Source organism: Topomyia yanbarensis, chromosome 1 (assembly GCF_030247195.1).
Source record: "Topomyia yanbarensis strain Yona2022 chromosome 1, ASM3024719v1, whole genome shotgun sequence".
Lineage (NCBI taxonomy): Eukaryota > Metazoa > Arthropoda > Insecta > Diptera > Culicidae > Topomyia > Topomyia yanbarensis.
Window position 1 is genome coordinate 55062356 of NC_080670.1, and position 144179 is coordinate 55206534.

The 144179-nt window shown below is 40.5% G+C and overlaps 1 pseudogene; it reads left to right on the plus strand.

Annotated features, from left to right (window-relative positions):
• The first annotated feature begins 23986 nt into the window (after positions 1 to 23986).
• Positions 23987 to 103842, plus strand: LOC131695480 (uncharacterized; annotated as a pseudogene).
• Positions 103843 to 144179: the final 40337 nt, after the last annotated feature.

Sequence of the window (144179 nt, forward strand, 5' to 3'; positions counted from 1 at the left end):
AAATTTTCACTGAAATCGTTCTAGTTGTCATGTCAGTTTGTCGGTGGTATCAATGCATCTGTTCACATCACTGGCTGTTGTCAGATCGTGAAAGTAAATTTGAATCCAGACAGTTTTTTATATTTTATTTGTTTTATTATTTTAATTTGTTTAGTTCATTTCATGCATTTAATACATTTTATTCATCCTATTAATTTTATTGATATACTAATTTCATTCATTTGGATGATTTTTATCATCTTTTGAATTTGATATATTTTATTCGATTTATTCATTTTATTCATTATGATAATTTTTTATTCATTTATATATACAGTGAAGACCCGTTTTTATCAGCCCCAGAATGATTGATAAAATCGCGACATATATTATTCTGTTTATTAAACTGAAGCTCTCAAAATATTCTTCTTTGGTCCTTTGATATAGCCTCGCAACCTTTTCTGATTATTTACTTTAAGTTCCCCTTAAAGTCTGTAAATGCAAAATTTAAAAAAAATTCCTTTTTTTTATTTTTGCATTTTTCGGACCTCTAAGATAAGAAATATATGCCCAAGAAAGGATTTACTCGAATTCAGCCTGGTTCGTCTGCTAGAGCCCATCAAACTGCCAACTATCAATTTTCATAGGAAGCTCATAAAATCCGATCAAAAGCTGATAAAATCGGGGACTGATAAAATCGGGTGCTAATAAAATCGGGTCTCCACTGTAATTCATTTCATTTGTTTATCTGTATTTTTATTTTACTCGTTTTTTAATTTTACTTATTTTAGTCTTCTTATACGTTTTATTCTTTTTGTTAATTTAAAACATCGTATTTATTTTATTCAATTGCTTAATTTCATTTTACTCACTTCATTAATTTAATAACTGTATTAGTGATAGCAATATATTCAAAAGGGGGGGGGGTATGTAGAGAACAGTGTACTAAGCGAGAGTGCAAACTTTACTGCGCCACACTTTCACCGAGCAGTCGGAGTTATGCAGCAAAATACAAATGTATTATATTGCTGTACGGAAATGTGTACTTGGTTTGGCTATGGTTCTAGCATGAACAGTAATGATGCGTCGCTGCAGCCGGTTGTACGGCTTGGGCAAATGTAAATGTACCAGAAAATATGTAGTTTGCCGGTACCGTTTCCATCCCTGATGATGACGGAGAAAGAAACTTCGGGCTGTAAAGACATCATGAACCGGATCGACTGTTTTTATAAAGAAATGCTAATAATCTTCTTACATGGTGAAAAAAAATCTAGAGAACAATAAAACTACATTTCAAAAACAATAACCATATTGATTAATATTTTAGAATTACCCTGGTGGTATGCTTATAATTACAATAAATGTCTCACGTGCTTGATAATTAAGATATTCACCGCGCTAACCGGACGGATGGATATGAGTCGGTACATACTTTTTCGACTGTTCTAAAGAACACCGACTGTTATTGATGTTTTTAACACCTCGACAAAAGAACAAAAAAACATCTCTGGGTACAAAACGACCGCCCCTTTGCTTCAAACAAAAACCACCCCCTTCTCGTCTCTATTAAAAGTCATGCTCATACTTATACACTGTCTTCAGGCGAGACGTGACTTCAAACCTCCCACGTGCTATTTTTCACCGGCAGATGCTTTACACCTCGGCAATCAGTTTGGCACCTTTCCCGGGTGCTGCCATGCGTCCCAAGATAAATAAGGTTCATAACTTTCATCTTCATTATATTAGAACCAGAAAAACACAAAGCCGAATTCGCGCGCAATTTGTCTGTGCTGTTCGTTATCTTATGTTCATTCGCATTGTAATTTTTTCGTTGTGTTTTATGCTGTCGATGTTGTTGTTGTTGTTGTTGTCGACGTCCCTTATCTTTCATTCAATCCATGTTCAAAGCGAAAGATTGTGTACGCTTTTAATTAACTAAATTTAATTAAGTTTTATTCAACTCATCTGCACGGGATTAAGCCTCCTCCGCCTGGTGTCTGACCGTCCAAAATCAAACGCGTCGGTGCTTTTTTGTTAAAACCGTTTGTTGAGGTATGGGAGGATGGATGTTCCAAAAGGAAAAACTGCAACCCAACCCGAGTGTTCGTTCCGAAAGACATCATAAAACTCGAAGAATGATTATCTGCATTTCGTGTAGGAATGATTTTTTTTTTTTTTTTAGTAGAAAATTTGCCTGTGAAAAAGATTACCGAGTTGTAATAAACTTGCTTCTTGAGGGGGAGGCTGCTTGCTACACTGCACTGTGAGGAATTTAATAAAGGCGAACCAAGCGTCAACGTTGGGTCGGTTTCTTCGGTAAACGAGATCCTCAAACTCGACTGTTACAAGTAGCAGAATGTTTTCCGCTTCGGCATCGCTATTTTCACTTGTTTGTGTGCTTGTGATAAACTTTTGTCAATCAAACTCAGTTTCAAACGGGGAAGCATACGGTGCTGTCGGAAAACTATGTGCCCAAGACCCCACCGCAAGATTGCCAAGATCGAAGAAAACTTTCGTACTAAATGTTTTATGAAACCAACTACATGACACTATTGCTGGCGGAAGTTCAACTTGATGGCGACGATTTGTGCGAAAGGGCACATCGTGGTTTGCGGAGGAGGTACTGTGACGTGCTGCGTTTTGTATATTTCTTAAAACATATTTAAAACTATTATTAAATTTTCTTGCTGCTTGTTTTTTTTCCTCTCATGATAGAGTTAAGGAACTATGTGCACGATAAAGATTTCATTTTTGATAATGTTTTTCTCGGGTTCCTGCAATTTAGTTTATTGATGATTCGTATGAGTCGGTGCTTTGTAGCTATCGACACAACTTGATCAGCCCATCCCTGATTCGCTTCGTAGTCCAGTCAGAAGTATCTGTTCCAAATTTAAACCAAATCGGACGAATCTAGCTACTGGACCAGGGTTGTTAATAGGATCCATTTTTTCACGACAATTTATCGGCGTTAGTCGTTAACGATAATAAATCGTCATCGGAAACTCCGTTAACGATAATGTACCGTCGCATTCATCGTCATCGTCGATAATTGTATCATCGTATTAATCGGCATCCTCGATAATTCATCGATTATCGCGATACATTCTCGCATAAACGAGAACAATAAATGGATTATTTGAACTATAGTTTTTTCACAATTTGACATATGGTGATTCTACAATAAACACGCCACACCGTAAATTGTTTCCGTCATTTGGGGTATTGTTTTCAGCCGGATAACAATTTGCAGGGCCGGCGTTACACTTTTAGCACGAGTAGGTAGTAAGCATAGGGTGAGGGTAATAGAATAGGGATTTGTCTCATTTTCGCAATACACACACTTGCAATTCATTTACATTAAATCACTTGCAGTGTGTTTGCGTAAATGAAGTTGTTGTGCATCGATATTTTCAAATGTGTGCCCGAGACACATACGTGGCAGCAGGGATGTTATGCACCTCAGAGCAAATAAAGAGAAGAATAACAGACGCTCTTTGCACTTTTCATGCGAACCACCGCTCTTCTCTTTACAGGTTACCTCTTCACTCCGATGCGTGTTGCTCCCACACGTGTATTCTACTCCATGGCTGCACGCCACAAAGAGTAGAAATAAAGAGGCTTTTTAGTGTGTATCTTGGTCCCACGCGCACGTGAGTAGAGAAGGTAACCAAAAACACTCGGCGCGTCCTTAAATCCACCAGAAACTCATCGGTATTTTGATGACTTTTTGTTGCGGGAGAGTAAAGCGACGCGCTGTGACACCAGTGCGCAACTTGTTTATGTTGCGCGAGAGTAATAAAATAGCTCAACAATCCATCGTACGGAGACGGCTGATGCTTTGCTCAACAAAACGAGAGCAGTGCGGTGGGAGATTATTAACGCACACACACGTCAGCTGTTTGGGTATGCGAAAGTGTTGGATTGGTAAAAAAATTCGCTTCCATGATCTGTACCACTGCAATGCAAATCGAAAGGGCTTCAGTTCAGCCCGTTCAGCCAGATTATTAAAATTTAATATTTTCGTTTCGACGCAGTAATAGCAGTACAGATTCTACCATCAAAAAATTTTAGCCCCAACACCGAGTTCCAACCATTCATCAAGTAAGTTTTATTTTGCCGAAAGTTTATCAAGTGGTGATATTTTATTGTTTTTATAGAAGGAAGTGAAAGATTTATTCTACGAATCTTCGCAGAGTGCCATCGAAGGACTGGAAGAGTTTGCTGAAGGATTTGGTACTCGAAGTATGAGATTGCTTTTTGGTTACCAAGTACGTTAAATGCAATACAGAAAATAATTTTATTATGGTTATGCTTTTGTTTATTTTATTCTATTGAACTATCGGTGGCATGTTCGAATGACTGGCCGCGCTAATGTTCGACGATTACTAGAAAAAGCATCGTGATATACTAAACGACAAACCAGCTACGCTGCACGGAATAATTGCACGGAACGGGCCTGATGATGGTTCCACGGAATCACCGGAGTGCTCGCCAAACGGATTAGTGGTGCTATAGAGAAAAGGGTGAAAGTATCTTTCAAGGCATTGATAGGCTAAGGATAGGAAAGCTGGATTGATAGGCCATAGCCAGTGTCTTAGATTTTATACAGTGATGACCAGATTTTATCAGCCCCTTGGTGCTTTTTAAACTGACCAAATGGGGAAGTCAAAAAACGTAAATATTTAATATAAAATAATTGTAAATATATAATATAATCGCAAATATATAACATAATATGTTGACAGCGCAAATTTATAATTTTGGTGTTCGTTGATTATGTCATCTTCCAACTGAAAACAACTGTTTGTTCAAATCTCATATCAAATTGACCATAAAAAATGAACAGATAATGGAGAAATGAACAGTTGACTTCTACATTACTACGATTCGCTGTTTATAGAGAATATGTCCGATTCCCCCGTACCATATTCTGATCGCGGTTTGGTTGATTTCATTTTGTTACTTTTTGCGTGGATTTATACATTTGTAAGGCGATTAGCGATTCTAATTCGTTAGTGTAGCTTACAAATCTGCTCTGAACTTGATCTTTGGATCAACCGGGATAAGTATAAACTGGAAAACTACTGAACATTCTATTCGCAAAGAATGTTAGGAATATTCGCTAAACCTTTTCATTTGTATTTGCATGTTTATTTGTGACGATAGCCTGTTAGCGTATTTGCCTTATATCAGCCCAAGGAAAGGATTTATCGAAAAAAATTAATATTTTGCCACCCGAATTTATTTTATCAAATTCATTCAAGATTTTTAGCAGGACTTGAATCAGCATTTTACTCATCTCTAATTTACTGGAATGGAGACCGGGTAGATTGAATGATACGGCTCGTAAATTCAGTCAACATATCTTTAGTTTCAAAACCTGGGAACATGGATCCATGTTTATCAGAACAACCTGATAGCAGCGCAAGTGCGCTCCAAAATGTGCATTTTTATTGACTATTGTGTATGTAAGCAGCTCGTATAGTGTTCAACCCAGGCTTTATTTCAATTGGTTTTACATTAAAACAAACCTGTTGTATTCCACCTCGTGGGGCAAATGTGCTATTCTCATTTTTCAAATAGCTAGCTATGATCAATATATGAGGAAATGTATATTATATTCTTATTGCGCTTGGCAAATATATTTACAAAGGCACGACTGCCACGAACCTGATGAGCAAAATGTTGACGATGTCGCACTTGGAACAAAAAATATAATATTTAAGTATAAATATGAACTGTCTCCCATGGCTCTTAGGGGTTTATGTGGCATTGCTACTGTGATCAGCATTGCACCACGGCAGTTATCTAGAAATTTCATTTTTCGCCTTAAGTGTCCATCCGCAACAATTCCTAATTTGGGAATAATTGAATAACTGCCATTACTCTATCGATTTTTGAGCTTGAGTTTGTGAGCTTGTGCGACCACCCCTGGCTGCTACTCAGTTATCGATCTGGACTAGCTGAAGTTGCACAGGGAATCAGTAGATGATTTGCGAGGGAGTAGCGAAACATCTTTCAATGTGCAACTTCTTGTGATCCTAAAGTGTTTATTGATCAATACCAGCGGGTGCCAGGCCCGACCGTAAATCGCAGAAAGGAAGGGAAGGAATGTTAGTCCGACACTTTCTTTTGCTAGAGGCCGTATATATGTGCACTCTACAAGTATCACGGGAGAAGGATATTTGTTGGTAAGTATAGAAGTTCGATTCTACTTCTTCATAAGCCACAGACCAGAGAGGTGACTCACCCCCTCTATCTGTACAAGACAAGAGGATCCATCAACTCATGGACCGGGGACCAACGGCTTTACTTCCCTTCCGAAGGAAGACGTGACCACAGATTTTTTTCTCCTCAGCAAAATCTCAACGACCTCGGCTGGGATTGAACCCATACCAACTGGAATGAGTGAACGATTTTTATGATCAATATGTTATTGGATGCGGAATTAAATGTCCTGTCGAAGTATCATTAGAACTAGGACATGATACTGACCGCATACCCCTTAAGGCAAAACGGCCTTGGTGACAGTGATTCAAAAATTGATAGCAAAAAGAACCTCGTTTGCTTAAATGATTTCACAAACTTGGACCTAACTTTTGAACAAATGGTCAGAAAATCCGAAACTCGACGCTAATTTGTAGCAAATCCAGTAGAAAATCCAGTAACTCAACGCCATTTTGTAGCATTTTAGATGCCCTTTCTATGCATATAAACATGATGGTGCCACCCACCCTTTAAGACAAAATGGTCTTGGTGACAGTGATTCAAAAATTGATAGCAAAAAGAACCTCATTTGATTAAATGATTTCATAAACTTGGACCTAACTTTTGAACAAATGGTCAGAAAATCCGAATCTCAACGCTACTTTGTAGCATTTTAGATGCCCTTTCTATACATATTCAACATGATGGTGCCACCGACTCTTTAAAGCCTTGGTGACAGTTATTCAAAAATTGATAGCAAAAAGAACCTCATTTCCTTAAATGATTTCACAAACTTAGATCCAACTTTTGAGCAAAAAACCAAAAATCCAGTAACTTAACGCCATTTTGTAGCATTTTAGATGCCATTTCTATGCATATACAACATGATGGTGCCACGCACCCTTTAAGGCCTTGGTGACAGTTATTCAAAAATTGATAGCAAAAAGAACCTCATTTGCTTAAATGATTTCACAAACTTAGATCTAACTTTTGAGCAAAAAAAACGAAAATCCAGTAACTCAACGCCATTTTGTAGCATTTTAGATGCCCTTTCTATGCATATACAACATGATGGTGCAACGCACCCTTTAAGGCCTTGGTGACAGTTATTCAAAAATTGATAGAAAAAAACCCCATTTGCTTAAATGATTTCACAAACTTAGATCTAACTTTTGAGCAAAAAAACGAAAAACCAGTAACTCAACGCCATTTTGTAGCATTTTAGATGCCCTTTCTATGCATATACAACATGATGGTGCACCACTCTTTAAGGCAAAATGGTCTTGGTGACAGTTATTCTAAAATTGATAGCAAAAAGAACCTCATTTGCTTAAATGATTTTACAAACTTAGATCTAACTTTTGAGCAAAAAAACGAAAATCCAGTAACTCAACGCCATTTTGTAGCATTTTGGATGCCATTTCTATGCATATACAACATGATGGTGCCACGCACCCTTTAAGGCCTTGGTGACAGTTATTCAAAAATTGATAGCAAAAAGAACCTCGTTTGATTAAATGATATCACAAACTTGGAGCTAACTTTTGAACAAATGGTCAGAAAATCCGAATCTCAACGCTAATTCGTAGCATTTTGGATGCCCTTTCTATGCATATACAACATGATGGTGCCACCCACTCTTTAAGGCAAAATGGTCTTGGTGACAGTTATTCAAAAATTGATAGCAAAAAGAACCTCATTTGCTTGAATGATTGCACAAACTTGGACCTAACTTTTGAACAAATGGTCAGAAAATCCGAATCTCAACGCTAATTCGTAGCATTTTAGATGCCCTTCCTATATATATACAACATGATACTGTCCCCAGACCCCTTAAGGCATCTGGCACGTAATAAAAAGGCGACGAGTTCGAGTAGACCGGTGGTTTGTAAGCATTTTTAAAATGAAATAGCTTTGCCAGAAATATGCTATATTTCACATTCGATTTGTATAGAAAACAGCGCAGTTCAAAAGTCAAAACACGACAATAATGCACCAACAGAATCTATCAAAATCTTCAAGCGCAACAACAACCAATTTTCATCCCTATCACAACTATTGAGTCAGCTGTCCCACTAAACATTCGTTGCGAGTACCCGATCACTTAATGCTTCCTGAAAAGAAGTGATCCAACGAAGTAAGACGAATATAAACCTTGCGATAACGATACAAAAACATACTAATGGAAATACATTTTCTTTATTCAAATAAAAGTATTAATTACAATTCACTTTCTCCTTCAATATTCTTTTCGAAGTACAACACCAGCACATACGACACACATTTTACATTAAATTTATAGCAAATTAAGCAAAACTGGCCGTCGACTGGTAACATATATCTGGGTGGGCGGGTGTTCCGCTACTAAACTGCATGAGAATGGCCAATGATCGTCGTTGGACGCTCCGAACGTAGCTCTCCCACCTTCCGATTGTTTTTGTTATCGGCTTTGAATTCTATCCTGCCTGTACACTAGCAGCATAGCCACTTGACATCGATTTTTTTCCTTTCGGGAATCTAGAAATCTGTTAGCCAACCGTCTAGTGGCAGTCGTTCTGATTAAACGGATGAATCTTCCTTCACTGGTTTTTGTATGTAACGGATGTCTAGCTCGGGATGAATGATCGATGATCAGTATTCACCAAAACAATTTTGCAATGAGCTGTAATTAAAAATAATGTAGGAATAGTTTGTCTGTCGTTTTTGCCTTAAGCGAAACTAAGTCATGTTCTAACCCCAATTGTTTTAAAAATTTATGAGCTGACAGCGGCTGGGGTATAAACCTGATTCAGTTTCGAGGTAAAGCAAAAACGACATAGTTATAGCATTACTTACCTTTAGATGCACAACGTTTATCTGCGTGAGATAAAAAGCGACATTTATTTGTTACCACCCACTGACTTTGCGGTTCCACAATGATCCTGACATACCCCGAATACGGTGACGTTTTCTAAAATTGCCGAACAAAGAAACTGGCCCAAACTTAGCATGTACGGTCTCAGCCGGTGGAAGTGACGGAAAAGGTTCAAGTGAAGTGCGATTTACACAGAAGCTAATGCTTTAGACACGGATGACGGTTGTTTCCACGGATCCCTTGACGAGATTTTGCCTGCGAAAAATAAAGATTATTTAGTTCAAGGACTTTTATATTATTATTTTTAAATAGAACATTTTTCTAAATTTACTTACTCGAAGCTAAAAAAAATTGATGCCATAATGACAAAGGTGAAAACGTATATGCATGCCAACCAAGGATGCCAGTAATGTTTGTGTAATAGTTTGAAATTTACTTGTGTAGGTCGTTGAAGTAGAATATCATTCCGCGACATTCAACATTCAATAAGTAATATAATTTGTCGTCGGCATTTAATTACTATTCTATTGTTCATCGGTGCGGAATGCGACACCGGTTATTACGATTCTCTTTGAAGCATCAAAAACTGATTGAAGAAATCTGGGCTATCAGAGAAAAATCTGTGCATGTGGCAACCCTGAGGGGGGAATTTAAATTCTCTGTTTTCGCTCAAAAGGGAGAGGATACGTGCGTTGCTGCTCTCCTAGATGAAATGTTGCACCCGATGTTTTGTATCACAACAGAGCGAAAGTCTTCTCTTTCGCTCACTGAAAAAAGTCACGGCGGCCAGGTTTAACTCAACAATTTGGTCATCGATGACCAATTGTTGAGCAATGTTGAATTTCGAAACACGCCTACTTTTAAAACGTTCTTCCGATCAAACTTTATCTGAATTGTAGTTTGATTCGCCTTCCTACCTGCTTTCCAGTGAGGGGAGGCACAAAGGTGACGCTCTTCAAGGTGACTCTGTGAACGAAATTGTGCAGCTCTTGGTGCACAGATCTTACTCTTTTTCGTTTTCAAGTTTCTCTTTGTGCGGTCGTTCTGCACATCGCAGTGTTTTTGTGCTGCTCAATTTTTAATCGGTGTATTTCACTCTTTGTGGATCATTGTGTGAGCAAATAATAAGCATGACCCCGGTAATAGGATAAACGTTTGAGTACTTACGAGTTTTCAAACGCGGTCTCAAGCGCAAACCTACAAACGTCCGTGTTCGCGCGACTATGCATCGGTTACGTCCGGAAACTATTTCCCTCCGTCCTAGCAACTTAGGTTCATACATTCAGTTGGACCAATCATAAAATAAAGCTCATATCCACTAGACAACACGTTTCATGGCGACATGAATGGGAACTCTAGTGATATGGAAGATCTTAATTTCTTCTAGCATCTAAACCGTACACCGAAAATTAGGTAAGTATTAGATTCATGGTTCGCGCGCGATCATCCAAGAACACACGCAAGTTGCGAAGGCACACGGTTATAAAATCGAATGTATACACGCAAAGTTACATACACGTTACCACACGCAACATACAAACGTACACGCGATTAAACACGTCAACGTACAAATGCTCGAGCTCTTCGCGATGATACACGCGATCGCAAAACCTCTACGCCCGCACATATCTGAACCATACAATGAATATCACATTCAGAATCACGGCCCGCTGCAATTAGCCTTAAGCAGTGTTTTACTGGGCGAGATTGGCTGTCTCGTCTGCAATTGAAGTGTGTGATTCTGACGGGGAGCCCTTCCAAAAACCTAGCTTTACAGCTCCAGTAGGACAACTCTCAAAAAAAAAAAATTTTAAACACTTCAGCTCCACAAAATATTTATCATCATAGAAATACACCATTTTATTGAACCGAAAAATTTGACATATCGAACAGTTCTATTCCCCCCTAGGTTGAGGGGTTTGACGGTATCCTAAATATCATCAAGCATATCGCGTGCCTCAGTGCTAAAGAACCTCTGACAGACAATTGCTTTAAGATGTTTATTACGCCTCGATAGTAATGCATTGAGGAGACCGAGAGAACTTATGGGCCTCGACTCGCGGGTCGATGTGAATTGATTTTTGCTATGGGCCGTGTTTGCAAACATTATTCCACAACTTAATGGCAAGGTTGTTGGACACGGCTCGCAATGGAGGTCATTGTGTGTTGATTTATCGGTCGATTTCGTCATCGTGCTAATTATTTTAAAAAAATGTAAAAGTAGAAGCCTTTAACACAAATAAATAACTATTGTGCTCATTTGAAAGTTTACATTCAAGTTTGTTATGAACATATACCATGTTCGTTGCTGATACTTTTTGCATGTATCAGACAACTAGCAGTTGGATTGGATTCTGAGATGATTATGACTTTCATTGGTTTAGTTTTCGGTAAAAATGCACTAAAAAATCAGTTTGAACAAAAAAAGGTTTTTTTCAAATAACATTTTTTCTTTGAAAGTGCCCAACTTGAATTTTTGATGATGGGTAGGGAACATATTTACCTATCTTGGAACAAAATTTCAACCAAATCAAAGAGGGGGTTTAAATTTTTAAAATTATTTTTTTTTCAGTGTATGAGTCGATGAAGATTTTTTTCAATATTTTTATTCAAAAATTTGACTAATTTTTTGAAAATCACTTTTATAACATTTTTTTTGTAGGATTTGTCATTTTTAGACTAAAGCCATTTGAAAAAAATGGTAATAAAAGTTTGACTCTTTTCAAAAGACAGTCTAGATCATTTTTGGAAAAACAAAGTATGCAAAGTGACTTTTTGCGACAAAGTCTTCATGTACAGAAAGTTTCATTAAAATCTGTGAGGGTGCTGCCAACATTTGTTCAAGTTTTGACAATCCAATCAACCCACCCCAGGGTCGATTCCAAGACTCAACCGGAGACTTTGGTCCAAATTTAAATCGAAACGGACAAATCTAGATACCAGACCAACGTGTACGAAGTTTGTATGGGATTTTTCGACAATTTATATGGAGAAAGCAAACTAAGTTGCATTCTCACCGCAGTTTTTCACTGTAAATGAAAACAACAAAGATAGTTTTATTTCCTACAACTTTGTCGAAGACTACAAATCAATCCAATTTCTTTGGGAGAAATCATTGGAATTTTAAGGAAGTTAGTTTTTGGAAGTTAGTTTTTTGGTTTAACTGGATTTTAGAACATGATATGAGTCATTTTTTTGACAAACAAAACTTTAGTTTCATATTTCACGACCGCAGAACACGAGGCATTTTCTAATATGCACCAAGGTAAGGATGAGTCGGTCATGAGTTTTCATGCCAGGCTGGTCGAGAAAGTGAGACTTTGTGGATATGGATTTTTGGACCAAGAGTTGTTTGTCAGAGCTCAACTCATAAAGGGCTATCGAATCACACCCTAGCTAAATCCGCCAGAAACTACGGATATGAGACAAATTTTATTGCGCAAGTCCGCGACTCGCAAAGAGGCTTTTACCATAGAAGAAGATCCAACGCATCATGCCGGCGTATTTGCATTGGAGGGACGCCGCTCACGATCCGATACATCTTGCGAACCGAAAACAAATCTTAAGCGAACAATCTCGATAGCACGCGACGTACCACGACCTGGAGTTTCCCGTAATAGTTCAACATATCTACCTTTTCGTCGAGCGCGGTGTTCTAGATGCCGCTATATGTCTCATCGTAACGAAACATGCCCAGCACTCTCTCGAAATTGCAATAAGTGTGGATTGATAGGTCATTTCACCACGGCGCACAGTGGCGGGTCTTCAAACAAAAGTCGGACAAAACCTCAAATGTTACCTAATTTGGCTTAAAATCACAATTTAAGCTAATTTTGAGGTGCTGAGCTCATTTTTGATGTCAAAAGTCGTAAAATATTAAATGCATTTTTCCATACAGTGTCATTGAACCTTTCTTATAACTATGATCCCGTTTTCATGATAGATTTTCCGTTACTGTTCACCAATGTCAGCAATATCATAAAAAAATGAAGAATACTACTTTAAATCCATTGTGTAATATATTGGTTTACTGTAGATTGTCTAACTATTTTAAACAAAACACCATGCGCCTCCATACCAGCAACAAAGCTTCAAAATCTCCTTAAAACTTTTTGCGCACCTAGGCGCAGAACGAGACCATGATATTCGAAAAGTAGATGTTATTCCCCATCGAATGTATACTATGGGACCGTTCCGAAATGATTCCGAAATTTGTACAGAATACATTAGTGAAAAAAGTATTTTTGATCTGACCACCTCAAACATATTTAAACTAAAAAGTCATAGTTCCAAGCAAATTTACTAAATGTATTTTATTCACTAATCAAGTTCTTTCGTTCCTCTACACAATGAAACTAGTTGTGCTAAAATCGGACGAAAATCAAAAGAGCAACATGCATTTGAAGTGAACAGAGTAATGGTGGTTTCGGAAATGAAAATCAATAAAAAGTCCGGACTTTGCTACGTTTAAACTCATGTTAAAAATCGTGTTCTTATCCAATGATCATAAAATTTTGAATATACATCATTCAATATATGAGAAATCTAGAAAAAATATAAAATATCAATATTTCAAAAATAAATTTTTGAGGTTTTGGCCAGCCTCCAGCCACTGTGCGGCGTGTCGCTCGAGACACGTAAGCAACATTCGCCGGGACCAGTCGAACGAAAACCATGGTGAATCTAACCACACTGACCAGCAAGTTAATGCCCTCTCACTCCAGGATGTTTTGATTACGTGTAGTGTTGGCCACTCAAAACTTATCGAGCTCTTGATAGATATAGGAGCCAACGTAAATGTACTGTGTGGTAAGGATTGGGGTACACTGAAGCAAGAAGCAGAGTTAGGCATCACTACATTCGAAACAATGGGATGTCTGAGCATGCCAAGCGTCTGCTTGTACGCAGCAAGAAAACCAATGGCTGTAGAACGAACGATAAGGGCTCTCGTGAAAGTCGTAGGGAGTCAAACTTCACCTATTCACGCAGATTTTATCATCGTTAAGGTTGGGCGTCGATCCTTACTAGGTCGATCCACCGCCAGCGACCTAGGACTGTTAGCAGTAGAACTTTCCATCAGGAATTATGAGCAATTTCCTAAGAGCAAAACTTTCCCGAAGATGCCGGGCGTCGTTGTTAAATTTAACGCCAACGAAACTATTTCACCGGTCAGAAATACTCACGTTCCGACATATCGGGAAGCAGCTAGACAGAGGCTTGCGGAAATGGAGGAGCGAGACACAATTGAAAAAATAACCACCGCACCGAATTGGATTAGTGGCGTGTCAGCTGTTCCTAAAGGCAAAAATGACGCTTGGTAGTAAACATGCGCGCAGCCAACAAGGCATGCCACTTATTGATGACATTAAAATGAAACTTCATGGTGCAAAATATTTCTCAAAGCTAGATTTGAGTCACGCATTCTTCCACCTTGTACTCAGTCCGGAGTCTCGAGACCTGATCCCGTTTCTTTCGGAATGCGGCATGTTCCGGTTTAAGCGCCTCATGTTTGGCGTCAACTGTGCGTCCGAAGTGTTCCAGCGGGAAATGACGCAAATCATGAAAGATGTGAAAAATGTCATTATGTACATCGATGACATTCTCATATTTGCACGCACTTTAGAAGAACTGAGGAAAACGGGAGCCACAGTACTGCAAATCCTGAGGAAGCACAACCTGACATTGAACCTCTGTAAATTCGAGTTCGACAAAACTCACATTAGGTTCATTGGGCACGAGCTTGACGAACATGGGTTCCACGTCGACAGAGAAAAAATTAAGAGCTTTGAGTTGTTCAGAAGTCCAAATACTGCATCAGAGCTGCCTAGTTTCTTGGGGCTAGCGTCGTTCATCAACCCCTATATACAGAACTTTGCGGACGTCACGGCCTCGCTTTGGATAGTGACCACGACGAAGACCTGGAAATGGGGTCAAGAACAGCAAAGAGATTTTGAAGCTGTGAAGAACAAAATCACGCATTGCGTAACTCCCTTGGGGTGCTTCATACAAAAAGACAAGACGATTCTGTATACCGACACTTCGCCAAATGCGTTGAGGGCCGTACTGGTTCAGGGGGACAGTAACGGGAATTCTCGAATCATTAGTTTCGCATCAAAAGCCTTGACTTCGACGGAAAAACGATATGCCCAAAATCAGCGGGAAACGCTAGGTGCCGTATGGGGAGTCGAGCATTTCTCGTACTACTTGCTCGGTCGTCACTTCCTGTTACGCACGGATGCCCAGGGATTTTCGAGCGCGAAGGATAGCCCCAAAACATCAAATCGGACAAGGGCCCCCGGTTCAACAGCGAAGACTACAAAACTTATTGCAGAGAACGTGGAATAAATGTCATCTTTACTACTCCGCATGGAGGGATTGTAAAACTGATGTTGTAAGCGGTAATGATGGAGGAGAAACAACGCGACGTTCTTCGAATCGGGATCGGAAGCCTCTTGCTTATTTGGATAGTTACATACGAATATGTCAGCGAGAAAATTCAGATCGTTTCAGTTCTAAATAAATCGTTATTGATGTTCCCCATTAATCATGGAAAAACATAATGTTTGCCAAAGAACTTTGTTCATTTTATTTATATTTTTCTGTAGTAGAGTGAAGATGTGGGATATGTGCCAGACAACATAAAGCGAGCCAACCATACTCTTTTTAATTACTGAAGGGCGTAACACTTGGAAGATCCGTTGATACACACACTAGCATCCACTGACGTTCGGCTCGATCACGAACGACACCATCCAGCCATCGGCCTCTTTCGATCGCCGACCACCAGATAGGTAAGACGTGTTCCCCCATAGCTGATGTGCGGAGCGATTTCCCAAGCACGTGTTTGGCCAAACTCTACAGTGGGTGATTAGAAACTTACGGACTAAACTTTTATCTTCTGCTGGCAAAAGTCGAGCTTAGGCAGCAATACTACAAATCGCTCAAGTCTACCAACATGTCTCACGGCAAAGACAGACTTGCCCCTCTTTACCATGAGAACCAACTGCATTGGTATGGGGAAAACAATTTTTTCTCCAAATATGATCACAATCACCCCTCGTGAGACCCTTAACCATGAACCAAAGTCGCTTTATTCTTTGACTTTAAAGAAGAACGTTTACTATGCAAAATTTCAAATCTGTTCTATACTGATTGTTTAGGTTTGTATGGAGTGCTAGACTTCAATGATTTCCGTCAGACTGTTCGGACTTCTGAACTAACTGATAACAACCTACTTTAACCTCAACAAGCATTTGATTGAAACATAATGCACTTTTAGTTCCTTTCCAGAGCGCTTACTGCACAACTTTTTGCGCACCAACATTATTTTAATTCTTTTCGACACAGTTAATGAAGCCTTTGAACCCTTCTGAATCAACGAGAGTGAAAAAAAAGTCACAGAAATTTAACCAACCCTGATTAGTTTTCATCTTGTTCCATTTTGTTGTTCGCTATTCCACGTACAATTAGAATAAAATTTCATCTTTATGTGTTGTCTCTTGTTAATGAGACATTCAGCTCCCCTGCAGTGGGATGGTAGCAAGAAATTGCGGCGCAAATAGAACGAAAAAGAAGGACTCCCGCAATCCTCGCTGCGAAGACGTCACTTGGTATGTGGCAGACTGTGAACAGTTTGGCTGGCGAGAAATTTCCTATTGAAGTCGGCGCTTAATGAAAAGAAAACTCGAGATGCAGGAAAAAAACGAAGCACTTCGTATATGCGCTATTAAGTATGTTTATGAGCAAATTTGATCGCACCCCCATCGCGCTGCTGTATGCCCTCGCCGTAGTTGTTCTTGCCGTCATCGCAGTCATTCCGACGCATTTGGCTGCCTCTGAAGTTTGTCTCGAGTGAAGCCGCTGTTTGACGGGCTAACGACGGGGTTGCACGGGAAAGACACTTTTTCCGACACTGAGCAGACCGGCTGCTGGTTCAGTTCGCAGACGGGCTTCAGCTGAACTTTCGGGTACTTAGTTGTAAAAGTTTAATTAACAAAAATGCGAAAGGGGAACGCTCGTCGGGTGAGTGTGTTCCCGAGTATGTGTACACTGGAAAAAGGACAAACATTTTGGTGGCCCAGCTGCTTTGTGTGGGGGACAGTGATTGACAAAAATTTAAAATTTGAAAGTCAGTTTTGGAAACTAGTTGAAAACTCATATTATCAAGTGACATTAGCACAGTTTCAATCCTGCGGGGTTAGCAGTTCTCGATAATTTTGTCCCACACTGTAAGCGGAAACCTTCGCGATTCCACCGCGTAGGGACTATTTGATAATTAAAAATGTTCACAATTTAAGTTTTCCGCACGTACCGAGTTACCGAGTTCCGTTAAGCGCACATGCAAGTAACATTATTGCGTTCAACATCAAGAGAAAATGCTTAAGGACACATTTGCGCTTGTTTCAAATCAGACGCTGTTTCGTTTCTTCGCTAATTGTGCAAATTTCGACGGCTAATTAGAGAATGATACAATTTGCTGAGGAAACGCGTTGACTTTGTAGCACACTGCCGGGCTGCTTCGGGGGAAATTGAATTGAGCTTGCTATTTGATTAAAGAGTTCTGGATTTCAGCGTTTTTCTATGAGATGGCTCTGAAGCTCCCAGATACTGATGAGACGTAATCGAAACAAAAATCCTAACCAAACAAACAAACAAATATGTTATTCATACTGATAGAAGAACCAACGGTCAGTAAAATTATTCATCTAACCCTACAAATGTTCTTTTTGCTTTAAAACGGCAACGAAATTGATCGGAAAAAGCACAAGATTAAACCAACTGAGAAAGACAAATGCCAACACATTAAGACTGAAGTAAACACATAACCCTACTGTATCGAGCTAAATGTGCCCAAAACAGAACCAGCTCCGGTGACCTGCCCATTTCCAAACCATCACAATAAGATATAATCTAATCCTCACAAACACAACCCCCTCCCAAGCCGTAACCATCAAATTCATCGGTTTATGTTGCACAATTCATAAGCGATAATTGAACTGATCGAAATCTTTCACCATACTACTGACTGATGTCATAGTTTTAGGTCAAATTCGAATTGGTTCGACAGTATTTTGCCAGCAGAGCAGATGCTACACTGGAAATGTCATGTGATGGGGTAGGGTGGGATGGAATCGAGGATGCCATCAATTTCCAATTTGAAATGAATTTTATGTTTCGTTTCGTTACATAGTTTTCATTTCTGATTATATCATGGTTCCTATAGCAGGACGAATTGGTTTACATCTGCCAATTTTAGTACGGAATTCGAAGCTGATATGTTGTGCGGCAGCTTGTGTAATGGAATTAATTTCCGACTTGTTACTAGGTAATTGTGCGAGCGAAATGTTTTTGTAATAAACTGTTGAAATGTTTGACGAGATTTTTTATGCGTTGTATATGCTGCGGAAATGGTTGCCACTGGCACTGATGCTATTATCCGCAATAAATAGTTCATTCAGACAATTACTGACCGAAGGGAAAAAAATTTCATCCACATTGTTTCACTTCCTGGTAAGCTATAAAATGGCGAGAATAGTTCCGAAAGTCAAAGCTTTCAAATCATTTCAATATTGTGACTGTTCGTTTAGGTACGCTGCCTACAATTGCTGTGTACGATTCTATGCTGCTGAATCATTTCCGAAAAGGATATGAGCCCGTATAATTCCCTTTTTGTTTGTCATAAAGCAAACGGTAGATAGCATTGAATAGATCTGACCTCGTTCACCCGCTCATGAATAGCCACCTGCCGGCTGCTGTCAAAAGTCCATCGTGTGAACCGACTACAATTAATCTCGCCCCCCCCCCCCTTTAAGCCTAGTTGAATGTGACTTTAAATTGGCGCGGCTTGCCTATTCATTAGAGGTTGAAGAGCCTGACGCGTTAACACCATCTGCCTTTGAATTGTTAATTGAGAAGCATATTAATATAATTGCCCTGCATCGATGGCATCCGGAATTAGTGGGAAATGCACAATCGCAGCATGATACATTGTATGGTGTTCAAATCAATTGCTATAATATCCTTTTAAGTCAGAACAACTTACAGCATGCATTCGGATGCGTTATGTGTGGGTGGGTAGTGAATGAGCACTTGCGAAATCGGGCGTTCCTATCGGTTATCGATGAATATTGGCGGTACATGGTGTATCAGCAAAGCTAACAAAATTTATTATTCATATGTACAAGAAAATCAATTAATGATGTCCTACATAGAGCCGATAATTTGCGCTATCAGATCGAATTCTACTTGGGCGCTGAATTACTGCTACTCGGGTTTAAAGAAAATTTTGATGATTCCAGTTATTTGATTATTAGATGTGTTTAACACCAGTTTTCCCTGGAAATTCACCAAATTTCCGTAGGCGACTCCAGCCGACTGGTGAAGAGGGGGGGGGGGGGGGTTAGAACGCGAGGGATTCCATGCGAAACCAGCCGACCGCAAAATATGACCATCGCCGATTCGAACGAAATTTAGCAGTCGTGTTCGGTTTATGGATCTCTATGATTTTTTCTGGTAATTGCAATATTTTGATACAAGAGCAATTTTTCAAAAGGGCGTAAAAGTTTCTACCTGCATTAATTTTGATTTTTTTTTGTTCGACTACTCTATTTTATGTAGCTAAACTATCTGAGAACGAGTTACAGGGAATGAATACCTGTTCACGAAGAAACTTAAAAAATGTGCCGTTTTTCACAAAAACAAAAAAAATGTTAAGAATATTGCAAAAAAAAAACATTTTTTTTAAATTTTTTTATACTTTGTCCACGAAGACCCAAATAAAAAGAAAACATTTTAAATGTAATCAAGGAGAACTAGTTTTCGAGATATTTAGAATTTTGCTCCAACAAAAACAATTAATTCGTGTAGGTCGTCAAACGGTGGGATAACAAAATTCTCACAAGTTTCCTATCTCATGCCTCCACGTGAGTCTAAGTCTATTGATGACATTTGGTCCTTAAACCGGCGACGACTGGGTGCTATCAGCCTTCTGCCGATAGTAGCAGAATGAGAGGGTGCGAACAGATCTAGTCGAGAAAACATTGCCGTAAAAATGAATAGTTGATCGGAAATTAGCCCCAATACGACTAGTATCTATTATTACGAGTCAATACGTATTGAAAATTCGCCGCGTCTGTTTTTATGAACCTAATTTCAAGCTCCGTTATTGCTAACAAGCCCGTGCATCAGGTTAACAATCCTTTATATTTCCCTTCAGTGTTCGTTATTATCGCTCATATACTTGTATTCCACAAATCTGATATGGAAAATAAGAAATACTTTCCTTGATTTATAACATCTCGCGCTATTTTTGCCTGTATAATGTGTCACTCTAGCTTGTCACCCTAGCCTGTATAATGTGTCACTCGGTAGTTTTCAAGCCAATAAATATAAGATGAGGAGTGCTTTGAGCTACGTGGAAATAGGGGAGCCCGCGAGCGCACCAGGGCGACCTCGGTCGCCAGATGGCAGCGTGAGTGGGACAACTCCTCGAAAGGTAGGTGGACTCACCGGCTGATACCTAGCATATCGAGCTGGGTGGGAAGACCCCATGGGGAAGTTCACTTCCACCTGACACAATTCCTGTCAGGCCATGGCTGTTTCCGTCAGTACCTCCACAGGTTCGGGCACGCGGAGGTCCCAGTCTGCCCGGACTGCCCAGGTGTAGATGAAACTGCCGAACACATACTGTTCGTATGTCATCGGTTCGACGTCGAAAGAAGAGCAATGCTTGACGTCTGTGGCTGGGACACAACCCCTGATACCCTTATTCAGCGGATGTGTCAATCGATGGAGAAGTGGAACGCAGTCTCGGCTGCTACCATCCAGATTGCCAGTAGGCTACAGGTAATCTGGCGAACCGAGCAACAGACGACGGGCACGGCTAACTAGTGATTGGTTAGCTGGAGCGAAAAAGGCCAAGCGCAAAATAAGAGAGTGAATGGTCTGTTCATGCCGAGGCAGGTTGGCGCAGCGAATGGCAACCGCGTAAGGGGTAAACCCAGCCACCCCGAAGCAAGACAGAAGAGTGTGTGTATAGGCGTATAAGTGGACTGCCTCATGCCAAGACGGGAGGGTCGTAGCGTAGTATGTTGGAACTAAGCTATCGATGCCTCATGGCGTGGCAGAGGAGTGAAAGGGTGAGCATCCAAGTCAGTCTCACACTGCATGTTAAGGGTGAGCATAAAAGTCAGCCTCACAGGTTGGTAGAGGCTAGCACAAAAGTCAGCCTAGCAAGGAGTGAAAAAGGTGAGCACACAAGTCAGCCTCGCATGGTATGTCAGAAGTGGGGACTAAGAAAAATGTCCCACATGGGATGCCAGGGGGAGTGACAAAGGTACAATAGAGTGGCACGATTGAGAGTGAATCAGGTGATAGGGTGAGCACCCAAGTCAGCCTCACATGGTATGGGTAGGGCGAGCACAAAAGTAAGCCTAGCAAGGAATGAGTAAGGTGAGCACACAAGTCAGCCTCGCATGGAACGTAAAAGGTGAGCACAAAAGTCAGCCTCATGTGGGAGTGTTTGAGAGTGAATCAAAGTGCGATTGAGAGAGCACCCAAGTAAGCCTCATACAGGATGTATGAACGCGTGAGTGAGAGTGAATGAGTACATTTAGTACAGCCATCCCCCCAGAAGTAATACCGAGAGGTAGTTCCTGGGAGGAATGATGGCGGAGCCCAATGGAGTTTAGTCGGTATTAATGGCTGGTCACCATTCGAGTCCGACACGCCCCCAGTGCACCCCGTGCGGTAGATTGGACCCTACCAATAGCACGTGTACTGGGCTAGGACATAAAGGTCTTCTCCATTGTAAAAAAAAAGCCAATAAATATATCGTAGAGAAAAAGTAGCGAATTCTGTCCAAATACTGTTGCAATAAATAGTGATCCGGCCCATTACGCAGATAAGATTAGCTTTTCTAGGCAATATTCCCACGGTCGGCCGAGTGGAGTTCAAATTGCTTTTGTTTAGGGAACATAGTATACTCTCGGTAGCCGGCTGCCCAGAGTTTAAAAAGAACCAAAAACTAAACAAGATCTTCTCTCTTTCGAGTGATCGTGCACTCGAAGACTAACTAAATAACTACCTAATAAAATATGCTTTACTGGTCGCATCGCTTGCTTGGAGCAAATCCTAGACCTGATACCCTTCCAAACTACCAACTCCGCGACACCTATGGAAGAATCTGATGAATCGTCGTCCTTCCGTTCAGTAGGTGGAGCATCAACACTTCCTGTCTACCTTATCCTTTATCCTTCCCCGTGAACGATGGAGATGGGGGCGGCTGGCAATGATGGCTATCATGCTGTTGAGGTTTTAATATGGGTCGAATTGGTATGAATTCCTACCTACCATTTCCTAAGCAACTCTTATTAGATAATCAGCAGTCAAACATGATGAAGTCAGTGTGCAATCCGCCAAAATCATCGTCACAACGCAACGCAACGCAAAAACAATTAATTCGTGTAATTATGCCCTTTTCAAAAGTTATTCGCGTTTCCCCATCATAAATTGTCAACAAGCTAATGTTTATCGTTCTAAAGACGTAAAAGAAACTTCTTCAGTGTATTTGGATTATGGAGAAGCTTCCAATGAAAAAGTTTTCCTAACAACAACTTTTGACATATTTTTATAATTCATACTATTTGCAGTCAAAAATACAATTAAATTTTTGAATATGATTCTAAACGCCATTTTAAATCAAAATGCTCCTAGCAAAAATTTTCTGAAATGTAATAGTTCTCGAGATATTTTAAATTTTGTTTTAACAACCCATTTATTTCGTTTTATTATGACCTTTTCAAAAGTTATTCGCGTTTCTCCATCAACAATAGGTTTTTCAAAAGACCCAGAATATTTCCTATAACTTTCCCATTGACATCAAGGCGATATTGTAAACATGTATCGTGTCTCGTAGGGAGTCTTGCTAGGATATGGTGGGGCAAGGAAATTTTCGGCTCTGCTAAACCTCTAGAAAAAGCCATACAAATCCGAAAGCATCTCCGTCAGAGCGAGTCAGTGCCGCTTCCGCTAAGGTTTTATTCAACACTTTAGCATAAAGCACCCTCACCCAACTGGAGTGTCAACCGGCACATTAGGATTGATGCCAGGAAGATCTTAATTACGGCATAGCACCGATCCGGCTCTGAACGCCATGAAGGACCGCGTCAAGCCCTTGCATGTGACCTCACTACTCGCAAAGGTAACCATGGGATCATGTGAGGCGACTACTTATTACAGGCGTAGATAGCAGATTGGAGTTGAGACTCAAAAAGCATGCCAGAAGACAAAAACAACAAAAATCGGAAAAATTGTAACAGAGCAGTTGTGGTAAACCCGTTCGCCAAAGGTGGACTAGCGACGTCGCCGACCCAGCATAACGAACAAGTGCAACAGCAGCAGCATCGAGAGCAGCCTATAGAGGCCATACCGAGCACGAGCGGCGCAAACCAACTGGACGCCAAGGAAAGCTAGGATTTCCGGTGCGCATGGCGAAACCAAGCATTACCCAAGAAAACCAGCAGTCTGGGGTACTTAAAGTGACGAAATAGAGGCAAAAAATAAAAGAACTCCGAACTCGTGAAAAGCAAGGACAACGTGCACGATTAGATCATGGATCTAGTGATTAGCATCAAATCCGCTGTAGCAGTAGCCAAATGCGAACAGATGGCGTTACTAGAATGAGCTGAAAACGCCAAAAGGATGCTAAAGATCACAGAGAAGCCTATGAGACGCCGAAGGGTGACCGGTATTCGTGTTCTGCGAAAAGAATAAGGAAAACGCCAGGAGAGGATGAGGAACCGAAGAAACCGAAGGTCGGTGAAGGACTGGGGGAGAACGTTATAAAAGCCAGACATACTCAGAAAGGCGAAATGCTGTTCGAGCTGAAGAAAAATCCATTGATTAAGAGCTCGGCCTATCTAATGCAGGAAACCAGACGAGATCACAATGGAAGACGAAGCAGATATCAATCAGGTTGAAGAAGGTGTACAGTGGCACATAGGCAGCAGTGATATGCACATCTCCAACCGTAGCCAAACAGTTTATGTCGACCGGTAAGATCAAAATCGGATGGTCGGTGTGCTCGTTGCAATTGATCCCTAGAGCCACTAAACAAAGGGAGAGGTGTTTCAGGTGCCTGGGTTTCGGCCATCAACCAAGAAACTGTTGAGACCCGGACAGATCTGATCTGCGCAGAAAATGTGGGGAGAAGGGACACATTGTTAGAGACTAAACGAAGCAACCAAAGTGCTTGCTCTGCACAAATGAGGGCGGTAAAGACCACATGTCGGGAGGCGTCTCATGCCCAGAATACAAAAAGGCGAAGGCAGGCCAGTGATGATGGAGATAACCCAACTTAATCTCAATCATTGTGATATTGCACAGCAACTGTTGTGGCAGTTAACAACAGAAACGAAATGTGAAGTTGCAATTATTGCAGAGCCGTATCGTGTCCCTCTCGATAACGGTAACTGGGTGGTGGATAATGCAGCGATGGCTGCAATCCAAATGATGAGCGGTTTCCCTGTTCAAGACGTGGTGGATAGCACACACGAAGGTTTCGTGATTGCCATGATCAATGGCGTATCCGTGTGTAGCATTAACGACCGTTAGTCGGGCGAACGCCGGTTGTTGTAGGAGGAGATTTTAACGCTTGGGCCGTGAAGTGGGGTAGGAGGCTGACCAACGTAAGTGGACGTAAAGTTGTGCAACGAAGGTTCCGCTAGCACATTCCGTAAAGACAGCCGGGAATCTATCATAAACGTAACATTCTGCAGCAGGTCGCTGATGGATAACATGAATTGGTGAGTTAGTGAGCAGTACACACATAGTGACCACCAAGTGATCCACTACACTATTGGTCGGTGGAATTGTACGGAAACGCCGAGGGTGAGGACAGGCGAGCGAAAGTGGAAAATAAAGGACTTCAACAAGGACCTTTTTATGGAAGCACTTCGTGTTGACAGCGACATTCCAATTCCGAGTGCCGATGAGCTGTCGGAAGCAGTAGCGAGGGCATTTGATGTAACTATGCCGAGGAAAATTGAGCTGAGGAACTACCGGCGTCCTGCGTACTGGTGGAACGAAAGCCTCAGCTTCCTCAGGGCTGCCTACCTGAAGAGTGTAAGGTAACATTCCGGGCGGCCAGGGCCACTTTTAACCGCGAGATAGTGCTAAGCAAGTCCACCTGCTACAAGGAGCTGTGCAGATCAACGGTCCAATGACGCCAGTCAAAATGTGCGCTAACAAAATGAAGATTATCGTGGAGGGTCTTTTCCCGAAGCACGACCCAACCGCATGGCCGCCTACCATACGTTGATGCAGACGGTGGAAATGCTGGTGACAATCGAGTTTCCAGCGACGAGCTCCTTATAGTCGCAAAAGAGCTGAAAGCGAAAAAAGCTCCCGGACCGGATGGTATCACCAATGTCACAGTGAAGACTGCGATCCTAACGTTTCCGGACATGTTCAGGATAAATCTACAGAAATGCCTGGACGATGGCTATATCCTGGATAGATGGAAGATCCAGAAGCTGGTGTTGCTGTCAAAACCAGGAAAACCACCAAGAGATCTAGCATCGTATCGGCCTATATACCTGCTGAATACTCTTGGCAAGCTTCTGGAAATAATCATCCTCAACAGGTTGACAACCTACGCTCAATACTCTTGGCAAGCTCCTGGAAATAATCAGCCTCAACAGATTGACAACCTACGCTGAAAGTGAAAACTGACTATCGCAGAGGCAGTTCGGGTTCCGAAAAGGGATATCGACAGTGGACGCCGTCCGTACAGTCATCGCGAGCGCTGAGAAAGCATTGAAGCAAAAGAGAAGGGGTAATCGTTACTGCGCCATGGTAACGATAGACGTGAAGAACGCATTCGACAGTGCTATCTGGGAAGCGCTGTACAAAAGGGGGGCTCCCGACTATCTGTGCAAGTTTCTGAAAAATTACTTCTTGAACCGAGGTCTACGAAACGATCATGGGGCAGAGATCGATTAGGGTCACGGTGGGAGTTCCTCAGGGCTCCATACTCGGCCCAACGCTCTGGAATAAAAAGTACAAAAGAGCGTTAACACTGGAACTGCCCATGGGAGTTTAGATCGTCGGCTTTGCGTATGATGTTGTCCTGATGATAACATGCGAGACCCTTGAGGAGCTTGATATGTTGACGGTAGAAACAATTGGAATCGTGGAAACCTGGATGACTGACGTTGAGTTGCAGCTGACTCACCATAAGACCGGGGTAGTGCTGGTCCAGCATGTTGAGATCAGCGTCGGGGGACAATCCATCCCATCGATGCGTGCGCTGAGGCACCTGGGTGTGATGGTCGACGATCGGTTAAACTACAACAGTCATGTGTACTACATATGTGAGAAAGCTGCGAAGATAACTAACGCATTGGCAAGGATCATGTCATAAAGGATGAACAAGAGGCAGAATGAGACGTCTCCTACCGGGTGTCTCTTCCTCAATACTGAGGTATGACGTACCGGCCCGGTCTGCTTCACTGAACTCAAAGCGGAACTGGACGAAGTTGACTAGCACGTTTCGCCTAATGGTTGTTCGTGTCGCGAGTGCGTACAGAACGATATCGTCGGAGGCGGTATGCGTAATTGCCCGGATGATCCCCATCTGCATCACTCTGGTTCGGGACGTGGAATACTACCAGCGGAGAAATGCACATAATTCAAGGAGACTGGCCCGAGCGAACTCGTTGGCTAAGTGGCAGTAAGAGGAGGATAACGCGGAGAAAAGAGGGTACACCCACTGACTCATCCCAAATGTGTCTGCTTGGGTACATAGGAAGCATGGAGAAGTGAATTTCCATTTGACGCAGTTTTTGTCCGGGCAAGGATGCTTCCGGAAGTATCTGCATGAATTTGGACAAGCTTCGTCACCCCTTTGCCCGGAGTGTGTGAACGGGCAAGAGACACCGGAACACGTGGTCTTAGAATACCCTAGGTTCGAAGAAGTTCATAGGGGTATGTCTGGTGTGACAATGGACAATATCGTGGAAGAGATGTACCACGACGGGCATACCTGGGACGCTTTCAATAGAGTGGTTACGAGTATACTATCAGAGCTGCAGAGGAAGTACTGAAGGGACCAACAAACTAGTGCCATTGGCCAGAAAGTCGTCGTGAAACTATAAATCAGGTTACGAGAGAAATTACGCTGCCGGGGAACTCTCCGACGGTGCACACTGGGTCCACCGCTGGGGGCTAGTCGAGTAGTACGCTACGTAGCTCCGGATTCGGGTCGTCGAAGCACCAGTGAACCAGACGTCAGGTTCCACCAGAATTGCCGGACCGACCTCGGCACCATTTCAGGTTAGATCCACCGCCAGTAGACCGCATCGAATCGCTAGCAGTGGGTCGTTGGGGCGCCAGCGAACCGGAAGCTGTGCTCCATTCGGAATCGACGGAAAGGCCTCAGCACCTTCTAGCTGGCATATTGAGTAAGCTAAGTCCACCGCCGGGGACTAGATCGAGTACATAGGGACGATGCGAGGAGCTGAATAGCTCACGGAAGCGAACATCGGTATCGGGAGCAATCTACCGCTCGGTTTCGGGAGAACCTCTCTCACCGGTCAATTCTCCGTCGGAGTAGAATAGACCCATCGTCGGGATCTAGACCAAGTAGTTCGTGAACTAGATTTTAGTGAAATTGGAAGCTAAATGGCTCATCGGGAAACTGAGGCGAACTGGAATGAGAGGGGATCCAAAGGGCTCAAGAAGTTGTGGTGCTAAAACCAAAGAAGAATCGGTATCGGGAGAACTTCTTCGTCGGCGTAAGCTAAATTTACTGCCCAGGACTAGACTGAGTAGACCGCAACGACACATTACCAATCGCGGGTCGTCGGGGCACCAGCGAACCGGACGTCCTGCTGCTTGGTTGGTTCGGTTTCTGGAAAACTTCTCTCGCTGGGGAATTCTCCGTCAGAGTAGGCTAGGTCCATCGTCGGGCACTAGACCGAACACGTCGGGAGCTCAACGAGTAAGTGGTACGAGAAGGAAGTTGCGATGCTGAATGGCACAAGGCAGCCAAAGGGCTCGATAAATAAGACAATCTGAAGTTTGCCGCCCAGATTGTCTTCGTAGAAGTATTGATCCATAGCTAGCTTTCCGATTGCCATGGAGAAATTGCCAGTCTGTGTGGATGGTGGAGAACTGGTGATGTGTCAAGGAGGGGTACTGTACTCCTACTGAAGGAATTAACTACTAGGTAGTTGAATTAGAGTGGGTGCTATGTACATAAAAAAAACCCTTCCCGAATTAATGCCGTGAGGTAGTGCTTGGGAGGACTCAGGTTCTGGGCAGAAGCAGTGCTTAGGCTAGAAAAAAAAACATACACACACATTCAGACTTTTACCGATCTCGACGAACTGAGTCGACCCTCCTAGCCGAAACCTTTTTATATGAGACAGGCAAAAAGCTACATTTGTAATGTTTTAACACTAACAGTTAACTGAAATGAAATTTTGATAAAAACACATAAAATAAATGCCAAAAAAGTGTCCACTAAACTTCTGTTCAAACCCATAACAGAGAAATCTGTATCATGTATGACCTCCTTTCGCAGCAGGGATACGCTACATTCTATTCCTCATTAATAAAACAATCTTGTAGGTTGTTAAATACCCTAACTGAATATAATAAAACGGTTTTCCTTTTCTATTTCGACAAATATGCAGTCACATTTTCTTTTACTACTTTTCAACGACATTCAATAAGCTAGAGATTACTGAGTAGGAAAGATTATAAAAATTTAAAGCCATATTACTCAAGTGAGAGCAAGGATGTGAAGTATACAGATCGAAAAACTAGAAGTGGAATGGTCATTAGAAACAGGCTAAAAATGATACAGGGCAATCTTTTGTCTTCTGCTGACAGGAGTCGAGCTTAGGCAGCATGACTACAAATCACTCAAGTCTACCGACATGTCTCCTGGCAAAAACAGATTTGTCCCTCTTTACCGTGCGAACTGAAAAAAGAGAAGCCATTTAAGATCACCACTGAAAACCTGTCGAAATGCTGCTGTTCACCTCATGAAGAGATATATAAATTTCCATTTTTATCGACAAATATTGAGAAAATCTTCAAATGGTCATAAAACCGACCCTGATCTGGTAGAGGCAAAACAATAACGTAGTTTTTCGTCATTTCTCGTGTACTTCGCAATAAATTATATGTGAACTCAGTAGTTAAGCTGGAATTTAGGTCGTTGTGCGCTTGCGATTTTATATGAGAAATTAGGTTTTTTCGCTTCAAAATGGTATATCTCAGAATAAGCGCAAATTATTTTGAGATTATAAGTGTTATTAAGGTAAAAATGAGCTAAGAATTTACACAGTTGTTCTAGGACCCAAATGGTACTCAAAACATTGCTCGGAGCAGGAATTTACTTTTTTTTTTTTTTTCAATTCGTTTATTTGATAAGGCAGGTTTGCGTTAGCTTAAAGGTGCCAATTTTGTTTTGTTTCACATTTTAAATTACTTAAAACTAGGGGCTTACATATTGATTTTTGAAATTAAACTAAGGCTAATTTATAGCTATACATATACACAAGGGGGTAGTATAATTTTCGTAAGATTAGAGGGGTCATTTAGTTTTTATGGCAATATGGTTTGACATTTTTAGCAATGAGATTATTGGAGCAAATAATGTTTAACTAAGGGGGAAATTTTACGACTATCTTAAAAGTAGAAATAATTAGAGGGCGTGATTAAATTTTGTAAAGATTCGGAGACATTAATTAGAGTTATTTTACGTGGTAGTAGAGTTGGGCATTTTAAACGAGATCATATAATATAATAGTTAAAACTAGAAAAGGCAAGAAGAGCTAAATGCTTCATGAAGATATTTGGGGGGGGGGGGGGAAGGGGTGTTACTTCTGTGTATAAGAGTCAGGGGAAGTAGGGTGGACAAACATGGCAGGGGGAGAACATTGTTTCAGTTTCAGACTTCGGGAGATCAACGGATGGATTACAGAATCAGGGTGGTCTTCATCAGGAAGAATCATGTACTGGGACGCCGGGTGGTCGTTCTCGAGATGGCAGGGGTTTCTCCAGACGATTTCGTAGTGCGGCTCAGATGTTGATCGGCTACATTTCGAATTGTGCGTGTGATGTTCGTGCTTTAGGTCCCGTGTTTGTTGGCTCATTCGACAGGGATGTTTTGTGTCGCCTTGGAGTCGCATCAAACCATCGTGGGTGTATGGTACAGGTGGAAGAGAGCGTTTCTGAGAATGATGGAATTTACTTTTTGTCCCACCCTAATGTAAGTTATGATGACACAATTACAGCTCAGTTTCCTTTACTAGGCAACGAAACATACTTAACGACTTTCAGTAGGAGTATCAAGACCGAAGAATGCAATTGTATGCTTTGATTTTTACTGTTTGATTTACAGTTGTAGTAGAAGTACCAGTTGGTTGAGCTTCTTCCAATCCACCATATCGGTTACGTTCCCTTTGAACTCCAGCCCTACCTGTAGCCCAGATATGAACCCGCCCGGCACGAAGCGAAAATCCATTTCCTCTCAATCCCGGTTTCGCTTGATTGGTCATTTGCAGTTATCCGTGGTTCGGACATTCCCCGTAGGGCCTTGTTTGTTAAATTTCCCGCTGGCTAGGTTACGGTAATCCAAGTATAGCTGACCAACACAGAACCAGCGTGTGAATTCCGTAACAAGGTTAACAACATTACCAATTAGCGTTGAAACGGTATTTACCAGATGTATTTCATTTGATGTCCGCTGGCTCTTCTGCCCTTTGTTTCACTGAATGGTGCTTTTATTTTGGTTTCCGCATTATCCGACCGTTAATCGGAAATGTTTTGTATGTCCGAATCGGGCCTGGTACCGATCCACTACACACACACACACACACCGCCGCAGCTGTACTACCAAACTTCCCTCTCATTAGTGGATTCTTGTAATGGGGTTTATCAGTGGTGCAGTGACGGTTCCAGTGTAACGCTGATGCCAAACTGTTTGGTTGAAAATATGTTGGCAATCACAGTTGATGTGCTCTAATATTGGTGCCGGGGAAATATAGTGCTACTAATTGTATGAAACAACAGTGGATTGGGTTCATTACGGGAATTTTTTCGGTGACATGAATTATTGTTAATGGCGATTTTTTGCCGGATGCTATTCGTGATGGATAACGTACAGTGTGTATCGGATGTTGTCCCGATACCATAGCAATGGTTTGCGGAAAAACATTGAATACCATATTCGAATAAATGTATATATGTATACATGTACGTACCTGAAAATTTTGTTGCAACAAAAATAAAAAATATCGCTGATGGTTATCAACGTAGTTGTTTGAGACAAACCTGCCGAAGTCGGTTGCCGGAAATTAAAATTTCAATGAGAATGACAATCAGTTTCGACACCGAAAATTGGAAAATGATTCATTACTATCAACTGTTCCCGTAAGTAGTTTATGTGGTTTATCGAATAATGTTTCAGCTTGCTCGTACCATTATCGGAGTAGGGTGGTGGGAGTTTGTAAACAGCCAAATCTAGTCATCAATAATGTTTTCGTTTGCCAACAAGCTCTTCAAAGGGGAATATCAACTGTTTGTCCATTCAACTAGCGCCCTTCGGCGTACCACACTCGTGTTACTTTGCGCCCATCCCGAGCCACCAATAAGGGGGAAACATGGTCACGGTTTGGGTGAATGTGGCAAACGGAAAACAAATTCATCGCCATAGGTACTCACTAGGTTCGCCAGGGTTGATCGTTGTAGCACATTAATCGAATTTCAACCATTACATTGTACGTAATTTTAGTGTTAACCGCAGAGAATTGATTTTTTTTTTTCAACTTTCGCTCTTATTTACTAGGGGTTGGGTAATCACCTGTATGGTCCAATCAAACTAACGAATCGACCCAATCAATAATGGGAGCCACATCGGGGATGTCAAATGTTTATTCGGATATAATGGAATATCAAAAAAGGGAAAAAACTTGCTTTTCTAATATTAAAACAAAAATCGTTGTATTTGACAATTGATATATCAACTGCCTCTGCAAATGGATGAGTAGGCACTATGACAAATCAATTTCTAATGAGGAAATAATCGAGTTTTTTAGTTCAACCTGAAGCTATTTCTTGGTCTGACATCCGTTTCAGAGATATACAAATGTGCTTCAACCGCCTAATCCCATCAGTTGTTAAGCTCCGCAGTGTTTGTCTACCAACCAACTTCTCAGTACTGTCATTCGAATTTTCGTTTTTGTTTTCGAAGTTGAAATACCGGCATTGCAATGTCTACTTCATAATTAAGAAATCGAAATTTGGTTTCGTTTTCATTGTCCAACGTTGGAACACGACGGCGTGATTTTATCGTCTAAATTCCAATGTCGGAATTTTGACATCGGAATTCGACATCGGTATCCAACGTTGAAATTTGTTTTTGATTTCGTTTTCGACGTTGGAAATTCGGAATTCAACTTCCGAATTTCATGTAGCCCGCTAACATCAGATTAATTTAGACATGGACATGCCGCAGACTCAGGTGATTCGCATTTAATGCCAAAAGATCCTGACTCCTTCGTTGCAGAAGACAAAGAATTAAGTAGCCGGGAAACTCTAAGCTTGCACATTGACCCTACTCCACGCTTTTCTGAACTTAAGTACTATGGCTCTTAATATTTGAAAAATATTTCACCTTCCAGTCCCTTGCTAATTAAATGTCGTTAAAAAAGTTAAATTTAGATGCCAACTAGCAACTACCAACGTCAAGAAAACAAAAATAAATTTCGACGTCAAATTTCGATATTGATTTTCAATATCGAATTTTGACATAGAATTTCTATATCGAATTTCGATATCAAATTTGGACATCGAGTTTTGACAACGACTTTCGAAATTTCTAATTTCGTCGTCAAATTTTTACATCGAATTTCTGCATCGAAATTAGATATCCAAATTCGACATCGAATTTCGACATAGATTTTCTACGCCTAATTTCTACATCGACTTTGGGCATATAATTTCGACATATAATTTTGATATAAAATTTCGATATCGAATTTCGACATCTAAATTCGGCTTCCAATTTCGACATCTAATTTTGACGTTGAATAGCGACATTGATTTTGGACAGCGAACTTCAACATCGAACTTCGACATCGAATTTTGACATAGAATTTGGACAATGAATGTCGAAATCGAATATCAACATCGAATTGCGAAATCGGTATCGAATTTCCACATCTAAATTCGACTTCAAATTTTGAATCTAATTTTGACATTGAATTGCGACATTGAATTGCGACATTGAATTTCGACATTGAATTGCGACATTGAATTGCGACATTGAATTGCGACATTGAATTGTGACATTGAATTGCGACTTCGAAATTCAACAGCGAACTACGACATTAAATTTCGACATCGGCTTCCACATTGAATTTCTCAAATTTAATTTAAACATTGGATTTGGACATCGAATTTAGACATAGAATTTGGACAGCGAATGTTGACATCGAATTTCGACGTCGAATCGAATTTCAACACCAATTTGGGACAGCGAATTTGGACAGCAAATTTAGGATCATCCATAAATGACGTAGCATTATATGGGGGAGGGGAGAGTTTTGTATTTTGTGATGATGTGTGACGGCAGGGGGGTAGGGGGTCATGTCTTGCTACGTAGCTTTTTTGAAGGGGAATAGAATAGATTTTTTTTTAAAAAAAACGGAGACAAGGGGGGTAGAGTTATCGTCAAGCTACGTAATTACCAGGGGGGGTATTTAGGTTTGTGACGAAATGCTACGATGGGGGAGGGGGGTGTTAAAAATCACTTAAAAATGCTACGTCATTTATGGATGATCCCTTTCGACATCGACATCGAATTTCGACGACGGAATAGAATTTCGACATCGACATCCAAAATTGACCAAAATTTCGACAGCTAATTTCTATAGCGACTTTCGGCATCAAATTTCTACGGTCAATTTCGACATCAGAATCGAATTTGGATATTGCTATAGAATTTCGACATCGAATTTTGACATCAAATTTCGACATCGGATTTCGACTTAGAATTTCGCAATTGAATTTTAACATTGAATTTTGACATCGAATTTGGACATTTTTTCACATCGAATTTCCGCATCGAATTTCGACATCGGAATCGAATTTGAACTTCGACATCGAATTTCGACACCAAATTGGGGCAACGAATTTCGACCTCGAATTTTGACAGCAAAAATCGACATTGACTTCCGACATCTAATTTCGACGTCAAATTCCGACATCGATATCGAATTTGGCAATAGACATCGAATTTCGACATCTAGATTCTACATTGAATTCAAATTTCAATATCGACATCAAATTTTGACATCGAATTTTGACATCGAACTTTCGACATCCAATTTCGACACCGAATTCCGACATCGAATTTCGATATTAAATTTCGGCAATGGAAATCGAATTTCGACTGCGTCATCGAATTGACATCGAATTTCGGCATCAAATTTCTACATCAAATGTTGATAACCAATTTCGACGTAAGAATCGAAATTCGACATGAAATTTCGAGATCGAATTTGGTAGCGAATTTCTACAACTACGACATCTAATTTCGGCATCCAATTTCGACTTCGAAATTCGCCATCGTATTTCGACACCGAATTTCGACGTCAGAAATCATTACGAAAATGAACGTAAACGATAACGTAAACCGGAAAACGAAAACCGGAAAACGAAAACCGAAAAACGATAACTGAAAAACGAAAAATACAAAGTCGAAAATCGAAGAACGAAAAACAAAAATCAAACAAACAAAAATCGTAAAACGAAAATGGAAAATTGCAAAGCGAAAACCGAAAAACGGCACAGGAAAAGCGAAAAGAAAAACAAAAAACGAAACACGAAAAACGAATAATTTAAAAACGAAAAACTTCAAAACAAAAAACTTAAAAACGAAAAACTTAAAAACGAAAAACTTAAAAACGAAAAACTTAAAAACGAAAAACCTTAAATCGAAAAACTGGAAAACGAAAACCTTAAAAACGAAAAACTTAAAAACGATAAACTTAAAAACGAAAAACATAAAACGAAAACCGAAAAACGAGAACCGAAAACTGGAAAACGAAAACCGAAAACTGGACATCGCAAACTGAAAACCGAAAACGAACAACCCAAAACCATAATCCTAAAAGCAGAAAACCAATAACCGACAACGCAATACCGACATTGAAATTCTTGCGTCAGATTTTTGACGTCGGAAATCTGATGTCGGCAAACGAAAACAAATTCCAAATTGAAAATTCTGAAGTCGAAACTCCGGAATTTTGTCTCGGATATTGGACGTTGGGATGTCATCGTCGGAATTTTATGGGGATGTTCGACGTCGGAATTCGTTTTCGTTTTCGATTACCGACATCGAAGTTCAACAGAAATTTGGACGTCAAAATTTCAGACGTCATTGCTATGTCGGAATTCCGTCGCCGAAACTTTTCGAAGTCAAAATTTCGAAATTGAAATTTCGACGTAGGGATTTTGACATCAGAATTCGTTTTCGTTGTCGTGTTTGCTTTCGACATAGAAATTCAGCGTCGGAATTTCGTCGGACTTCAAAATTCCCACGTCCAAATTTCGACTTCGGAAATCGAACGACGGCAAGTGGACGCCGGAATTTCGAGGTCGCAAGCAGTTTTCGTAGTAGTGTTCTGAATATTCTACAACGAATCTCCTGTACGCTCAATGCTTGGTGGTTAGAAACTAACGAGTTCAAAAACTATTAAAATGGGCACTGCATTGCTTCGATTTGTCATTGATGACCATTAGTGAACATTGAAGCAGCGACGCCATATGTTAAGACATGTCTTCATTTTGAAGTCATCTGAAATGTTGTGAAGACATTTTCTACATTTCGAAGATATTTTTTTAATTCTACCCAATTCCTGGTAGAATTCTGGCACAAAATCAACTACTGTTTCTGAATCCTGGTCGTTGAGAACAAATAAAAACATGTTTTATTGAATGTGAAGACCTTTGACCTTTGCCTGCATGGAAGTCACATCGCTGCTTCGGAGATTACTAAATCTAGATTTCGATTTTACTTGGAGCTATGATTCTATTCCCACTTTCAAATTAAACCATCCGGGGCAACTCCCTTTATTTGTTTATTTGTTTATTTGTTGTACCGTCACCAACAGACCCCTTGGCCCCAATGGTGGTTACTTAAACTAATTACATTTCAGAATACGAATTATTTTAGTTTTTATCGAATTCCTTGTCAGGTTGAAGTCAAACGCCGTCGCCACACTGTTAAACACACGCTGGAGTCCGGTAACAGCGCCCTGGCGCCCATAGTTAGTTCTCCTGAATGGGACTCGCAGAAGAGAGTTATTGCGCAGAGCTCGAACGCGAGCTTGAAGATCGAGGCGTCCGAGGATTGTAGGGCAATCCACCCTGGCAGACAGTAAGTCCGAGACGAACAGGGCTCGAGAGCAGTCCCTCCGGATGCTTAGAGTATCGAGCTGTATTAACTGACAACGGTTTTCGTAGCTCGGCAGCTGAAATCTGTTTTGCCAAGGAAGATGTCGGAGTGCAAAGCGTATGAACCGGCGTTGGACGGCCTCGATTCTGTCGACACCGTTCTGGTAGTAAGGGTTCCAAACAGCAGAACAATATTCCAGTGTTGAGCGAACCAGCGCACAATAGAGAGATTTTAAACAGTATACGTCCTTAAAGTTTTTCGCTATTCGGAAGATGAACCCAAGCTGTCTTGAAGCCTTATCCACAATGGATGATGTATGTGGTTTGAACGTTAGTGCCGAATCCATGATGACTCCGAGATCCTTGACGTTAGAGTGTCTTGGAATACTCGAGTCGAAGAGATGGTAGTTAAACTGAATCGGATGGCGTTTCCGCGTGAACGTAATGATTGAGCATTTGCTCGGGTTTAAAACCATTCTGTTTAGATCACACCACGTACTAAAGCTGTCCAATTCCCTCTGAAGAAGCTCGGCATCGGTTTTATCCCGTATTTGTTGAAAAAAATTTATGTCGTCGGCAAAAGAAAGGCGGGGTCCTTGTAATTTGATGTTGACGTCATTAAAGTAGAGGAGGAATATCACTGGACCGAGATGGCTTCCTTGTGGGATGCCGGATGTAGCGAAGAATGGTGTAGATAGACAGTCCTTAATGCTGATTTGGAGTTGCCTTCCATCGAGGTAGGAACGAAACCAGCGCAGAAGTTGTCCATGAATACCGAGTTTGTCCAGCTTCGCTATTGCGATATCATGATTGATTTTGTCGAAGGCCGCAGATAGATCCATGTAAATAGCATCGGTTTGCAATCCGTCAGCGAATCCATCCATTGCATATGTTGTGAACGAGAGCAGGTTAGTCGTTGTCGATCGTTTAGGCATAAATCCGTGTTGATCGTCTGCAATGTAGTGTTTGCAGTGAAAGAAAAGAGGGTCTAAGACAACCAGCTCGAATAGTTTTGATACTGCACTTAAACACGAGATTCCTCGATAATTGTCAATGTTCGATTTGTTTCCTTTTTTGTGAACTGGAAACATGTGCGCTGCTTTCCAGCAGGAAGGGAATGTTCCAGTATTGAGTGATAGCACAAAGACTCGCCGAAGTGGTTCAAGAAGCCCGCTGATGCACTTTTTGACAAAAATCGAAGGAACGCCATCTGGACCCGGGGAACTAGATGCTTTCAGCTTGGAATTTGCTGCAAGAATGGCAGCATTATCGACACAAATTCGGTTGATGGTTCGTCCTAGAGAAGGAGTTAGATTTGAAGCGGCAGCGACTTGTTGTGGGGAAAGGTTCTCGTCGGAAAAAACGCTTGAAAATTTGTCGGAAAACAATTGGCAAATTTCCTTAGTGTCGGTGCCTAAAACTCCATTTAATGACATACAAGATGGTAACCCGGATTCTTTTCGCTGCTCGTTCTAATAATTCCAAAACGACTTGGGCTTGGATTTCAGTTGACGTTCGACGTTTCGCTGATATCTAAAAAAGGCACGTCTGCTTTGCTGTTTGTATTCGTGGTTGAGTTGAAAGTAGTGGTTTCGTAATGCAAGTGTCTTATGCTTCGAGAACTTTTTAAATGCGGCTCGTTTGGCAGTTTTTAATCGTCTAAGCACTGTTGATTGCCAGGGAGGGTGTTGATTTGTGCTGACTGTTCGTTTTGGCACATGACGGTCGATTAGGTAGTTAAGAATATTAGAAAACGTCATCGCTGCTTCGTTCGCGTCATCATTGTTAAAATTTTCGTCCCAGTTTATATCCAACAGCGTGCTAACGATGCTGTCGTAGTCAGCGTTTTTAAAATCGTAGACGATAGAGCTTGAGACGTCTTCAAAACTCACTCCTAGGTTACCAGCGAGTACAAGATGTAGTGGGGGATGATGGCGCACATGCTGGACTAAAGGTGTCGGAGCGGCGCAGCAGTACGGAGCGTAGTCCCGGGCACTTACAAAGCAGAGGTCCAATGTACGTCCGTTCTCGTTGATGATATTATTAATTTGCCGAAGAGTTGCGCTACTGTAGTTGTCCAAGATACAACTGGCATTGTTGATAAGCACAGATTTTTCGATATCCAATCGTAGAAATCCATTACTTGCTGGGCACCAGGTCAAGCCAGGTAAGTTAAAGTCGCCCAGTATAACAATATCATCAGATGGGGCAGCGATCGAGGTGATGAAAGAAACGGAGGAAAGATGTACATCGATCAGGCTGTAATCACGAATTCGGTCAGGTGGAAAATACACGACACACAGGAAGAGATTGCGATCGGCAAGTTTCACTGATATCCACACTTGCTCGGAGCTCTCCCACCGCTCATCGTTGATCACTCGGGCTTTTATACCATGGCGAACGGCGATGAGTACACCACCACCTGATGTCTTGCGGCTGTTGAGGGCATTGCGATCACAGCGGAAGACATCAAATGTTGAACCAAACACCTGGTGAGACAGAGTACGGTTGTTGAGCCACGTCTCGGTTAAGGCGATGACGTCATAACAGCAGCCCGTGGTCGCGAGCAAATAGCTGTCCGTTGATGAATTTAAGCCACCAACATTCTGGTAGTAAATCTCGATGTTATTGGATGACGGATCAGGTTCTGCAGAGGGCGAATCAACTGCATCGCGCTCCAGAATGCAGCGATCATCATCGGCGACAGAAATAGTTGACATCTCGTCACAAGATGTTAGAGCAAAAGGCAAATTACTGGAAGCGAAGAATACATCAGCGCTTGAAGTGTTCGGATCAGATGTATACTTGCCATTTGTGGCGGGTTGGAAGACCCTTTCACCCATCCCACACACAGGACCGGGACGACTGATGATCGCTGGCTGCAATTGCTCGACTGTGGCGGGGGGCTCGAGGGCTTCCATATTGCCAACTGCGGTGCGTCCCAGTATGTGTTGAACCCCGATAGTGCGATGCGGAGGGCATGAACGGGACGGTAGTAGCTTACGGCGAGAGTTGGACGTTGAACTAGAAGCGTGAATCGGTTCAACAATTGTATCGTTACAATTTGTATAATACTTACCGAGAAAGGCGGCTTGGAAGACCCCTTCTCCACCCACACATACAGGACCGGGACGACTGCTGAACGCTGGCTGCAAGAGCTCGACTGTAGCGGGGGGATCGAGGGCTTCCATTGTACCAACTGCATTGCGTCCCAGTATGCGATCAGCGTCGACACTCCTTCACAATGGCGGTGTAGCTTGGTATAGTGGCATTGCCAATCGTTGCGGAGTCCTCTGTAGGGTTGATGGGCCGGGTTGACTTAGCGGAATACATGCGGCTTCCGAAGGCGTAGGAAAATCAGTCGGTGGGCACCAAATGTTCTGGGTACGGCTATCCTCAAATTCCCTGAACAATATGCCTTGCGGCCATGTGTCAGGGTTAAGAGCTGCTTCACGGTACTTTGGGTGAACTCCAACTTTGAAAGATATGAAGTTCAGAGTACTGACGTCTATGCCTTTTTTAACAAGCGGAATGACCTTTATTTCCTCGTTGCAGTTTAGCCCTTCTTTGGACATTTTTTCGACAGTCTCCTTGCTAACGCTGGGATGAAAGCGGGAAAGATACATCCAGAGCAACGGAGTGGGAGGAGGAACCGTGAGAATGTTGCTATTATCGACTAGCTTTCGACCGCCGACAAGAATACTGCTCGGATCAGGACCATCCTCGCGACGACGTTTCTGAGGTGGTCGAGATGTACCGGAATTTGGCCGGACTGGAGTGGCTGTTGAAACCTTTCTGGCGAGGTGCGAAATTTGCTGGTTATTTTTTGATAACTCTGCCTTTAGTTCAGCACAGACGTCATCCGTTTTCCCAGCGATAGCAGCGATAACACATCCAAGCGACGGGTATCAATAATTGTTTGGAGTGTTCCAGTTATTAACATAAAAAGCGATATAGTGATTATCAAGGCATTCCAGCGTCGCATCCGTTTATTGCTATTTTAGGTAGCTGAAATAGGTTTCATGAATTTTAATCCAAGGCAATTAATTTTATACGAATGCCTAAACTGTTTATGTGTTGATGCGCGCTAATTTACGCCCGTTTATTTTGCTTCGCTGCGGCGGCGGCGGCGGTAGCACGTTTGCGGTAATTTGCGTACTTGACACGAGCACGGCGGACAGTAATTAGCGAAAGTGGGCTAAAATATCATTTACATAACGAGCGAAACGCTAATCTAGGTTACACCGCCCCGCAGCAATCATTTTAAATTAAAGCATTGATTTACGTTGTGCTCAGATTTGATAATTGTACGCTCTCCGCCGGAATCTTTGAAATGAGGACAATCATTCTGAAACATCTTTGTTGGCTAGCTTCATCGATTCAGTCACATAGATAGGTCAGTGCCGATTCTTAGTGCCAAAGCACTGTCAGTCAGTCCAGTTCAAGAAGTGAAATTTAAAATTAGGAATTACACCTTAATGCAATTACGCAAGACGAAGCAATGAATTTACAATTTATGCGAGTCAGTCGGTTTCATGCTCACGGGAATCCGTGCACATTTTAAATATCCGATCGAACAACACTCTAACTTGGACTAACGCCCCTTGTTAATCAGTGTTGTAAAAGTAGCGAACTCTACAATTTAGGACCCTTCAGTTCAACGAGCCACGGGATAAGGACTACCGGGAATATACTGCTCGATTTGCCCACGCAATCGCAAAGCAGTAACCGACGTGCTCCAGCCAGCGGTCCGAGTCGAACTGCCGCCGGACGGCCACAATTTCATTCACTTGACGAACATTTTCGATGGCAAAGTATACAAAATCAATTTCTGAAATTTAAATCACAATGATTTAATTACTTCCATTATGTGCACATTAGCGGAATCGGATGTTATGATTGTGCACCGATAATGGCCCGGGCTGTTCAACGAAGCGCCGTCGCTCAAATATTGGGGGATTTGCACTTCGGTTTGCTCGGAACGGACGCGGTTTTATGCAATTCCGAATTCCGACTGCCTAGGTCTCGAACAATTAATGTTTGCAGTGGAGGATTTTGGGATTGTGCTTTATTTACCTACTAGAAACATCGTATCGCTTTTAGAATGGCCGATTCGGGGAACAGTCAAAGTGTTGACTTTTAGCCAAAGCCGCTTTTCTATTAATAAGGGATCGGTGTTTTTGATCCGCTCTGTGGTGTGAAATTTTACGAATTTAACTCTATTTCAGTTGCAAGCGATTGCAAATTTAGGTCACTGCCTATTAGGATGATTTGTCGAAAGATGAGTGTTTGCTTTAGAAGGTTTGATTGCTGTTAAGTTCTTTACTGACACAGCTAACCTCACTTTTCTTGACAGTTCACTAGTACTGTTTAAATTGACTTAGAAAATTTTTGTGGACTACTAACGTGCTCGAAGCAAATCGCAAAGAATCGTAAAGTCCATATAAATAGTACAAGCGAACTGGGGACCCCGCCTTCCAGTTTATGCAAAGCAAATTTGACGATACTTCCTGCTCGAACATACCTGGCAGCATTTTTCCAGGTTTTCGGTAGTAAAACAAATTTCGAGTTCAATTTCTGCAGATAGTTGAAGCCAAACAGATTTTTATTTCGAAATGAAGCTCACCAAATGGTCGGTAAAGGCTGGGTAATGCGTAAGACAGAGCCTCTTCCCAGCAACTCCTATCCCTACCTCCACGTGGTACTGGCCGGGAAATACGAGCAACCTTAGGGAAGATCGGGTAACCAACCGGAACTTTGGCTGACAGGGAAGGGGGGGGGGGGGGGGTTGCTGCTGCAAGCCTGAGCGTCTGATCTCCAGGAGGAGCAGCTCAAAACAGCGTCTGGGGGGCGGATCATCGTCCGAGTGCCAGTGAAGGATTCTAAGCTCAACTGTGCACTATGGTCCCCCGGAAAGTAGGGGGGTTGATGTCGGGCCCTGCTAGCCCACCGTAAAAAAACAATTGCAGCGAAAAGTCAACAAGATAAGAGCTATGAAGGGATGATTTTTTCTACGATGGTATTCAGATTGGACTGAAGGTCTACAAACAAATGAAAATTATATTATTTTTAGTCACCAGATTTCGATAAATGGGAACCACCCTAGCTAACTCGTTACTAAGGACTACCCTAGGAAATCAAAATGTTTCTGTTCACTTACAAAGTATCTGTTTTAAGAAGTTAATAAAATTCACTTTCGCGAAATTAAAAAAATATTTAAGAACAACACTAGGCTGTCTAATTTTCATTTTAGCTTCCTAATTTAATCAAAATCGAGTTCAGTGCACCAAAATTACCCATAGATGATATTTTCAGACATTTTAAACTACTTTTGAGGTTTTATCCAGCTTTTGTATGGAGTGGATCCACTGTGCCTGCTTAGCATGGTGAAAATAGGCACTTTACCCTATATTATCATAACTAGTAAATAATATTCTTAGCAGTCATTTCTAAAACCACCCCGGCTGATTAGCGTTTTTGAGCATAATACCAACTGAGAATAAAAGTTCCTTGTGGAAAACAGCACCGAATGCATTTGAAATTATGTTAAAAAATAATGCGTACAGAACAGGAAACACTAATTTAATTTCATCGACATGACACACCACTACTATTTTCGATCTTGTCAAATTCCAGCTGAACCACATCAATTCATACTCATCTCATCCTAAACCTGGTCCTCGAACACTGCAACCGCACGGAAGCTCGCAGCTCTAAAATTGGATTACCGAAAGCATAACTGTCAGCCTCATCCCGCTGAAGCGAGACGAACGGTGTCATCCGTCTGTGCCGTAACTCCACACACATCAGCCTCCGAAGCGCCTTGTTCCGGATCAGACAGTCTCACCCCGCACGGTGTTCCCGGGATATTTATGTACAAACTCAATATTATATTGTTGATACGAGAATTAGATTCCAATATCAATTTAAATTCAATTGGGAGCTTCTTCATGTAGAGATTTTCTTGTCCTCTGCCTCCTCCGCCAGCAGCAGGGCCTCGGTTCAGTGGAAATGTGCTTCGACGGAGACCTCAACAGCTGCAACAGCAAAGAAAGTAGAAACATCTTTTTGTTGATGCGCTTCTTCTTTGCAGGATTGAAATCGGTTCTTCGAAGCAGCGCTATGATTTTTACGAAGCTCTTCGGGAAAAAATCGTTTCTAAATTTGTGATCATCTAAGAGTAAAGTTTATACATTCACCAATGCAGGACCGTATACCAAATTCATGACTTCGGATATTGTGTTCCATTCTTTCTTGCAGTGGGCTTTGGACTTCATGTCCATCGTTCTATTATTGTTATTCGCAATTTGATTAGTTTTGTTTGTGTAATGAGCCTGATGAAAAATAAATTGTTTTCTTATACTCCTCGATTTTTGTTTAACGTAATTGATTGAATACCACCATTTTCACTTGCTGAAGCATAGGGTTCTGCAAGGAGCCAACCCCATATTTCCTACTTAAGGCCCCTCTCGGAGAATACACCATCAATCTCTACTTCTTGGGCGGGTACGTAAACAAAGCACTTCTTCATACACAGTCGACTGTTGTTTAATTATATCATGCGATATATCGATGATGTTAAATGGCTTATCTTTGGTCCGGAAGTAAAAAATCCTACGTAAAAGTACTTTTGCGTTGGCCTAGTAAGCCAAACCAAGTTTCGGCTTGACTGTATCTCATCGTACATTAGAACAACTGGTCTAACGGGACATCAAGTTTGGCCAGTCGTTTGCACACAAATTGTATTTCCGTTTTTGGATTTACACGGAAATAAAAATCAACCGAAAATCAGCTTCTTTCGATTCAACCTTGCGGTATCCTCAAAAAGGTGGGGAAAAATTAAATGGAACGAAAATGCTACAAACATTCTACTAATACAAATGGATTTGAGTGACAATGATTTATTCAAATTTTGTTTTTGAAAAACATCGAAGAATAAGCTTTTCGACATATTATTCGGCTATTGAATCTATCAGAAATTCCCCTGTACCGCACTGTTAGTTCTGTAACTGTTATAGATTTACTATACTGTTTGGTTCCCCAGATATTAACCGAAATTGTCATCAAGTGTTCGACCAACACTGGAACTTGCAAACCAAAAACAAACGATTTAAACAAAATTTCGATGGCCGATTTGCTTGAATTGCCGTATTTTGATTGAAGACGATGTACATATTGCCTCGCTTGTATCGATCAGCTACACAAATGATGTGTGATTCAACAACTGTAGCGGATGATTGTTGCACTGCAAGTTTCTCATCGAAAGCAACCTCGGTTCGTATGTAATTCTTCCATTCTATCATGGGTACAGCATCCATTTCCTCCATGCTAGCATTTTCTAGCGTGAAAGTTCACTTGATGTCTATTGGAGAGCTTTTTAATCAACCTCAAAGCTCCTCTAAAATAATCTAAATAGAAATACGGAAAAATAGAAATATATGATTTAATTGGTTGATATAATTGTGAGTTCTCTTACCATCTTCCTCTATATTCCAGCTAGCGATAACGAAGAGTAATCTGGCACGAAGTAGCGTTTTTGAATCCCCAGCAGCACGAAGATTTGTCTACATTCGATCGAATGCCTGTATAATCTGTGGAACATGTAGTTAGGAAACGTATACTATGAAATGCTACTAACTATTTCACCTTCATATGAAAGTAAATGAGGAAATGTTTTGATTATATCATAAACTTTATTTTTTTCTGTAGAAGTTATTGAAGTCAAATATTCGTCCTGGCCATTCCTTCCGCTATTTATCGAGCGTTTCCGGCTGGTGGAATAAGAGCAGCAAGATGCATCGATAAATAGCTAATGAGAAGCTTATTTTACTCACCGGTCAGTTTTTCACGAGAGCCGTCATCCAACTTATTATGAAGCCTTTCCATTCGGATATAGTCAATGCGAAATTTCAATACAGGACTGGTAAGATTCTCACCACTCGTGAATTAGTCCCATGTAGACACAGCGGGTAGACATTCGGGAAGAAGACGCAACCCGATATGAAACAAATCGCTGGGTCTCTACACACAAAACTCGGCCGTAAAACCTTTACGGCACACAGAGGAGTAACTAGAACAAATTCTTGGCCAATAACCAAAATATGTTTTTTTCGATTTTTTTGTTTCATTATATTTTTTTACATACCTACATTTAGAACCTACTGTATAACGTGGCAAAATTAGGAGCATATCAAAAATTGTTGAAGAATTTTTGCATGGATGCCCAATGGTGATATTTTCAGGGATATTTTAATCATTTTCATTATATATATATATATATATATATATATATATATATATATATATATATATATATATATATATATATATATATATATATATATATATATATATATATATATTACTAATATTTGAAAGGATATAAAAAATTGGCCTCTGCACTGGTAGGTGGGTAGATGCCAAATTGTTCCAAAAACTAGTGTCAATTTTTAGTTCATATTAAGGCATAATAACAACAATTGCAGCAGCAAATAATTTTGGCCACGATTCGACCTCAATTACTCCTCTGTGCGGTAATAAGAAAAAAATCTCTAAAAGTAAGACGATTAATACTAGAACGGACACCACAAAAAAATCCCCAAACGGCAATTCCAACACATTCAAATCCTCTCTGCGTCGCATTAATGTTTCATCAATTCTTACACAATAAATACCGACGCGTCGGATTGTCTAGAAGTGTGCAGCACTTCGCTTGTCATTGTATTGTGCATCAAGCAAAGCAAACACAATGTGGATAAAGACGAGTTTCAGTTTTCTCTACACGACACATTCCGTATTTGAAGATCGGCTCACATTCGGCTAGCTTCAAAGCACAGTTAGAAAAAAAAAACCAACTCGGAATCGGTGATTCGGTCGGTGTTAAATTGAAATTTCTTTTCTATCGCGGACGTCAACAGCAAGGTAGCGACTGCACAAAACCTGAACAGTCCTTCCCGTCATGAACGGAAAGCAAGACAAACGGTTTGGATCCACGTATCCGAACCGAGGGTCCGAATCTAGACACTTGCTTCAAGTCCGGACCTGCTAAGGGGATGGGCTATATCCAGGGACTGGTCCGAAACCGGGAATTGATCCGGATTTGGGAACTGTGCTGAATCCGGGAACTAGGCCGGAATCTGCCTAAAATTTTTGTTTCGCTATTCAGCTTAACCAGTAAAAAATCCGTAATTCCGGCTAGTTTCTGCCAATATTATTCACCCAAGCGCGTCTTCCGTCGCTGGGGGGAAATCGAATTTAAACTTATTCTACGTATGTTTCTCCCACTGGCGGCGTCTCTCTTCTATTCTCACCAGTGCCATTTCGCGTCGATCGTAGCGAAGCTGGCGGCGTCACGTTGAAGATTTACCGCTCTTTCCTCCCTCAGCTTGATATGCAGAACCACCGCCGTTAGCCTGTTGGACTCATGGTTGATTCTCTCCAATATTCTCGTTTTATCGAAATTAATGTGGGGTCCGCATTCTCTAGCATGTTGTGTTAGGCCGGTTATCGAAGTGCTCGTGCGTATCGAGTTTTTATGCTGAGTCATGCGCTTCTCTAGAGTTTGAGAAGTTTGTCCAATGTACTCTCTATTGGCGCATCCGCCACATGGAATACTGTAGACTTCATTTGTTTGCTGCATTTTTGGGAATTTTGTCTTTCAGCATCGTGAAGATCGTGTTTTTTATTTTGTCATTCAGTTTGTACGCTGTAATTGGGTCATTCTTGCACAATACCTTACCGATCTTCTCACTCAAACAGGGGATGTATGGAATAGATGTAAGATATTCAAAGATGTGGTATTAGAATGACTCGAATAGGACATTTTTCAGCACAGCACTTTTTGAGTTCCTTTTGTGGTCCCAAATGCCTGTGCAAAGTTTGGGAGCGGGCGGTTGCTCCCGGGTTTGCGCATTGCGTTCAAAGTTTGTATGGAATTTTATATGGGGAAATTAATTATTTTGCGTTTACGTTAATAACGATCGCTATTTCAGTCAATATGAAAAACCAGCTTTAGAAAACTATAGTTCAAACCTTTGTTAATAACTTTGTCAAAGACCGTAGCTAGCTATGAGTTTTCGAAAAATAGTTATAACGATTTTAAAACTTATGGTTCAATCCAAATGCAGAAATTCATTATTTCTTCCAACACTGTCCGTACACCACCGACACCGATACTTTAAACTTAAATAAATGAGAATATAGTCATGGCAGAGACTTGGTACCTTTGAATGAAATGTTCAGAATGAATTGCTGAATAACATAGACGTAATCAGAAAATGAAAAGAAGAGGGGAGTGTGGCTTGAGTACTCCCCAGTTCCCTTTTTAGATAATTTAGTATAACGTAAGGAGCACATCTTCAACGCAGGTTTATACCGCAAAATTGAAAATTAATCTTACGTGTTTGAGTGCTCTACTGTTATCTCATATAAAATGGTACAACGGTTTACAAGTTTTACATATTTTAAAACCCTATTTCTTAGCCGTTCAGAGTCAGAATTTAAAAAAATGCATATCCTTAGATTCCCTGAAGTCTCGGAATTGTTTCTATTGACGGTATCTCTAGGAACGAAACCAGGATAGTTACTTCAAACAAGCGTTTTTTTATTAAATTGAGTTAGCTTCACGCAAAACAGAGGTGATGTTGGCGAACCAGGAATATACTTCAGGTTAGAACCCAACGCGATTTCCAGACCTGAGTTAGTTGTTGCCACAAACAAAAACAACACATAAATTAGTAGGTGTAACTCCTAAATATTGTAAATTCCCATAATAAAGATTGTAGTATGATTCATACTTGGGTCTATCAAAATATTAAGAAAGTTCAGTCGTTAACAGTTACAAGGACGTAATGATTCTTTGTCTTTTTATACAAAACAATCTAAAAAGGGACTGGGGTGTACACAAGCCGCCCCCCTCTTCTTTTCATTTTCTGACTACGTCTATGTTATTCAGAAATTTATTCTGAACATTTCATTCAAAGGTATCAAGTCTCTGCGATCAATATATTCTCATTTATTTATAAGTTTTTAATGTCGATGTCGGTGGTGCACCGGCTGTGTTGGAAAATGTCTTCAATTTCTGCGTTTGGATTTTACCATAAGTTTTAAAATCGTTATAACTATTTTTTGAAAACTCGTAGCTAGTTACGGTCTTCGACAAAGTTGTTAACAAAGTTTTGAACTATAGTTTTCCGAAGCTGGTTTTTCATATTCAGTGAAATAGCGATCTTTATTAACGTAAATGCAAAATAATTGATTTCCCCATATAAAATCCCATGTAAACTTTGAACGCAATGCGCAAACCCGGGAAGCAACCAACCGCTACCAAATTTTGCACAGGCAATTGGGACCACAAAAGTAACTCAAAAAGTGCTGTGCCCGCTTGTTTAAATCATTTTGAAGTACGATCGACGCGAAATGGCACTGGTGAGAATAGAAGAGAGACGCCGCCAGTGGGAGAAACAAACGTCGAATAAGTTTAACCCTTTCATGCCCAACTTTTTCCTAGTGCATGTAGGGCATCAAAACTATTTTTCCCTGAGAACGGTGAGCTCAAAAAACACGAAAAGCCTTTTTTAATAAAGATAGGTACTTCCCTTGCAGTGCTAGAAGCTGCTCAATTTTTACCTTCCAATGCTCAATACAATTCTCCTAGAATATTTACAATAGTCCAATTGGCTGGAAAATGTAGCCAAAGACAGTCAAAATTGATAAGTTTCATCAGATTTCAAACACATTGCACGATAACAAAGATATATGAAAAATTCATTTTCCGTCATCAACGTAAACTGTCCCTGGCAGCACTGCTCCATCGGAATCCAATCAGACTAACTGCAATAACTTCAGTTGTAGAGCTGTTCCTTATAACTGTTAATGCTCATATAAAAGGCAATAATCAAATTTCTTAGTCTTACTTGTTTTTGTGAGCAAATCTTGTCTCAATCTAAAGTTATAAAAACGTTGTTGTCCACAAACAACATGGGCATGAATGGGTTAAATTCGATTTCCCCCCAGCGACGGCAAGACGCGCTTGGGCGAATAAGTAAGAAAATTCAAATTCAATTGTAAACTTTTTAATATTACAATTATTTTTATTTTGTTTTTATATTGTAAAGTGCTGAGGATGGCTGAAATTAAATAAGGAAATAAACTGAAAAACGGTAACATTCATGAACGGTGGCGAAAACCTGGAAACATACTGAAAAAGTGTTTGGTTGTGTGATGCACATACATGTATAGCTACTGAAATTCGTCATTTTACCGTTGACTACCTTTACGGTAACATTGATTTAACCCCAGAACGTTGCACTTGCCTTTTTCACCCTAGAGCGTTGCACAGGGGTACAAACGTACCCCACGCGTTTGATTGCAATTTTCGCAAATAAAATTGCAAACAAAAGAAATGTATAATACATCATTTTCTTCGTTTTTTAATTGCGAAAATAGCTGTGTAAGTAAAAGTACGGAATTTATTGAATCAATTATACATGAATTGGTTTGAACAAAATAAAAAAAATAAAAAAAAATCGCGTTTTGATTTTTTCACTAAAATCACTATAACTGGCGAATTTTCAACCGATTTGAAAAAAAAATCAAATGATTCTTAAAAATAAAAGAATGGTCTAGAAACGGTACAAAATGGTATTTCGATAATTTTGAAAAAGTGCAATTATTTGGAAGAATGAAAGTTTAAAAATCGGGTTTTGGAAAATACCACGAAATGGGGTGAAAATTGAAATAAAAAAAAATATTTCTGAGCAGTAACACATTGGTAACACGCGACGTAACTGTTACAGCAGTTACTGTGCGCAAATTATACTTGCGAGCCATTGTTTTGAAAAACTATGAAAAATAAAGAATAAAAAGCAGCAAACATGAGAACGATTTTTTGCCTTTCTCAATAGAAAGGTATTGCAAGTGCTCTGAAAACCGACCTTTTAACGGAGGCCCGGAGGGCCGAATGACATATACCATTCGATTCAGTTCGTCGAGTTCGGCAAATGCCAGTGTGTGTATATGTGTGTATGTGTGTGTATGTGTGTGTGTGTGTGTATGAGCGTCTGTGTGTGAGTGTGTACGCGAACACAATCTCACTCACTTTTCTCAGAGATGACTGAACCGATTTTCATGTCTTAGTCCCAAATGAACGTTCCCATAGCCTGCTATTGAATTTCTAATGAATCCGACTTCCGGTTCCGGAATTACAGGGTGATGAGTACGATCACGTAGAAAGTGTCGATTTTAATAAATTCTGCAATGAATGTATAATGGTGAAAATTTTCCCAAACGTGACCACAACTGCTTCGATTTGTAGTACTAGGTCATTAACAGCCATTCAAAGTCTCTTTGGTCACATTGGCCACCATCATCGGTTCCGGAAGCCCCGGCGGAAGTATCCAAATTCAGAATAACAGTCACATCGGTTTCTCGGAGATGGCTAGACCGAATCAACCAAACTTAGTCTCAAATAAAAGATGTTGCGTCCCCGTAAATGGCTATTAAATTTTATCCCGAACCGACTTCCGGTTCCGCTGTTACGAGTTGTGGCGTGCGATCACATAGCAAATTGTGGTTCAAACCGATACTCCGATGAAAGCAAAAAAGGTAAAAATTTCACTAAAATGTCTCTCAAACAACTTAAATTTGCAGTTCTAGGTCACCGACGGCCAAACAAACTTTCGTTGACTACATTGGCCACCATAGACGGTTCCGGAAGTGCCCGGGAAAAGCGGCCATCTTTCAAAACTAGCAAACTCATATCAGTTTCTTGGAAATAGTTGGGCCGATTTTCATAAACTTAGTCCCAAATGATAGCTATATTATCCCCACAGCTGTCTATAAAATTTCACACGGATCGCTAATATGGTTCCAGGAAATATAGACTGAACCGTCCGGTCACATATGAAATTCCCATATAAGCCGGAACTCAATTTTTTTTCAAGCGGGGGACCCGAATCGACTTTTTGGGACTTTGCCGATTTCGTACCTTTTTTCAGTTCAATATTACCGTGGCTGTTTTTCTTTTACACAAAATTTTAGAATTCGAATAAAGATTTCTTTTCTTGTATATTTGTCATGCCACGTATAATAATAAAATGTAATATATGCATTTGAAAGCTTTTAATGAATATAAACAACGCAAACATTCACCTGTTCATGATTGAGAAAGGCACAATTGCACCGCTAGGTGGATTAAAACAGGTTTTTATACATGAAAATTAATTTAAATTAATTGAATAAATGTTTAAAAACGATTATATAATACTAATTGTTACTTACGTGGTAAAACAACCAGTACTTAAACTGGTATTGTCACGAGTCACTGACAGCACAAAAACTGACGAAACGCTAACGGTAACCGTACACTGGGGTACAAATGTACCCCACGCCAGCTTTACCACCTTTTCCTACTTTTACTAGGAACTCTAAATTGAATTATTGTTAGGGTCCCAGGTCGGTAAATACCGGTCTTCACACGGTTTCAAAGAAGGCTTGGGGTACACTTGCAAATGATGTTTCTAACGACAAGTTTTAACGAAGGACTACCGCGTCTACATACCCGCTCACAAAGTTGGGATCGACGCTGCGAGTACCGATTCGAGTTGGCTGTTTAAAAAACCCTTGTTCCAGTGGGCGAAGATTTTAAAAAGTAATCACACAGTGGCCTTTGGTAGGACTGCTTTGCCTAATGACGACTCATTCGACACGGTTCTTCTGCCTGTTCCGATATTTGTACCGCGCGCCATGCATTTGACAAAATACAAGTGTGACTCTGACGAAGAAGGACATCTGTTACTGCTTCTAAAAACTTTAAGCAGGTGAGATTCAAGGTGAAGGGTAAAATTTTTCTCTTGAGAGGCCACCAAATATAACTGTTCGAGAGTTGAAAGCACAGTCTTTAGTCTAAGAAATTACAGATTAAATACGGAGTTTATAGCGCTTCCAGGAACACCAAAAATCTTAAGTGGCTCAACATTTCAACCAGAGATTCAACTTAGTGCAGGGCTGGTTGGGTCTAGGTAGGGCACCGACAACTTTGTGTTATTGCGGAACTTCTCTCGGCACCGAGGAATAGTACATTTGACGCATGTCTTATATCAGACTTCTCAATTCGCGATGATGAGACAACATTATGATTCCTGATTGAACATACGAAGAGAGCGAACAAATATGCGACTGGGCAAAGCTGGGCACTTTTGTATAGAATCTCAACAGATACGTACACTAGCGATTTCATCCGAAAATCATCAACGCCCAAACAGAACACTATAGACTAGCGTATATACAAATGAAGAGGTTAGTTTTATTCAGTGCGAATGTTTGAACAAGTTTGAAAGTTAGTAACGTATTTAAACGCGATCAAAGCAATTTCGTTCCGCATGGCGTGATAATGCCTTACAGGACGAGAATAAAATAACACTCCTACCAGTTCTCAAAACCAAGCCCAGTTCTAGTGGTTCAGCTCCAGAACATTCGGTTAAAATTTCCACGTTCCCGGCAGCACACATGTTTCGCATTCCAGACCAAAATCAAAGAAAACTTTGCTTCCGAGCTGGTATGTTGGTAAACTTTAACACTCTCAAATCGACCCCCACTGCTGTTTGCCACTAGAAACTAACCCAATTGGCAACAAAGTGCACGAGCTAAACAAGAAAAAACCAAAAAAAGATTGGGTTACATGGTCTAATTTGTCAATTTTCTGCACCAAAACACATGGCTACCCGTGGGACGCTCGGCAACATTTTTCGCCCACTTCTGCTCCGTATTGTTTCTATTTTTTCTCCAGAACTCTATTTCAGTCGGTTTGCCCCATTTGAGAGTGGTTACCACAATCCTGGCCAGCCACTGCACTAATAACAATCCCCTGCATTCTGCGAGCAGGAGAGCTCGGGGGTACACGGACGGCATGTCGGACTGGACCGAGGGCTGCCAATGCAATTTTCTACATGGTCTGTCTTCAACATTCATTAATGGGCGTATATAAAACACGTTCAGTACCCAGTTACAGGATCATTATGATTCATGTACGATTGAACAGATTGGAGGAATTGGAAGGTCAAGAAATAACACGAAATTGAAATATTTGCAAAACCGAAACATGTTTCCGAAAATTTAACCTTTTCGTGACTTTCTCAACTCATAATGCTCTCTACGTGTCTTAGCATTTGGAGAACTGTTCTTACTCCCGAAGGAAAACCACTTTTTCTGATCATTTTTCTTTTCCGGCAGAACATTTCCAATACACACTAAAACACAATAGAAATTTTATCATTGCATTGTCTTAGTGTCATCATTAAAACTGTCATTGAAACAAAAACAAGAAGTGCGAGTTCCAGTTGCTGAATTTTAGTCGCTACCAAACAGAACATCTAAAAAATCGTCCAACCCACAACTCCCCTATACGGCCAAGAAAAACTGTCTCGATTGCATCGTCAAATCCAAACATTCGCGGCTCGGAAACCAAGTTTGCTTTTAACAAGCAACATTTACATAATTTGGCTATAACATGAACGGCTGCCAGCCGCTACACTGCCATCTTCTTTCCTGTACACTACACGGCTTGGATCGGTAAGCGGTATCACTTCTAGCGAAGCGGCGGCACAAGGCTATTTACGGCTGTTGACGAGTCGTCATTCCAAGCTGTAGAATCAAGTTGAACAGACATACACGATGCAGAATGCAGAACGATGTGGTGGAAGCTTTGCATACCTACCTTATTTGCATTAGTTTCGAAAAGTGCAAAAGATATGTGTTGGATGAGAAGCAAGGATGAAAAAATATAACATGGGATTTGTGGCGGTCGATGGGATGGAGTTGGATTTCCCTGGGTACTGAAATCAGGATCTCCGATTGCTCTCACTCTTTCTTTCTCGTTCTTGATTCAGTTCTCATTCAGCATATCACGCGCTCTTCAGTTTAATTGGATGAAATTATTCAAGAGTCGTTTTCATCGTTATGCGCTTCTCCAGCCAGGGAAAGTCTAGTAAAGTGAAGTCACTTCGCCTGCACCATCTGTGTTGTCCTTCCAAGATGAAAGTAGCAACAGTGTCAAGTTTAGATTTACTAAGATAGTTCATCCCTGTTCTTAGTAATGTAGGGTTGACATTAGTGCTGGTTGCTATCTGCTGATGCCAGCATGCTGGCAACCAGCACGCTACCAGCATAATGTAAACGCTTGCCAGCAGCTGGCACCAGCAGATGGCATGCGTTTACATTATGCTGGTAGCGTGCTGGTTGCCATCATGCTGGCACCAGCAGATGGCAACCAGCACTAATGTAAACTGGGCATAAGGGTTTCTTTGACTTGAAGATGTAAATATCATCGTTATACCTGATATTTTTTAAATATCCCTCATCCTAAATTTTATCTTCAAATAATATCTTGCCATTTCGATCATTCAGATGTCCGAAAGAATTGGATTTTACAGATTCTGATGTATATCAAACTTCATTATATTATAAGTATTGTTCGTAAAAGGCATTAACAATAATGTGTTTTGAATTCGACACAGATCTTTCATTAGGGCCTAAGGCGCAATGTACTCAAATGGAGAAAAATCATTTTTAATATTCGGCGATGCTTTTCTAAATGTAGTTTTTATTGTAGGTATAAATTACTTTATGACCATGTTTTTCCTGAAACATCTTTAGTTAAACCAAATACAAATTATTAAAAACATATTTGTATTTGGTTAAACCTTATGACAATATAACAAAGAATTTAATTCCTATATGCTTTTAGTGGGTAGAAACTAAAATAATGCTTACGCCCAATTTGCATTCCAGTCGTGATTTCGCCATTCAGCAACCACCATTTGCGAAAGGGCTAAGCCGTGAACATAATTTTCAGAAGGGCGCGGTAAATGGGCTAAACTGACTCTGTCTTGCTGGGTAGGGCTGGGTAAATGGACGAGCTTGACAGTATACTTTTTAATAGGGCTCAGCAAATGGGCGTATAGAAACCCAATGTAAAAGAAAGGGCGCGTGAATCTTTTCTTCAAATTTCATGAAAATATCGAAATATTCGAATGTTTATGTGCAACAACTATTGAGTAGACATGATCATAGTAGATATTGCTTATCATTTATATAATAGAACCATCGATTAAAGAATAATTTTGTGAATAATAACCGTACGCCCCGGTTCTGTCTAAAAATGTAAGTTTAGCCTTTATATTTCATATGAGAAGAAGGGCCTAAGTCGAAATCTCGAAGAAAATGCATGTTTCGCCGTTTTGTTTTTTTTAATTATAAATCGAACTAAAAACCATTTTATCGAATTTTCACCTCAATCTTGTAGTATTTTTGTCGCATAATGCGGATGCCTTGTGTGGTGGCAGAGGGGAGAGGTGGTGACAGTCCAGTCAAAGCTAAACCATCTGCAAAGAATGGCGCTCATGGCGTTGACTGGTGCTTTCACCACGACTCCGACTGCTGCTCTTGAGGCACTTCCAAATATCAAACCATTACACATACACCTCAAACAAGCAGCACTATCATGTGCATACAGACTGCAGGTTACTGGGCTTTGGAACAGTAATCATGTTGAGCTTACTACCAGTCATACACGATTGTGGTCACAAATGATTACATGGGGTGAAGATATTCTTGCTCCCAGCGATATTACATCACTTGCAGTTTTCTTTACAGGACATTCCATGTGAAGATTCCTTCTTAAGAGGAGTGGTTGTCTGGCTATATGGAAAGACAACAACAAACCCAAGTGGTCTGTTACACTGATGGTTCTCTGATGGAGGGACGTGCTGGTGCTGGTGTGTACTGTCGTGAAATGAGATTGGAACAATCTCACTCACTAGGTAGATACTGTACTGAATTCCAAGCAGAAATCTTTGCGATTATGTGCGGGGTGCAATCGGCCCTTCAACTGAGTTTGTCCGACAGAGTTATAAACTTCTGCTCCGATAGTCAGGCTGCAATCGAGGCCCTTAGCTCAGACAAATCCCGGTCCAAGCTAGTGATCGCGTGCCGAACCCAAATCGAAGAACTAAGCATTGTCAACACTATCTACCTTGTCTGGGTGCCCGGACATTGCGGTATTACTGGAAATGAATGGGCTGACGAATTGGCCAGGGCAGGTTCAGCGATTGACTTCGTTGGTTCTGAGCCCGCGCTGCCAATTTCGACAAGTTGGATAAGGAAAAAATACGGTCCTGGGCTTCCTCCGAGCACCGCAATTATTGGAGAAATCTACAAACGTGTCGCCAAACAAAGGCGTTTGTAGAACAACCGTGCCCAGTGATTCTGAAAAATCTCCTACATTTTTTCGAAGCTCCACTGCGGCATGCTGACCAGGGCTTTAACCGGCCACGGCAAACTCAATTATCACATGGCAACTATTCAGCACGCTGAGTCTTTTTCATGTGATCTTTGTGAATCCGACTACGTAACTTCATATCATCTGATATGAAACTGTCCAGCGGTAGCGCAATTGCGATTTCGAGTCTTCAGCCGTCCTTATATAGACGAAACCATGTTTGGACGGCTGAATCTCAGATACATACTAAAGTTTCTTATTCAATGTGGTAAAGAGCTTTAGGCTTATTCGCAGGCAAGTTGAACGACTTGTGAGTTATACTTACCTGTTGTTTATTTTTGCTTTGTGCTGTTATTTTTCCCACCCTACTTCCAAATCTACTTCCCCACACCTCCTTGCCCTTTCCTTCCGCTCACAAAATGATGAAAACACACGGAAAGGCACAAATATCCGACTACATACGGGGAACGTGCCATTTAAGCCGATATATTCTGATTCCTGATTCCTGGGTTTGATTCCCAGCCCCGTATAAGGTACCTCTATAGTCAAAATAAAAAAAACTCGAAACTGTGCAGTCAATTGTGAGTCATGTGATTAAACGTTATTACCAAACTCTGAACATCGAGCGGAAATAGAAATGCTGTCAGAATGGATGTTCTATTAGTGATCAGGATCACACGCGTGTAGTGAAAGCGTTTAAGTGGAATCCCAATGTTTCGGTCTGGGATGTGTGATGTGATGTGATGTGTTTTGAAGCCACCATCAGCTCAAGGTTTTTCCAGTGTATGCGGGTAGACTTATCGTAGCTCCGAAATGGTTTATCATTCAACCTTCATATTACTGTTGTTACTCTAGAGGGGACAAAAAGGGTTTGGGCGGACGCGTAAGCAGAGACACCTACGCGCATTCCGCGGGAAGAAAAGATCCTCTTCCAACAATAATATCCAGCCAAAGGGTAAAGAATTTCGCTATACGTGCTTGAACCCACCTGATGGTTTGTTTGTAGAAGGGTGCGTCAAACATCTATCGGACCTTCTGAAGTTTCCTTCAAGTGACTCAGGCTGGCTATCCACGTTCCTTCGTCCAGCCCTCAATTTGTATGATACCCTGATGCTCCCATCCCCTATCCGGTTTCATTTGTTTTTTTTTTAAGTTAATATATCATGTAATAGAATATAATGCAGTACATAATAATCTAACGATCATATAATATAACACAATACAATGTAATGAGTATATTGAGCGAAAAAACGACATCCAATGTGGTGTATATTAAATAAAATGATAATAATTAATGCTTTGAGGTGAAATATTCCGTACTGAAAAACAAAAAATGCTTAAACTAATCCAAATAGTATATTCGTAACAAATATAATCAAATGGAGTATACCATGAATACAAAATGTACACCTAAAAATATCATATCTCAGAATGAGATTAGTGGATATAACACATACAATAAGAAAACGAATAAAATGGAAAATGAGTATTCACATTATGTCGATACAATAAAATAATAAAAAAATAATAATAATAATTTCCCAATGTTTCGGTCTGGGATGTGGCCAAAAAGTTGAATCTGTCCAAGTCCAAGTTCAGAGAGCTAAAAACCGAGAGACTGCATACGTACAAGGTGCAGAATGTTCCAAATCGTGACGAACGGCTAAATACGGTAGGAATGTCAAGGTCCGTAAACTGTACTCCCAGATGCTGGCCTCATAGCCTCATTATCTCATCATGAATGATGAGACTTATGTCAAGGCGGACTTCCAGCAGCTTCTGGGGCTAGTGTTCTTTTTAATGCTCCAGAGGAAGTAAAGAAGCAGAAACTTTCAAACATGATTTCGCAAGCGATCTGCTCATGTGGCAAATGGAGTGCGCCGTTCGTGACTACCGTGGCTGTAAACGAGGAGATCTACCTCAAGGAGTGTCTGCAGAAGCGCCCGATTCCTCTATTGAAGCAACATTAGGGCCCTACGGTCTTCTGGCTGGATCTAGCTTTGTGCCACTATTAAAAAGTGTGGTACGAAGCCAACGAGATCACTTTTGTACCCAAGAACTTGAACCTCCCCCCCCCCCCCCCACAACGCACCGGATCTAAAGCCCATTGAAAAATACAGGAAAAATAAAGCAGGGACTAGGGAAGCATTCCTAGGAGGTCAAATCTGGTGAAGACATAAAGAAAAAGTGGGTCCTCGTGCAGAAGAAGCTGCAGCAAGATGTTGTACAGAACCTAATGAGTGGATGTAAGTGTAAGGTACGGTAATGGTGTTGAAGTAGACTGAAAAAAATGCCAAAAGCTTACTAATGGGTCATTTCATTGTCTGAAAGAATTTTTTCCATGACGCATGACGCAATTTCATGTGGGATACTCTTTACTTCGATGCTTTATGTTGTAATTTTGTTATTGTCGAGAGTACCCAATCGGAATGGGTACTCTCGGTAGCTGGCTGCCCAGAGTTTAAACAAAAATTCAACAACTTAACCAAGTCTTCTTTTTCGAGTGACCGTGTACTCGAAGACTAACTAATCAACTAGGTAACGAACTTTGCAGGCCACATCACTTGCTTAGAGCGAATCCGACTCTGCGACACCAACGGAAGAGTCTGATGAAACGTCGTCGTTACGTTGAGTGGGTGAAGCATCAATACTTCCCGTCTACCATATTCTTTGTCCTTCCCCGTGAACGGTGGAGAAACGGGCGGCCGGCAATAGTGGGTTTCAATATGGGTCAGATTGCAAGTTTCCTAAGCAAGTCTTATTAGATAATCAACAGAAAAACAAGATGAATTTTGCGTGCGATCCGTCAAAATAATCGTCACAATGCAGCGCACCGATCTTGTCGGACGTCGAATGCACAGAGAAACATTAAAACGAAAAAATAGAAATGTCCCATGTACTCCAAAACAATATATAATATAATAATGTAATTTCCAAATCTACATTAATAGTGTTTAGTGTCGAAAACCCAAGCTATATGAAAGCTATTGTTGTTTTATAAACTGAGCTCATTTTTTTTTTAAATTTCGGCGATTAGAAAAAAAATTGCCCCGTAGGATGGGTGACATAATTTTTTCAATTTATTTGTAATGGCTTAACTGATTTTCATTGAGAGTACTGTTTTCTTAATTTTCCATCCATAACTAATGAACATAGTATCAAAGTTTCAGTGTTCCACAATAACCGGTGCCGTATATTTCCCCAAGAAAGAGACTAGTTCCCATTGAAAAGAAAGGAAAGATAGCCTTCACAATGCAACAATAATGAGATTCTATTTTCTTCGCCATTTTTTCTCTTATTTTGGGAATAAGATTTCCAGCAATGAATAGCAGAGAAAATGGCATGCTACAGTTTCCCGTCGTTGCTAGTTAGTAAGCAGCCGTACCTACCATATCGGGGAAGCTACTGTTGTTATGATGACTGAAAGCAGGATGAGCTTTAGCGTTCCGACGCAGCAGTTCCAGCCCTGCACAGCGCTTCGCTACGATCGGTCTGTACCTACCTATGGGTGAGCTGGAAAGTTGCGTACCTCGGCTCGGCACGGAATCCTTTCAGCTTGTATGTCGAAATGCCACCTTTGCTCGCCCTTTTTTCCCCCCTTCGCTCATAATACTTCCGAAGATAAATGCAGCTTTAGAACGTCGCCCATAGCTGCAAAGGCAACGAACGGACTTGAAGCATCCCGGAACGATCGTCCATGGAGGTACCGTGTACTGGGCAACTGGAACAGAGAGCAAGGTATCAACAAGAAATAAACGCAAAAAGCTTTTTCTTGGTGCATTGTGCATTGGACCCGGGGAGTAAACTGAATCTGAAACGAACCCTTCTGAATTTTTAATGTAGAATACATTTAAGGTTTCAATATAGGGGTCCCGTTTCAAAATATCGGCTGCGGCGCCGCGTCAGATTTTGAACGTTAATAACTTTTATCATACTTAACAGAATGATTTGATTTTTAGGCCAATTTGTTGCAAATATGTTCCTCTATGCTGTATTAAAATTTGAAGTATGTATAACATGTACTAATAACAAAAAAAATGTGTTTTGAAAAATCTTTCGAAAACGACTCGGAAAAGTGAAAATTTTCAGCCCATCCCGCACAGAGCCGTCGTTATGGTAGACCAACCGAACAATAAAATAATGAAAAGTTTATATATAGGTCCATTACATGTTTGTTCGTATGGTTATTCGCATTGGGTTGCTTGACGAGAGCACTTGGTGGGGGAAAGACGGCATATTCCTTTGGTTAGGCCATTAGAAGCCGGACGGAAAGGAAAGGCTCATGCACGGCACGAGAACGAGCGAGAAAGCGATAGTAGTGCATATTAGCGCGATTATATAAATATCTGTCGGTCGATTTTTCTCATCATTCGTATTCGTTCAAGCACTAGCAAGCAGCCAGTCCACCGAAGAAAAGCAGTTGACGATGACGACGGCGGAAAAAGTGCCCCAGCTACTGGTGACTCATCGCAACCCGATCATGAACTGTCGCCCTGCAAGAATTTCGCCCCAACTAAAGGGCAACAGAGTAGGCTATCGTTCCAGCGTCTGGGTCGTGAGATTGTGCAGGACTGCAAAGTCGAGCTACGCTTACAAAGCTCAGTCGTAATGATGCCCCGAGAAGCCAACGATGCCTACTTGGTCGGTTTGTTCGAGAATGCAAAATAGTGCTTTCTAGCTCACCGTGTCCGCGGGGAGTGCGTCTGAATTATGCTCCCGCAATAAAACAATAAACGGTTCTTTACAGGACCAATTAATTGTGTTCTAATAAGAGTTAAACTGAAATTTACATTTTATGGTGTATAACAAATAATTTTCAGAAAGCAATATAAGAAATACGATGTGTGGAAAGAAAGAAAGAGAATTTAAATTATCCTCTCTCGCTCGTTTTCGTGCACTGCTTTTCCATTCCTTTCTGCTGCTACTACCATCATAACTAAAACGAATGTGCGTGTTCCCCCACCATCTCATGGCCAGTGTTGCCACAATTGCATGTCGCTATAACAATTTGAATTATTTTATTGATCCTCTCTAGTATTGATAAAATATAGAACGTGCAAAGTACACTAGTCGCATGCTTTTATTCGAACTTTTTGGCAGCCTCCGTTGATTAACTGCATAAATCGATTTGTTTGTGCAGCTCCTTGCTAGTAGCAAACTAAATAGCCTTTATCAGCGCTAACAAATAAGACAAAAGAATTTAAATTTGTGAAAATCTTCTCCTTCCTTCTTTTCAAATCTGCAACATTCTTTGAAAATATTGTTGGAATGTTGTTATTGAAAAACTGAACATGCAAGTTTACTAGCACTGGCCACTAGATTGAAGGCGATGGAAAGACAGAATATTCGTTTTGGTTATGCTAGTATTGGTAGCCGAACGGAAAGGAAAGGCACAGGAATGGCACGAAAACGAGCGGGAGAGCGATAGTAGTGCTTTCTCGTGTTTTCATATATGAATATTGGTCGGTCGGTTTTTCTCATCATTCGTATTCGTTCAAGCACTAGCAAGCAGCCAGTCCACCGGAGGAAAGCAGTTGGCGATGATGACGGTCCGCAAAAGTGCCCCAGCTACTGGTGGCCCATCGCAACCAACTACCGATCAGGAACTGTCGCCATGCTAGTATTTCGCCCCAACTAAAGGGCAACGGAGCAACTAATCCACTGGCTAACATTCCAGCGTCTGGTTCGTAAGGTTGTGTATTACTTCAAAGTCGAGCTACGCTTACAAAACTCAGCCGTAATGAAGCCAGTGATGCCTACTTGGTCGGTTTGTGGGAGTGGACGTAAATTACAATAAAAGCAACGGTTCTTTTCAGGACCAATCAATTGTGTTCTAGTGAGAGTTAAACTGAAACTTTCATTTTAAGGTGTGTAGCAAATTTTCAACAAGCAACATAATACGTTGGGTGGAAAGAAGTAGCTTGCACACGGAACAAAAATTTAAATTATCCTCTCGCTCGTTTCGTGCACTGCTTTTCCATTCCTTTCTACTGTTATTATCAGTATTACCAAAACGAATGTGTTGTTGCATGTGTTTAAGAGAAACGTTGAAGTCGCATGCTTCTATTCAAGCTTTTTGGCAGCCCCCGTGAACTAACTGCATTAAATGATTTTTTTGTGCAGCTCCGTGCTAGTAGCAAACAAAATGACCCTACCAGTGTCTGATTCGTGAGATTGTGCAGGATTTCAAAGTCGAGCTAAGCTTATAAAGTTCAGCCGTAATGGTACCCGAAGAAGCCAGTCTTGTCGTTTTGTTCGAGGCTACAAAACAGTTCGCCAGGCACGTAACTATCATGCCAAAAATATCCAACGATCCAGCGCATCACCATCAACACCAACGCCGATACCAAAGGTTCTTTTCAGAACCACCATTATTACCATAGAGAATTATTTGAAAATTTCCCATTCAAACGTGATTCTGTTGAATATTATTAGATTTAAATTAACGTCTCGAATTGAAATCACGACGCTCCGGTTATGTGACAGACATTACCCACCCATCTTTTTTTATTGTGACCACGACTAACGGTTTAATATAGACACCCCATTTCAATATTTCTGAAGGAACAGAAGGTCGAGTTTGGAAAGTTTGTAACTTTCATTGTACTTAACCAAATTACACAATGTTCGCACTAATGATTCAGAAATATGATCAGGAATCTTCTGTTAGATTTGTAAGTATGTATAATTTACATGAATAAAGAAAAATTGATTTTCAGGAATCAATTATTATCTGTTCTTCCATTGGCCAGTACTACGCGACTTCCTCATGCTAACAATTAATTTCATCGTTAGCCATCTCTCTCACCAAGGCCAACAACGCCAACAAAACCGGTCCTTTTCAGGACCACCATCATTTTTGTAAAGAATAATTTGAAATATTCCTCGCCCAAATCAGCTTTTGTCCGAAAATCCTAATGAGTATCAACATATTTGAAGAACGTGTTCCTTATGTATTCTACATCTCTCCGGTTATGTCGCAGACATTACCCACCCATCTTTTTTTACTATATGTGTTCCTGATGGAGGAGATGCTCCTTTGCCGGTTATTGTTGTTCCCAGTAAATTTTCAATTTTCTGCGTCTGGTTTATAATTGGAGATAGAATAATTACGGAAAGTTTCTTGCAATATTAAGAAGAGGGAATTGCTTTGCAGTGCGTCACTATTGAATGGGTAGCGAAGTTTGTCTTCCCACGGAGTTACTGATTTTAAAATGATTTCATAGACTTTCTGTTGTAGGTCATATCAAAGTTACAACGCAGTTTTTAAACAACTAAAGGGGTTCTACCTTCAAAACTTTCAAGGCTATTATCGGTATGGATTCATGTTTCTTCACGCTATTCAGAAACATTCCCGAAGCCGGATGGCCCCCGTGAAGCAGAATAAAATATAATATCCAACGGAAAAAGAGTTTCACTAATAGAGCCTTAAGCTACCAGTACACTGTTTGTCATAACGTAAAATATTTGATGAAGCAAAATTTGATCAAATAAACGTGTTTGACAAACAAATTTGACAAGGCCAGTACACTAGATCAACTGTTTAACAAACTTTTTTCATCAAATATTTGCATTGATGCGTTACCGGACTAACCGCCTAATATTGTTTGACAAACATAATAAAACAAGTTTGATGGATCAGTACACTGTTTGTCAAATATAGTCAAACTGGCGCATACGACAAACAAATCGCCAAAGAGAATAGGGAAAGAGACGAATAGTGTGAAGCCAAAAATACCTCATTAAGCAGACCAATCGTGCAATGTAAATAAACATTACTCATGCCTGAGTTGGAGGAGATAAGTATTGTACATCTATTAAAAAAGAAATTTCAATTTTCGTCAGAATTTGGTTCAATCGTGATTGTGTGGTGCATTCCAGAGTATATGTATGAGTAAAAACAAGCTTTAGAATTATTTCATCTCTTTGTTTCGAAATGCGCATCGTTTGATAAACAAATCCAACGATCGACATACGGTTTGTTTTCAAAATATAATAGGAGTCGTTTAAAGTGCTGCCTGTGGAAGCGGTTGCCAAAATTCTAGTGTTGAAATCATCATAAAGGGAGTGTTGCCGTTTTGACTGATTTTCACTCTTCATCTCTTTCCCTATTCTCTTTGCAAATCGCCATGCAAAAAAATTTTGTGCTGTTTGAATTTCATGAAATTTCAAGAGTGCAAACACATGAAATATTTGTGTTAGCGCAGGGATGCCAAATGATTTTTCAGAAAATTTGTTTTATTTTATAAAAAACAGGAATTGTCAAAGCAACTATATCGCTTTCCATTGTTCGTGATTATGCAGAGCAAGGTGTTTAGAGTTCTATGGTGATACGTCTTTGGCAGTAGCTAGGTGAGAAGCGAGGTAAGCGTGCAACTGGCTGCGGGGGTGAAAAATGACAGCAAACAACTTTGTGTGCAAACTGAACTCCAAGCAATCATATATCGAGACGAATGTTTCATCACTAGTAACTAGTAAACAATGTAGTGAGCTGTCGTTTTTAAAACCAGGCTGATCGGCGTTTTAGATATTCGTATCACCTGAGAATAAAAGCTCATTGATGCAGAGTGTAATTTAACACCTCGGAAATCATTAACGTCATCATCGATTTCTTGTAGCAGATTTCAGTGACAAAATGTCGGAGAATTCGTTCGAATTCAAATTAGAAATTATGCAGGAAGATTTTATGTGTCAGTGATCCTGAAAATATGGAGCCGGCTCTTAGTTTTTTCCCTACAGTCCATTGGTATTATGTGAAAAGGAAATTAAGGATGTACTAAAATCGGCAAATGGTGGCTTGATAGAACGTAAGCAAAAAACTTGTCGTCTGAGAAGTTCACACAATTGAAAAAATTGTTTTACAGTCGGGTCTCCTACAACGCTGATTTCTACCGCGCGGTACCCGCGTAATGTTAATCACATAGCTTATGGGATTTTGACTAATTAGGGCTGTGGTGAAATATTTCGTCTGCGTTAAGATTTAGCGCCATACTTTCTTTGGCAAAGTTGTTGTGCTTATGTAGACCTACAATTTAGAGTGACTGGATATCCAATTAGTTGAGAACTGTGCCACCAGGGGTACTTTAAAAGAGAGTAAATATCTCGTCGGGAATGTGACTAACGTTAAATAAGTTTACCACGGAATTTTGAAAGGTGGTGTCTCAGGAAGGTTTGTTCAAAAAGTGAAGAGTTTCTGGATAGTGGAAATAATAAATCAAAATTGTCCCATCAGGTGGCGCTAATACTAATGCAAATGTTCAATTAATGTCAAAATCATTCTTTCTCTTAAAAACGAGAATATTTAGAGGGGTACTATCTTCAGTAAAGATACTCGAGAAAACAAAGACTACCAGATTGTGATAGATTAGTTTGGGATACTCTCACTATGGTGCACTAGTGAGCGCGGCACCTAAAAGTACATTATAGAATATGAATACATCTCAAAAGTCTAGTAACATAGAAAGATGGTGTTTCCGGCAAAGTTCTAGGGGAGATCAACGGCTACGCGATTACGGGCAAATCAAACTGAAATAGATCCGCCAGGTGCAGCTAGTGAGCATGTACTATTTTTCAAATTTTATATCTCGACATCACGATAATTTAGAAGTATGGTGTCTTCGGCAATATTCATCAACGGGTCGAGTGCTGTCCGAAGGTGAATAGATAATTTCAGAATTCAGACACTAGGCGCTAGGGAGAATACAACTTCCAGTGAATGTTAGGTGATGTTTTGTCACGAAAGTTTACTAATTTAGGGAATTGATCTGATGTGAATGATGGGTTTTGATAATCGAAATTTTTCTACAATATGGCAATAAGTTTTATTTTGAAGGGCATTTTCTTGGCAGATGAAAACCAATTGTTTTGGTCATTTTCAATGCACGGGGAGTTCCAATGTGTTAAAAAAGAAATTTTTCAACATTTTGGGAATGAATTTAATATTACAAGGCAAGTTGTTGGCAGTTCTAAATCAATAGTTTTGGACATTCTCAGTGCACATGTGGGTCCGTCGATGAATTAAAATGGAAAATTTTTAAACTTCATGGGTGTTGCTACAGGAGCAACACAAACGGCAACACTGCTTGACAAATCCCGTGGACAGTGACCTGTCCTTTGGCCTGTCAGACGAACACGAAATGTTGGCAGAAGATAGAGCAGCGTAGTGCCTACTCCATAGGCAACTGTATCGAAAAATCATATTTATAAATTACAGTGAATTTAAAACTAATTCCTAACTGTTGTTTAGCTCTCCAATGCTAGGTTTAATTTATAAGAATACTATTGAATTATAATTTAATAATCATTCTAACAGAAGAAAAAGATTTCGGCTACTGAAGACCAAAGAAACCATATGATTTATTGTAATTGTACATTACTTTGTAAGTTAACCTATATACTTTATTTTCTACAATTTTCCTAATCAAACCTGTATTTACAGTTTGAAGGTTTTTGAATAATTTCTCTCAAAATAGTGTCCTTTGTTCCAACCGAACAATGGGAGTGAGTTTTATATTGAAGGGTAAGTTGTTGGCAGATGAAAATTAATTGGTTTAGTGCCGCACAGTGAGAGTATCCCAAACTAATCTGTCACCATCGGACAGTCCTTGACAGCTCGAGCAACTTTGCTGAAGACATCACCCTTCTAAATTACCGTCGTTAGTAGATATTGAAATAAAAAGATGTTTGCTGACTAGCTCCGCCTAGTGGGTGATATCTAATTTTATTATTACATTATCAAACAGCCCTTGTCGTCTTCAGAAACTTTACAGAAAACATTATTTTCCTAAATTATTAAACTTTCGTGACAAAACATCACCTAACATGTGCTGGAAGTAGTATTCTCCCTAGCGCCGCCTAGTGGCTGAATTCTGAAATTATCTATTCGCCTTCGGACAACACTCGACCCGCTGATGAATATTGCTGAAGACACCACACTTCTAACTTATCATGATCTCGAGATATAGAATTTGAAAAATAGTACATGCTCACTTTAATTTGATTTGCCCATAATTGCGTAGCCCTTGACCTCCTCTACACACTTAATCTTGTTCTACCGAATTCCAGCTTTTTTCGCTACTTTTACCGAGTTTTGCACAGCCGAGCTAACAAAGCTTTTACCGAGATCTCAGTAGAAGTGACGTTTATTTTGAATAAACTCGGTAAATATATCGCTGAAAATCAGTAAATTAACGACAATTTGCTGAGCTATCAGTTCGAAAATTTTACCGACTGTTCAGCTATGCGGAAATTACCGAACTGAATTGAGTGTGTAGAGCATTGCTGAAAACACCATCTTTCTAAGTTATAAGACTTTTGAGATGTATCATATTCTATAATGTACTTTTAGGAGGTACGCTCATTAGAGCCTCATAGTGAGAGTATCCCAAACTAATCTATCACCATCTGGTAGTCTGATTTCTCGAGCAACTTCACTGAAGACAGTACCCCTCTAAGAGACCATCCATCCAATGACGTAGTATTTTTTGAGTGATTTTTAACACCCCCCCTTCCCCGTCGTAGCATTTCGTCACACACCTCTAAATACCCCCTGGTAATTTCGTAGCTTGACGGTAACCCTTCCCCCCTTGTCCTCGCAAAAAATAAAAAAAGAGATGTTAGATGAAACGGGTAAGATTGTCGTGACATCAGGTCAACCCCAAAGGCCTTAGTACAAAGGTACGCAAATATTGTGCAGAGTTTGAAGCCAGAAAAAGTCTACTTATCGAGCAAAATTAGAATCCATCTTTGCTGCACCGGTATAAGAGACGGATTCGTGGGGACGGGCATAGCGTAGTTGGTAAATCGATTGCATTGTACGCAGCTCACCTGGGTTCGATTCCCGTACCCCGCACATAGGGTTAGAGATTTTTCCAAAAGAGATTTCTCTAACCCGGGAAGAGGCGAATGATCCTAAGGTTAAAACCTCTATAATCAAAATAAAAAAGACGGATTCCAATTGTGCTCGATAGGTAGATTTTTTTTACTTCACTCTTTGCGCAACTGTTCTCTATTAACGGTGGTCAACCCCTATTCCCCTTTAAAAAAGCTAAGTAGCCTCTTACCCCGAGATGCATTATAGTATAGGTGTTCACATTCGTCATGTTTGAGTGTGTTGGTTTGTTGCTAGTGAAATTAATCATGGCGGCCCAGTACCGCGAAGCAAATAATCAACAAACCGACCAATCGAAACGAAGCTTGTAAGCACGTGGTAAAAATAAGTATGGCCTCCGGGATCGCAAAAGAGCAAATGTTTACATAACTAACTAATCAGAATGAAGTATGGGACCACGTGCTTCTGTTTTCTTCTTCATTTCTTCTTGTTTGTCCGAAAAAAGTGACAGGTGATGCACACATAGAAAAAAACTACTAGGGACAGCCATATGGGGTTGTACGAATTGCAGACGTAGGACTGCAATATGTGAAATATTTAATTTCTTATTACATTTGGATTAATAATTAATCAAACATTTCTTTCTACAGTTCACTTCATGAATCAAACCGTCTTGCTCATCAGGTCATTTTATTTACAATGAGCGATCGAATCCGATTAAAGAAAGCAGACAGAAAACTGCGATGGAAAACCAAACTAATATCTGGAACTGCTTTAAAATTTTAAAAAGTTTTCTATGGTGTGCGGTAAACAACCAGACCGATGCTTAAAAATCATGTTTTAGACAATACAGTCACAGTTCTTGTATAGGACAAGCTTTATAGTTTTATTTTGCCGTTATTGTAATTTTCCTAAAGTACAAATAAATGTAGCGAATGCAGTGGTCTTAATCATATATCGAAGCAAAACATATATAAGAATCGAAAATAGTTTTATGGATGGACTTAGATGCATTTTATGCAGCGATTTTTTGAGTAACAGTGCATCCATTCATAAATAGGCTTTGTAGTACCTATGTATTGGTAGAATCAAAGTGGGATAGGTTGAGTGGAAATGAATCTCGTGGAATTAATAAATTGATGAAACGTAAATAATAAACCTTCGTTGCACTTTCTTCTATCCATTCGCGTGAATTGTTTTCGTCTCCTTGGCCTGTCATGGAGACGACAATGCAAAGAAAAACCGAAAGCTTTGGCTTCGCGCAACGAAAGCTCATATTTCTATCATACACGCAACACTTGGATATACTTACACATTCGCCTCAAACAATAAACCCAAGCGAACGGTGTACCGTGCTTGAATCAAAAAACTGTGCCAGCACATCGTACACGAATGGAAGATGAGCAAAGCAAAATGAGTCAACGGTGGTGATGACGGGTGGTGCGAAAGAGACAACTAGTACCACGACGCTAGCCTCTGCTACACTGGCTGTGGGAGCATGCAGCGCAGTGCTCTGCTCTGCCTGCTGTCCAAGAGGCAACTGAGCAGAGATGCCAGGTACTTTTTTCAAATGTCTGCAATAATAATTTAAAAAGTCTGGGAAGAACAAAAAATGTCAGGAAAGCTAGTGTAACCAAAAGCCTTTATACTCAAAAATCTGCAAATATCTGCAACCAAACTAAAAAATCTGCAAATATCTGCAACCAAACTAAAAAATCTGCAAATATCTGCGTCATCGAAAAAATCTGCAGCTTAAATTAAAAGTCTGCGAATTTGCAGACTTGTCTGCAAATATGGCATCTCTGCAACTGAGCTTACCCTACCAAATCTGCTCTTTAAATAGTCGATGATGACGTCATTCATAGAAGCGTTGCGCGTTAGGCACATAAATCTGTCGCGCCAGACTAGGGAAGCGCAGCTTTCTGTGTGCAAATGCGTGGTATTTTAACTATGTTGAACATTATTTAAAATTTTAATGCCATGATATCAAAAATCTTTGGGTTTATCTATTGGAATCTATTCTTAGAAGTATTTCTGAGCGATATGCGCAAAAAAATTAAAAATTTACCGTAAGATGGCTGAATTATAATCGTTTAAAATTGGTTTTAAATTTTCGTTACATACCATTTTTGTTGAATTTGCAAAGTGCACCCCCATATTGAAAACAAAGACGTAGTCCTACGTCAAAATGTGTACACCTGTATACACCTCGCTCTTACCCCCCTGCCGTCACACATCATCACAAAATACAAAACTTCCCCCTCCTCCCATAATGCTACGTCATTTATGAATGATCCCTAAACATTATCGTTATTGAAGCACAATATGCAGATTGTAATTAAATCAAAACAAACACCAATCAATATTCTCTGTTACCAAGTTTAAAGTTTAGGAAGCGGGTCACGGGATTTGGCCAGGGGAAAATCTAAAGCTCTGCCACTCTAAACAAATACCAACAATTTCAAAATAGCGCCGAATTTTAAACCTTAACGTTTTTTTTTCGTTTTGACAACAAATTCTGAATCAGTTTCGCGTACGGCGTATTTTGCTATCGTGAATGAGCAAAGCGTGTTTGTCAAACTTCTCCATCAACAAGTTTGACAAACTTCTCCTGCAACAAGTTTGACAAACTGCAGCGTTACGCTGTTTGAAGTTTTGACAAACTGGTCAGTACACTGTTTGACAAATCGACAAATAATCGGCTTGACAAACACGAATAAAAAGTTTGGCAAACTGTGTTTGATCAAATATTTGAAGAGCCAGTACACAGCAGTTCCAATTTATTTCACGAAAGATATCAAATATTTGACGTTATGACAAACAGTGTACTGGTAGCTTTAGGAGACAAAGAAGTGACGATAGTGACACTTTAGGAAATTTGTAATGATATTGACACAGTTCCTATGTAGTGCAGTGATTGACGCACCTAACTAGGGGTTGGGAAAACAAAGGTTTGAAAGCATATCTTACTCAAGGTTTTCAGTAAATGGGTCTCAATCCGTTGATAAAAAAAACTTAAAATGTCACCTGCTTGATTTCAAAAATAATAACGTTGCTAAATATATTGTGATTAATTAATATTTATGGGTGAAGAGTGAAAAGAAGAATTATCGATTTCCGCAACCATCATCAATATTGAATTCATAAATACGCCTTAACATTATCACGTATGTAGCATTGAGATGTCCGTGTCAGATAATTCTTATAATGTAATAATCATTACTCAATTCCCAAAGGTTCTGGGTGCTTGCTGCTTGAACTAACTACCCGGATAGAATTTTACAATAGTATTTACCCTACAAACAATCATAAAACAATAAATATTATAGTTATTACTGTTTCAACATTGTTCGATGCCAAGTTCTCACAGTAGATTTACAATAAAATTTCATGTAACAATAAATTTCACTGTTCAGCAAAAAACTGATACAGTGTATTCACATTAAATTTTACTGTTTTCGAGAAAAAAATGTTTGGAGAAAAATGGATTTTTTTAATGACATAACCACCTCCCTTTTTCACTGTAAAAGTCTATTTTACATTGAAATTTACTGTAAAAACGTTAAAGTTTATTGTTTTTGTATTGTAGCATAACACTAAAACTTACTGTAAATTATTGTAAAATTACTGTACCGTCACAGTGAAAATCATGGTTTTGTTACTGTACATTTCTATTCGGGTATTCAGCTAATCGAAAACTTAACTTGGGGCTAAGAACAGAAAACCACGTTCCTGCATCTGGCAGCACTGAATCGGCTACGGCAACGCTCCGATCCACCCGGACGCATGCGAAATCTCCGTCGACGACGACGACGACGACGATGCGAGATTTATGAGGAATGGTGATGCGAATGAACTTTTACCGGCATGCAAAGCCATTAATATTCTATGAGGGTAAACTTCTTCCAACGTAAATTAAGCTGACAATTTGGCAAGGTAAGTGTGGTGCCATGCAGCGTGCAGTGCCCAAAATGCAAGATTCGGTTGGATCGGGGAATGTTTTCGGCTTGGGTCGAGCAACGGTAGGGGTACCATCAGCTCAAAGGCTTTTCCGTACACATGAGTCTCGGATTTGGGTAGCACCAGTGTAGGCAAGAGTTGATATTTTGCTAACGCTTTGAAAATATTTTGTATAGCTGCTTCTTCTTACCTTGTGTGTATGTGTGCTCCGTTTGATGCACAAGCTGCATACAGTAAATAAGCTTTTCTGGGGGCGAACTCAATTTCGGTGCCGCACAATATCTTATTCCATGTTGAGCAGTTATCCAGTAGAAAATGAGTTTATTCATTGCCTGGAATTGGTTCATATTCATCGTTGTTGGAACCAACCGCCACCGGGACACACTTGCCAGAGCGAGGGGGAGGGGGCGGTTTGCCTTTTCTGCTGGTTCAGCGTTTATCTGGGAAGCTTGAGCTTGAGGATTAGTACTGTTCAGATTGGTAGGTGGCGTCCAGTCGTACAAAGAAGAACAATTCCGAAAAGCCTGAACTACTGCATGCGTGGTCTGTTGGTGACAAGAGCGTTTGAAGCATTTGCTGCAAGCGAAAATGTTGCAGTCCCTTCGACTATCGAATGCAAATTGGGAGCGGCTAAATCTACATACTTATTAGCATACAGGAATTATTACTTGCTGACCGGTGCACGGGACGAGTGGCAAAGTTGGATTATGGTAAAAAGGCTGGTCGGTACGACAAGACGAATAGTTTGTGTGTTTGACCTTTGGGCATTTGTCAAGTTGTGCTGGATTTGTTACGATGCAAGTGAGCCGAAAGAACGCGAGTACGTTTGTTTAGATTACCAAAAGGAGGCTTGACGGGTTTTTTGCATTGAAATGTCCTACTGCGCTATCTGGTGTCGTTTTAAAATCTAACATCAAACGATGTCACGTTTTGTGTCACTATTTTGAACACTAACATTTCTGTTATTTGTGGATAGATTTCCGCCTTTATACCACCAAACAATTCGGAATTAATTCTGTTCTACTATTTATAAGGGAAGGTGGGGTGAAACGTTCTCATCTCGTATAATTATTATGGCTCGTTCAATAAAGATTTTCAACTCATACAAATGCTATACACACCAAAAAATAATGAAAATTAAACGACATGTAAATCAATACGAATGTAAACATACAAAGCTGGAATCAAAAATTTGATTGAAAATTAAGTTGAATTCGATGCACTCAATGAGAGCATCAGAAAGCATATAATTTTAAACTTTCATTCGTGTAATATTATATGTCATTTATTTTACAGCAATATGGGATTAAAAATACATTGAAGAACATTGGTTTGCCGTTTAATGAAACTGTAATCCTCAATCAACGTGTTAAATTACAATATTTATCGCTGAAAAAAGCACGACAAGTTGTGTGTATTTGTGCTGGAACTTAATTTTACATTTATATTCATGCTCCAAATCTGTGCATGAAAATTAATTTAAAATTACAAAATATTTTTTTCTGTGTACCAGTGCATTTCAGTGTTATTTCTATCGTTATTCGTTATTCTGTCGCACTATACATGAAAAATTTACTACACATTCCAAATTTTGGTTGTCGATTTCAGCAAAATTTTGCTGAAAGTTTCAACAACACTAAATGCCAAAAAAATCGGTAATTTTAATTGAACTTAATTGACAGATTCGCTTTGCTGAAAATACAACAATAAAAATTGTCAAATTGACAACGCAATTACCGGATTTACAGCAATCCAGCCCGGAATACTGAGAATTCAGCAATTGCGCTGCCAATTTGACAATTTTTATTGCTGAATTTTCAGCAATGCGAATCTGTCAATTAGGTTGGGATTGAAGTAGGCTGTGGACAAAAGTGGACGTAAATTTTCATAAGTCGCGTTTTTCAACAATGAAAAAAATCAAAGCTTTAGAATCAAATTCAGAATAAAATATTGCTGAATCCTGTGGAAAACTCAACCATCATAAATGATCGAAAGCGAAGTTCTTGCAGTAATGGGTGAATTAAACAGAATTGATGGAAGCTGTTTACCGTGGTGCGGGAAGTTGTCGATCGATGCAGTTATTCACAGAATCGACATGCCCGTGACTTAACGCGAATATTCTGTTATCCACACTTCCAGGTGCTCATCGAATCGCACGACGAAGTTAGAGAGCTTATTGTGGAAAAGCCAAAATCCCAGGAGGCAGCACACAAGATCACACGGCAGCGGTAAGCAATTCTGAGGTCGACAGTTTATTGGGAACGGTTGTAATCACGGCTGGCAACAGGATGACCAGAGAAACGATCAAAATGGTCGGAATTCGGAGAAATCTGAACGAACCGTTGGGTCTGACTGTGGACCGGAGTGTGGAGGTCAACGAGCACAATCAACTGGTGGAGAATGGTGTTCCGGTGACCACGCCCAAAGAACTACAGACTGAAATCTCCTGGGCGAAAGAATCCGTAACATTGAAGATGAGGAGATGAAATTCTCCATATCACGGTGGCCGGTAGACAGGCAAAAATGGGAAAAATTTAGAGCTGGGAAAAAAGCGGACGGTAAGTAGAGTGTTTGTTTTATTTTTTCGTTTTCATTTTTAAGTGTAGCTTTCTGGCTTAAAGTGTTCAACAGGGGCGGAAAAAGATTTTGGTATATCATTTGTGAAGAAAAGTTCCGATTTCTTTGCGAAATGTGTTTGTAGTTCTGCTAGAAGGTAGAAGAACGTGCAAAAAATAATACTGGTGGTGTCGTCGTTACCACAAAAAAATTCAGTTGCGATGAAAACAGTGTTGTTTATTGCCTCAAAACAAGTTCAGAGTAAAATTATCTATCTTTGCGCACTACGACCATTCTGTTTAAGGAAATTTTGAAAATACTTTCCTAATCACACGAGTAGGACCGACCGAACTATGTACAATAGACTGTTCCAGTGCGTCATCATTCAGTAGAGTGACCGAAGCCATATCGACGTTGCGGCATACGTTGGTGAAGTACACGAGTCCATAGCCAACAATGACATTACACCGTTCCTCACGAACCTGTCGGCGAAACGTTGGGACGAGAGGTTCAACTAGGATTCGCGCGCCTTTTTGAGGCTAGACTACTACTGCCCAGTTGAGCTCAGCCGGAAATGAACCGGAATTCTAATTGGTTCCAGTTCGTGTTCCGGCTCCGATTCTAGTTAGAATCGGTTGTGTCACTGGAGCCGGAGTGCGAGCTGCGACCGGCCAGAGTTCATTTCCGGCTGAACTTTACTGGGTAATACTAACTAGGTTTTGCATCAACCGACATAACCTCACACAATGAGCTGGATGAACTTCGTTTGACAGTTCTCGGTGGTTTGTTTACATGGGAGTTACGTGAGTTCGAATGTAACAGATCAGCACCCGTTCCACTCGAACTCACGCAACTGACGAAGGGGACAAACCACCGAGAACTGTCAAACATGAACTTGATTCATCATGAGTTCATTGGTGGCGTCATCTTGTAGAACTCAGTTCTTCTTTTCTTCTAATTTGGAATATGATCGGTACATGAACCTGCAGCGCCACGGTGCAAGATGTGTCAAGATATGGTCGTCAATGTGATACTAAGAGATGTTCGGAATGGGCTCGGGCTGTGGCGACTAATCGATTTCTTTATCAAAAGCAGATTGTTGAAATGTTACAAGGACAACAAATTGTCTCCCAAGTTTATCAGTTATCGTCCAGTTCAAATATGCAAGTATTTATGTATATTTGAATATTCGGGAACTCCGCGTACACACACGCACTAAACAGGACAATCATTGAAATTTGGTTTTTATGGAAGCGTTTTCGTGGGATTTTCATTTTTTTTTCTGTTCTCGAAGCTGTTCGGGAGTTTTTAGTTTTTATGTTTAGTACTAAATAACCGATTTCGCCAATTTTATCTATCTATCATTTCAGAGAGCGATGTGATTCCCAATTGCTGACTATAGAGGCAGTCCCAGTAAGGTATTATAGAACGTATGAAGTTTATTGCCTTACTGGGTGCAGTCGTCCATAAGAGCGAGTAAAGGCGCTATAACCTAGGCTCATTAGCCAAGGCAAGGTGTAAATACCTTTGTCGCATCCCAAAGGACCAAAGGAGTGACAGTAACCTTCTTAACCTAGTCACTCCCAACGATGTATCATATCCCCCTTTACACTGAAACGGTCGGTGCGGTTGTCCTCGTTTCTTCCTCCTTCAAGATTCAAAATGATTCGTTAGTTAGATTATTCATTAAATGAAAAATTGAATTGCCGTATAATTTTGAAACATCTTCAAACCAAACTCTGCACAGTAGGCCTGGCCGTTTTAATATTTGGGACATATTACACATAATATGCTTCAAATATTAATATTGACAAGAAAAACACTAAAGAATATCTGCAGTGTTTTCCAGGATGCTTTTCAATATTGGCTGTGTAAGGGTTAGAATAGAATAGAATACTCGACAAACATGTCAAATGGTCCTAAATGCAAATGAGAGCCTCTCTTTGTTTGCTTTCTCTTTCGATTATTACGGCGTCAGCATAAAACTTTTCAATATTGTTTCAGGATATAACGAAAAACGCTGATTTCGACTAGCATATTATGCTAAGAGTTAATGAACAAACGTATAAACGGACGAGTTATTAGCGAAAGAGAACGTAAACAAAGAGAAACTGTCATTTTCACTTAGGACCATTTGACATGTTTGGCTAGAATAGACTAGAAAAAGCGAATATGTCAATCAGGTTCAATCAGGAGGGTGTCACTCCTGTCATCCTCTATGGAGATATACAGACTTTGACAGTAGTCAACATATGTGGGCCTAGCTGCATCTAGGCCCATGTCGCCTGTGCAATAGCATTGGGTTGTTTTGATTTGAACAAAGGTAGATGTTGGCTAGGACAAAATGGCTGCCTAGCAGGGGGCTGGGTTCAATGGGTCATGAGCACTAGTAGAAAGAGAGAACACGCACACACCAATAGAAGATAGGCCTAGGAATTTAAAAGTTAGGAAAATACAAATAAAGGAATAGAATGAAACTCACTTTGAATAAATGTTGTTTGGTTTAAATTGTAATCAAATGTTTGTAGATTCGTGTAGTAATCCCGCAAGATTTAGTCCCGTTCTAGTATGGTTACATTAACGACGCTGAATCCCTCTGGATAAAGACTCGACACGTCAATCGTTTGTTTACCATTTATCTGTCAGTGTCCTTCCAATCGAGCACGAGACCTGTCAATGGCCCTCGTTCCAGAAGGATTCGAAGCGATTTTCTTCGGAATGAGGGCTTTTGACAGGTCTCGTGCTCGATTGGAATGACACTTACTGATAAATAATAAGAATAAGATAGAGATGGCGAGTCTTTATCCAGAGGGATTCAGCGTCTTTAGGTTACATCACTTCGTTCTGTAGTTTTCGGTTCGTTTCACTGTCTTCCGCTTGGCGGAATTTGGCGGGTGGTGAAAGCTTCACTTTCAGAATGTTTGTGCCACCTGGTGGTGAGTGGCTGCCGTTCCTGTGAGGATAATTTAGGTATGGGGAGTTTCGTACTGCAGATTCTCTAAGTGTGATTAGGTTTCTGATGATTGCTGCTGCTGATAACAGGGCCATCTATCCGACTTTTGGAGGCTAACTTTTGATAAGCCTGTCTGGTTCGATCCTGATTAATTTCTTTCAGGTGAACCTTCTTCAGGGACTCGCCCTAAGAAGAATCTCATCCGGGCAAACCAATCTTGGCGTGCAGTCTTCCGAAAGGAAGTGGCGCAAAACCTGCACGCTTGCTAGGGATCGACCAGGACTGGCTACACACCATGCGCGAATTTGTTTCATCTTTTTAAAACAAAGTGATCTCTTTGATCAACTTTTCGATGCAGATGCAACCTTTTTTACGATAAATGAAAATGTTATCATTTTTTTCTGGTATGGTTATCGCTTTGTGACAAGGTTGCTACATTCATTGAAAATTTTGCAAAAACCTTCAGATTTTTAAATTATTAATTTGAAGAATATTTGCTTATATTATGACTCACTGATAAAGGTACAGAATTAACAAGCGCAAAGTGAATAAAAGCTAATAAAAAGAATTTTCTAATTCAATTCTTTTCCAATTATGCATTCGGTTTGCTTGTCTGAACTATGTCTTGTGATACGGAACAAGAGTCCTATGAAACGATTTGATCCGTGTCTGCACGACTCTTATGATATGAACCAGCAATTTGCCATCTCACTTCTGTTTTCTTACACTTTCGCAATGTGTTTGCAAAAATGCGGATTTTTCAATAGTGAACAGTTGAAATACAAATTTAAAGCTGCAATCAATTTATAAATTGAACTTTTCTGGATCGACTGGTATTAAAATGACGCAAATTCATCAACCATTAACAGCGTTACAGTCATTTTAAAATTATGTATGCCACATGTTCGCGCCGTGGAGCTAATTTCAAATTGTTGGTTTTAAACCATGTACCTAGACGAGTAAAGCATTTTCAATGTTAAAAAATACCACAAGATTATAAACGCAGGTGCCGCATGTCTGTTTGAGTCAGTCGATGCTTGCTTTTCAAACGAGCAGCATCATGACTATGTCGTCCGGACAGCACAATAAGCGATAGATGTGATAACATTTCTGCATCCACAGTTAAACCGTGTAAAACTTGCTCCCAGTTTCCTTGCTGTGTGCAACTCTAGCAATGATGAGTGAGTAAAACAGAAAATTAGTTTTGAGAACCTGTGTGTACGAAAACTTCGTACGTACAAGGGGTTCGGTTGTGTAGGCGTTCGTTTGTGCACGTGTTGTTGTACTCAAGTTTGCACACGAAATGTGGATTTAAGATGAGCATGGAGCGAACATATATTCGATGTTCATTTGGGAAAACTGCTTTTCATTTGTACCTATACCCTATTTGTGGTTTTGCGGCAGCTTTCTAGCCGACGGCGCTACTTTTTTGGTTTCTTCGCCACTTTCTCTGCAGCTCGAAGAGTCTACTCGTGACCACTCTGTTGGCAGCATCCCACCCGTCCGGGGGTCGCTACCCTCGATCCTAACAGCCTAGACTCATGCTTTCAGTTGGACCGTTCATAAAAGTTTCGCTCATATCCACTAGACAACACGTTCCATGGCGACATGACCGAGAAATCTAGTTGTATGGGGGACTCTCTTCAAGTATCTGAACTGAAAATTAAGCATAAGATTCACGGTCCGCGCGATCATTCAACAATACATGCGAAGTTGCATATACGCTAGCAGGCGGGACAAACACGATAATATACAATCGCTTGAGTGTCGTCCACGTACATCTACGCTCGCGATCTCGCAAACATGCAAACATTCCGACGATTAAGTGAACGTTTTAGCGCTTATAACCTAATAAACGCGGACCTACATATATAAAAAGAGCTCAATTTTCCTTTCTTGTTTTCATGTCAATAGAGGGAAATTCATTGCTAGATAGAATATTGAACGATAATAGATATCAGTTTTAGCAATACTCCCACGGTCGGCTGTTTGGCAGTTCCAATTACTGTAGTTTAACGAAAAAATAAATCTCGATGGCCGGCTATCCAATGTTTAAATGCAAGAAGAAAAAAACTAAATATCTTTTTGCTCTGGGTATTCGAATACACGGGGACTAACCATCCCACCGCATAAAAACATCAATTTCATGGTCGCATTTCCTGCTTGTGGCGAATCCTAGACCTATACCTGGGACGAAGCATATCCAAACCGATGCAGGTACTGCCGGTAGCATCCGTGCCCGGACAAACACTGGTAGCATTCCTCGTCTTCAGTCAGAGTGATGTAGATGGGAATCATACCGGCCATTACACATACCGCCTCCGACGATATCGTTCTATACGCGCTCGCGACACGAACAACCATTAGCCGAAACGTGCTTATCAACTTCGACAGGTTCCGCATTGAGTTCAGTTCATAAGCTTGTCCCGCCAATGTTTGGCGTGATCCTTACCAATACGTTAGTTATTCTCGCAGCCTTCTCGCATACATAGTCGACAGGGCTGTTGCAATTTAACCGATAGTTGACTATCACACCCTCACCCTCATGCCTCAGTGCACGCATCGATGGAATTGAATTCCGCCACGCTGGATATTTTTCCGGTGGTCGACCAGCACTACCGCCAGCTGCAACTTGACATCAGCCATCCACGATGCTTATTGTTTCTGCCATCCACATCTCTACTTTCACGATAGTCTCGCCGGTTATCGTCAGGACAGCATAATCTGAAAACCGACGACCTCTGAGCAGTTCCAGTGTTAACACTCCGTTGAACATTATATACCAGAGCGTTGGGCCGAGTATGTAGCCCTGAGGTACTCCCGCCGTGACCCTAATCAACCGCTACCCCATGTTCGTTTCATATACCAGGACTCGGTTCTGAAAGTAACTTTTTAGAACTTTGCATAAATTGTTCGGGACCCGCATTCTATGCAGTGGTACGGTGATCGCCACCCAGCTGGCGCTGTTGCACACGTTCTTCACGTCGATTGTAACCACAGTGCAATAGCGATTGCCCCTTCTCTTTTGCTTCAATGCTTTCTCGGCGCTAGCAGTGACTGTGCGGATGGCTTCCACTGTCGAGATCCTTTTCCGAAATCCGAACTGCCTCTACGATAGTCCGTTCTCACTTTCAGCGTTGTTCGTCAGCCAGTTGACGGTGACTCTTACCGGAAGTTTACCGGGAGTATCCAAAAGGCATATAGGCCGATACGATGCTAGATCTCCTGGTAGCTTCCCTGGTTTTGGCAGCAACACCAGCTTCCATCTCTGTAGAACTATCCTGAACATGTCCGGAAACGCCAGGATAGCGGTCTTCAGTGCCACGTTGGGGATACCGTTCGGACCAGGAGCTTTCTTCGCTTTCAGTTCTTCCGCCACTAGAAGGAGCTCGTCATTGGAAATTCGAATAATAATACAGCCGCAATCCATGATCCATTTTTCACGTTACCTAACTAGGCAAAATTTCGAAACGGTGCACTTTCATTAGAAAAGTAACTATATGCTACAATGAAAACAATGATTAACTGATATTTACATCTACAAACGAGCTGCTTAACTTGGATTAGTTTAATTTAACTATATTCTATTTATAACAGATTCGATTATTGCATAATACAAATCCCATGTGATTCCATAGCCACTCCATAAAATACACAAGAAAGGTAAAAAACGCTTGTTCACAGTCGAAATTGTTCAAATGTTACCCCCGCCTGTCGAAAAACCAATTGAAACCATAAACCGTGTTCTGCTGCGTGACCGGAACTTCGGCCATAACAGTCAGAAAATTAATCAAACAATACTTCTCGTACATTTTCCACAGCACAAGAAGCTACGCCACTACGGAAAGTATACGAAATATTTCAAACACTTGCTCCAACAATGTCTCGGTAGCGAAATTGAATGTGATGACAGTGCGAAAAAGAACTTGCGAACCCCAGAAGCACCAAAGTCTTCTATCCCACAGTAGAGTAATCAGCTTGTTCAATCCGACCGCCACTTTTAACATACCTACTATAAAATACCAGAGCACTGCATTTCTAACAATCTGAAACTCCATTTGCAGCTCTCGAGAGCTAACCTAACTGCATCCCACATTCAGACCAGTTGGCTAAAGAAAAATGTCTCGGGTGAAAATAGGATTATCTCTCCCACGAAGATGCTGTCTACTCCCGCACTTACCAAGGAAAGGGCGCGTGAATAAAACAGCGAAGAAGAAAAAAAAGGTGGAAAATGGAGAACAGAACGCGCCGGGCAGCGGATAAAACAAGAGAAAAGGACATTTACAGTTCTCCGGAAGTGAGTGCAACGAGCTGGAAGATTACGTCTAACTTGAACGCGACCAAAGTTTTCCAACTGCCGGAGTGTGGTAGGGTTGTTCATGTTAGCTTCGATTTGATTCGTGAGGTTTGATTGCAAATAGATAACGGTTCAAATGGAACCATCAGGTTGTAAAAAAATTAATTTCGTTTTAATATATTTGCCTTTGTTATCTTCAAAACATTTACATTTATAGCTTTAATCCTAAATATAATTTCCATCGCATAATAAGACCTCTTGCTGTTGCCAACATATTGGTAGATCGGCGAACCTAGCTTCCTAGGAGGCCAAAAACTCATCGACTACGACATGGAGAACTTAATACACATGGAGACTTTAGTAAAGCATTCGACCGTATTGACATACCTTTATTACCCTTCAAACTGCAAAAATATGACATAGAAAATAAACTATTGAAATGGCTCGAATCATATTTAACGAAACGTGAACAAACAGTTCGCTTTCAGAATATACCCTCGGAACCAATTCCTGTCACCTCTGGCGTACCCCAGGGTTCCCACTTAGGCCCTCTTCTTTTTGTTTTGTATGTAAATGACATTACCTTTATACTCAAACATCTTAAAGTGCTTATATATGCAGATGACATGAAACTTTTCATGGAAATAAGAAATGTCAAAGACACTGAAATATTCCAAAACAAAATCAATCTATTCCACACGTGGTACAGCAAAAGTCTACGCCAACTTAACGTAAAGAAATTCAACTCAATAACCTTCAGCAGAAAAATTTCAAATGTTCCCATAGACATACACTTAGGCAACCAACTTGTAGAAAAATGCAAAATTGTACGAGATTTAGGCGTAATCTTAGACTCCAAGCTCACATTTGTGGAACATTAAAATACAATAATAAATAAAGCAAATAGTATGCTGGGCTTTATTAAACGTTTCACCTACAATTTTAAAGACCCTTACACAATAAAATCATTATACAATACATATGTCAGGCCAATTTTGGAATATTGCAGCATAGTATGGAACCCATACACTGTCCTGTACGAAGAACGCATCTAATCAGTCCAAAAACAATTTATTTTGTACGCGCTTCGTAAACTAAACTGGACGACATTTCCTCTTCCATCGTATAAAGCACGTTGCATGCTCATTAACATACAAACACTCAAAGAACACCGCGAATTTGCCATGCTTTGCTTTATCAACGACATTATTTCTCAACATGTCACAATCCGCATCATTACTTTCGCAAATAAAATTTTATGTACCTAACCGACAACTAAGAACTCGTAATTTATTCCAAGAAAAATCTTTTCGGACAAACTATGCTAAAAATAGCCCCATCAATAGAATGATGCGTCATTATAATGAAAATTGTGTAATAATTGACCTTTCCATGTCTAGAAAACAAATCAAATCTGAACTAAACCGAAGAAATAATGTATAGTATATAAGTAAATATTGTAAAACCATTCTATATGCTTGACGAAAAAAATAAATAATTTCCGATCGATTGGTTTTTACTTTTTAAAATAAGTCCAGTGATCAAAATAGATAATAATCGAATGGAGGAGCAAGATCTGAAGAGTAGGTTGAATAAAACAGAATTTCCCCGATTAATTATGGAATTCGTCAGAATCCGAAACTAACTGAGTGTTAGGACTAAGCTAGCATCGGATTGACGCTAGCTCCAAAATCGCAGACACGATGGCAATACGGCGCTAGCTTAAACGTTAACGTCAGATTCTGATGAGACAAAGCCGAAACATAAATTTCATAACTTTTGTGTTTTGTGCCTTTTAGTGGAGAAAAAAAGTTTTTACCAAAATATTCTCTTAAGGAAGATCACAGAGTACTTTTCCACTTCAAATCCAAAAATGTTTGCCGGGAGAGTTTAGCGTTTAATTATTAAGGACGTATTTTCTTTAATTGTCCATGTAATCTATCGATTTGTACAATTCTGCAGTAATGATTGGTTTCTTCCTAGTAGCTCATAGTGAATCGCACCCTTATAATCACACCAAATGCACTAAAGTCGCTTATATCCGTGAAAATCGCGTTAATTTCATTGATTTTAATTCGTATCGAGAAAGAAGAGAATTGCAAATGGAAATTCTATAGAATAAGGAAAAATGAAATGACAAATGGAAATTCTATGGTATAGCAGTTGCATTCATTTAATTAGTGAGGAATCCATTGTCCATGCTTCGATACTTTTCCTATTGTTATATCGTCACTGTTGGGCTATCTTATGACAAACGCCATTTCGGGGGAAATTGAGTTAGATATGCCACATCAATTGTCTAAAAAATCTCTAGATCATGGCGTTTTCAGAATTTTGAGACTCTGCTTTGTTACTGAGATACAGGTAAACTTCGATACAACGTACCCTCGATATAGCGTCACTCGATATAACGTACATTTTTCCTCGAGGTCCAAATTTCTTTACGATTACGCATGTATTTCGCCATGGTGTTCCTAAAACCGTTATTAACAAAAAAATGTCCATAAATTTGTCATGCGGCATTCGAAAGATACAGTATCCAAGCATCTTCTCAGTGAATTTCAAAATGATCCATCGAGAGATTCGAGAGAAATTGCAATTTGAAGTTTTATGACACGTTTCCTAAGGCTACCAGCATTTAATTACATAAATATAATGGACAAAAGGTGTTATTTATATGGTGCACTGAAAAAGTATGAAAATAGGGTTGTTTACCAAACGTTAAATATAATGTGTAAATTAAAAAAATGGATGAAAGTCGGAATGTTTACTTCAAAAGGCCTTATCTCAATGGTTTGTTGACTGATTCTAATTATTTTTTCATTATTGAACAAGTAGACGTTTCATTGTTAATTTTCATTAAGAAAAATATAAATAGCCTAGCCTACTTCAAACAATAGACAACACATCACTATTTATCACTATTTAGTGAATATTTTTATATTCAAAACGACGACCTATCAATTTCTATACATTAGTTGAATGCAACGAACGCAAACTACAAATCATGGAAAAATAAAACCATTAATTTAAAAAAATATAAAGGTATTTGCTGATTCAGATCAATTTATGTTATGATATGGTTTTTGTTGGAAATTTTGTACAATCGCTGGTTGGGTTGACAGATGTTAAAACTGGTCAAAGGGGATGTTATTAGTACAAGTTCATCTGCTCATATCTCTAGCTATTGTCAGTTTTATTGTCGAATTGAACTTATCATGAGAATTTGACATTCAGATGTTTATAAAGCAATTGCAATTAAAAATAAAAATTCACTAAATAATGATAATACATATAGTTGAGATCAATTATATTGTCCATTTATTGATGTAGATGACTATTTTATATTTTTCGTAATGAAAATTAACGATGAAACGTCTACCTGTTCAATAATGAAAAAATAATTAGAATCAGTCAACAAACCATTGAGATATGGCCTTTTGAAGTAAACATTCCAACTTTTATCCTTTTTTTTAATTTGCACATTATATTTAACGTTTGGTAGACAACCCTATTTTCATATTTTTTCAATGTACCATATAAATAACACCTTTTGTACATTATATTTATGCAATTAAATGGTAAGGTTTTCCTTTAAAAACCGCACGACACGTATAAACGATCTAAATAGCCAATGGACAAACATGGATTCACACTTGAAGTCTGGTAGAAAACCCATCTATAACCGCATACCACATCCAAACCGTTATAAATTTCGATTCCGTCAATGAAATATTTTCAAAATTGCGGGGGATATACTTGATTACTATATCTTTCAAATGCCATATACTAAATAAGTAGACAAATATTTTTTTGTTTATAGAGATAGGACCAAACCCGTGGGTATTTGCTGGTAGCCTTATGAAACGTGTCATAAAACATCAAATTGCAATTTCTCTCGAATCTCTCGATGGATCATTTTGAAATTCACTGAGAAGATGCTTGGATACTGTATCTTTCGAATGCCGCATGACAAATTTATGGACATTTTTTTGTTAATAACGGTTTTAGGAACACCGTGTCACATTTTCAGAATTCAATATGTTACAATCTTAAAACGTACTAATTGGGCTTCCAATGAGCATGTTAGCAATTGGCAACTTCATTGAAGGCTACGAGAGCGATTTTTTTTAATTTCATTTGCAGATGATCGTAATTTATTAAAACCAAACATGTATCTCAATAAATAATACAAGATCAGTAAGTTCTAACTGAAAACATAAATAATAATATTGGTGTGACCATTGTTGGTTGGTTTCGGGACAGCGGAATCTGATTCTCTGGGCTGAATGACAATGTTTAAGTTTCATGGTATGCTGTGCCACAAAAAATTGCATGTCTAGTGCTATCATATTGGATGACATTCAGATACAATCGCTTCCTGAAACTCCTGAATTAAGTGCTTCGGATTATAGATTCTTTTTATTATGCTCGACATTTGGGTCATCAAATTACATCAACCATATGATCTATGAATCATATTGCAAGTAATGCGGACACATTCAACTCCGATTTCGGATATTCCTGAATTTAGTTCCCTGGACTCATGATTGTTTTGTTTGTTTTACATTCATGTTGCCATCATGTGACACATGAAATGACGTTGACGATCTACGAGGAATTCAGTGATATTTATCAAAATTTCTGGTTTTAAGGCTCTTGAATCCGGTTACTAGAATCTAAAATTGTTTTCGAATCCTATTATGTGTCACATCAAATAAATAAGAGTGAGAGATCATATTTGTAATTACACGGACAACTGTGCGTTTTACGACCGGTATGGGGTATTTGGGAAACCGGTTAGCGGATTGAAAGATATTTTCAGAAATTCTTGAATCGTGGATACAAGTGGATCTTTATAGTCTATTTTAATGATTAAAGTTCATAAATTGATTTTATTTGATGAGGCGCAGACGTATTCCCACACTTTAAAAGCCCAGACAGAATAATAATGACTAATGACTTAATAATTAGGAAAAGAGTCAGAATAAGAAAACAAAAATTAAATGCGGCTTCTTTTTTATAGAACCACTATTATTTTCTTATGAGAAAAGTTGTTTCACACTGCTAGGTAGGTTAGATTTTCAAAATTAGTTACGCGTTATCAAAATTCTACAAAATAAAGTACCATGAACAACAATTCTGTGAGGATTTTGCATGCTTCGATATAACGTACAATTCGATATAACGTACAATTTTTAAACCGAGATGTACGTTATATCGAAGTTTACCTGTATAGCGAGAGACGTGCTGCATTGTAATAAAAATTCAGTTTTAAATTAGAAATATAGCATATTTGGCAACACTGTAACCAAAAATAACTATTTTTTCTAGATTCCCTGACTCGTTTTCTTCAATATACCTACATCTCACCGATTGTTAATAAACAAAATGAAGCCATAGATATGAATAAAAGTTAATAATTGATGATTTTTTTCCATACAAATTTTGTCATCAATAACCACCTATGACACGTGTGAGTACGTCTTTTGTTTACATTTATAGTAAAAACTCACAACATAGTCAATCGATCTTCGTAATATTTGAGAGATTAATACAGAGTAGATAGATGCATCAATTGTATTCGTTGAATTGTTTACCATGTATGTATAAGTTTCAAGATATTCAATCTCAAACTCGAAATTTTTTTTTCTCGGAATGCTAAATGTGCTGCGCTTGTCATAAGATAGCACAACATGAACGGCTATATGCTGACTTTATTTCTCCAATTCATCCACATGAAATTCGACAGCCTTCGTCCAATATTTTTTGAACTCGATCCGATCAAGAGATTTGCTTTCTTTGCCCTCTTTTCTTTCAAGCTCATATCTTCCGAACAAAACTTTACAAAATTAAGCCCCGCGCGTTCGTTCCTTGGGTTTTGAACGAGCAACCTATGGATTCGAATGCACCCGTGTGCAAAGTTTATTGGGCGCTCTTCTTTCCACTGTACAAGGTTAAACTTTGCGCACACGAATGAGAATTTGTTTGATCGATCTAGTGGTTTAATGTGTAATCTGCAATTTACAACACTTGGTAAAATAATAACCATTTGACAATGTACACCAATGTCAGAGTCGCATTGATGAACGACAGATGCGCCTTACCATAGAGACAGAAGTCATCCAGCAGCATTCAACGATCTCCGAATCCTGCGAATCACCTGTTGTAATGCGATCTCGGCAATCAGCGCAACTATCGTTTTTGCCTATCTCATAGAAAGAAAGGCTTTGCAATCACTACAAAAATCGACTTTCCAACCGAGGTAAGAAAGGCATATACCATTCGATTCAGTTCGTCGAGATCGCAAAATGTCTGTGTGTGGATATGTGTGTGTGTCCAATAATGTCACTCAATTATCTCACAGTTGGCTAAACTGATACAACGAACTTAGTTTTAAATGAACGGTATAACGCTCCCATGAGCTGTTACTGAATTTTTAGTCGACCCGACTTCCAGTTCCTAAGTTACGGGTTGAAGAGTGCGGCCACACAGCAAATTGGCATATAAACTGTGGTAACACTATGATGCCCGAATGATGTAATACATATTCAAATGGGTTCAACATTATTTGGATTTGCGGGTCTAGTTCACTAATGACCAATCAAAGTAGCTCTGGCCACATTGGCTACCTATGACGGTTCTTGATGCACCTGGAGCACTTGCCAAGTTCCTAAGCTAATGTCACATCTATTTTCCAGCAAACTCTTAACCGATTTCAACAAACTTGATTTCAAATGAAGACACTCCCATTAACTGCTAGTTTATTTTCAGATCTGAATTTTTGTTCCGGAGTTATAGGTTGGTTAGTACGGTCACACAAGAATTTCCCATATAAATCGTTACAATCGTAATACCTCAAGGTTAAAAATCACTGATGACGAATCAAAGATTCTTGGAATATATTGTCTACCATCGATAATTCCGGAAGTCTCGGGTTCCGGCCAAATCCTAGAATTAAATGCTTAAATGCTCTTATTCAGATTAAATATGTATACAGTACTATTTGTCGTCCTTTTTCTAATTAAAAATTGTTCATCTCTCATCGGAAATTTTTTACAGTTCGAGTTTTTCAAGCTTAACACAGGTTTTCTATCATTAAATTCCACTATGTTTATTTTTTAATGATATTGCACTTGCACTTCCCTATTAAATAACAAGTATCGGTATGTCTACTACTACATTCGAACTATATAGGAAACCAATTATTACAAACCATTCTTATCAGCATCATCACATTAGAATTTCACATCATATTAGAAGAAGAAAAAATTATTTATTTTCAGGTATGCTAAGCAAACCATACAATCAATAATTCATAAAAAGCTAAGATGCTTAACAAACAAATTCTCACAACCTTAACCTCAACAACTGAAACAAAATATATGTGACGAAAAGCGGACAGCTTTGGAACGCTTACTATTCAGCCATTGCAGGATAAACTTTCGGAACCTTTGCTCATATCGCACAGAAATACTTTAAAGAAAAAAACTCCCAAAATTTTTATCTTATGGCCCGGACCAAATGATCAAGACCTCTCGCGTGATGTTTTTGTACACGGAAAAAATCCGTTCATAAATTCATGAAAAAACACGATGTCATCAACTGAACGGTTTACTAAAATCGTGACAAAGTACACGAAATTATGAATAATAAACCTCGTATTCATGAAACAATTTGTATTTCCGAAAAACTAGTTTGCGCCCAAATTATGCATGGCGTTACTTTCCGATGGTTGGCTGGGTTGAGTTGGGTGATTGCTCGCTGGACATGTTTAGTTTTTGTTATGATTCTTGTTCGTAGTTTGGGAATATGCCGGTTTGTATCAACTATATCAACTAAAAGAACCGACAGTTAAACTACGTTCATGATTTCAAGAGCATTGTCACGATTTTCAAAATTTGTATTCACGTTATTATGAAATTTTATTCACGAATCTCGTATCGGATTTTCCTGTGAGAGTGGTGTGATACATGTTCATGATTTCTGGAACTTAGTCATAGTTTTCGTAATTTTTATTCACGTACTCGTGATATTTTAGTCACAAGTATTGGTTTGTGTTCATAATATTAGGATCTTAGTCACGATTTTTGATATTTTAGTCACGAATAATATGATTCCAGAATGTTTGTCACGATTTTCGTAATTTATATGCACATAATCGTGATATTTTATTCTTAAGGGACCACTTCAACGAAGAAAAGATGCTGACAGTGAATGTATTCTAGGAACACTGTTGGTTATACTGTGATGGGCTTGACAAAATGGGTTCAGTCAAAAAATGAGTGTTACATTTGAAAAAGTCTTTGTGTATATTAACGTATATGTACGTTTAGCGAAATTCTACCTAATGAAAATACGATAACACCAACTTCATAGTATTTCTATTATATGAAATTCAGATATCCAACGATATGTAATTTGGATACGCAACTTAGTTTTTCGAAGTCCGGTCTACATCCGCAACACATTGTTTCTGTAGCAGAATAAGTGCTATCAAAGCCTTAGAAAAGAATTTTGTCCTGTTTCTACAGAGTTTTGAAATAATATACAAAATGTCACAAAATATTCGAGGGTAGTGAATGAAGGTCTAGGATTTGTTCCTGATCATTTTTGAGAGTATTCCGGTGGACCTTATGAAGAAAGTACATGCGAAAGGTACAACCCCTCTGTGAAACATTCCTACCTAAATCTCTCCGACATGTGGCACAAAAATTGACTCTATCGTCGTCTGAATAATTCACAATCAATAATGCCATGTCGTTTTAAGTCATTTGGGGCATATGTCGATACTTTTCTTTCCGATCACATGATTCAGGAATCCGAAATTTTTGATGAATATTCGTGTCATGCGGTGAAGCAAGTTGCATCAGCTAAACTCCACAATATCATCGTGTATACATTCTACGTTTTGAAACATCTTGTTTGGTGAAATAAACATTGTTAGTGTTATGAATGTATCAATAAGTTTTTGAGGAAAATATTTACAAAAAACATGGTTCTAAGAACCGTAAATCAACGGAAACGGTCATAAAAATTGTCCACTGCTGTTTCCCATTTACAATGTGTTTCCACTATAAGGTTCCCCAGAATAAGCTTCAAAATATTTACAAAAGCGATCCGAAATAAATGCAGTTCCCTCATATATTCTACACGAAAACCTGAGATGTTTGATATTGGATATATGCTCTCTACTAATTGTATTGGAAACGCTTCCCGAATAATTACGAAATGAATTCCTAATCACGTGCATATGATTCAAATTGATTGTAAATTTAGAAAACTAGACCCAACCAAACACCTCAATTTACAAGTGAAAGGTACCTCGGGGTCTCAAAAGTTAATTTTGTCGATAGGAGTACCGTGCTCGACCGAAAGGTTTTTCTGAATTCATAGTATGTACGATGTTCTGTCAAAATGTGTCTCTGAATATTTCTACTAATGTCAACATTAATAAACTTTATACATATTTTTTTTAAATAACGAACATGCAGAAAATATTGTCATTTTGGTCGCCAACTAAATATTCATTGAATTTTCAGTGTACCTACTGATACAAATAATGTTCATGTTCAGTAGAATGTTATCGTATTTCCTCATTAGTGTTCACGATCACTGCTCAACTTTGCATGAAAAAAAACATGTATAGCATTTTTTCATACTTTGCCGCACTAATTCCCCAAAATTGATATAAACCTTTTTTAATTTGCTGGCTAGATATAGGTTTTGACGTCAATCAAAGTCATGTCATTTTCATCAACAAACAAGCAAAACTGATGCTAGCTGGCCATGGGATATGATTTTATGCAACATGTTGTCACACTGTTACAACCGATCTAGAATGAATGGTCAATTATGCTGACTTGTTTTGATGTTTTTTTTTCGATAGAAATGAGGCAACTGTTTACTTATATAGTTTTTTCCGACATAAAATTCACGCTTGATGGCTTATGTCACATACACACTTGGCCACGATGTAATATATGTATTTCGAAAATTTCAATATTCACTTTTGACCACCTTCAAACCAATTTGACATAGTGCACATAAACTTTTACATCTGCCATAGTGTTGCTGATGTGCATGTAAACAAACATGTACGAACAAGAATATTTCGGACAGGAAATTCCGGAAATGGGACTATTTTTCACGGAACTGTGAAATAGAAAAGCTTCCTTTACTTATCGCAAAGGGATCAAGGTACGTTAAATGTATTCTGTTATGTTTGTACGGAGATATAGTGTCCAATGAACTGCATTGTCAGAGAGTGCCATAGTGAATCGATCTGCACTGAGATTCAAATTTTTCGGACAGGAAATCTACGTAACGAATGAGTATTTAGATTTGATGAGCGTTTCTAAATGTTCTAATCACTTTATTTTAGGTATCAAAGCAAATTGGACAAATTAGACCTGGCCACAACAGAGGAAATCATGTAATAATACAGGTGCACTATTACCACAGTTTACATTGAAGTGGTCCGTTAAGCTCACTTTCGAAATCGACACGTGAAGTAATGTGACACATGTTCATATCAGTAGTTTTACCATGATCGTGATACCATGATCGTAATTTCACTTCGATTTGTCGTGATACGCAATTTTTTAATTATTTCCGTATTTTTTACTCGGATAAACTACGAAGGAGTAAGAACTGGATCATAAAATTAAGACTGATTTGCGGCATCTTGTTTTGCGAATAATATTACGAATACGATTTGTAGCTCTTTCTCAGTTCTCGTTTGCTGTCCGGGTATCACATTGGATCTTATCAAATGAATACCGATGCTCGAGATGATGATAGTTTTCTTATATCTGCAGCTCGCACCAATTGCTAATGGCTAACAGCTGGACATAATTATGACATTTCGTGAAAAAAGGTCAAATTTTGCAAAATAGTTTACGTGAGTCGCATAAAATTGAAAATGATTAGGGATATCTAAATATCACAAGCACTCAATATGGATCGTCAATGAACCAATTCACGAATCCATGAATAGCATTTTATAATTTGATACGCTACGAGCACAAATGATCAGTCTTCTATATTACACTAGGAATCATCAACCAATTCATGAATACATGAAAAATATTTCATGGTTTTGAGAACTATTTCACGAGCACGAATGCACAGTGGGATGAGCCCGGACTTGTCCATATATGGAGGTTACGCGATATTCTCGCTAGTATTTTTCTCTTATCAACTGAGCTATGAAAAACATTTTTGCGAGATTTTAGGTGATTTGAACGTAAAATGATTCTTTTACAACTTTTTGAAGGGCATAACTCAAGCGTTTTTTGCATAATTTGATAATAGGAACTATATCCGGTTATTTTCGTTTTTCGAAGAGACGGTTGATTTCATGCATTGCATTACTTCGCCAAAATTGTCTATGTGATTAAATTACGTCGTGAAATCACCAAAAGACGGTCATTGGTTGGTTTAGTTGTTGTTTAGATAAGCGTTTGTCATTAACTTTTATTGAATTCGAACATCTAATGCGATAACAACAACGCTGCCCGTTAGTGCCCGCGATCGCGCTATACTCATTCGAAAGCTTTTAATTTTCTCTTTAAAATAAGTCGATGCTAGTTTTGCGAAAACTGGCAGTCAAAATTTAAAAAAAAATGTGAATGGAGACGCATGGTTATTACTGATATCAATTTTGAATCGACACAAAAGGTTAATTACATGAATACAAATTCTTTCAAATAGCATTGAAAGCATGATCTTCAAGGATTTCACTGGTGATCAAGAAAGAGGAGCCGAGTGGAAAGCATGGGTTTTAGATGGTGAAGGTATTCAGAATGTTTGAAATTCAGTAAATATTTTCAAACCAATTCAAATATGTCATTAAATGTTTCTGGAACTATTTCTTGATAACTTACGCAGTAACTGTCAAATTTAGTCAACACAGTTGAGTTCTAGCCATTTGGTAAAACTATTTTAATCAGAATTTGTATAGTACTGATTTATCTTAAGGGTAGGAGATATCACCCAAATAAAAGAAGATCATTTTCAAATGAACCATACACTCGAAAAAAAAATGTTTGGATTCATTTTTTAGGTAAGATATCAAATAAGCAATCTAAGTATGTAACATAAGACACGCCAGCGAAAAATAAATCGTTTACCATCCTGTTGATTAGTGAATGTAATGAAACATTCCAATAATACGCTCAAAATTTATGTTTTAAAAATTAATGAAAATTTAGTTTTTGTGTCAAGTAACCCACTAATGATTCTAACGTTCCAAAATTAGTCGAACACATCTTATGTGATGCATAAAAACTAAACGATCATTTTTGAAGCACCATAAGGAGATGTAAATCAATTCGTTTCGACATGGAAAATAAATTCAGCTTACCATAATTACTATTGAAAAAAATCATTATGGTAGACAAAATACTTACTTTTGAGCCGTCATAATAAGTAGTAAAGATAATTTCTAATATTTTTATTGCCGAAAAAAGAATTCAGCGCACAAAAAATTCTTTGAAAAAGTTTTTGAACCTTCACTACCAAATAATTATTTTTGAACCACCCTAATGTACAATTAAGGTTATTTTTGACAAGTGTTAATATCAAAAACAATTTAGAGCACGAAAATTAATATAAAATTTTTTAGAAATAATTTTTGAGACAGCATAATGAATAGAAAATATTTATTTTTACTATATTTAATATCAAAAACGAATTCAGCGTACCAAAATTACATATAAGGGGCCGTACACAAATGACGTAGCTTTTTTCTGCGTTTTTCGACCCCTCCCTCTCCCCTCGTAGCATTTTGTCACAAAACTCTAACCTCCCATTTGTAAATAACGTAGCATTTCTGACAACCCCCCCCCCCCCCCCCACCTCACAGTGGTCCCAAAGAGCAAAAAGGGGGTTTTTTAGATTGTGTGTCTTTGAGAAAGTTTCTTGGAGTAGAACTCCCCTTCTTTCTGTCTTATCGGATTGATGATTAAACCCCCTAAAAGTGAGTTACGAAATTTATTTTCTTCAATAATTCAGATAGACAAAAACTTATTTCAGCAAAGTTGTAGAGCAACTCGTTACAAATATTTTACCTGAAGACTTTAACTCTCTATCTTTTAAGGTTTTTGAGATATGGAACATTATTTGTAAAAGGCCCCTTAAAAACAGTTTTTTCATCATAAGTTTTCTTCTAGATTTTTTTCTTTATATAAATGTTCTAGAACATTGTTTGGACTATTAAACTGCATTACTTTGCCGAAGACGGAAACTTGCTATCGCTAGTATGTGTGGAAATATTCACATTTTTTTATTGAAAATAGCTCTTTTTCTAATGCCGATAACTTTCAAACGGGCAAAAACGGGCAAACCACTTTGTAATCAAATTAAAGTGCAAAAAAAGCACAACAAATGCTGGAAAAATCAGATCTCCCCAAGGCGGCCCTCTATGGAATACACATACTAGCGATAGCAAGTTTCCGTCTTCGGCAAAGTAATGCAGTTTAATAGTCCAAACAATGATCTAGAACATTTATATAATGAAAAAAATCTAGAAGAAAACTTATGATGAAAAAACTGTTTTTAAGGGGCCTTTTACAAATAATGTTCCATATCTCAAAAACCTTAAAAGATAGAGAGTTAAAGTCTTCAGGTAAAATATTTGTAACGAGTTGCTCTACAACTTTGCTGAAGTAAGTATTTGTCTATCTGAATTATTGAAGAAAATAAATTTCGTAACTCACTTTTAGGGGGTTTAATAATCAATCCGATAAGACAGAAAGAAGGGGAGTTCTACTCCAAGAAACTTTCTCAAAGACACCATATTGCTAAAGTCAACCGTTTTGACGCAATCTAAAAAACCCCCTTTTTTGCTCTTTGGGACCACTGTGCACCTTCCCAACGCGACCGGAGGATGAAAAAAATAAATGTTTTACAATTCTTTTAAATACATATATTTACAAAATGCTTGACCGCTATTATCTACATTTTCATTTTAATAGCAAATTGCGAACAAAATAAACCCATTTCATGACAAATATCGCTGTAATAATTTTGTGTTGTGTTTTATATGTCATGGAACATGAACAAAAGATCTCTCAGTTCACGATGCGGCAGCTTCTCCTGATTCTAAGAAGCAAATTTAGTATACCCCCCTACCCCCCAAAATGCTACGTCATTTATGCATGGCCCCTAACCGTCCCGTTTGAACCGATACGGCAATGTTTAGACTTTAGTCCACCTTTTGCTCTAAGTCGTGCCACTGTGGAATGGTGAGTTGTAACTAATTTGCTGAAAATCTTGAATGATTTACGAACATGGATATGGAATCGTGACTACACTGATAGAATATATTCGTAAATCACTATGAATTAGTTTCGTACAGATAATTTTCATAAAATATACGAATTTTTCGTATATAATGAAAGTTATCACCGGACCTGGCCAGGAGCTTCAAAACTATTTCGCCACGCGCAAACAGGTGCGCGTGACACCAGTCGGAGCCCGGAATCGGAGACACATTAATTGCCGACGCAGCAGCACCCGACGAGCAGCACCAGCGCAGCGTCATCATTAATGTAGGTTCGATTAGCTCAGGCCTCTGTAACAATTTTGTTAGAAATAAATTCATTCTTGATTCGACCATAGTAGCAAGAGGTTTGTTTTTTAAAAAGAACCTCCGGCACATGAGTTGATAACTGGCGCCCGAATAGGGACCCGGTTAGTAATAGTATAAAGCCATCTGTAGCTGCCCGCAATAAGTGGAATTCGGAGACTCGGACTTAGAGCCATCGCTGATCAACTCGACGATTTGCAGCCCCGAAGCGCGACCAGGTGCACTAACCAGAACCGTTCACCCCCGGAAATAATAGGACTATAGGACCTAGGCGTTGTCCCGCTGTACTCATGTACATCCTTCATTTTTTGTAAGTATAAGGTGAAAACGAAAGAAATAGATTAAGTGTAACAACGCACCGTCAAGCAGCTAGTGCGAAAAAAAATTAAACCATACTAACAACACAGCGGCAAGCCCGGACCCACCGTAAGCAAACCGCTAAAATATCACAGACAGGCGCGTTACTAACCTAAACGCAAACCTTCTAATTCAATTGATAGAGATCCAACATTAAAATTACATTTAAACGCGATCTCGTTTACTAATAACACAGTGGCGAGCCCGGACCATCCGTAAGCAACCCACTAAAATATCACAGCCAGGCGCGACACTAACCTAAACCGAAACAGTGTAAAACTCAGTGAAAGTGAAAAGTGAAGTGATTATCCCCCCACCATAGATCAACTAATTGAACTATTAGAAAATCTTAACATGGACCCCGAACCAAATCCCATTCCGGCACCTGTGCCTGCACCAAATCCTATTCCTACCCAATCTCGCTTTGTCATCGATCGAAACATTAGCTTCGAAGATAGAGGAAAAATTCCTCAAATCGTAAGAGATTTGCCTGACTTTAACGGCAATCCTCGAGATTTGAGTCAATGGCTACTAGACGTTGAAGATGTCCTAGAACTTTTCAGCGATCTACAAAATAGTTTTCAGTATCACCTTCTCATTAAAACGGTCAGAAGGAAAATTAAGGGTGAGGCTAATGATGCTTTGATCACCAGCAACACGCCTACACAATGGCACAACATTAAAGAAGTGCTAAAATTGTATTATGCCGATAAGAGGGATTTGATGACCCTCGATAACCAACTAAAATCGTTGGTTAGACAACGATTAGAGAGTTTAGAAAGCTACTACAGCAGAGTTCGAGAATTAGTCACACTAATTAGCTCGGCCATTTCTATGGATGATCAATGGCGTGGCCACGAAGCGATTTTGATGAGGTTGTATAATCAAATCGCTCTAGACACATTCATCAGAGGATTGGGTGACCCCCTCTCTAGATTTTGCAAAAATGTTCGACCACAGAGCTTGGCTCAAGCCTATAGCTACTGTGTAGACTACCTAAATCTGGACGCGCGAAACGCACCAGTAAATATGCCCTCTTGGCAGCCTATCCCATCGCCTAGGCAATCAATCCAATTACCAGGACCTAGCCATGGTAAACCACCAGTTCCCCCACGACAATTATTAATGAAAAATATGCCTCCAAAAATGCAACCAATTGCTCCGCCAAGACATTTTAATCACCAACATTTCCTGCCCAGAGCACAGCCAAACGTATTCGCTCCAAACAGGACTTTTGTGCAACCACAACCTCGTCCTGAACCGATGGACACGGGTAGCATCCGTACCCACCAGGTGAACTATGGTAATCGGCCTATTGCACAGCACAGAGAAGCAAGCGACTCGATGAGAGCCCACGACCCTCGCGCCAAACGCATGGCTCATACTATTGAAGAAAATCCAGATCCTGATCCAGAGTACGAAAAATGGTACGAGGAGCAGATGCAATTAAGTAAAGTATTTTTTAATGATGAGGAATACGAGGAACCGCTAGAAAATGCTGAAGCTATCGAAGAAGACTTAGAGAAAAATGAGACTAATTTTTTAGAGGAAAAGTGGGTGACAAACTGGATAGAGTGAAGCGTATTTCTCCGCTTCCATATATAAAAATTCCTACTAGCCAAGGTGAAATCAAATTACTAATAGACTGTGGAGCCAACATAAACATAATTTCAAAGAAATGGGCTTATAATTCAGATCAAAAAATCGTAAGAATTCCTCAACAACCCGTAAAAGGAGTCACCGGAAACGGTGTTATTTCAGAAGCTATACACCTTGCCATCTTTTCACCTATTATAGAAACTTCTTACGAATTTTCAATTTTCGATTTCCACACCTTTTTTGATGGAATAGTAGGTACAGGAATAATTTTCAACAAACACTTCAATTTTATTTCGAACCAAAAACTCCTGCAAGTTTTCGGTAAGAACAGAACATTGAATATTCCTATTCATTTCTATACGCCTACGCCGGCACCAAGGAAAATAATTTCAACAACCATAATAGAAAAGGTTAGGCTCGATCACCTGACTGCAAAAGAGAAATCAGAGCTCATACCCATCCTAGAAGAGTACAAAGAAATCTTCCATAATCCAGATAGCACCCTTTCATGTGCAACAAAGGTCAAGTGTGACATCCGCACCACTGACGATATGCCAATTTATCAAAAAACATACCCCTACCCTATGGCTTATAAGGACGAAGTAGACAAACAAATGAGTAAATTAATAGAATCAGGCATTATTAGACCATCAAGATCACCTTGGAATTCCCCCGTTTGGATAGTCCCAAAGAAAACGGACGCATCCGGAGAAAAGAAGTTTAGACTCGTAATTGATTACAGAAAAGTAAATCAGAAAACGGTATCGGATAAGTATCCCATGCCTGAAATATCAAATGTGCTCGATCAATTAGGAGGAAACAAATACTTTTCCACCTTAGATCTTGCCTCGGGTTTCCACCAAATAAAAATGAACCCCAAAGATGTGGAGAAAACAGCCTTTTCGGTGAATTATGGTAAATACGAATTCCTCCGTATGCCATTTGGCCTCAAAAACGCCCCTGCAATCTTCCAAAGGGCGATGAACGACGTGCTACGCGAGCACATCGGTAAACGTTGCTATGTCTATATTGATGACGTGGTTGTATTTGGAAAGAACCTACAGGAACACAATGACAATTTAAGAATTGTTTTAGATACGTTACATAAAGCAAACCTCAAAGTCCAACTGGACAAATCAGAATTTATACACACTTCGACAGAATTTTTAGGCTACATAATATCAGACGAAGGAATCAAACCTAATGAGAAAAAGATTGAAGCGATTCGGAAATTTCCAGAACCCAAAGATCTGAAACAACTGAGAGGATTTTTAGGACTTCTCGGATATTATAGAAGATTCGTTAAAGATTTCGCAAAAATCGCTAAACCCTTAACAAATCTTTTAAGAGGGGAGAGGAATCCTGATTCAAAAAAGCAAATTGCTCTTAACCAAGAAGAAAGGAAATGTTTTGAAAATATGAAAATGATTCTCACCAGCAATGACGTCTTAATCTACCCAGACTTTTCCAAATCATTTATAATAACCACAGATGCGTCAAACTTCGCTGTTGGTGCCGTGCTAAGTCAAGGTGAAATCGGTAAAGACAAACCAATTCACTTTGCGTCAAGAACTCTAAACAGAGCTGAAGAAAATTATTCAGCGACAGAAAAGGAAATGCTCGCAATTTATTGGGCTCTCAAAGTATTCAGAAATTACATTTATGGTCAGACATTCAAGATAGTCACTGATCACCAACCACTTACATTTTCATTGTCACCTAGAAATGTCAATGCCAAATTAAAAAATTGGAAGTCCTACTTAGAGGAACACGATTACGAGATCGTGTATAAACCCGGTAGAAGCAACGTTGTTGCCGATGCCTTGAGTCGCATTCAAATTAACTCATTAACACCAACTCAACATTCGGCAGAAGATGACGACTCCAATTATATCCTATCCACCGAAGCTCCTCTCAATGCTTTTCGAAATCAGATTATAATAGAAAAAGTTAGCGATCATCCTGAAACAATCGTCACACATCCCTTTCCCGGAATACGTCGCACAGTAATAAGAAGAACAAGTCTAACTGACCAAATTTTGGCATCCCTACTGAAAGAATTTTTCAATCCAACAAAATTAAACGGTTTATACACCTCAGAAGAGATTTTAGGACAACTTCAAGAGGTTTATAAACAGTTTTTTAGTCGAGCCGGCATACTCAAAATTCGTTTCACTCAAAAAGTATTAATAGACGTTCAAGATGAAGAAGAGCAAGAAAAAATCATTCGTGAAACCCACTCAAGGGCCCATCGCGGCATTAATGAAAACAAAGAACAAATTTTGCGAGAGTTTTATTTCCCAAGGCTCACGCAAAATATACGAAAATATATCCAAGTATGTGACGTCTGTAATGAATCGAAATACGACAGACATCCGTTGATAATTCCACTTCAAGAGACCCCACTTCCCAGATATCCTTTCGAAATACTTCATATAGATATTTTCCAAATTCAAGACCATTACTTTCTCTCTAGCATCGACAAATTTAGTAAATATGGGCGTATGGTCCCGATACGATCCAGAAATACGAGTCACATAGAAAAAGGAATGTGGACAACACTTACGTCACAAGTAATTCCTGAGTCAATTGTAGTCGACAATGAAAGAGGGCTTCAATCACCCAACATCCGCGGTTGGATAATTGATTTGAATATCCGAGTATACCTAACTCCTAACCATAAATCAGAAGTCAACGGAGCAGTAGAACGCTTTCACTCAACCGTTCTAGAACTATACCGTATCCAAAAACAGATTACCCCTGACACGGCTGTTCGAAATCTTGTTCAAACAGTCGTAGAAAAATACAATAACAGCATCCACTCATCAACGTCCCTGACACCCAAAGAAATCGTCTTTGGGAAAACAAGAAACCCAGACCAACAAATTGACCCTGACAGACTGGAACAAATCAGACAGAAACGATACGACGAAGTCTTGGCAAACCTTACAAAAACCCAACAAAAACAATTATCGACATTTAACAAAGACCGACCAGAAGCACCTCAGTTCCAGACAGGCAAAGAAGTATTTGTAAAAGACAAAATTATTAGAGCCAAACACAAAGCAAAATTCAAAAAATTTCATGTTCAACGAAACAATCATGTAACATTTAGGAACGAACGCGACTCAAAATTACACAAATCCAATGTAAAAAATATAAATATCAAATAATTACAGGCTACCACTGGCACTCAGCCAAAACATCGAAATTCATAATGTAAATGAAGACCCAGTAGCTATAGTCAAAACAGGAGAAGCAAGGATCCTAGGAGGATATCAAAAATTTGTGCATACTATCAACATTACAGCCATAGAAAATACAATATTTCAAATAGAAGCACAGTTCTCGAGAATAAACTCGAGTTACCCTGACCTGATTACACTACTGAAACAAAAGATAGACGACCTCACAATTAACGTAAAACACCTCAAACCACGAACGAGACAAAAACGATTGGACGCACTAGGACGAGCCTGGAAATGGATGTCCAGCTCACCAGACGGTGATAACCTGAACATGATCACTGAAGGAATTAATGGCATAACAGATAACAGTAACAAACAAATATCAATAAATGATCAGGTTTACAACAGTTTAGAAAACATAACAGATACAGTTAATAGATTGATTAATTTAGAAGAAAACCGCTCTACCTTAACCATGGAAGGAATTCAAATGTTAAACATAATTCTAAATATAGACATTATAAACAAGGAAATTTCAGCAATACAGGAGTCTGTTACACTCGCAAAGCTAGGAATAGTTAATTATAAGCTGTTAAGCACAGAGGAGATCAATCTAATAGATGAATCTTTAAGCAATCAAGGCGTATATTACGAACTCCAGGAAGAAGCACTGAACTTCGCAAAGGTGACCATCGGCACAAACAACGAGATACTGCTCTACGTAATAAATATTCCAACATTTTTTCAAACAGTCTACGAGAAATTAAAAATTGAAGCAATCATCAAAAAATCACAACGCATTCAATTGAAAGGAAACAGTTATCTTAGAGGACCGAATGAACTATTATTACAGAAACTCAACTGTGAACGATTTGGCAATTGGAGCCTATGTAACCGATCAGATTTAGAAGATGTTTCAGAAGACAGGTGTATTTCCCGAATAGTGGCAGGAATGGAAGGAAAATGTACATTTGAACATATATCCAACTATCCACCGATCACAGAGATGAGTCGCACGACAGCACTTCTCAATAACGTTAACACTACGCTTCGTACCACGTGTGGGATTTCAGACCGGAACCTAACCGGTTCATTCATGATAATATATCAAAACTGTTCAATAACAGTGGGACAATATACTTACGTTAACAACATCATCAAAACGATAGAACACAGAATTTTCATCCCTTCACCAAGTTTGATAGTGGCAGAAGAAAACATCGAACACAAACTCGACATCTACACTCTGCATCAACTACAGCACCAGCATCTGAAACAGCTAGCACATCTTCAATCAGACACAGCATTACACAGCTGGTCTCTCATAGGAGGCTTCTCATTTTCGTCAATAGCCATAGTTATAATCATAATTTACATTCTGATCAAATCTAGGAACCAAGGCACAATTGTTCACATAGACCAAGCAAAACGATTACCTGTGGAAAATCACATAGTAACAAAAAATATTCAATACTATCGACCGGCTTCTACGAATTTAGCAGTACCAGCAATTTAACGTTGACCCAGGAGGCTCAACACCCAGGGAAGGAGCAGTTATCACCGGACCTGGCCAGGAGCTTCAAAACTATTTCGCCACGCGCAAACAGGTGCGCGTGACACCAGTCGGAGCCCGGAATCGGAGACACATTAATTGCCGACGCAGCAGCACCCGACGAGCAGCACCAGCGCAGCGTCATCATTAATGTAGGTTCGATTAGCTCAGGCCTCTGTAACAATTTCGTTAGAAATAAATTCATTCTTGATTCGACCATAGTAGCAAGAGGTTTGTTTTTTAAAAAGAACCTCCGGCACATGAGTTGATAACTTGAATCGTTCGTAGTTCTATTGAAACACATTTATTTTTATTACGAGTTTTTCGTGAAAACCACGAAACGACTTTCGTTGGCTTATTACGAAACAGCTTCGTTCGGCAAACGAATTGTTCGCTGCTATATACGAATATCTTTATAATATTTACGAGCACCATTCGTCGAACCGTCAACGTCAACTGAGCTTCAATAGGGAGTCATTGTTGCTATACGTCATATAATTGTTGATGATCACGACGGTCTCGGTCTGACTATTTAGTAGCCGTATCCGCGTCCGCCGGTTTCAGGAAGATTTTCTAAACCTCTTCCGCTTCTAGTTGATCCAGTTGAGCCATCGCAAACTGATCGATGGTTTTGTATGAATAATTTTGAGTTTTTCTCTGCCGGAGCAATGTGAAAAGAATATGCTATTAAATACGAAAACTTCTCTTAGATGAACGAAATGAATTCGTGCGATCAACGGAATTGTTCGTAATATACATAGACGTTTATTAAAATAAACAAAACATTTCGTTTCATTCACGAAAATTAATGTCATTTTCAACTACAACATTCCTGCAATGTACACTAAAAAACTAAAATTCACGAAAACTTTCGTTCACCAAGCGACCATTTCTTCATATCACAATAAAATCGATTTTGCCAGATCTGTTTTTTCAACTAAAAAAATCGGTGTTGTCAAACATCGATCACAAAAGATCGAATGAAAAAATAAGAAGACAATAAATACGAAAACTGGTTTTTAAATAAAAAAAATCGATGTTGTCAAACATCGATCCCAAATGATCGACTGAAAACAATAAGAGGATAATAAATACGAACACTTTTCTAAGATAAACGAAATTAATTCGTGCGACCAACGAAATCGTTCGTAATATACACACACGTTTATTAAAATAAACAAAACATTTCGTTTCATTCACGAAAAATAATTACGTTATCAACGATAACATTCGTGCAGTATACATCAAACGTGTAAAATTTACGAAAGATTTTGTTCACCAAGCGGCTACTCTTGTTCATGAAATGAACGAAACCTACTGTTTAGAATGCACGAAAATACTTCGTTGCAGAAAACAACGAATGAATTCGTGTATTGTATGATCAATTTCATTATATTTACGAATTTATATTATCAGCGTAATATATTAGGAATCAAAAACTAGTTTACGACGATTGAAAGGATTTATGAATAATATTCCCATGTGAAACAGTTCACGAGAGAATATGTTTTAATTTTGTGATCTAATTCACAACCACGAAAACTAGATCATGCTCAAGATGTAATAAATCATGAATCAGTTCACGTCGTATAATCGGACTCTGAATAATGTTCCTAAGTCTATGAATAAAAAAACGAGTCAACCATTGGTTTTATGAATAATGTTCATAAAGTTCACGTACAGAAAATGGATTTGGTAATGAAGTAGCCTGAAAAAGGACCTTGGCCTACTTCGATGATTGTAAGATACCTAGTTCAGATCAAAACAATGCATCCTCTTGGAAGCCGTAAAACATGGCCATATTTACGCTATAGACATCAACTTGCTGGCAGCAAGATGTCACATCTGCATATTACTCACACCGAACGTCATTCTGAAGTTAGTTAAAATCTTCATCAATTGAAACTTCTACTACAGAGCGAGTTATAAGCCAATCATAACTACATAGATTTCAATATTTCGTGAGAAGAGAACTTCGGGTTCGTGACGTTTATGAATTTCATTTACTGAATCGGGCGCCCATGTTAGGTGGCTCTAGCATACCAGAAATGTTTCGGATTTTTCGACCAAAAAGTTTATTACGTATTTCTCATACCATCGCCCCTTGTAAGTATCTACCGTGTATAAGAAAACGATTAATAATTTGCTTTATGTCTTTTTGAAAAAATGCTCAAGATTTGAGAGCCTCTCTTTGTTTACATTCTCTTTCGATTATTACGTCACTATAAGACTTCACACTAATTTTCCAGTACATATAGAAAGCCTACAGTTTTAACTAGAATATTATGCAAAGAGTAGAGTATTAAATATTAGGCGTGTTTCGAAATTCAACATTGCTCAACAATTGGTCATCGATGACCAAATTGTTGAGTTAAACATGGCCGCCGCGATTTTTTTCGGTGAGCAAAAGAGAAAGTTTTGCTCTGTTGTGATACAAAACTTCGGATGCAACATTGCACGTTGGAAAGCTGCGACACCCATTCCCCTCTCGCTGCTGAGCGGCAAAGAGAAACTAAAATAAGCTGGTACCAGTGATGCCACATTTTATATTATTTACCGGGAATAAAAAAATCGCACTACTTTTTCAGAAAATTTGTACCGAAATTTACTGCAATAAGTTAATGCAAACGGTTTGCTAGTTGAATAATATTTGGTTAATTTAGGTGTTTTATACATCAACCTTTCCAATCTCGCTTTATTTTTCCGTCAATAATAAATAAAAAACACTGAGTTCTTTGTGCAAAAATCATTTGTTCTATTGTAAAGGTTTCAATAATAAGTTCATTCGCCAGCAAATCATTTGTTAGTAGTAGTCAAATTACAAAATATATTTGTATTACACACCAAAGAAAAACAGTTTCCGTAAATTTATATATCCTATATACACTTTCTCAATATTACTAGGTATTAGAAATGTCAAATAAAACTATTGTTTTACCATTTTATCTCCAAAAATATGTACCATGTTGTAGTTTCCTTAGACATCATTTTAATCTGTACCTATACAATTCAAATAATCTGCAGCTTTATAGAAACATCTGTACTTTTGGTAGCACTGCGCGGTACGCATACAGATCTGTCAATAGCGCTTCTCATTCGTTCTTGAAATGACGGTGGGGGCATGCAGTCGGCTGAAATAAATTCCCATTCTCACAACATGTGGTCGGCACCCAGACATGCTATCTCTTTCGTTTCTTTTACCTGTTGTATAAGCTTCTTTCAAGAATGCGTGTACCACCGTCAACGAAGTTTTGGCGTCAGTGTGCTCTTGGGCTCGCATCTGGTAGGATGGTTGCTAATTAATGCGCGCAGTTGTATGATAAATAGGACATTCAAATTTTCATTGCACTCAAACACAGTTTTTCACTATTCTCGGGTTATTTTTGCTATTATCAGTTTCTCGGTGATGGTTTGGCCGATTATCACAAATGCCTCAAATTAAAGGTATGTTCTCCTGCTACAAAATTTCGTACGGATCCGTTGTATGGAAGGAAATATAAACTGTTAATCGTCCGGACACATGAAATTCCCATAGAAGAAGGAACTAAAAAATTCTAAGAAATCGAATTTGAATTTGGAATTATCTTTAAAATGCATGAAACATCGAGATTTTAACCAAACCATTTTTGGTGTTTAGATCATATGGGCATCCTTCCTATACATTATGCGAACATTATCCTGTTTCTCCTATCAGCTGATCAAGATGACCAAACTCAAACCGCTGATTACTGGTTCAAGTTATCGATTTGGTCTTTTCTTTTACAAAATTTTAGAACTCGAATATTGATTTCTTGTGTATAGTTGTCATGTCATGTATAATGAAAATGTATTACACTCAGGTTTTTTTACGCGGGGGATGCGTACCGCGTTAATTGGAAAATCCGCGTAAAAAGCCGCGTTAATTCGAAAATCCTCGTAAAAAAACCGCGTTAATTTGAAAGTTCGCCTAAAAAACTCAACACAAGACTTAGAATATTTTTAAAAGTTTTTTTGCACGGATTTCGCAATTAATACGGTTTTTGCAAAAATAAGTCCTTTTGAATGCAACAGACTTAGAAGATTTTCGGAAAGATGGAAGAGACGGGTCTGGACTCCTTATGTCCCGCACCTCAACAATATGGGTATTTTCTGAATGGTCTTGAGTAGGTGCCAGAAATTGATTTTTGGTGTTATTTTGAAATCCAAGATGGCGACTTCCGGTTTAGCGAAATTCTCTACAACCCATGCAATATGGGTATTGTCGGAATAGTCTTGACGAGTAGGTGCCAGAAATGTATGTTTGACGGCATTTTGAAATCCAAAATGGCGAAATTCGTTATAACCCAATAAATATGTGTATTTTCGGAATGGTCTTGAAGAGTAGGTGCCAGAAATTGATATTTGACGCTATTTTGAAATCCAAGATGGCAACTTCCGGTTTTGCGAAATTCGCTGTAATCCAATCAATATAGGTATTTTCGGAATGGTGTTAACGAGCAGGTCCCAGGAATAAATAAATAAATAAATCAGCATTTTCAGCCCAAGGTTGTCCATGAAAAATTGATTTTGGAAGCCATTTTGAAATCCAAAATGGTGATTTCCGGCTTAGCGAGATTCTCTACAACTTAACCAATATGAATATTTTCGGAATGGTTTTTGACAAGCAGGAGACAAATGTCGATGTTTGACGTCATTTTGAAATTCTAGATGGCGACTTCCGGGTAACCGAAATTCCTGAATGGAAAATCTGGGCGATCATCCAAAACATCCTCGAATATAAGATCTAATCATAAACCAGCGAAATGTAAAATATTTTTATATGTGCATCCTGAAGAGTGCGGTGAGAATGGAAATGAGAGAAGAAAGAGATGTATGTAATGTGAGTTGCTAAAAATCAAGTAAATTCAACTGCTTAATTAAAGTTATTTGTACATCCCATACTGATTGGGTTATAGCGAATTTCGCTAAACCGGAAGTCGCTATCTTAGATTTAAAAATGGCGTCAAAATCAATTTCTGGCACCTACTTCAAGACTATTCCGAAAATATCCATATTGTTGAGGTGCGGACCATAAGGAATCTTCCAGACCCGCGTCTTCCAGCTTTCTGAAAATCTAAGTCTTGCATTCAAAACGATTTAGAATATTTTTTTGAAAAAAAAAACCGTGTTAATTTCGAAATCCATGCAAAAAATAAACTGCCAAAATTCTTCTAAGTTCTTTGCATTTCAAAGGACTTAGATTTTTTTTCAAAAAAACATCTAAGTCTTTTGCATTAAAAAAGGAAATTTATTCATTTCAACTACCATCAAAGGCATTTTGAACATCATTCTTCATTAGATGCACAATATATGTACCTACGTGAAAAACTGGTGCGAGTATTACGTACTACTATTGCACTGGCGGATCGCATTCATTGCAATTGAGTGAATATAGGCAACCTATATTTAAACTAAAGATTAGGACAAATCAGACTGAAGTCCACGCTGGCACGTAGCCAAAGGGAAGGAGGGGGAGTCTAAAGGGTAACTCCGCTCCCCACCACATTTTCGGGAATAATGATAAATGATCACAAATAAAAAAAATAATAATTCCAAACAAGCGTGTTTTCAAATTGATGTGAAAATGATATAGAATAAATTTAATAGTAGATTGAGCATTGGCAAAATCAAATTCTTACATTGGCGATCCTGCCGGTTATTGTATAAAGAATCCAGTTAGAATCCCCCACGCGGTTAAATCAAGTAAGGAAAAAATGAAAGCATGTAAACTGAAAGGCTTCCCAAAAACAATATGGCGACTCGAAAGAAAAAAGAATTGTGAAAGCGTGTAAACCACGTACCTTTTCATACTAGCAAAATTTCTGCTTGGTTGCCTGTCATGAAAAATGGCTGCTTTGTAGCCTGCAAAGAAAAAACTCAGCAGCCGCATGCATATATTATATTTCGCAAAAATCGCCTTAAGGGCCATCCATATACCACGTGGACAATTTAGGAAAGGGTAAAGGTCACGAGAAAGTCCATGCTTGTCCATTGGGATGGGGGGTGGGGGTATGGGTAATGTCCACGTCGTCATATTTTTGTCTTTTATATAAAAATGAAACAAATTTGTATTGTCATTGGTGTGAGCAGTTATATTCAAATTTTTTCAAGATTTTTAAATAGTCCAAGTGCTTATAACTGCATAGTATATGCGTGTGCATCACGTGTGAAAATTGAAAACATCTATGAAGACTATCATCGAAAAAATCATAAGAACTCGCACGAAAAAGAATCAGAATTTTTTATCTAGGGTAACTGCTCCCTAATTCATCTTAGCACCTCTATTCATCTCACCCATTTGAACACATTAGTTAGAGCAGTATCTGCTATCTCTATTCAACGCATTAGCTCAAATGGTAGGATGAATAAGGGTACGTTGTGCTCGACTTTTCGCTTCGCTCAAACGCGAGTATTTTACTTTTCCCAGGAAAAATTTTTAAACTGTGCTGCTTCTTAGGAACGAAGCAAAGATGATGATACCTATTTAAGCGCAATCCACTAAATCTAAGTCGAGTTATCATCGAAATAGTGTGATATCCTGACTAATGAGATGAATAAGGGCTCGTCTACCCTAAATCACTTGATGCAATCATCTGTAACATGGTCTAATCACATTAATTTTGGATTTCATAGCTAGAGGTTGAAATTACGAACCAATTCAAGAATTCAATTTGTGATGAATCTTTGAAATGTAAATATAAAATATCATAAGTCGTTGAGATTTGAACGATTTTCATAAGGTTTGCTTCATATTAGTCTTCCACATGGGAAAATTTTCTAAATCCCATTTTTATGAAACTACTAATTTTTTTGAAAGTCCACATAGACACCGTAGGGAGGGGTAGGGGTTTATGAATCGTCCACACTTGTCCACGAGGGGGTCAGAAAAAAGGGTTTTTTGTCCATGTGGTAAATAAACGGCCCCTACAGTACGCCACATCGCAATTGAATAAAAAAGCTCACGCATAAATATCAGCAAAAATACCTTGCCGCAATGAAAACTAGGCTTGACGGTTCGGGACAACCACATTATATTCAAATCACAAAACAAATAGTTTTCCTTTTGTTCTAACATAATAACATCGCATATTTGCATATAATCAATCGTAAGACTAAAACAAAATGGCCGACAGCATAAAATATTACCGCTACAAAGCTTGGCATGGCAGATCGGGACGATCGCATTGTATTCAGCTAAATGCCTTGAGCTTCACGATTTTTTGAGCCATTAATGCATTGCTCGTATACGCACACCAGCGTTAGCAACGACGAGCCAAAGGGCTCATTGATCGCAGCAACCTCGACCGGCCATCTTTTTGCTTACGATCGCCTCACAGGTAAGACGTGCTCCTGTTGCTCTCATTTAAGTGTAATGCCGTGATGGGAGATTTTCAAGCAATGCAATCAAATTCTCAAATTTTGGTCTACGTGGTTTATGAATGGCCCCTTGTCTCTCTGGTCGTGACAATTTGGTGTATACAGTGCTACCCAGCGGTGAAAACACGACCCATGGGCTTTTCCCATGTAAATTATCAAAAACGGTTCACCAGAAGTTGCCATCTTGGTTTTCAGAATTGCGTCCAAAATCGATCTCTGGTATCTACTCGTAAAGCCTGTACCGAAAATACCCATATTGATTAGGTTAGAGAGAATTAAGCATTTGCCACAAAAATGGGGTAAAATAAATAAAAACAATTGTGGCGAACGTTTCAGTGGCATTCAATTTTTGAACCACAATATAAAATTAATTCACTTCGTAAATATTCTATGGGCATACTTTTTCGATCGATCTGCTTCTTTCTATAACACTCAGCAAATGATCAAAAAACTTTTAAGCAGGTTTTCACTTGTTCAACAAATATTTTGTTTGTAGTACAGAACCTACGAATCAATTGTCGACAACCGACCAGTGACGGCAACCGACCAGTTTCCCCTACCTACTACGAAACTGTATGAAGTGAAACAACGAGAAAAATGTTAGCCTTCGTTAGGTGTAACATTTTTGTAACAAATAATTCAAAATTATTTTAAGTCATATTTAAATGTTTTTGAAACCGAATTGTTTGTTAGAAATTCAGAGTTTGGTAAATAATGTCTTTGATGCGGTTGGCCAACACGAATCGGTGCCGAAGTGGATCATGTGTGGCCTCAATAATACTGTACAAAGATAATGTGGTCAATCGATAAAACTGATTCAAAACCTTTATAATAATTGCATATAAATATACAATATATATATATATATATATATATATATATATATATATATATATATATATATATATATATATATATATATATATATATATATATATATATATATATATATATATATATATATATATATATATATATATATATATATATATATATATATATATATAATAATAAGCATGTAGAAAATCACAACTAAAATAAGATTGAAACTTCATGAACTACTAAAACTCAGAGTTTTTTTTCGGAAGCATTTTTAGTAGATTTACTGATATTAATATATACTGGTGACTGGATTAAGGTCCATACAAGTTCTAGAATATGAATTGATCAATTTTACACAAACTCGAATTCAAATTCCAATTAGTTCCAATTAAAGTTAAAAATTCCTTTCGACAAAAACAACACCGCATTTAATGTAAAATTTGTGAATTTTACATTCATCAAGCAGTGACCGCTGACTTATTCTTTGTTCTGGAACTCTGTGGACTCTCGAAAGTATTTTCAAAATAGCATTGCAACTATTGCGCTTTTTATCTGTTTTGGCTAAACAACTTCAAGGTACCGAAGAGGGGCAGTAAAGCAGTTTTTGCATGTCGCTAAATATTGTATTTAAACACTAAAGTGTGTTTTTAACTACGCAAGAGACCTCAATATATTTTACATTCTCGCGTTCGATGATTTTTTTATGACGGGTCAGAAAACGTAGAAAAACATCTATGGTCCCTTAAGTGATTGGTATACATCAGCAATATTGAACGTCTATTGTTTGAAATATTTTCCAACAGTAAATATGCTGTTTGTTTAGGCTTAGGTGCTTTTCTGATCTAACAGGTCGGGTGATAATAGAAACAAGGAGAAAATCTGCTCATTACCTTATATTTTCATAAAAATATACAGGCATTTTGCAACGTCAACGAAATAAGCAGATTGGAAGCTACACCATTAATTTTGTTCTACCGACTCTCACTTTTTCCGCAACTTTTTACCAAGTTTTATGCAGCCGACCTAACCAAGATCTCAGTACAAGTGACGTTTGTTTTGCTGAAACTCGGGAAATATATTACTGAAAATCAGTAAATTGAAGCCACGCTGCTGAACTATCAATTGAAAAAATTAACTGACCGTTCAGCTGTGCGGAAAACACCGAACTGAAGATGAGATATTCAAATTTTGAATCTTCAAAAGCGCGAACAATTTTGAAGAAACTACTTACCACCGAATCAAACTTAAATTATAAATGCTAATAACAGTTTTGGTTTCATCTCAATTAATGCCTGAAGCATTGAGACGAGTAGTAGTAGACCCAACACGAAAAACACTCAAATAGCTATATAATTAGCTGTAGGAAGCTAAAAAAAATGCATTTAAAGTATAGTCCATAAAGGAAGAGTATTCTGATTGCAATTGAAAAGCGAGATAGTGAACTTGGTCTTTGTTTATTGTCTTATTTTCAGAGTGCGCAACTAGTGTTTAGGATAAGCAATTTATTAACTAAAATGTACATAAGATGCGCATAAGTTGCCCAGGACGAAAATAGGAAAAAAAACGACAGGCGCAAGTCCAATCAGTTTCTAAACTGCTCACTCGACTGACACGCAGAAGTGAAACTTATTCACCAGCAATTCAATACTAGCGCATGCCAAATAACTGGTGTATTGGTATGTGTACTTTAAAAGTCTCTTTCCTCTCGATGCCGTTTGTTGATCAAATCATCGGCCCTCACCGTACGATGGATTGTTGAGCTGTCTGATGTGATGATCTCTCTCTCGCGCAACATAATCAAGCTTTGTTTATGTTGCACACTGGTGTCACAGCGCGTCGCTTTACTCTCCCGCAACAAAAAGTCATCAAAATACCGATGAGTTGCTGGTGGATTTTAGAACGTGCCTATTGAAACGACCGAGTAATGAACAGAGGAGAAAGACCCCTAAGAGAATCTCTCATTGTTACTTTCGTCCCATTCCAAATTTTCTCGATATAACGATTGTTCCTATACACCCAAATATTCCGCATAGCAGTGTAATCCAGCGACAGCAGTTTGTACAAACCAATAGGGGTCTCTTGTAATATTTCAAACAAAATAAAAACCTTGATGTCTAATCAATGTTTCAACCTACTTACATAATCGTTTCGTGGTTATTCCAAAGTAGCACTAGAACAATTCTAGGCTTTATCATTTTATCTATGAAAGCTGCTTAAACCAATATAAAAAAAATCACAACGCTAGGAAGAATACAACGAAGCTAATTCCTTTCCCACGAACAATGATCATCCCAAGTCGGTTTGCAAGAAACACAACCAACAGCAGCAGCAAGGACAGAACCAACGGGTGGCATAGCACCGGGGCGAACAAACACGGACATAACATGGTTGGCGCTGACGCACGAAAAGTGGGACACAAATCGAGTTCGGGGAAGCGAAATCGACCAACCGAAGCGAACGGTAGCATCTGCTGTTCGGGAAGAGTTGAAGCAATTTTTCTTCATAAACGGTTAAAAGTGGCACGACGGCGGCGGTTGGAGGCAGACTGGCTGCTTGAGCCGAGCCGGGCGTTCCCGGGTGAAACGTTTACTACACGAAAGATATCAGTTTTATGTGACTTCAAATTTCTTTTCCGTGCAAAGTTTTTGTCACCCTTGCCGTGTCCGCCGCCACAGTCACGCATTCGCATCCGATCCGTGCCCCATCGCTATAATTTGCGGGTGAGCTGTAACTAGGATTATGTCAGGCTTATCGGATGTTGAGACTATGGAGCTAATCAGGCATAACGTAGGCAAATTGAATCCGTAGGATCAGTATCCGAAAACGGGTCCCTTTTTAACATGTTGTAGTTGGAAGTAGTTCAAATGTGAATCAATTCAACTTTCAATGGCACTTTCATTTGTTAGGAATTCTATCGAACTGTTAGTTGATATGTACTAAACTTTTATTACCCTAGAATCATGCAGTACTCCCATTCGAATTCGGGCGGGTTTGCATTCAGAAGGTAGTTAACCTCATACCAGAAACCCTCGTAACCATAACTTTCTCTCTAGTGTTTCAATATCCTTAACATATGGAGCGGAATTCTTCCTGAACGAGCTCATTGGCGCTTCTTCCATACTAAAAAAAATTCCCACACGATTCGCGTACAATAACGAAAGCAAACCAACCATCAGCAGTGTCTGCTGGGACAATTCCTTCCCATCAGATCTATTTTCGACAAATGGGCTTCCCCCTCTACCAGGCCGTTCACCAACCCGCAACGGTATTCTGTCAGGACAATGATGATGGCAATGTGCTCTTTAATTTCGTCACACTTATTGCATACGTTTAGCATTATTTGAATTACATTTTCGCATCATCTCGCGCACCGTTTTTCCGGCACTCGCTCGGTCGGTCCATCCGTCGCGTATGGTTGGTTTTCGTGCTGCTGTGTGATGTTTTAGAGTGCCAGCACCCGACCTCTCGTTCCCCGGGGCCGGCTCGATGGATGGCGTGTACCGGTGCGGAGGAAACCGTTGGAATCGCGACAATCTTCCACTTTATAGTCATTGTTCGTTTAACTACGCAAATTTGCATGTAATTTTTGAAATTGTTTTTTTTTTCTTTCGTTTCTCGCAATGGTGCCAATTCTCTCGCTTACACTTGCAAAGGGTGCTACGGTTTCGTGATGTGGTTCAAAGGACAAAAACTTCAATGAAATGGACGATTCGCTGGCTGTGGCAGAAAAATCTTTTTTTTGTCGCTTAATCAAGGCAGAACACGATGGTGATGATGATACCGCACTCTGTCGGAGGTGGCGCGTGGTGATGGTAATGGGTCTCATCTCCGTATCGCGAAATTTACCGGAACCCGAAGCTAACGAAATTTCCTTGGTGGGAGCGTTTGGATGGTGTCAAAAGTTGAGAGGCCTGTTCCTAATGCAGCAGAATGTAATCTTCAATAGACAAATGATGGAAGCTGTTTCCTGGCTCCGATTTCTTCACAAATGAAACTTAAGGAAAGGTAATCAACCCTTAGGCAAACTTTCCACCACGGGAGTTGGGAAGAAAGGACCGAAAATTAATCCCTAGTGTCTACTTAACAGTATATTGCAAAGCACGTGTCTTGAGAAGAATAGCATAGTGGATGAAAAGTGGTTTTCTACACATTAGATAAATAAACTCAAAAGAAATGTGTATGTTGGACTTTGCGAGTCAGTATTTAGAGAGTTGAACAAAAAATCTTATTTTGTTTATTTGTTTTGTTTTGTTTATTTCGTTCATTAAAGGAGCACTTGAAATTCTTTCAATCTCGCTCTCCAGAAAGCATAAAACCTCTTCATTTTTTGTATTAAGGAACTCGCAAAAATTGATGAAACTATAGACCATGACTCTACTTCCAACTGCAGAAGATCTGTGCAATCAATTCTTGATTGAAGTAGGCCAGTAATGAAATCTACCTGCAGAGACCGCTCTCTGCGATCCCAATTCGCCGGAGATGCGCATTCAACCAAGGTTTGTTGATACATTTGAGATTCCTAAACTTCCATTGTACCACGAAATTTGCCAGTCTTCGAGCGTGCTCTGACAAAACATATTGAAAAACTTGTTCAGCTATGCGATCTTCCATAAATTTCACCTACGAATGCCTAAGTGTCCGCCTTCTCATTACTATTCTAATCTAAGTGTCCGCCTTTTCATTACCTGGAATTGAGCAATGCGAATCAACTCAAGCTAAGGTAATCTGGAATGATTTTTCAGATAAAGCACTCAGGACCTCCATGTTTTCCCCCAAGAAATACAAGGAGTGCTTTCCATGCTCCATCGAACAGAGAGCCTCCTTGGAACTGTAACGGTCGTTGATAGGTAAAAATAAAACCATCACTGTTGTGAGAAGCATGCTTCAGCACAGCCTCTTTTGTGATCGCCCTCACCACAACTGTTATAATAATTAGCACAGATGCGATGCATACCTGTAATCATCTGCCGGACGTTACTGTGATATGCGCACTACAATGCTTAGTGCGAGCATCATTGCTGTCATACAAAAATGTATTGTTGAAGAACAATGATTACGTTCATACATAGTATTATCATTTCATCGAATTCTTGGTTCCGTTTATTCCGATCACAGATTAAATCGAATATGCAACGTAAAGGCTAGCCACCAGACAAAACATTGTTTTCTCGTTGATCCGTCGACGAACCGATGCCAATAATCGCGATTTTCAGCCTTTGATTCTGACTTGACAAGCGACATCTTCAATACCTGGTACCAAGCAAAGGTTAATCCGAATGATAGCATGGCTCATTTTGATCCCCAAAAACGCTACACCGTAGTATTTTCTTCGCTCTGGCAAATAATGTTAAAACTGTGGAAGGTGAAAATTGGAAGTTAACCAGGTCTTACATAATTCAAATGCATTGTGTAAAACCTTGGGAAAAATTGGGGACACTTGGAGTTTTCGATGTCCCATGTGGAAATTCCTGCTAGTATCTAAGATTTCCGAGACCAGGAGCTACATACATCGGTTTTTTAACAGCACCCTTCAAGTGACACTCCCTGACACTCTGCCCACAGATCACTACTTCATCGTTTCGGACAGCCTCAGCTCTATCGAGGCTCTTCGTGTGGTGAAGCCTAAAAAGCAATTCCCGTATTTTCTGGGGAAGATACAGGAGTCCTTGTGTACGTTATCTGAAAAATCTTATCAGATTACCTTTGTTTGGGTCCCCTCTCATTGTTCTATTCCGGGCAATGAAAAGGCCGACTCATTAGCAAAGGTGGGCGCATTAAATGGTGACATATACGAAAGACCAATCTGCTCCAACGAATTTTTTAGTATTTGTCGTCAGAGGACGCTCAACAGTTGGCAAACCTCGTGGAGCAATGGGGAACTTGGACGATGGCTACATTCGATTATCCCAAAGGTATCAACGAAGCCTTGGTTCAGGGGGATGGATGTGGGTCGGGATTTTATTCGTGTAATGTCCAGACTTATGTCCAATCACTACACCATGGATGCGCATTTGCGGCGTATTGGGCTTGCGGAAAGTAGTCTGTGCGCTTGTGACGAGGGCTATCACGACATCGATCACGTTGTCTGGGTATGCGCCGGGTATTGTGACGCCAGGTCTCAGTTAAAGGAATCCCTTCGGGCCCGAGGTAGACCACCCAATGTACCAGTCCGAGATATGCTGGCAACTTGTGATTTCCCCTATATGTCCCTTATTTATACCTTCATAAAAACGATAAATATCCCAATTTAGCCCCTCTCTTTTATTTCTCGTTTTTAGAGTTTCCTCCTGCCTTGTGGAACCGATCAGCTCCAGAGTGCCACTATGTAACCGTCGTCGCCCTTACCACTACGCCTGCATAGAAGGAAACTGAAGCGAGAGCGACTCGAGGTCCGATAACTTTTGAAGGATTCCCCGCGGGTCCGAAGAATACCATCCGCCAATCCGGTACTCGACGACTTACTAGACTGAGGCGCAAATTTATTTCCCTGATCCACTCTTCTTTGCCTGTCTCTCCCCTGTCCTTGATACAACTGCTGCTACACTAATGCGGAAATAAGCCACCCTCTGAATATCTTGTCCAAGCATAAGTTTTAGTTAAAAAATTCAAATTAGTATTCTGTATTGCTAGTTTTAAGATAGCTATAATTTTTACTCTTTATTGAAACTCGTCCTCCAATTTGTAAATAGAATTGAATCCCTAGTTTTAAGATTTCTGTAAAATTACTCATAAATATTTGTTCCCCCTTTTGTGTACTAAACTATATTGTTAGTTTTAAGATAACCGTAAAATATTTCGTAAAATACTATTACTCCCTCTCTTGTATATTGAATCTTATTTCTAGTCTTAAGATAGCTGTAAACTTTCTTTTCCTTTGTAAAAAAAATATTTCAACATTGTAACCTCCTAGTTTTAAGATATCCAAAATGTAAAAACAAAAGCATTTGGCACCGCCAAGCTAACGCATTTGTGCCTATCAAATAAACGAAATGAATAAAAAAAAGTGACACTCCCAAACCTTTACGAAAAAGCTTGGGAGAGAATATGATTTTCCTCTTTCGAAAATTTATAGGTTCATTAAAAGATGTTCCCACAACTGAATGGTCTTTAGTGAACAAGGGATGGTAGAAATTAGCTGTAGCCAGTGGTGAAGCCCTCTTTAGCATTTCTTCTCGGAGCGTTCCTCAAAGGAATGCTTCAATTTTTTCCTCCATAATTTAAACGTGGAATATGTCGAGATATCATGCGAGGTCTCTCGACAGTGAGAAGACTTTTTATGATTCTCTCCGCTTTTTCCACAGCGTGCCTTGTTTCTACAATAGGTCCAATTGTTTGCTACGACGTCAATTCCTAGCCCGCGTCACAAAAATACGAACAGGTAGGCAAGCCCCGTTCCAAAGAACAAAGTTTGGGAGAGCAGATCTGGCGAAAGGCTCGAAATAAGGATGAAAAATAAGTTTTTTTCCTATACTCCACGATTTTTACTTAACGCAATTGCTTACGAACCACAGTTTATACTGACTGAAGCAAAGGGTTCTTGAAAGAGCCAATCCCATACTTCGCAACTAAGGCTCCTGTCGGAGACAACACCATAAATATCTGCTTCTCGGACGGGTACGTAGACAAGATAATTTTTCGTACATAGCCGAGTATTCTTTAGTTAGATCGTGCATATATCGATTATGTTAACTGGCTTATCATTGGTCCGGAAGTAGACCAGCCAGGGGCTGAAGCTAACCTGTATCGTAAAGGAGATTTATCGGCATTATTTTTGCCTTTGGAGAAATATCCAACCTCTGAGGATGTCGGTCATCGGAGATACCTTGCTATTAGCCAATACTATCATGCGGGTTTCAGTACTCACGAAAAGAAGGATTTATCGGCGAGAACGGAAAATTAATGCAACGAAATTTAAAAGAAACAGTTATTGGTGATGGATTTCAGCAGGGGTGTTTTTATAAGGGCACCGGAAGGATTCGTAGTTAGTTGTGTTTTATATGGACTTTAACTATGAGGCCATTCGCCCATTAGAACAGAACAGCTATCTAGTGTGCACTAACAAGTATCCTTTTGTTATATCCTGCGTCGTATCTCGTTCGTTGAGGATGTTTAAGATGTTCTTTCACTATCGATGCGACTCTGTAAGTCTTTGTTTGGTATAGTGGAGGTATTAGGCCCCTTCCCTACACCCGCTAAGGGTGTTGTGCCTCGATACGGATGGTTTCTACCTGTCGTGGGAGCGGTTTGCCAGCAGCGTTTCGTATTTTTTTCGCATTGGTTGTAGCTCGGGGAACCGATGCTCGGCAGTAGTAGTGTTAATGGACCACGGGGAACCTCCCCTACCGTCGCAAACAGTGAGACGGAGGGAACAGGGTTTGGATGGTGCGCCGTTATGATAGTTATTGGCTCCGAGACATCGTGGTTGTTTGGTGTTTGTGAATCGCTGCTAACCACCCCTACACCCGGCCTAATGAGGCACGTAGGAGTGCACAAATTAGCTCACCTGCAAGAGATGTTTAGCGGATTCGATGTTCATGTTCTAGATACGTTCGAAGTGCCTCGCATCTCTTAAAAAAGATAAGGGTTTCACTGCTCGAGTCTTTTGGGGCGGCCAATCCAGCATGCCAGCTCCCCTTTAACCTCTTAGGGGTGACCGTAGCGGGATCTCTAGTGGATGGTGAAATATTATCTTGTTTTACTCCAAAATCCAATGTCTAACTCTGAGGAGGGTAAGTACCAATTTGATAAGCAGTTTCACGGCAAGCCTCTCGCACACTACCAGCTTCATCATTCACGCCGATCCCACAATGACCAGGAATAGTCTGAATGTACGGGTGGCAGGATGTACAAGTTCCCGTGATGATTACCGACAGGGAGTCGGATAGTATTATAGTCGGGATGCCATCGATTTTGTTTACCAGCAGAGAAAATGATTGGAATGAGGTGGAAGACGAGGCTTATACCTATCCCCGTACTCCCATCCCAACTCGGGCGACTAGCTTGGATGCATCTGTAAAGATCCTGGCATGGTTTGTTAACCATCTTTCATTACCTGGTAGAACGTAGCTCTAGGGACGGTCCAGTGCCAAGTGACCTAGATAAACTGGTGTTCATGCACGGCCAACTTCGCACCAGGGGCGGTCCCGAATTCTACGGCGACGTGCCAGTTGAGGAAGCTCCGTACCGGTGGACTTCCGAAATAATGTTTCGGACGGATTGTAGTAAGTCGCAGTCGTTGCCTGATGTCCTCTGCAGATATCTTATGGCGCATCGGAGTATAATGTTGGCGGTTACTCACCGGAAGGGGAGCAAACCGGCCACGATACAGGCGGCTTTGGCTGGGGTGCTTGGGAGTAGATTAGTAGTCAGTCGTATCGTACTGTTGTACATAGGAGCCAATACAGTCATGAAGTAGTCCCAGTTGTGGCTTGTAATCTCGATTCAATAGTAGATCTTGAATAAGAACCCCTCCAACGCTGTCTTTCTGTTTCAAGTCGGATGCCGGTAGCTAATGGTCCTGGTTGACCTTTTCTTGCTTTCACAATCCAAAATGCGGCATGAAGGTGAGGCGGCGATCTAGTGTTATGCCGAGGATCTTCAGTTCCCGACGAAAGGGAACCAGTGTGCCATTTAGTTTGACTAGTCGACTAATGGCAACGTTACGCGATAAAGACCTTGGCAGTAGCCAAGCTACACCCTACTGATTCGGCCCATTGACAGACAGCGTTTATCACTATCTGCTACTTTGTTCACACTCGGGTCGTTGACTTCTCTACTACGATAATGATGTCGTCAGCGTCGACAAAAATTTGGGTAGCTCTTGGGAAGGTGGCGAAAAGCGAGCTCATTCTAACCCAGAACAGTGAACCAGCAAGCACAAATCCTTGGGGACCCACGTTTTCTTCAGCGAAGATTCCAGATTATTGGCCGCCGATTCCTACACGGAAAATATTTCCGGTAACTCCCCAGCAGGCATGCTGTCGGAGAACTTTCTCTCGGCTAACCGGGTGCTTTGGCGATTTTTAAAATATCGATGTCTGCGTGTTGGTCGTTGTCTAGAGCTTGACGAAGTATCTCCCTAAAGGCACCAAGATGAGACCCGGTCCCCACTCCTTTGCGGGAGGCAAACTGGCGCTACGTCCAGTTGGTGGTTCTTCTCCAAGAAGATCATGAGACGTTTATTGACTTTCCGTTACGTAACTTTGTCGAGGCACGGAAGTAGATTTCAGGATCCTCCTCCTCCCTTGGGGATAGGAATTGCCAAAGCCATTTTCCAAAATCTTGGAATAGGTTGGTCGTCCAAATCACAGTTGAGATATTTCAGTAAAACTCTTTTTTTCCATCTGGTGGAGCGTATCACAGTAAGAGGTACCCGATCTTATAGAGTCCAGCAGTTTGTCCATGCACGGCAGCGAGGGCTGCTGTCAATTCTTGACCTGAATTCTTGAATGAATATCCTGTTGAAATATTGCCCAGTGTCCGGTGGAAATGATAGTTCTACCTCGTTTCTAAAAACTTACTAGGAAGGTCGGCGAGAAGGCTGCGTCGACGGGCATCGTGCAGAAACATCAATCGAGTTCGACAGAAATTTACTGCGGGTTATTCATAGTGTTCCCGTTGACAACGTCTGAAAAGCTTGCCTTCTCTTACCATTGATGACATTTACTATCTTCCACAATTCGGATGTAGTCGATTCGGATGAAATACCATCGAGAAATGCGTTACAGCCCTTCTCTTTTGCTTATTTAATATAACTTCTGGTCACGTTTCTGGTTATACGTAAGTTTATTGCTCTCTCAGTAGGATCTAAGGACGTCCGGCGATCTATGATAAGCCATTATGACCTTTGAGTTCCACTAATGTATGAGTCGAGGCGAAGGCTTGCAACTAGTTCAAAGTAAATAATTTTCGGCTGCTCGAGCGAAGATTTCCATTAAATGGTCGGGTACGTATGGTTAGCCTTGCTCTAGGGCGAAGGAAATTGCGTCCAGCATCCTTTGCAGTCGCGCCGTCGAAGTAGTTGGTGGTGAGCGGTAATGTGACAGATGAATCGGAAAATGGTCGCTGTTACCGAGGTCGGCGAGGACGGTCCACCTCCATGCCCCAGTGAAATCGGTGGAGCAGATGAATAAATCCAGAGTCGACGTGTATGGGCCTTGAATGTACATGGGATGTCCATCGTTCAATATAATAGCATTGCAGTCCTGGATAAGTTCGACTATCTGGTTGCCCGTTGATCGCAACTTTTGGATCCCCACATGGTGTGGTGGGCGTTGAAATCTCCCATCACCAGAAAGGGAGTTTCGAGCTGCTCCAGCATGTTTTTAAGTTTTGTACCAACATCCCGTACTACGGCTGGAAGGTACAACGAGACGACTGTGCGCCTGATCGGGTAGGAGATGCTTCGCACGACGACTATCATTTTCGTATCAAGCTGGACCGGATCTGATGGAACACCAACCCGGATGCCAAGCTCAACCGTCTGGAATATGATGTTCCCAATTGTGACATCCCAGGACTAGCGGTTTCTCAACAACGAACCAGGATCGTTTCGTATATGCGTTTCTTTCAGCGCCAGAAGATTGGATGGGACTGTGCTCTAATCCGCCTCTAAGACCGTTCGTGTTCTACTGTAGAGCAAGAGTGATTCGGTCCTTCCCTAGCGATGGAGTCGTGTCACTGTCGCTAATTATTTACCTGCGGGTGATGCTGCCGAAGCTTGTGGAAAAAATCGCGATAGAACACTCTGCATTTGCATCGGTGGTGTTGTACCGAGTTTTTCTTTAGGTGCCTTGACAATTCGGCTGTAAAAACTGATCATCTGTTTTCGATATCGATCCGCAGCGACAGCTGCCAAGGGAACATCGGTGTTACCAGGACCAGAGCCGGTAGGGGCGGGGGTGCTGTTTGATTTTTCCTTGGATCTATTGGAGGTGCTGGCTTGTTTGGGATTGACTGGCCTGTTTTTCTGGATCGGGTGATTGTTTTACTCGATTTTAAAGCATTGTGTTGTTGTGTCTAAGTTGGTCTCTTCACTGAACATGCCGAAGGATCTTGTAGAGCTAGACCTAGCCAGCAAAGGCTGGCTTTGGCTACTGGATATTACCAGGCGGTGGACGATAGTCTTTATGTCTTTCACTCTATTTGACCTGCGGAGCTTCGTTTAACAGGATGGTCCGGTTGGAATCTGCGTCAGGGTGTAGGTTCGGCAAACTTCCTTTTTTATTTTTGTTCCGGTTTCATATCGAGCTCGATATACGCGTGACTGAAGGTTTGGTGCTCGGCCATGGTGGCTTGAAACCATTTTTGTAATTTCACGTCTTTTTCTTAGGGATAATTTATCTATTTATGGCTGCTGTTTGACCTGTTTTAGTTGTCGAATTTTCTCACAAAGGAGCTGGGTGGTTTGGTCCCGGTCATCGGGTTTGGGTTCTCCGCGCACTGCATTGGAAAAAATCATGCTGGAGGTTTTCTTATCTACCAACGTTCTGGCTACAGGGAATAGATGGTTTCTGTTGGGTTTGATCTTGATGACTTCTTCTTCTTCCACGTACTTTGGGCTTTTTCGATAGCGAGTTGGGTGCTCTTTACCGTAATTTACGGATTTGCTGGTGTTAACATAAGGGTTATTTCTTGGATTCACGAACTTGGCTACAATGGATCCAGACCGCCTGATTCGGATAGGACCGTTTTTGGTGTCCGAAGCGACAGCGGTTGCAGCAGATCATCGTCGCTTGGTAGTAAGGGCGTATGATGGTACGAAAAAGTCCGATGTAAACGCTTTCTGAGAGATTTAAACCAGCGAAAGAGAAGACTACGAGTGACATGTTCATCGGGATGCTACTGCCGACCATATTTTTGATCCTACGGATCCGCACTACGCCTTGGTCTTGCAGTTCCTCGGTTTCCCCTACTATATTAAGGGTAAGATCGTTTTGACCATTTGCCAGCTCCTTTATGGACAGTAAGGCGTTGCACACCTTTCTAGAGGTAATACAGAGAACATATCTAGAACCCTTTGCTTCTTTGGTGGCACTGAACACTTGGTTCGAGTCGGCTTGGAGAACATCTCGAATGCATGATCAAGAAATGGTCCACAGGCAAGCAATGTTCATTTTGTCCGTTCTCGTTAGCTGAGATCCTCGACACCCACAGCGGTTCAGTGCACTTGCTAAACGATTGTAACTTTATGTGGAATGCTAGAAGCGGAAGGAACAGAACAGAATGTTCAGTATTAACAGAAGGGAGTGGTACAACCACATGGAAAACGATAAGAATGACTAATTCATGCCCGTGGCTGTAGTGACCGCCCGGAATATTCGTGAAACTACTAGGTATACCAGAAGTTAGGCCGCACCAAGATCGGATTTTGGGGACGATTTTTGGTAAAATGCCCACACACAGATAGCGGAATATTTCAGTATGGTGCTACAAGTCCCTTGGAAGCTACTAGAATTCATTACACGAGCGGTAACTTAACTGCTGCCAATGGATCAAGACACCGTCAACCCATCCAAGTACATACCAGAATCTGTACAAAGTACAAGGCCATGACGATGCCAAAAACATGTTGACCGAAAAATCGAAAGGCATCCAAAAAAACACACGAGGCTGCAAGGACCGGGTCATCATCGATGCAGTCTTTGTTGGTGAAGCCAAAAGAACGGAAACCTGAGCACGACTTACATCGGCTTGTTTTACAGTTCCAAATTCATATATTGCAAGGTTAATGGTATCAGGCCGAATTAGCACACAATGGAAATGTAGATTATATTTCCGCACATTACCGATGGGATAACGGTGTTGCGATCGAAAACTTTCAGTGCAGGGAGAAGAATCTTCCAAGGCCGTTGCAGGTTTGCCTTGCTATGAACCCTCTTAGCATAGCGCTCAACTAATAATGCAGCTATGGCTACTACCTGAAGGGGAGAGTAAGAAGTACATAAGTTACCCCCGCCTTCTACATGGACGATTAGAAGCTATTGGCGGAATCAATAAAACTCACGAATCAACTATTGCGGATAGTATGGATATTCAGAAATATTCTGAGAAAGTTTAGCATCGACATATACCGGTCAGTACATCTTTGTCAGGGACAGGATGTGGATACCGCCAGTTTCAGCAGTACGAGAGAATCAGATTTCAAAATATTGTTGAAGGCCAATCTTACAAATATCTTATATTTCTGAAATTGAAAGGGATTCGACGACACGACGATTAAGAAAAAACTGCAGGATAAGTTGAACTTAATCCAGATATAAAATTTTTTGTACACAATTTAAGAGAGAACGGATTTATTCAATTGAAGTTTTGTATTGAAAATACATACATTTTTCTCATTTTTTTTTAATTCTAAATCTAAAACTTTGAAGCTTGGTTGAGTTCCACCACACGATGCAAACCAAGGTCACTAATTTATACTGCTAAAACGCAACTGGATATCTATCCAGCGTCCACATGTTCCGCTCTTTTAAGTCAGAAACATTGATGTTAAATTATTTCCGGACAAAATTATAACTCCAAACTTCGTTTATCAAATGAGTGTAAATTTATTCAAATAGACATACTCGGCTCCATCCGTATACGGCACAAACTTCGTTGAACAAGATACCGTGTCTAGTTTCTAAGCAAAGAAGACAGTATGTATACAACATACCTATGCACAGTGCATCAAGTAGGTTCGTTAATTTTCCTTTGATTAGAGATGAGAATCTTATCGTCACAAGAGAGCTTCTTTGAGCTATTTGCCTGCTCCGCAGTGTGTCTATGATAAACCGTAAAACCAACAACCCAGATATTTCAGTCTGTATAAAGGTACATAAAGGTACATAAAGGTACATAAAGATCAAACTTAATAGATGCAGCTACGCTAGTTAGTATAAATTAGCACACAGGGAAAGGCAGAGCCATCATTCTACCTCTACACAATATCGCTCGAAGCAATCCCATGCACATCGACGGCCATTCTCTTTCCATACCGGACCTCACCTGGATCAGATATTATAACAAGCAAACATTCTGATTCTATCGAGTGCAAATTGCCGAAGTTATGTCAAGCAAACCGGCAGGCAAGCAAGCAAGCGAACAATTCACTAAGTAATTGCCTTAGCTCGACAAATGTGACTAATTTGGGGAGAAAAGTAAAGTTACTACTGTTTGCGCTAATAGTCAATAAGCGCATGTCAGTGCGATGGTAAAGTTAGAGTACCTCAATTCAATTATTTATTCAAATCGCTAGCATCTTTACTGCCGCAGGTTCGATGCCGGGTCGCCGAAACTGTGCTCGAAAACAAATACAACAATTGAAAACTTCCATCATAAAACATGCCGGCGCGGCGACCCACCCGAACGGCGCGCGCTTGGTAGCGGACGACGACGAGAACTCGATGGATAGTAGGTATCCGTAAGTGCCACCAGGCAAGTTTTAATGAAAAAGTTAGCGGATAACTTTCAACAAATTTCTCTCCTCTGGTCGATTGTACGAAAGCTGCTGACGTAAATACCTTATCAAGGTGAGTGCCGCTGTGTATGTGTGACAAAGTCCTGAGACCTAGGGACGGGAGTCACTGCAGGCTGCATAGTGCACAGTGGTCGCAATGGAACCAAAAGCTGCCGATTTGAAATCGTGCTTTAGAAGTTCATTTTAGTGATTAGGGTTATTAGGAAGACTTTCTTCGAATGGAAGTCCCTTTATTTTGGTGTGTTTGCAATTATGATGAATCCACCTAAACGTGAGAACGAAAAATTATTTCTACAAGGTTTTTAACTAAAGTCATGATGTTAACCCCTTCATGTCCATTAGAGTGACAAGAAAAAAGACCCCTATCTCCCTACCACTGAGTCGATTCCTTCTCCCACTAGGAGTACTTGTTCCAAATTTGAAGCAAATCGGACAAGTCTAGCTATCGAACCAACGTGCCTGAAGTTTGTATGGGATTTTTTGACAATTTTCATGTAGGAAACCCACTAGCTCCACAAGATACACAACCATGCACTGCTAGGCCCCATTCAAAACTGACTCAGACATCACTTCGTTAATTGTTTAATAACTTCTTTTATCAAAACCGCATTGGCTAGCAGGTCTTCGACAAAGTTGTAGACAATTAAATTATCTTGCTTATTTTTACTTACATTGATAATATGATGTATACAGTGCCACCTAGCGGTGGAAATTCTAGCTAGTGAGTTTCCTCCATGTAAATTGTCGAAAAATCCCCTACAAAATTCAGGTACGTTGGTCCGGTAGCTAGACTTGTTCGATTTGCTTCAAATTTGGTGCAATCACTCCTGTTGGGACTAGAAATCGGCTAAGGGTAGGCCGATTGAGTTTCTAAAAATCCATTATTTTTCGGGGCAATCTAATTTCCATGTTGTTTATAAACAACAACGTTTTAAACCAACTATAACTTTTGATTTAGGCATTATTCACTCACAAAACAAGTAAGACTATTAACTATGACTATTTCCTTTCATTTAAGCACCAACAGTTATAAGTGTTATCCGTTGAACTGAAGATATTGCAATTAGTGTGATAGGACTCCTATAGAGCAGTGCTGCCAGGGATGGTTTATGTTAACGGAGAAAATGGAATTTCAATAGACCTTCATTGTCTTGAAATATCAATGAAAACAGATGAAACCAATCAATTTCGAATGCTTTCCACCACCTTTTCGAAGCAATTGGACTATGTATTGCAAAAACTCTAGAAGGAAAAAGAGACAGCTTCAAGCACTTCAAGAAACGCATCTATCTTGATTAAGCTGACCAACCGTACGGAATTTGGGAGGACAGTACGGATTTTTGGTCGTGTGTCCGGAAAAAATACTTGTACGGATTTGTCCGGAATTCGTACGGAATTTTCAACCTCAGTGGAAGTGGAAGTACTCCCGGGACAACAAAAAATCTTCCACAAATGGAAACAGACTAAATAATGTTGCAAACTAGTTTCGCAGGTTCCAGAAATGCAATTTTTGTTAGCAAAAGGAAAAGGTGAACAAGAAGAGTGCTAAAAACTTGATTTTTGTAAATTTTCACATAAGCTGTGGGACTAAGCAAACTTTGCGATTTTTTCTAACATAAAAAACTTAACTTTTATCCGTCTCGACTAGTTGTTTAAGTCGTTCTCCCAAGTTGGGTGGTATTTTGAAAATCAGTATATAGTAGCCGCCAAGTTGTTCTATCTAAGTCGAAACGCAATTTACCCGATTAATTTCCGTTATGATTTCATACAGTGCTCGATATACACATTTGGTTCAACTCAATTTGCCTCCTATGAAGGTATCTCAAAATGATATAATATTATACAATTTCTATTTTTAATCTTTTTCGGAACCAAATAATTACCGCTGCATTGTATTCTGTAGATATAATACAATAACCATCTGCAGTGGATTCTGGAACTCTGTCAAATTTTCCATTTACGTAGATTAACATGTTTTTCCTTTAATTTCATTTGCAAGGTTGAACCAAAAATTTCATCATACTCGAAGAACATTAGATACAGAAACGAGGCTGTTAAGTACAATAGAGTATTTAAATTTACGTTAGATTTTCAGCCAGATAAACTGATTGGGTAGCTTGATACACACAAGGAACATAGTGAATATAAGTGCAAAATGCGTGTGCACTTATTTTTATATTCCATAATCAACTTCTTCTTGTGCAAAGAAGCGCTTTTTTTACTTTAATACTATGTTCACACTACAGAGTTAAAATACGTTATTATAATTGGCAACAAGAAAAATGTCATCAAGATAGCGTTAAAACACGTTTTAACTCGTAGTGTGAACATAGTATAATGTTGTACGTTTATAAAATTATGGCGTACAGTGATGTACCAAATCGGGTTTTTATAATTTTCGGGAAAAAAACCCAAGGTTTCTTTCCCGGTTAAAACGGTTTTTTCATGGGAAGTTTAGGTTTTTTGAGATTTTGATGTTTTAATAAAAGAAAATTAATGTATTGTTACCTAAACATTTTTTTTTATTTATGAGCATTATTGTCATTAAGATTTGAATCTGAAAATTTGGACAGGTCTTTCTCGATATCATCATTGTCTGATCGCTGATCCCACATTTCTTTACCAATTTTGTATTTAAAAAGCTTTCCAACACAAGCTGAGCTAAGTCGATTGCGTTTCTTAGTGCGAATCCACCACCAGCCGAAAGAATTCGGATTGCCATTTGTGAGAGTTCTGATAGCGGAGCGGTCTATTTGTGCACATTACTCATTTTTACTTTCCACCGAATGAAGTAGGTATTTTGTAAATTTTGTGTGAAAAATTATCTAATACTACGTTCACACTACAGAGTTACTACACGTTATAATAATTGGAAACAAGAAAAACATCATCAAGATAGCGTTAAAAACGCGTTTTAACTCGTAGTGTGAACGTAGTATAACTTCAACAAAAGTGAAACAACTTCTAAAATGAGTAACAAGCAAGATAAAAGTTGCTTGGGCATCACATGATTATTCTGATTGTTATTAGGGTAACTATGACTATTGTTCGATGTATTATATAAAACGAGCTGAAATTTTTGGCTGCGGACTAAATTGTTCATGATCGCAAATCAGTCCCATAAAGATAGGAGATCCCATAGAAAACGGGACAAATATGCGATCATGGGTAGTAAATGAGTAACCGAAAATAAATGTCGTAAGAACAGAACATGCTTCATAAAACCCTAATAAAATCCCTAATAAATATATTAGGTTCTTACAAAGGAACCTGCTTCATCCGACTTTCAATCTTGAATGTAACGTTATACGGATTTAGCTACAAGCCAATTATGCTGGAGGTTTCTTGCCAATTTTTTCGAATGAGAACTTTCTAAGCGATTCTCATGCTGAAGGATCTTTGTCCGATTTTTATGCTTGCTGTTTATATACGATTTTTACATTTTAAGATAGTTGAAGTGGGTTTTACAAAGCATGTTCTATGCTTGCGACTTTAATTTTCGGTCACTCAAATCAAAATGCAAGATTCTCAAAAAACGCTAAACAAACATTCTAATGTCGATCAAACGAAAAAACAGGTTTCGGCCGGGTTAAAATTATTTGGGAAAAAACCCGGTTACAACCCAAATTCTCAGCAGATGAATTTATCCTCAACGGTACATAATAGAATAGCGGCCTAATAGAAATTGTGTTATATATCAGGCTCGTTTGTATCTGTTACTTCTATTTTAGTTATAGGGGTGAATCAAGAATACACGCAAATGTGCGACTAGCCACATGGTTATAAAATCGAATTTATACACGAGAAGTTACATACACGCTAGCCAACACGTTCACATACAAACACTTGAGCCCTTCGCGATCATCCCCGCATACCTACGCTTACGATCTTGCCAACAGGATAACATTCCGGTGACTAAGTGAACGTTCTAGCACTTAAAAAATTATAAACGCGGTCTGATGAATGAGCCTGTACGCTTGTGTTCGCGCGATCATGAATTGGTTACATCCGGAATTCTTCCCCAGCCGACCTAGTCCCTCAGCTGGACTAATCAGAAAAAATGACGCTCATATCTACTAGACAATACGTTCCATGGCGACATGACCGGGAACTCTAGTGATAGAGCTGATAGTGATAGAGAACTCACTCTCTTGTAGCATCTGAACCATAAACTGAAAATTAAGCATTATATTCACGGTACGTGCGATCATCGAAGAACACACGCGAATATGCAAATGGACACCCGGTTTTAAAATCGAATTAAAGCATGCGAAGTGACACGCGGCACACAAACATCTACGTGACAAACAAATGCCCACAACACAATAACATCCAAACGCCCGAGCCCTTCGCGATGGTACACAAAGACGAACATACAATCGCGATCATCTACGCAGTTGTGCGTAGATTTCATAAACACAAAAACGCCCCCAATGATTTAGTGACCCCTACAGCACTTCTAATCCGATTAACGCGGTATCACGCGCACAAAAATAAACGCTCATTCCAACGCGATCGTAAAGTTCATACCCCTGCATAACTGAACCGTACAGTCGATATCACAATCAGAATCATGGCCTGCTGCAATTGGACTACGTAGCAGTAATGAGTGATTCTGATGGGGAGCCCTTCCGTGAACTCAGCTCTACAGCTCCAGTAGCAAACTCTCGAAAAAGAAAGAAAGAAAACAAAATTTAAAATATCTATGAGAATCGCATTCTGTAATAAAATTATGTTTTTGTCCGCGTATGAAATTTAGGAACATGTTTAAAGCAATTGCAAGAAAAACATTTTTACCAATTACTTCTCCGCGATGCAACCGCATTAAATATATTTTCATTCTCTTCAGACTTTCGTTGCCAAAAAATAAAACTTTTTTTTTTTTTTTGAGTTTTAGTTTTTAATGATTTTTTTTAATTTTTTGAAAAATTCACAACTTTTTATACAGCTTTTGTTTTTTGCGAAGAAGAGATTATTCCCTGTAATTTTTTCTCGGAGTGTTTTGCTGTACAAAATACAGATCTCGAACATTTTTTTTTTAAAACGATGCCTGCAAAAACTTTTAGGCCATTTGAAAGTATTGCGCTTGAATCAAAATGCTTTGCTTTGCGTGCAAAATGCTCAGAACCCATGTTGGTAAAACGTCTAACGTTTCAACTGTATCGAAGATGGTCGTTAGCGATTTTAAAGATTTTTGGGTGAATCTTGGAGGAGTTACTGTATTGTAAAATCTGGCGGGAAGTGCCAATTAGAACAACAATCGCTGTAATATTTTAATTCTTGCCGAAGTGATCGTTTAGTGTCGAGATTGTGAACATTAAAAACAAAAGTGGAACTCTGGTCAATGAACGTGACTTCGAATCTTTTCGTATTAGCTCGAGTTTTTGGAATATTTAGTTGCAGGTTTCACAGCTCAGCCTTGCGAAAGTCACCTCCATCAGATGCCATCATATCAGGCATTTAATAATGATAATTTTCGATATTTTGCGCCAGGCAAACAAAATCATTTTGCAGAACAATCTACAACATGTTGATCGTGAAGCACTATAATAAAATTCAAAATCCTTGTGTTTATGGATAAAATCAAGATTCAACTGCCCGAAACGGCACCTCGAACTTGTGATACGGTCTTTAAAATTATCGCTGTACAGAAAAGTGGAATCGTTACAAAGGATACTTGAAAAAACAAATTATGCCTAGATATTTAAATGAAGATTACACGGTAAAATTGCGTTCTTTCTATCTGATCCGTCAATACAAAACACAACAGTATTATTTTACAATCAACACTTTGCAGTTGTCAACGACAGATTCCTACCTCCACATTCTATGATGAAACGGCTCACTATCATAAACCGTAACAGCAGTCGTTAAGAAAACTCATCTCTGACAATTAATACCAATATTTACAAAGTCTTCAATACCGTCGCCTGATCCCCAAATGGTTGCCAACTTTGTGACACTTATTCAGGCAATAACGGCAACTGCAAAACCGTTAAAATGGTGTGCAACTTCAAATCAAAAGCCAGAGTTCTCAGTTGGGACGAAGAAAGAAGGAAGATCCAACCGTGCATTTACTGATGAGATGAAATCGAAACGCATAAGCATTTTACTTTTAATTTCTCGATTTGTACTCTAAGATTCTAATCAAAGTTCATAATCCCGGGATTGGATGGTCGTGGATATTTAAATTCGAAACCTAATTATTTTGAATCCAATGTGCTGAGCAACATAACAGTCTGTATAATTTCGTAAGTTCATTTCGATCGGAGTATCTAATTTTCAACAGAAACCCATATAATTTCAACCTGCATGGCAAAAAATTTCAGTTCGTTGTGAACTTAACATTGAAGAATGTTAAAAAGAAGATATTTTTTTCTGGATTGATGTTTCGAATGGTCGAACTAGACTTTGATGGTAAACTAAATATAGTTCGGTTCCATAAATTATAACTGCAAATTAAATAACAAATGTTCATGGAGGAAACCGATCAGGACACTCACACAGGCAACTTTGGCATATAATTTCTTTGCTCCATCACTTACAATTAACTCAGAAAATATTTCGATCATAGAGGTTTTAACATTAGGATCATATGCCGCTTTTTTCGTGGTAAAAAAACTGTAACCTTTTGTGCGGGATTGGCAATTGAACCAATCGATTTACCAACTACGCTATACCAACCCCTAAACTCATTGTTAAAAATTCCATTGCCTGTAGTAAAATATCGTAAACAAGAAAAATACTAAACAGTCTAGGAAATCAACCTCTCTGTTCTAAATTTTGAGATGAAATGGGTACGGATTTTTCCAAGCCTACAGTTGGTCAGCTTAATCTTGATCAAAGCAATGTTTTCATATTTCTTGAACCTGACAGTTTTAAGGAAAAATGGGTTCGAAACCCTATATACGCTAGGAAAAAGATGAGCATGAAAGGGTTAAGGGCGGAGATGAAGAATATTATACTACAAAATATGCTAACCATACAAACACTCCAGAATATAACGGCGTTGCGGTAGAATGTATTGTTTATGGGAGGCACCCAAAAAACGTTTTCTGATTATAAGTTTTTCCTGCATTTTTTTTTGACGTAGGACTTACGGTTTTCTTTACTATACTAGATGTCATTTCAATATTTTCAAAACGGAAGCCAATTGTCAATCGCAAGAGAAATTTGGAGTCTCCACGACTATTTTTTCTCCGGACTCAGAGCAGTACTTTAATAAACCCTTTTCTGGTACCGAGCTAAACCCAGCTTTTACATTAACGCATGAGGAAACAGCCGGCCAAGACGGTATCGGCTATTCGCTCCTGCAGCATCTGCTGTCTCTCGCCAAGAGGGTGCTACTCGAAAGCTTCAACCAAGTGTGAGCCCGCAGGCTACCAGTGATATGCTGGGAAACCACCCTGATTATACCAATTCCAAATAAAATCGTAGATACAAGGACACCGATAGATTTCCGTCCTATCAGCCTGATATCATGCGTAGAAAAAACGACGGAGCGCATGGTTCATAGAGGTCTTATGTATTTTCTGGAGGAGAACCCCGGGAGGGGCGGGGGGGATTCCACCAGGAATCTTGAACAGTTTCTTTACAACTACCTTACCTTTTTTGGTTCAGTGTATTTTCACCGATTAGTTGTTTGTGTTGATCGCTCCAGTTATTTTTTTAAATATTTGACGTGAGTTGTGCCGTTTAATCATCGTTTATCGTATCAGTCGATTCTAAATTTTGTTTGCGCCCTTGATATTGTGAAGTTTTAAAATGTTTTCTGCAAATTTTGTTTTTGTGTCGTGAAAAATCCAGTGAAAATCGAGATTGTTTACATCACCGGACCTGTGTGTCATTACCCACAAAAAAATCACGCGCTCACTTCGCCACCTGCATGCAGGTAGAAGAAAGTATTTTCCTCATCACAACTTGACGCACAGTGAGACGAAAACGAAAAGTCGGATCTAGGCCGGGTAGAAAATCGGCATTATGACAAGTGCATGCGATCACTGCGCGAAAACCGTCAAATCGGACGATGACTTTATCGAATGCATGGGATTTTTCAAAAATGTGGTGTATATGCAGTGCGGGAAATAACTCAACAAGCCGTTCTTGAAAAAACTTGCCGAAAACCCAAATTTATTTTGGATGTGCAATGAATGTGTCAAGTTGATGAAGTTTACTCGCTTTCGCGACACCGTTTCTTCGCTTGGATGTGTTATCGCTGCTATCGCTGGGAAAACGGATGACGTCTTTTGTTTTTTACAATGGAGAAGACCTTTATGTCCTAGCCCAGTACACGTGCTAACGGTAGGGTCCAATCTACCACACGGGGTGCACTGGGGGCGTGTCGGACTCGAATGGTGACCAGCCATTAATACCGACTAAACTCCATTGGGCTCCGCCATCATTCCTCCCAGGAACTACCTCTCGGTATCACTTCTGGGGGGATGGCTGTACTGAATGTACTCATTCACTCTCACTCACGCGATCATACATCCTGTATGAGGCTTACTTGGGTGCTCTCTCAATCACTCTTTGATTCACTCTCAAACACTCCCACATGAGGCTGACTTTTGTGCTCACCTTTTACGTTCCATGCGAGGCTGACTTGTGTGCTCACCTTACTCATTCCTTGCTAGGCTTACTTTTGTGCTCGCCCTACCCATCCATGTGAGGCTGACTTGGGTGCTCACCCTATCACCTGATTCACTCTCAATCGTGCCACTCTATTGTACCTTTGTCACTCCCTCTGGCATCCCATGTGGGACATTTTCCTTAGGCCCCACTTCTGACATACCATGCGAGGCTGACTTTTGTGCTCACCTTTTTCATTCCTTGCTAGGCTGACTTTTGTGCTAGCCTCTACCAACCTGTGAGGCTGACTTTTATGCTCACCCTTAACATGCAATGTGAGACTGACTTGGATGCTCACCCTTTCACTCCTCTGCCACGCCATGAGGCATCGATAGCTTAGTTCCAACATACTACGCTACGACCCTCCCGTCTTGGCATGAGGCAGTCCACTTATACGCCTATACACTCACTCTTCTGTCTTGCTTCGGGGTGGCTGGGTTTACCCCTTACGCGGTTGCCATTCGCTGCGCCAACCTACCTCGGCATGAACAGACCATTCACTCTCTTATTTTGCGCTTGGCCTTTTTCGCTCCAGCTAACCAATCACTAGTTAGCCGTGCCCGCCGTCTGTTGCTCGGTTCGCCAGATTACCTGTAGCCTACTGGCAATCTGGATGGTAGCAGCCGAGACTGCGTTCCACTTCTCCACCGTTTGACACATCCGCTGAATAAGGGTATCCGGGGTTATGTCCCAGCCACAGACGTCAAGCATTGCTCTTCTTTCGACGTCGAACCGATGACATACGAACAGTATGTGTTCGGCAGTTTCATCTACACCTGGGCAGTCCGGGCAGACTGGGACCTCCGCGTGCCCGAACCTGTGGAGGTACTGACGGAAACAGCCATGGCCTGACAGGAATTGTGTCAGGTGGAAGTGAACTTCCCCATGGGGTCTTCCCACCCAGCTCGATATGCTAGGTATCAGCCGGTGGGTCCACCTACCTTTCGAGGAGTTGTCCCACTCACGCTGCCATCTGGCGACCGAGGTCACCCTGGTGCGCTCGCGGGCTCCCCTATTTCCACGTAGCTCAAAGCACTCCTCATCTTCCCGAATGACCAGCCCGACTGGCATCATGCTCGCTATCACGCAGGATGCATCGTGTGATACCGTGCGGTAGGCAGATATCACTCTGAGGCACATCACGCGGTAGGTGCTCTCCAGTTTCTGTAGGTAACTGGTTACCCTCAGTGCTCTTGACCATGACGGGCCGCCGTACCTGAGGATAGATACGGCAACGCCTGCCAGTAACCTACGTCTACTGGCGCACACCTTTGAGCTGTTGGATATCATTCTCGATAGTGCCGCAACAGCAGTCGACGCTCTCTTGCACGTATAGTCGACATGGCTGCCGAAGGTCAGCTTGTCGTCTATAATGACTCCGAGAGACTTCAGACTTCGCTGTGAAGTGATCGCGACTTCTCCCACATGGATAACTGCATGTTGTGCCGACTTGCGGTTGTTGACGATAACTACCTCCGTCTTATGATGAGCGAGCTCCAGGCCTCTCGCGCTCATCCATTCCTCCACCGTGCTAATCGCGTGTTCTGCGGTTAGTTCTACCTCAGGAATTGACTCCCCGTAGACCTCCAAGGTTACGTCGTCGGCAAAGCCGACGATCTTGACCCCAGGAGGGAACTTCAGTCTCAGAACCCCGTCATACATGAGTTTCCATAGCACCGGGCCTAGGATCGAGCCCTGCGGGACTCCGGCGGTAATCGGAACCCTTTTCTGACCGGCATCGGTCTCGTATAGCAGTACGCGGTTTTGGAAGTAACTTTCCAGGATCCGGTACAGACCCACCGGTAGGCTAAGCCGGTGTAACGAGAGCGCGATGGCATCCCAGCTTGTGCTGTTGAATGCGTTCTTCACGTCAAGTGTCACTAACGCACAGTATCGAATACCTCGCCTTTTTCGTTGGATCGCTATCTCGGCAGTATTTATCACTGAGTTGAGAGCGTCCACTGTGGACTTACCCTTCCGAAAGCCAAACTGGTTGCTTGACAGACCATCCGTACCTTCCGCGTACGGGGTGAGCCTGTTGAGGATGATCCTCTCAAGCAGTTTGCCAGTCGTGTCTATCAGACAGATTGGTCTGTACGCCGATGGGTCGCCTGGCGGCTTCCCGGGCTTCGGCAACAGCACCAGTTTCTGCCTTTTCCATCTATCGGGGAAACGGCACTCGTCAAGGCATCTCTGCATAGCTAGCCTGAACATGTTCGGGTTCGCTATGATCGCTGCCTTGAGAGCGCTGTTTGGAACTCCATCCGGCCCTGGAGCTTTGTTCATTGCTAGGGATTTAGCCACTGCGAGTAGTTCTTCATTCGTCACTGGAGCCACCATTTCGACCGTGCCCGCACTGTCTCGTAGTGCAGGTGACCAGGGGCTTGTGGCTCGAGACGGGAAGAGTACTTCGATAATCGTTGCCAACCGGTCCGGAGACCGTTCTGGGGGTGAGGAGCCCCCTTTGGTCTTGGCCATCACAATCCGGTAGGCGTCACCCCACGGATTCGCGTTGGCACTCTCACACAGGTTGTCGAAACACGCTCTCTTGCTGCTTTTAATAGCCTTGTTAAGGGCTAATTTCGCAGCTCGAAACGCTTCACGGCGGTTCTCTCTTGCATCCTCGGTGCGAGCTCTTTGCATCCTACGTCTAGCTCTGAGACAGGCTGACCGTAGAGCTGCAATCTCGGCACTCCACCAGTATACCGGGCATCTACCGTTTCTTGGCAGTGTTTTTCTCGGCATAGTGGCGTCGCACGCGCGTGATAGAACAGCTACCAGCGCATCCCCGCTTAGACTGTCGGTGTTGGCCTCCAGTCCCAGGGCCGCGGTGAAAGCTTCGCTGTCGAAGTGATTGGACTTCCACCCGCGTACCTGACAGGGATCTCCCGCCCTCGGATGCTGCACACCATAGTTGATCTTAAAGCGGATTGCTAAATGATCGCTATGGGTGTAGCCTTCGTCTACCCTCCATTCCATGCCTGGAGCCAGACTCGGGCTGGCAAAGGTCAAATCAATCCACGCCTCCACTCCGTTTCTACGGAATGTACTAGCGGAGCCATCATTAGCTAGCACAGTATCGAGTTTCGCAAACGCTTCCATTAGCGCTTGACCCCTGCTATTTGTACAGCGGCTGCCCCACTCCACTGCCCAAGCGTTGAAGTCTCCCGCTATTACTACCGGTTTCCGGCCCACGAGGTCCGACGAGAGCCTGTCGATCATCTGGTAGAACTGTTCTATTGGCCACCTTGGTGGGGCGTAGCAGCTGCAATAGAACACACCATTGATCTTGGCAATCGCCACACCCTCGGCGGAGGGGTGTATTACCTCTTGAACTGGGAACCTTCCCGTTGTACAGATTGCCACCATTCCAGACCCGTCCGACACCCAATTGCCGTTGCCGGCAGGGATGCTGTACGGGTCTGATAAGAGGGCGACATCTGTCATCGACTCCGAGACCGACTGCCACAGCAGCTGTTGGGCTGCTGCACAATGGTTAAGATTTAGCTGTGTGACTCTCACGGCTTCTTCTTATTTAACTCGCCGAAGGGACACGAAGGTCCGCCCATAGCATGTTTATGGGCTTGCTTCTTAGCGGTGCAGATAAGGCACTTATATGCCTTAGTGCACCCCCGCTCTTTATGCCCCTCCTCGCCGCAGCGACGACATAGCTTGCTCCTATCTATGCCTTTGCATTCGTAAGCTTTATGGCCGGATTCTAGGCACCGATAGCACCTGTCCACTGAAGGCGGCTGGGGTATACTAATAGGGCATACCGACCAGCCGATCTTCAGCTTCCCTTTCTCGGTTACCTTTTTGGCATCCGCATTCAGTAGCCTGAGGTAGGCTACTTGGGTGCCAGAGGGTCCGTCCCTCAATCGCACAGAGGCCCGCTCGATTGTGACGCCGCAGTGCTCCTTGACGGCTGCGACGACGTCTTCTGCGGTAGTGAACTCGTCCAAGTGCTTGCACTGGAGAGTTGTTTCCGCACCTAGCGACCTGATTTGGGCACCCTCACCAAGGACCTCTTGGGCCAAGGCCTTATATACTGCACTTGATTGTGCGCCTCGCTTCAGCACCAGGAGCATCTCTCCCGTGTTGGTGCGTCTTACGCTACGCACATCCTGCCCAAGGGCCGAGAGGCTTTCGGCCGCCTTCATCGATTTAAGGACATCGGCGTATTTGTCCTTGTCGGTTTTTAACCACAAGGCTTCGCCTCTGTCCTTGGCCTTCCTCACAGGCCGCGGTACCTCCGGTTTCGGTGCCGGCTTTTTCTTGGTGACCAGCGTCCAGGGGTTTGAGCCCCCTGCCCCGGTCGTGCCGGGTTGCTGGTACCATCGCTCTCCACAGCGAGGTCACTCTCGCCCTCGCTTACCTCACCCAGGCGGCGTTTGACCTTGACGGTTGCACGCCGAGTGGTGTCGGTTTTGGCACCCTCGCCTGGCGACTTCCTAGGGCGCTTCGCATTCGATGCCGTCTTGCGATTGCCCTTTCCTTTTCCCTTCGAGGGGAACTCAGTCGCCGCTCCGATCGACGTGGCTGCTCCGTAGAAGGTAAAGGCCACTGTCTGTGAACCTCTATCGACCTTCTCTCTTTCCTCCCTATTGGAGGCCACTGTCTGGGTTTCTCTGTCGGGCCTCTCCCGACATTCCACCCTCTCAACATAGGCCTGCTGTTCCTGTCTTGCGACACGAACAGCTTTCCGGAGCTCCAAGAGGCTCAACTTCAACTCCTTGGCTATGTTCTGCTTTGCGCTAGCGAAGTCGATTATAGAATCGAGTTGCTTCGCTACTTTGCGCATCGCAGCTATTGGCCCCTCCGATGCATTGGTAGGGATATTGCCTACCGCTGCTGGGGGGTCACTGGTGCTTTCGGGTGCAGCACTCATCGCTCCACTACTCTCCCCACGGGGGGGAGACCTCGCCAAACCACCTCTTTTTTTTTTTTTTTTTTTTTTTTTAACAATGGAGAAGACCTTTATGTCCTAGCCCAGTACACGTGCTAACGGTAGGGTCCAATCTACCACACGGGGTGCACTGGGGGCGTGTCGGACTCAAATGGTGACCAGCCATTAATACCGACTAAACTCCATTGGGCTCCGCCATCCATCCCCAGGAACTACCTTTCGGCATTACTTCTGGGGGGATGGCCGTACTTAGCGTACGCTCTCACTCGTGCCTTACATTATCGCACACTCACTCCCATCTTGGCATGGGTAGACCATACCTTCGTCTATCATCCGCCAATTCACTCACTCTAACTCCTCGCCTGCTGCTCGGCGCTCCATGCTCTCTGCAGCCGGCAGGCAATCTGAGTGGTGGCAGTCGAAACTGCGTTCCACTTCTCTACCGCTTGGCACATCCCCTGTACAAGGGTATCAGGGGTTGTGTCCAAGCCGCAGACGCCTAGCATAGCGCCTCTTTCGACGTCGAAGCGGGGACATACGAATAGTACGTGCTCCGCAGTTTCGTCGACACCTGGGCAGTCTGGGCAGACTGGGGCCTCAGCGTGCCCAAACCTGTGGAGGTACTGTCGGAAACAGCCATGGCCTGACAGGAATTGTGTCAGATGGAAGTGAACTTCCCCATGGGGTCTTCCCACCCAGCTAGATATGTTGGGTATCAGCCGGTGGGTCCACCTACCTCTCGACGAGTTGTCCCATTCGCGTTGCCATCTGGCGACCGAGGTCACCCTGGCACGCTCACGGACTCCCCTATTGCCACGCAATTCGAAACAATCTTCGTCTTCCCGGATGACCAGCCCGACTGGCATCATACCCGCTATCACGCAGGATGCATCATGTGATACCGTGCGGTAGGCAGATATCACTCTGAGACACATCAAGCGATAGGTGCTCTCCAATTTGCGACGGTAACTGGTTACTCCCAGTGCCCTCGCCCAGGACGGTCCACCGTACCTAAGAATAGATACGGCGACACCGGCCAGTAGCCTGCGTCTACTGGCGCACACCTTGGAGCTGTTGGACATCATCCTCGATAATGCCGCAACAGCCACCGAAGCCTTCTTGCACGCATAGTCGACATGACTGCCGAAGGTCAGCTTGTCGTCTATGATGGCCCCAAGAATCTTCAGACTCCGCTTAGAAGTTATCTCAACTTCTCCCGCTTGGATAACTGCTTGTTGTGCCGACTTGCGGTTATTGACAACAACCACCTCCGTCTTGTGATGGGCGAGCTCTAGGCCTCTCGCGCTCATCCATTCCGCTACTATGCTTATCGCGTGTGTCGCCGTTAGTTCTACCTCTGAGATTGACTCCCCGTAGACCGCCAGGGTGACATCGTCGGCGAAACCGACGATTTTCACACCCGGAGGGAACTTTAGTCTCAGAACCCCGTCATACATAAGGTTCCATAGTACCGGGCCCAGGATTGAACCTTGCGGAACTCCTGCGGTAATAAGAACACTTTGCTGACCGGCATCGGTCTCGTATAATAGTACACGGTTCTGGAAGTAGCTTTCCAAGATCCGGTACAGGCCCACCGGCAGGCCAAGCCGGTGTAACGAGAGCGCGATGGCATCCCAGCTTGCGCTGTTGAATGCGTTCTTCACGTCAAGTGTCACTAACGCGCAATATCGAATGCCCCGCCTCTTCCGTTGGATCGCTATCTCGGCAGTCCTTACCACTGAGTTGATAGCGTCCACCGTGGACTTTCCCTTTCGAAAACCGAACTGATTACTTGACAGGCCGTCCATACCTTCTGCGTATGGAGTTAGCCTGTTGAGGATAATCCTCTCAAGCAATTTGCCCGTCGTGTCAATCAGACAGATTGGTCTGTACGCCGATGGGTCGCCAGGTGGCTTCCCGGCCTTCGGCAACAGTACCAGCTTCTGCCTTTTCCATCTATCCGGAAAACGGCACTCGTCAAGGCATCTCTGCATAGCCAACCTGAACATGTTCGGGTTCGCCATGATTGCTGACTTGAGAGCGCTGTTTGGAACTCCATCAGGCCCTGGAGCTTTATTCACCGCTAGAGAATTAGCAACTGCAAGTAGCTCTTCGTTCGTCACCGGGGCCACCATGTCGTCCGTACCCGCCGTGCCTTGCGGCGCTGGGGGCCAGGGACTTATGGTTCGGGACGGGAAGAGTACTTCGATAATTCTCGCCAACCGTTCTGGCGACCGTTCAGGAGGTGAGGAGCCCCCTTTGGTCTTTGCCATCACGATCCTGTAGGCATCGCCCCACGGATTCACGTTGGCCTCCTCGCACAATTTGTCAAAACACGCTCTCTTGCTGCGCTTGATGGCCTTGTTAAGGGCCGATTTCGCAGCACGAAACACTTCACGTCGTTCCACTCTACCCTCCTCAGTGCGGGCTCGCTGCATCCTACGTCTAGCTTGTAGGCAAGCTGACCGTAGGGCTGCGATCTCAGCACTCCACCAATATACCGAGCGTCTGCCATTTCTTGGCAGGGTCTTCCTCGGCATAGTGGCGTCGCACGCGCGTGATAGAACAGCTACCAGCGCATCCCCGCTTAGACTGTCGGTGTTGACCTCCAGTCCCAGGGCCGCGGTGAAAACTTCGCTGTCGAAGTGATTGGTCTTCCACCCGCGTACCTGACAGGGATTACCCGCCCTAGAATGCTGCACACCAAAGTTGATCTTGAAGCGTATTGCTAGGTGATCACTATGGGTGTAGCCTTCGTCTACCCTCCAGTCCATGTCTGGGACCAAACTTGGACTGGCAAACGTTACGTCAATCCACGACTCGACCCCATTCCTACGGAATGTGCTAGCGGAACCATCATTGACTAGCACTGCGTCGAGTTTCGCAAGCGCCTCCAGAAGCGCTTGGCCCCTACCATTTGTATAGCGGCTGCCCCACTCCACCGCCCAAGCGTTGAAGTCACCCGCTATGACAAACGGCTTTCGTCCCACCATGTCAGACGAGAGCCTATCGATCATCTGGTTGAACTGTTCTATTGGCCACATAGGTGGGGCATAGCAGCTACAATAGAACACACCATTGATCTTGGCAATCGCGACACCCTCCGCAGAGGACTGTACTACCTCCTGGACCGGGAACCGACCCGTTGCACAGATTGCCGCCATTCCAGACCCGTCCGCCACCCAGTTGCCGTTGTCGGCAGGGACGTTGTACGGGTCGGATAGAAGGGCGACATCTGTCCCCGACTCCAATACCGACTGCCACAGTAACTGCTGAGCAGGTGCGCAGTGGTTA